The 144,179-nt window shown below is 43.3% G+C and overlaps 1 protein-coding gene across 3 annotated transcripts; it reads right to left on the bottom strand.

The window, feature by feature from the left end:
- Positions 1–43,831: 43,831 nt before the first annotated feature.
- Positions 43,832–120,852, bottom strand: chrm2a (cholinergic receptor, muscarinic 2a). Of its 3 annotated transcripts, none has more exons than XM_067999632.1 (5): positions 120,779–120,852; positions 119,991–120,148; positions 118,640–118,807; positions 112,144–112,565; positions 43,832–45,686 (listed from the first exon to the last, which is right to left on the bottom strand). In XM_067999632.1, exon 5 carries the CDS (start codon positions 45,642–45,644, stop codon positions 44,223–44,225), a length of 1,422 nt encoding a protein of 473 aa, XP_067855733.1. In that variant the 5' UTR covers positions 45,645–45,686; positions 112,144–112,565; positions 118,640–118,807; positions 119,991–120,148; positions 120,779–120,852; the 3' UTR covers positions 43,832–44,222. The 3 variants fall into 3 exon arrangements, 2 of the variants coding, with proteins under 2 accessions (XP_067855733.1, XP_067855732.1); XM_067999631.1 differs by lacking the exon at positions 120,779–120,852 and adding an exon at positions 120,309–120,397; XR_010966214.1 differs by lacking the exons at positions 43,832–45,686; positions 120,779–120,852 and adding an exon at positions 120,309–120,397 and having other exon boundaries at positions 112,042–112,565.
- Between the last annotated feature and the right edge of the window lie 23,327 nt (positions 120,853–144,179).

Below are 144,179 nucleotides of genomic sequence, written 5' to 3'. Positions count from 1 at the left end.
AATACTCGGGTTAAAAAGGGTTGTGCTATGCCAGACGGATGCATTCCATTAAACAACTAATGCAGAACTAATAATGATCTCAGCAGACCATAAAATACACTGGTCTAGTTCCAGGGAATAGACCTTAATTATCAAGTAATCAAATCATCGGCAGTGTACTCATCAACTCTAATGCCTTCAAGACTTCTCCCCTCTTGTAGCAAAACATCAGAATATTGCAGGGGAATCTCTGTAGTACATCAGACATCACCTAGCATTTCGAGCCCTGGCACTGAAGTAGCATCCTTCACTTCGATAAGCACAAATATCCAAAATAACCCTACATGAAAAACATAATCAAAATTTCAATAATGCTTAACTAACGCCAATGTTGTTCTCTCCTGTACCCGCTCTGCAGTGCAAGATTTTGATTTTTCTTCCTGTACCTGCTATTTGCTGGGGAGAATCTGTTCTCTCCTACACCTGCATTGCTTAATAGGGACCACTTGTCATGCTCCATGACATTTTAATTACTTTAAAATTAAGCCTCCAGTGTAGGTTCTTTCATGCGCAAAATATCTTTGCTAATTGTCTTGTTGCAGGAACTATGTGAATTGACTGCCTTACAGTCATCATTATAGTGCGAATTGCCTAAATTCTGAATATTTAGTACTATGGACCAAGGGCTGCACAGGTGATATATTCTGCTCTCTGTATCCAAAAATGCTGGAAACCTCTGGCTGTAGGGTCATCTTTAGTCAGGTCTGCCCTTTCTGCCATTTGTTCCTAGTGGTAAAATGGTTATTTAATTATTTGATTAAATCAATTTGCTTTTCTGTAAGACTGCCCTATTTCCGAAAGCTCAGTCTGGTAAATCCTTAGAGATTCTGAGTGCTCATCTCCATCATCGTGCTCCCATTCTGCCAGCGGTGTATGGCTGCATCCCCTCCTGAGCCAAACTGTTGGGAATGTGGACTGAGAACAGACTGCGATCAGATGAGCAATAACTGAAAGTAGTGACATGCAAGAAAGATTACTGCATGGATGTCATCATATATGTGGATTTGCAGAGGCTTTTGAGCAGGTTTAAAATAAGAGGATTGGTGTGAAGATTCAAGCACATGGAATGAAAGGGAAGGTAGCCACTTGGATACAGGGATAACAGGGGAATAGAAAGGAAGGAGTATCTTTGGGTTTGCAGGATGATGGTAGTGATGTGTCCCAGGGATCTGTGCATGGACATCTTTTGTTTTTCATTTATTTAAATGATTTAGGCATGGGCACAAGACAAATTGGGGGGGGGGATTTTCCTCCAAGATATGACCTATAATCGAGTGGAATTGTGGCAGAAACGGTGAGAAAATGGAGCGTTGAGGCCAACTGCCGCATCGCCACCCCAACCAGGATTACTCTCCTTCACGATCACCACTGCCCATTCCTTCCCTGCCTGCCACATGCAAATAGCAGCAGAGGCATAGGCCCAAGTCCCTGATGAATGTTCCTTCTTCCTACCTGTGATATTGCCACTACCCGGAGTTGACATGGGGAAGTTGGAAGTAACGGGCCTGAGGTGCTACTTCACATTTGGAGGCACAGGGTTGTGTAGTAGCCTTCTCTCCCTCCATTCGGCCCTAACAATTACCTGTTGAAGACCCCAGTCTCACCATCTTCTGTGACCTTCAGGTTGTTTCTGCCCCTTTAAGGTTCCTCGCTGGATCTTCTAGTGTTGCAACAATATCCCTGCTGCAGTCACCTCTGGGATTCTCTACCTTTGCACTGGTGGGTGCCCTCTTGATAGTGGGAATCCCAAGGGGAGCCTGTTGTGCATAGGTAACAAGGTCTGACCCAAGAAAATGGGTCAGGCTTGGCACAGATATGGAGGGCCGAGTGGTGCCCCAACTAGAACTCTGCCCCAAAGAGGATAATCCCCCCTCGAGATATCAAAGTTTGCTAATGATACCAAATTAGTTGGGGGGGAGGGGAGGCAAACTGTGAGAAAAAAATTGAGGTTGCAGAAGAACATAGGCAGGTAAGCAGAATGTGCTGATAGGTGGCAGATGCAGTTTAATATAGAGAAATGTGAAGTAGTATATTTTGGAAAAAACACAATGAAATGAAATATAACAGAGTGGGGGGGGGGGGGAACAGAGACATCTAGGGATACAGATGCTTAGGTTTTTAAAACGGGATGTCCAGATAGAAAAAGCCAAAGAAAAGGCATGTAGGATTCTGGGTTTTACATAGGGACTTTAAATATAAAAGTAAGGAAGTGATTTTGAATTTGTGCAAGACAGTTGGAGTTTTATGTGCAATTCTGGGCACCAAATTATGGGAAGAATATTAGAGCCATGAAAAGGGTACAGCAAACATTTACTAGAATGATGAGAGGAACAGAGGGTTATAGTTATAAAGAAACACCTCAATACAGAAGGTTAAGGGAGTGGTCTAAGCGAGATTTTCTAAATTATGAAAGATTTTGAAAGGGTGAATTTAAATGATAACTTCAGGATTATCATTAGAAAATTGAAGGGGGAAATCAGAAATTTCTTTTCATGAAGAAGTAAATATGGACTGCTTTACCACAAATGGCCATTGAGACAGACATTATAACATTCTTTAAAATGGAATCAGCTAAGTAAGAGAATATTAAAGTGTATGGGCTAAGGGCAGAGAAATGGGATTAGATTAGATAGCTCCAATTGAAGGGCTAAATGATCTCCTTCTGTGTTGTGATTTCTATAATTCCAGGTATTGATATCCATGGTACAAAAAGTGCCAGCTGTGGCTCAGTGGGTAGCACTCTCACCGCCGAGTCAGAAAGTTGTGGATACATAATCCCATTCCAGGGACTTGAGCACAAAATCCAGGCTGATATTCTAGTGCAGTACTGAGGGCGTGCTACACTGTCGGAGGTACCGTCTTTCGGATGAGATGTTAAAACCAAGGCCCCGTCCGCCCTCTCGGGTTGATGTAAAAGAACCCATGGCACTATTTTGAAGAAGGGCATTGGAATTCTCCCCGGTGTCCTGACCAACATTTATCCAACATCAACACCACTAAAACAGATTATCTGGTCATGTTTGTGGGAGCTCGCTGTGAGCAAATTGGCTGCTGCGTTTCCTTCATTACAACAGTGACTACGTTGCACAAAAAGTTCTTCATTGGATGTATAGCACTTTGGGACATCCTGAGGTTGTGAAAGGTGCTATATAAAAGCAAGTCTTTCTTTCGTTTTACAAATTTCAGATCTACCTTAGGCATTCACTGAAGTTAACATCACCAGCCTCTCTTGTAAGCAGACCCATGTCCCTCATGATCAGCTTACTTTTGCTACCCCATATCTAGACCTACAATAGCATAACCCAGGGTGGTTAAAATTAGACCCTCTTATTTTATTGTGCGCCTTGCATGTGCCCTCACGTGCATTTCTCCAAGTTTCCAATAGGTGGAACTGATGAACACTCTGGTGAGACAAGAAGGGGCTCAATTTTAGCCCCCAAGTCCAGGTGGGATTGGGGCAGGGAAGCAGACAAAGTCAGAGAAATCCGGAGTGGGAACAAACCCCGACTCCAAGCCGCCGACTTCCGCGTTCGACCCAGACGCATCTGGGTGTGTACGTGCTTCAGGAAGTCAAAAGTCCCGCCGGCAATTAAAGCCAGCGGGCCGATATTTAAGCCAGTAATTAAGGGAGTTGAACTTGTTAAAGTACTTAATTTTATGTTTATTGAGGCAGGGAAAGGGTTTTAACTCTGCATCAACTTGCTTCTGAAACATGCCATAGAAACGGAGATGAGTTGCAGCCGGCAGCCATTTGGACATTTAAATCAATGTTTGACAGATGGGGATAAAAGGTGAGTTTTTGCAGCCTTTGGCTGGGAGTTCTTAGTGTTGAGGCTCAGATTTCTTTGTTCACACTCAGAATTCTTCTGTTTAGACATATTTACCTACTTTTTGGACCCCCTCAAACTGACACCATCACGATGGCGGGGTGGGGGGGCGCAATGATTGTATTCCACGGTACATCTGAGGAGGAGGTACATCAGCATCTGCAGCAGGCACGGCGTGCAGTTCTGGGACTTGCAGCTCCACAAGACAGAGTTGCACCACAAGGACCTGCAGAAGAGCAGAAAGGGGAACAAAGGAGGGCCCGACGTCACAGGAGGCACTATCCGCGTGAGAGAGTGTACAGGCAGAGGCTGAGTTTCCTGGACCTCCCTGAGGAGCAGTGCCTACGAAGGCCCAGAGTGAGTCGCCAGGTGGTGGCAGACATCTGCGTGCTCCTTCATGCAGAGCTGCTCCCGGCTGGGTCTGGTGGCATCGCATTGCCCGTGGCAGTTAAAGTCACCACTGCCCTCAATTTCTTCACCTCCGGATCCTTCCAGGGCACCACCGGTGACATCGCCGGGGTCTCTCAGTCATCTGCACATAAGTGTATACAACAGGTCACCGATGGTTTGTTTTGCAGGGCGTCCCACTACGTCAACTTCCCCACTGACGACATCAGCCAGACTGAGAGGGTAGTGGGTTTCCACTCTCTGGCTGGCTTCCCACGGGTACAGAGTGCAATTGATTGCACACACGTAGAAATCCGAGCACCTCCACATGAGCCAGGACTGTTCATCAACAAAAAAGGGATATCATTCCACCAATGCGCAGTTGGTTTGCAACCACCGGAAGAGGTTTCTGCAGGTGTGTGCCAATTTCCCTGGCAGCTGCCATGATTCCTTCATTCTGCGCAAATCCAACATCCCAGCCCTCTTCCACGCACAAAACAGACTTAAGGGCTGGCTCCTTGGAGACAAGGGATACCCCCTGCAGACGTGGCTCATGACACCTGTGAGAAACCCCACCAGCGAGGCACAGCAGCGGTACAACTACTGTCACATCACCACCAGTTCTGTCATTGAACATGCCATAGGACTGCTCAAGATGCAGTTTCAGTGCCTGGATCGATCTGGGGGAGTCCTTCAATACTCACCAGCGAGAGTGGGTAGGATTATTTTAGTCTGTTGTATCCTCAACATCAACAGAAAGGGTTAACCATGCCCTCATGAAGCATTCACATCTGCCATCAACATTGAGGCGGAGGAGGAGGAGGATAATGATGGGCAACCCACAGGCAGAGCAGCGGCTCACCTGGCTGCTCGTGATGCCAGGGAGTCACTCATATTTGATAGATTCTCATAAGGAGATCTACAAAGTGAAGATAGTCCAGTTCTCAGACCACCTGGAATGACCACCACCAACACCAACCTCGAACTTGCACAAATCAGTCCTACAACCACACGTACACCCATTGTAAAAGCACCCACTGGGTGTCATCAAGTCTTGCCGTTCACGATGAAGCACAGAAAAGGGCGCTTTCACCAAAGGTTCTCAAGAATGGCCAAGACGTGGCAATGGTGGTGATAATTATAATGTTTAATGTGCAAATAACAAAAAACAAATATAAATGAAAAGCATGATATTCTGTCAGACACCCTTGTGCATACCGTTCATGATTACAAAATCTTGGCCTTTCTCTTCCTACTACTTCTACGTGGTGCATCCCCAGTGGCTGCAGCAGAGGAAGTGACAGGTCGCTCAAGTTCATGGCCGAACTGCTTAGATGCTTTCGGCCTACGCCCTCTGAGTTTTGGAGCCCATGAGGGCCCCGCCAAAGACTGCTCCACTTGCACCTGTGGAGGGGCAGACTCGGCCATCTGGAGAAGAGGCAGCATTGCAGGTATTGGTTGAGAGGGGGGAAACAGGTGAGACATGGGAGCACTCTGAGTGGAGTCCCCAATTCCATGTCCCATTTCGCCATCATCCCTCTCCTGGGCCAGGCCCACATCACTCCTACCACTCTGCTGGACAACAGCTTGGAGGACATCTGTGACACGTTCTAAGGCCATGGCTAAAATATATGTCTGCCTGTTTAAGGCAGCAGACATGTGGGCATCCAGAGTCTGCACGGCCGTTGTCAGGGCCTGAATGGACTCATTTTTGAGCCGTGCTTGAAGCTCCATCGCAGGCATTCCCACTCTTACCTGTGTCCCAATTCCACTAATGCAGGAGTTGGACTCCTCCATCCTCTCCACTATTGTGGAGAGTGTGCGTGGCACATTTCCCAGCACCTCGCAAAGGTGCTGCTGTCCCTCAATCATTCTCCTTTTCAATGATGGTCCCCAGGGTTCAGCATCTGCGTCCAGCTGAACAGAGCCTGGGAAGGAATGCACCCGTCGACGTGCTCTCTCCACAGCTGCCCCTGCCACCAGCGTACCCAACTGCGGGAGATGTTGCCGCTGCTGGTCATCACCTCTGCCACCTCGAGCCATGCCTTCTTGGTGGCAGAAGCAGGGCGCTTCTTCCCATCAGCTGGGTATAGCATCTCCCTCCTCCTCCTCACCTCGGCCAGTAGTAACACAAGTGCGGATTCACTGAACCGGGGTGCAGGTTTTTTCTTCTGCTGCTGCTCCATGTTTTGAAATTTCTTCTTTTTCCCACAACAGCCATGCCCTTTAAATACTGCAGCTGTCAGCGTGTCATGTGGGTGCGCAGTCCGCCCGCTGCGCAACTTTCAGACGGCAAACCCAGAAGCCACATTAAGGGCCTTCAATTAAGTCACGATCGCGCGGAGGAAGGTCAGAATTTTTTTGCTGGGTTTCCCACACGCCCATTGACCCCTGCCCCCCTCCTCCCCCCCCCCCTCCCCCCCCTCCCCCCCACAGCTTACATCCCGCCACCAGGATAAAATCCTGCCCAAGGTCAGTGTAAAATCAAAAAGCTGGTTTGTTTTGCAGAATACATGCGGCTGAACATAGCAATTCCAGACTTCTTTAACTTCTTCCATAACACCTCCTGTAACAACAAAAGAGGTCACACTATCCCAAATAGCAGCTAATGGTACATCTGAGGAGGAGGTACATCAGCATCTGCAGCAGGCACGGTGTGCAGTTCTGGGACTTGCAGCTCCACAAGACAGAGTTGCACCACAAGGACCTGCAGAAGAGCAGAAAGGGGAACAAAGGAGGGCCCGACGTCACAGGAGGCACTATCCGCGTGAGAGAGTGTACAGGCAGAGGCTGAGTTTCCTGGACCTCCCTGAGGAGCAGTGCCTACGAAGGCCCAGAGTGAGTCGCCAGGTGGTGGCAGACATCTGCGTGCTCCTTCATGCAGAGCTGCTCCCGGCTGGGTCTGGTGGCATCGCATTGCCCGTGGCAGTTAAAGTCACCACTGCCCTCAATTTCTTCACCTCCGGATCCTTCCAGGGCACCACCGGTGACATCGCCGGGGTCTCTCAGTCATCTGCACATAAGTGTATACAACAGGTCACCGATGGTTTGTTTTGCAGGGCATCCCACTACGTCAACTTCCCCACTGACGACATCAGCCAGACTGAGAGGGTAGTGGGTTTCCACTCTCTGGCTGGCTTCCCACGGGTACAGAGTGCAATTGATTGCACACACGTAGAAATCCGAGCACCTCCACATGAGCCAGGACTGTTCATCAACAAAAAAGGGATATCATTCCACCAATGCGCAGTTGGTTTGCAACCACCGGAAGAGGTTTCTGCAGGTGTGTGCCAATTTCCCTGGCAGCTGCCATGATTCCTTCATTCTGCGCAAATCCAACATCCCAGCCCTCTTCCACGCACAAAACAGACTTAAGGGCTGGCTCCTTGGAGACAAGGGATACCCCCTGCAGACGTGGCTCATGGCACCTGTGAGAAACCCCACCAGCGAGGCACAGCAGCGGTACAACTACTGTCACATCACCACCAGTTCTGTCATTGAACATGCCATAGGACTGCTCAAGATGCAGTTTCAGTGCCTGGATCGATCTGGGGGAGTCCTTCAATACTCACCAGCGAGAGTGGGTAGGATTATTTTAGTCTGTTGTATCCTCAACATCAACAGAAAGGGTTAACCATGCCCTCATGAAGCATTCACATCTGCCATCAACATTGAGGCGGAGGAGGAGGAGGATAATGATGGGCAACCCACTGGCAGAGCAGCGGCTCACCAGGCTGTTCGTGATGCCAGGGAGTCACTCATATTTGATAGATTCTCATAAGGAGATCTACAAAGTGAAGATAGTCCAGTTCTCAGACCACCTGGAATGACCACCACCAACACCAACCTCGAACTTGCACAAATCAGTCCTACAACCACACGTACACCCATTGTAAAAGCACCCACTGGGTGTCATCAAGTCTTGCCGTTCACGATGAAGCACAGAAAAGGGCGCTTTCACCAAAGGTTCTCAAGAATGGCCAAGACGTGGCAATGGTGGTGATAATTATAATGTTTAATGTGCAAATAACAAAAAACAAATATAAATGAAAAGCATGATATTCTGTCAGACACCCTTGTGCATACCGTTCATGATTACAAAATCTTGGCCTTTCTCTTCCTACTACTTCTACGTGGTGCATCCCCAGTGGCTGCAGCAGAGGAAGTGACAGGTCGCTCAAGTTCATGGCCGAACTGCTTAGATGCTTTCGGCCTACGCCCTCTGAGTTTTGGAGCCCATGAGGGCCCCGCCAAAGACTGCTCCACTTGCACCTGTGGAGGGGCAGACTCGGCCATCTGGAGAAGAGGCAGCATTGCAGGTATTGGTTGAGAGGGGGGAAACAGGTGAGACATGGGAGCACTCTGAGTGGAGTCCCCAATTCCATGTCCCATTTCGCCATCATCCCTCTCCTGGGCCAGGCCCACATCACTCCTACCACTCTGCTGGACAACAGCTTGGAGGACATCTGTGACACGTTCTAAGGCCATGGCTAAAATATATGTCTGCCTGTTTAAGGCAGCAGACATGTGGGCATCCAGAGTCTGCACGGCCGTTGTCAGGGCCTGAATGGACTCATTTTTGAGCCGTGCTTGAAGCTCCATCGCAGGCATTCCCACTCTTACCTGTGTCACAATTCCACTAATGCAGGAGTTGGACTCCTCCATCCTCTCCACTATTGTGGAGAGTGTGCGTGGCACATTTCCCAGCACCTCGCAAAGGTGCTGCTGTCCCTCGATCATTCTCCTTTTCAATGATGGTCCCCAGGGTTCAGCATCTGCGTCCAGCTGAACAGAGCCTGGGAAGGAATGCACCCGTCGACGTGCTCTCTCCACAGCTGCCCTTGCCACCAGCGTACCCAACTGCGGGAGATGTTGCCGCTGCTGGTCATCACCTCTGCCACCTCGAGCCATGCCTTCTTGGTGGCAGAAGCAGGGCGCTTCTTCCCATCAGCTGGGTACAGCATCTCCCTCCTCCTCCTCACCTCGGCCAGTAGTAACACAAGTGCGGATTCACTGAACCGGGGTGCAGGTTTTTTCTTCTGCTGCTGCTCCATGTTTTGAAATTTCTTCTTTTTCCCACAACAGCCATGCTTGCAATGGCCCTTTAAATACTGCAGCTGTCAGCGTGTCATGTGGGTGCGCAGTCCGCCCGCTGCGCAACTTTCAGACGGCAAACCCAGAAGCCACATTAAGGGCCTTCAATTAAGTCACGATCGCGCGGAGGAAGGTCAGAATTTTTTTGCTGGGTTTCCCACACGCCCATTGACCCCTGCCCCCCTCCTCCCCCCCCCCCCCCCCCACAGCTTACATCCCGCCACCAGGATAAAATCCTGCCCAAGGTCAGTGTAAAATCAAAAAGCTGGTTTGTTTTGCAGAATACATGCGGCTGAACATAGCAATTCCAGACTTCTTTAACTTCTTCCATAACACCTCCTGTAACAACAAAAGAGGTCACACTATCCCAAATAGCAGCTAAACGCTCAGTGTTATGGTCAACACCTAGCTCTAATCTGACCAGCCTTATCTTAATGTCCAGCCTATTCTCTGGCTTGCCTCTCACAGCCTTTGTTGGAACTGATCGTAAACATATGCTTCACTCTCCTTTTTTGTTTCTGAGCACAAGTTAGCAATCATACCTTTGCCTTCTTCCCTGTCCAGGGGTTGGTCAGTAGACGTTTTAATCAAAGTGGTCACTGCCCCATTGGGTAGAGGACCAGCCAGACCACCTCATGCTGGGTATGCATGAATTCAGTTTGTCCCAAATTGTTACGCATGAATGCCCACTGGACGAGTCTGAAATGAGATAATGAACAGACTGCTTATCTCATTGAGATACCCAAGGGTATGACCTGAAGAGCAATACCATCATCTTGCTGGAGCAGACCACTGACATTTTTAAACAAATGTTCAGATCCCTGGATCAATCCAGGGTCAATCCAGGAGAATGCTGCAGTATAGCTTGGCCAGAGTGTCTAAGGTTATTGCTGCCAGACTTTGGTGGAAGCCTCATTAATAAATGCAAATTGGGGTCCCCTGATGTATATCATGTCTTATTTTGCTGATTATAGATCCACATTAACTGGACCCTTTCACTAAATCATCGATGATTACACTTAATTCTTTTCCTTTGCTGATGTACATCTGGTTTGTTTCCAGATCCAATGTTTCGTATGCTCTTAGTTGGTTCAAATCCCTTTGAATGCTACCAATGGTTCTTATACTCATCATCTGGCCACAACACTTGGTGTCATTAGCATGTTTTAATATATATTATCTTCTTCCTGTTATTTCCTCCAATTTTCTCTTCTCCCCTGCTCCTCTCCTGAGGGCTCCTTTCTGGAGAATGGTTTCACAGATGTCACATGCTCCCCAGTGCCTCATCCAATGGCCATTGTTCATGTTTGAGCCTTTATCTGAGTGTCACCATCTATTCAACCACAAGGAGCATCGCTGACAATCCTGTCTTTGCCCAGCATCCACATTCAGGGACTTCCAGCAGTAGTCGTTGGATAATGATCAAGAGTGGAAACCTGACCAGTTTTCTTTCCTCTTGCCCAGGGGAGCCAAGGCCACTGGAAAGCCCCTGCACTGTACTGGCTGAGATCAGTAATTAGGTACTGCCTCAAATCTGGGACATTCTTGGTCTTTATGGTTCTGTTTCTCACCCACTTAAGCAGCTGAGCCACTGGAGGAGCTATTGCAAATTTTATCATATTGCAAAAAATATTTTCCTTCATATCATCTATGAATAAAGTGAATAGCAAGAGACCCAGAACAGATACATGCAGAACTCGATTAGTAAGCACCCAGACAAGATCTTATGATTTTAAAACACCTTTTGCTTTTAATTAAAAACAGAAAAAGCTGGAAACATTCAGCAGGTCAGGCAGCATCTCTGGAGAGAAAAACAGAGTTAACGGCCCCGATATTTACGGAGAGGCGGGGAGGATGCGGGAAGGTCATGCCGCACTTAATGGCATGACCTCATTATCATTTTTTTGTTCCATTTCCTGCCCGGCAGCCAGCCAAATTGACAGCCTGGCCTGGGAGGGAAAGCCAGCGGCAGGAGTCCACAGCCAGGAACCCTTGGGGACGGTCCCCGGCAATTGGGGGGAGCGAAGATCAATGATCGGGGGTTGGGGGAGAGAGACGCCATCGGGGCTGAAGGGAGAGGGAGGCCATCGGGGCTGAAGGTAGAGAGAGGCCATTGAGGCTGAAGGGAGAGAGAGGCCATTGGGTCTGAAAGGAGAGAGGGCCATCGATGCTGAAGGGAAAGAGAAGCCATTGAGGCTGGAGGAAGAGAGAGGCCATCAAAGCTGGAGGGAGAGAGAGGCCATCGGGGCAGGAGAGGAGGAAGGTCGACAATGGGGGCAGGGGAGAGAGAGAGGCCACGATCGGCAGGAGGGAGGCCGAAGGTTTCCTTTAGAGGCCGGGGTGGGGGGGATCACTCCTGCTCCTCCTGGTCCAGAAATACTGAGAAAGGCATTTACCTTGTGGAGCCAGCAGCTCCCGCCTCCTTTTCACTACTGGGCCCCAATTGCACTGAGGGAACCCGATCTAAATATGTTAATGAAGTGTCCCACGTCACCAAGGCTGGACACTCAACGCCTTGATGGGCCCGTGCGCGGTGCGTTGAGGACGTGTTCCCCATATTTAAGTCTTTAACTCCCCCCATGCCGACCCTATCCTGCCCATCGTGTGAGGGTTAATATCAAGGCCAACATTCCAGGTCGATGACCTTTCATCAGAACTGGGAGATGTTCACCATGAACAGCTTTTGACTGTTTCCTCGGTTTTCAATCCAATTAACGAATATGCAATTAATTCCACGGGCCTTATTCTTCTTTCTAAGGCTCATTTGCAGAGCTTTATTAAATGGCTCCTGAAAATCCAAGTAGATATCCACTGGGTTGCCCTCATCAACAAATTTAATTATCTCCTCAAAGAATTTGATTTGATTTGTCTTTTAGCTTGTGTTGTGAGTAGCACTTCATTTTCATTCCAAACACAAGTAAAGGATTTGCTTGATGACTACAGCATATGTTCTGAGCATTGTCACAAGCTGTAGATTTATGAAAGTTTGTATTCGATATTTTATCTAAAATAATTTAAAAAGCACCTTAACTGACAGCCTTATCTTTCACCAGCAAAAACCAATGCATTTTGTAGGATTGCATCTGCTCTGTGGAAATGATTCCTGTGACTGTCATTATTATTCCAAAAATGTGCTGGCTCAATGGACTGGAAAAATTCATGCTACTCCTTCACTGTCAGAAAGGCAGCTTTACTGTTCTGATAACAAACCTTTCCTTTGGACCAATAGATATTAGATTGAGAATGATTCTTTCTAAAGTACGTCAATTTATGGATTTAAACAGCAATCTATAACCGGCCTAGAAATTTCATCGTGCCTGCCTGTTCACGTGGTCCCTGGGGTCATATGAAATTGGTGCTGGCACCTCATTAAAAGGGTTCAGGCATGCAGCAAACACTACCTGCTCTCTTCATTAGCTACACATCGGAAAACCGGGCTTCACTGACACCACTTAAAGGCAACCAGCATCTCTTAAAGGGGAGGTGCATGTTAATTGTATCCATGTGATTTATATCAATTAGTGTTAATTGTAGTCAGGTGCTGAGTATCAATTGGGGCTCTCTTGTATCCATATATAAGAGAGGGTGTGGGTTGTGTAATGTGGAGCTCTGTGAATAAAGGCTTGGAAGCAAATGAAGACCAGGTTTGAGTATTTCATCCTTCACCACTGGGCTATCCAAATTATAACAGTGCACTCTGGCAGCAGACAAAAGGGAAACTTGAAAAATGGCTGGATGAGGTCACCCTGGTTCTCTGATTATGTGTTGTAGTCTAGTGCAGACAATGGTCAGAGGAGGGAGATCCTGTTCCACCTGGGAGCAGAAAGCCCTCCAGGCAACACCTCTACTGCCAGTGGGATGAGGTTGCTCAGGAGGCCAATGCCAGGAGCTTGACTCTCAGGATGTGGCTGCAATGCTGAAAGAAATCCAATGACCTCACCAGAGTTGTCAAGGTAAGAATACTGTTCTCTTACTCTGCTCCCAACTCCACCATCTACAGCCTTATGATTCACAATACTCTCCTCCCCTGCTTCCCTTTACCCTCCTATAATTACTGCATCACACTTCACTACACCACCTTCTCATACTCACACTCATCACTGTTACAACCCTCACTTCCCCATACCTTACACATTGCATATCCCCTATTTGACCATGGCAGGCTCATTCTCTAAACAACTCACAAGAATGTCACTAACACACTCCCTTCTGTCTTGCAGGAGAAGGTTGTGTACAACCTGCAGAAGGAGGCTGTCACTGGAGTAGGCTGAGCTCACCTGCACATCCTCTCCCCTATGGCAGAAAACATGATGGCCATCATGGGTGGGTGTGGGAGGTGGTAGTCATGACCTTGGCAAGTGGCAATGCTGGAAAAGATGTTGTGCATGGTTTCTTCACACCTTCTCCTCTTTTTCTCTTCTTACTTTGATCTCACCCCTTGTCACTCTGTGTGACAAACTGCAGCTGCTCAAGCAGACCAAAGTTAACCATTGTTTTTTCCTCCAGAAGCTGCAAGCTGGGATACAGCAGAGAAGATTGTTACTGAGCTAAACTTTGCAGTCCCCTTTACCACTGGTGCCACAGGTGACCACTCACCCACTCTGTCAGTCACCCTCTCTCTTGAATCCAACAGCCCAAGGACATCCATTCTATAGAGTGTCTATTGACACCACTGTGTCAGCCAATGAGTTGGGAGCATGACTTACAGCAAACAGACTATTTCACAGCAAAGTTTATTTACTCAGCAGACAGCAAACAGTGTCTATTTAAACAGTGAACAGTCTATTTACTCAGCAAACAGATTCTAATACATGTCACTTTTCTTAGAGGTCAATAACCAGGGGGCATAGATTTAAAGTGATTAGTAGAAAGATTAGAGGGGAGGGGAGGTGAGGAAAAATCTTTTCACCCAGAGGATCGTAGGGGTCTGGAACTCACTGCCTGAAAGGGTGGTAGAGGCTGAAACCCTCAGCTCTTTTTAAAAGTACCTGGATTTACACCTGAAGTGCTGTGACCTACAAGACTATGGACCAAGTGTTAGAAAGTGGGATCAGGTTGGGTGGCTCACTTTCAGCTGGTGTGGCCTCCTTCTGTGCCATAAATTTTCTATGATTAAAAGAGTCTCTGCACAACAGCAAACAGAACTCATAACAGAAACTGCAGCAACATCTCCTGATAAAAGCAGGGTGACTTCTCCAGCAAAATACAATGAGTAGAGGATAGTTACATACAAATTGTGTGTAAAATCAATCCCAGTCATTTACAGCAATGCGGTCTCCAGGCATGATTGACGGGGAATTACCCAATCATCTCCATTCGGGCCGGGAATAGTGGTGTCACTTTGCAGTCCCCATTCTAGTGTAGATGATGAACTGACACAGAGGACAAAGAAGCCAGAGGATGCAAATGTGGAAGAGTGGTGTGGATAAGACATGTCAACCCCTGGCTGGAGAGCAAACAAATGAAGATCTCAGGGGTCCTGTCATGAAAAGAAGGAAGCTAGCAGAGCATCAGACACATATGGAAGTTCTGTGGAGCTTCATATAGAAGTCATTAGAATATTTAATGTAAGGGTTTCTTGATGTTTGGTTCCCTTGTAAGGCAGTGGGGAACAGGTAATGTGTTGATGTTGAGGCTCAGGATTTGGATGGACTCCAAGTCCAAGTCATTAATATATATCAAGAAAAGCAGTGATCCCAGCACCAATCCCTGGGGAACACCACTGCACACCTCCCTCGAAAGGAGGTCAAGAGTTAAGAAAGGGTGAGTATTACCCTCTCGAGATTAAGCAGACATAGAAATGGGTAGAAGGTTCTGTCTATGTTGTACTTCACAGGGATGTCAAGGCAATATTGTAGGTGCTCAGTCACTAACCTGGTGCTTATAAGATGCCTCTGAACTTGCCATCTCCCACAGCAAGAGCCAAGTGACCTTCTGTGCTGTGGCCTTGAAGAGAGTGAGGTGTTTAGAGGTGCATATGCTCCCTGCTTTTGGTGGTACCAAATTGTCCTGCAAGAAGATGAAGTAAATGAGGGGAAGGTTAGCAGCTGAGGATTGTGTGCCAAGTGGCATGGAAGAGGAGAAATGAGAGGTGCAGTATGAAGCTGTTAAAGTAGAGGAAGGGATTTTGGGGTTGTACATGTAAGTAACTGGTGTTAGGAGAGCATAGTGCAGGATACTGAGTTAGCATCACCCTTAACCAGAGAACACTGTTAGGGTTAGTTGCTTTAAGAGGGTAAAGAATGTGCTGGTGCCCAGGATGAGCAAGGAAGAAGAATGTCCAGTGTGTTACTTTGCCAGCCCTGGTGAGATCATTGAACTTTTTGAAGTACTGGTCTGCAGTCCTGGGGGTGAGGCAGTTGGCATTCAATGCCAGTGCCACCTTCCTCCAGGCAGCATAAGTCACATTTCTGGGTGGCTTGGTGACATCCGCTTTCAGGTGTATGTGCTGGTTGCCTTCAATCTCCTTGAGAAGGGCTTGGGGATCCGCATCAGTGAAGTTTTGTGTTCTGCTCGAGTGGTCATAATTCTGCAAGAATAGAATAAAAATATTGATAAGACATGCAGTGAATTTATTAGTGAGGTGAAAGAGCCAAGCACTGTTCCTCCCTTACCTGTTTGTCCCCAGGCTGCTGCTGAAGAATCCAGGCTGAACTATATTTTTAATGGCTGCACAAAAGTTTCTAGGTGGTTCAGCCGTTTTCCACAGATTTTATGCCAATGACTGCACCAATTGGAATGCAAATAATCCGACCCAGAATACCCGCATGTATCTCCCTCTGCTAGCCACTAGTGGGCAGTTTCTTTAAAGGAAGAACAGTGGTGCAGTTCAATTCAAGGAAAACCTAGGCCAATTTCCATTGGGCGCTTTCCTGCTCGTTCACCGTAACTTTGGCAGAAGAGCTGCGGAAACCCCAGAAAACGTTGTAAACAATGGAGTTAAAATACAGATCAACCACGATCTAACTGAATGGCGGAACAGGCTCAAGGGGCTGAATGGCCTACTCCTGTTCCTATGTTCTTCTGCGAACAAGCAGGAGACCCCCAAACTCCCACCCCAACCCCCCCCCCCACCACCCCATATGGAAATTCATCCCCAAAGTGTTTTTTGCTTTGAGCAGTGATGACATCACAGGGATGGAGTTTTTGTGTACCAGACATTGGCTCACTGCCAGGTGGATTACATTTGTGAGAAAGTTTACTGAATTATTTTTGAGATAATTGATACATTTTACTTAATAAGGAAAGTGCATTATCCTAATAGAAATGCAATCCTAATGTAAATTTAATCCTAATTGAAATTGTACAGACCAAAGAGAGTAGGAGTGTTGCTTAATGTAATTCTGATGTGATATCATTTCAGTAAAACCATAGTGTTGATCAGGGGGGCAACTCCAAAGCAGTCCATTTTAGAGACACAGAGGGATTCTTCCATTCTTGCTTGAAATCAGTCTTTATTTTGTACAGATTAAGTATAAGCTTTGAAAAAAAAGAGGGAAGATGTTTTGGTCTTCCAAGACAGCTTGTGCAACATGTGATGTTATAGATTCGGCCCAGTTTATTTAATCTCCCCTGGGAGTAAATAACATTGGGCAACATGCAAAAAGAGAAAATCCTGTGAAATTTATTCCACAGCCAATTAAGCAAAAACTCCAGGATATTAAATTGATATTACAATCAATACCATTAAATCCTAACCAGTTGCATCCCACAGATGATGGTCTGTATTCTCCTCTTCCCACTGGAGAAGGGATGGTTAGGACTTTTGCTCCGATCCCTGTGTTACTCTGATCCATTTTTCTGGGTGAAGCTCATTAGTCATGCAGGGTGGGTTCCTGGGGGGATCCCTGCCAGAAAGAGGAAGCCCCTGAGGGCAATTTTGATAGTGCTGCACCAGGACTATTGCTGCAGCACCCAAAAAGGTGGAATAAGGGCAGAAAAGCCCTGAAGATCAAAGAGGAACCAGCAGTTTTTGGCGAAGAAGGGGTGGCCTGTGGCAGAAGAAGCAGAATCGCTGCCGGGGAGGAGAGGCAGTGGTGGGCCAAGAGAGCAAAGAAAAATCCAGGTTAACACTTCCAGAATCCCAGTAGAATATTTGATCATCTACATCAATACTCATCTTGTGTGAGACTTGTTAATTTTGTACTCATGCTCTTTGGTTCTGCAATCATGGTTCAAGTTAATAATTTACATCTTTTACATCTTTCATCACTTTAAAAGCCTTGGTATCTCAACTTAATTTTTCTCTCCCATTAAACTGAATCCTGTCCTCCCAGCCTAATAATTTGAATCCAGGAATCATTGGTCTTCTTTGAGCCATCTCCACTTAATCAAGGCCCACTTGTAATAATGGTGCTTATCAAGCAACTAAATTGCCATGTAACTGATAAAACTGGCAAATACTTCAGCCATCCATTTCTACTGGGATTCTGCAAATGTCATCCAGCTATGCAATAGTCGAAGCTTAATTTAAAAGGCTGCATAACATTCCACAAAACCTGAAGTACAGACTGGACACAAAGGATACAGCTATATTCTTCTTATTAACCTGAATCTCACTGTCAAATTTATCAAACCAGATCCATATGATCAGCTGGGACCTGATCACATATAAGTTGTAAATCATAGCTGTGACAAAAGAAATTAAAATAAAAACACACATAATGAAATGAATGAACTGGGTTAGCTAGTAGGTGAAGTGTTCCATTATTCAGCATTAATATTTTCACCGAAATGACAACTTACACTACTGCAATATCTGTATTTCATGTAGTTTTGCAACATAGAAAAAAAAATTTGTATTTATCTTGCACCTTTCATGACCTCAGGACATCCCAAAACACTTTACAGCCAATAAAGTACTTTTGAAGTGTAGTCACTGTTATAATGTGGGAAACGCGGCAGCCAATTTGTGCACAGCAAGGTTCCACAAATAACAATGAGATAATGAGTAGATAATCTGTTTTAGTGCTGTTGGTTAAGGGATAAATATTGGCCAGAACACCAGGGAGAACTCCCCAGCTCTACTTCAAATAGTGCCGTGGGATATTTTATGTCCACCTGAGAGGGCAGATAAAGCCTTGGTTTAACACATATGCAAAGACATCACCTCTGATGGTGCAGCACTCCCTCAGTATTGCATTGGGTGTACCAGCCTAGATTAAGTATTTAAATTTCTGGAGTGGGACTTGAACCCACAACCTTCATAAGCTTAGAAGGCAAGAGTGCTACCAACTGAGCCACAAATCATACAACAGAGAAAGAGGCCATTCGGCCTATCGTGCACCAATAGTCATCAGCACCTATAACTCATGTCACATATCTCCAGAGGAAGAGAGAGGCCTTTAGCCCTCGACATATATTCAGTACAATCAAAGGGTTAAGCTAGTCCCATTCCCTAGAAATAAAAAAATAAGTGCAGTTTATCAATGTCAATACAATGCTGAGATTGTGCACTATCTGTAATATCTATATATAAAGTTTTGAAACGCATCCATCATAGTTTAAGCATCACATTTTAGATGCCACACTTTATATTAAACACCAACAAATAAATATTCGAATACTCAGTGTGCACTCATATACTCAATATGCACTCATCTATTCAGTGTTGTAAGAATATAGATATATTTTTACATTATTCTAATACTGAACAAAGACAGAACAGCTAATATAGCAGAATTGGTTTAAATGGTGGACTCACAAATCCTGTCTTTTCCCCTCAATGACGTTGATGACATTGGACGGTATGAATTTCAGGGCCAAAGACATTGCACTGTAAGGATAGGTGCATATAGATTATTAAATAAATAGGCTGATTGGATAAAATGGAGCTAAAAGAGTTGTTAGGATTAAAACACACAGGCTTTAAAAACACAGGCTTTTGATCACAGCTGGGGGAATGTAAAAGAGGAGATTACTGAAATCTAAAAAGGCTATAGGTTTCTTTTACTATAGAGCAGAACATCAAAAGTTCGTATAACAAATACTATGATTCAGGAAAAACAAGGATGGGAAGCAATGGTATGGTGTGGAGCCCTTCATCCCTGCATAGTAATCTGATCAAAAAGCTAAGGATCATAAAACACCCAGTAGCTGAATCCAGCAGGAACTAGACCATAGAAGAAAATGGTATAGAAAGAGATGCAACGTTTCACTCAGTAGGAAGTTTGCCAACCTTCAAGACCAGGTAACGTGAATAGGCTTGGATAAGCCATTCTCGCGATTTCCCCCTAGAAGTTCCCTGCACAGATATGTACTATTCTGTATGAAGAATTAAAGGATGAATGTTTTGAAGCAAGAATAAATTAAGTTAATTCTCAGACATATTACTGTCTCTAGCTTTACGAATCTGTTAAAAGGATAAGGAAGGAATTATTCCAACAAGATTTAGTTAACGGCTTAACTGTACGAGAACATCTATCCAATAGCGATCATAACATGATTGAGTTCAATGTAGGGTTTGAAAGGGAAAGAAGTGAATCAGCTGCTAAGATTCTAAACTTGGGTAAGGCCGACTTCAATGGGATGAGACAGAGACTGTCCACAGTAAACTGGGCAAATCTGTTAATGGGTAAAACAACTGATGATCAGTGGGAAATGTTTAAAGAAACATTTAACTTGATACAGAATCGGTTTATACCCCTGAGGGGCAAGAACTCTACTTGCCAAAAAAAACGGCCATGGACAACTAAAGAGGTAAGGGACAATATAAGACATAAGGAAAGGGCACACAAAAAGGCAAAAAATGGCACAGATCCTGGCGAATGGGAAAGATACAAAGATCAACAAAGGGTCACAAAACAGATAGTAAGAGCTAAAAAAAGAGAGTATGTAAAGAAACTTGCAAGGGATATCAAAACCAATACGAAGAACTTTTATAGTTCCATTAGGAAAAAGAGGGTGGTTAGGAGCAGTGTTGGCCCCTTAAAAACTGAAAGTGGGGATATTGTCATTGACAATGGGGAAATGGCAGACATGTTGAACAATTACTTTGTGTCAGTATTTACAGTAGAAAAAGAGGATAGCATGCCGGAAATCCCAAGAAAACTTATATTGAATCGGGGACAGGGACTCGATAAAATTAACATAAGTAAAGCAACAGTAATGAAGAAAATAATAGCACTAAAGAGTGACAAATCCCCAGGACCAGATGGTTTCCATCCCAGGGTTTTAAAGGAAGTAGGTGAGCACATTGCAGATGCCCTAACAATAATCTTTCAAAGTTCTCTAGATTCAGGAACTGTCCCTCTAGATTGGAAAATTGCACATGTCACTCCGCTTTTTAAGAAAGGAGAGAGAGGGAAACCAGGGAATTATAGACCAGTTAGCCTAACATCTGTTGTGGGGAAAATGCTGGAGTCTATAATTAAGGATAGGGTGACTGAACACTTTGAGAATTTTCAGTTAATCAGAGAGAGCCAGTATGGATTTGTGAAAGGTAGGTCATGCCTGACTAACCTGATTGAATTTTTTGAAGAGGTGACTGAAGTAGTGGACAGGGGAATATCAATGGATGTTATTTATATGGACTTCCAGAAGGCGTTTAATAAGGTCCCACATAAGAGACTGTTAGCTAAGATAGAAGCCCATGGAATCGAGGGAAAAGTACGGACTTGGTTAGGAAGTTGGCTGAGCGAAAGGCGACAGAGAGTAGGGATAATGAGAAGGTACTCACATTGGCAGGATGTGACTAGTGGAGTCCCGCAGGGATCTGTCTTGGGGCCTCAATTATTCACAATATTTATTAACGACTTAGATGAAGGCATAGAAAGTCTCATATCTAAGTTTGCTGATGACACAAAGATTAGTGGTATTGTAAGCAGTGTAGAAGAAAACATAAAATTACCAAGAGATATTGATAGATTAGGTGAATGGGCAAAACTGTGGCAAATGGAATTCAATGTCGACAAATGTGAGGTCATCCACTTTGAATCAAAAAAGGATAGAACAGGGTACTTTCTAAATGGTAAAAAGTTAAAAACAGTGGATGTCCAAAGCGACTTAGGGGTTCAGGTACATAGATCATTGAAGTGTCATGAACAGGTGCAGAAAATAATCAAGAAGGCAAATGGAATGTTGGCCTTTATATCTAGAGGACCAGAGTACAAGGGGGCAGAAGTTATGCTGCAGCTATACAAAACCCTGGTTAGACCGCACCTGGAGTACTGTGAGCAGTTCTGGGCACCGGACCTTCGGAAGGACATATTGGCCTTGGAGGGAGTGCAGCGTAGGTTTACTAGAATGATACCCGGATTTCAAGGGTTAAGTTACGAGGAGAGATTACACAAATTGGGGTTGTATTCTCTAGAATTTCGAAGGTTAAGGGGTGATCTGATCGAAGTTTATAAGATATTAAGGGGAACAGATAGGATGGATAGAAAGAAACTATTTCCGCTGGTTGGGGATTCTAGGAGTAGGGGGCACAGTCTACAAATTAGAGCCAGACCTTTCAGGAGCGAGATTAGAAAACATTTCTACGCACAAAGGGTGGTAGAAGTTTGGAACTCTCTTCCGCAAACGGCAATTGATACTCGCTCAATTGCTAAATTTAAATCTGAGATAGATAGCTTTTTGGCAACCAAAGGTATTAAGGGATATGGGCCAAAGGCGGGTATATGGAGTCAGATCATAGATCAGCCATGATCTTATCAAATGGCGGAGCAGGCACAAGGGGCTGAATGGCCTACTCCTGATCCTATGTTCCTAAGTGTGCACTCATATACTCAGTGTGCACTGTCATACTCAGTGTGCACTCACACACTCAGCCTACATTTGTATCCTTGGGGTAGAATTTCCCTCGGGGTTCTCCAGACCTCCCGTTGCAACTTCAACAGAATATTAGTGGAAACCTTGCAGAAACAGCATAAATGGTCATTTTCATCATTTCTCTTGTATTTCCACTGATCTTCTGCCGAAGGTACACCTTGGACAGATTGGTGCAGGAAGTGAATAGGGACTTTCAAGGTGTCACTCATCTTCTGCAATCTGCGTTCTCCCAGATCGGTGGAAGCGATGAGCCTCCCAACACCCCATGGGAATAGCAGTGGTGCAAGGGGAATGGTACGTGTTGCCTTCTCTCAGGATGTCAACACGTTTGCTCCCTTGCCACCCCCTCAATCAACACCAACTATAGTGCAAAAAAGCCAGCTATGCCAAACTGCCCCGGCAGAAGCTGAAGTGCTACAGTCTGGAGCTGGGCCCTTAGAGTCTCGAACTCCCAGAAGTTGCAGGCCACGGTCATCTCAAGGGTTCTCAAATGACCAACAGCATCTTTCCACCACCTCTGCTGAAGCCACTGGAGGAGCACCTCGTAGGGTAGTAGAATCAGGAAACTTTCTGATTAAAAAAAAAAGCACTCTTGATAAAGCACTTGGGTATCAAAAAACTTTAGTTCGATCTTCTGTTTGTAAATAAATTCTTCACCTTTTCGCATTTGGGAGTTTGGTGTATAGTCTGTATTGTCAGAATGTCAGTGACATAGATGTTGTTTGAATGGTTCGATTATTCTTTAATGCATAATGAAGGGAGTGGTGAAAGGAGGATTGTTAATGCTGAGAGGCTTTTGGTCACTTTTCAGGTGAATAGATTGAGAAGGTTGACGAGAGGGCTTCTGTATCAACTGATCCCTGGCCTCTCTGGCTGTCCCCCCCAGCTGCTGCTCATCCTGGTTGCTGAGGCTGCCGTTGCCCTTTTTCCTCCAACTGTCCCTCTAACTCGACTACATCCATGACAAGTAGAGTCAGGGTGAGTGAAGCCAAAAAGGGAGACAAAATGTATGTAGTGGCTTGCCAATGTCTTGGAAATCCAATAATCTCTGCAGCACTCGTCTCTCTATAATCTCCTGCCTTCAGGTAAGTTCCCCTTTAAATTCCTGTGGCTGCTTTCTGGTCAGTCAGTTTCTGAGGCCAATCCCGCAAGATTTAGTGGGGCCGTATTCAGCCTGAACCTCTCCCTGTTCTTTGTTTTGCATTGCCAGTGTTTGGAACCTCAGTCGAGCCTCAGAATAAAACCTATTAGATCTAGTACATAAAGAAAGGCACTCAAATCTACTTTAAGTCGCCCTTAATACAATCAGAACAGTGGCCTACATCACAAAGGATAGGAGGGCCTTTGTGAAATGAAGCCCTTTGTTCACCCTCAGCAAGTGGCCTGACTGATTGTTTTGGCTAATTGTTTTGAAATGGCTACATTTATTTTAAGATGGTTTTTGATTGGAACTAATCTGTGTGCAAATTAATAATTCATAATGTTGCAGTGTTGAATAATACCACACTTTACATCTGCCATGCAGATGAGCAGTTTTTCAAGACATCAATTAACTCTTTTGGCGAATGAACAATGCATGGATTGCCACATTAGCTCTCATCCTGCAACTGATCCGCATCTCTCTCATTCTCCCTTCCTCACCTGCCACTGAAAATGCTTCTTTGAGAAGTCACTGATATTAAGTTGAAGAGTGAGTATGCTTTATATATATATAGCAGATACCCAAATGGCCCATATAAAAATCACACCCTTTATTATAAGTGCTGTTTTGGTCATCTCTATAAATATTGTTGTTACGATAGTTAAAAGACCAAAATCTACAACCCTTACTTCACTGAGAATGTGGTGGAAGACCTGCAAATTAGGCCAGGACCCAGTAATGTCAGGTCCTGACCTTCTGTCAGAGTTTCTTGTTGGCCTTGTAAGGGGCAGAGCCTCCGCCGACCCCAAACAAGCTCGTCAGTGTAGCAGAGGACGGGGCTGGGGTTGGGGACTCCAAGGCCAGAAGATTCCAGGTTGGATTAACCTCTGAATTGCAACCCATTTGGGGCATAAAATAGGTTCTCAAAATTATCCAGCCAAAGAAATCATCTGGCCATTTAAGGCCCACTTGTAAATGAGGTCAAGGAGGTTCAGCTAACTCTTTGGACCCAATCCCCCAACTTTCACCTCAAACGCACCTGAAATAATTAATGCCACTATATAACTGGGTGTAGAAAATGCAAGAAGGTATACCTGAGATGGATACCACAGTCAGGAGACCATTTTGTGTGATGCTACTGAAGGTTGGTGTTATACTGTCTGCATATCGATCTCGTTAGTGCTTTGAAGGACTTTTGCTGTTACTTTTACTCAGCTCTGCTCAAATCATTGCTTTACATTGGGGGCATTGATTTTCCCAACGGCAATCCCTCTGTTTCAGTGTTATAAAGAAAAGAGGGATGAGGGCATGGAAGATGCCAGATTGGAGGCTCTTAGAATGAGTCATCACAGAAGGTATCTCTCCCCTACATGCTCTTACCCACTCATCAGGATCTACAGGACAATAAGGTCTTAATTAGACTTTTCTGACCATTATTACTTCCAAAGACTGTGCTTTTCCCCCAGAGGTTATTGGGTAAATATGTCAACTGCTGGCTGATAACCTGCAGCCCACTTCTACCAGGAGAAAAGTATTGTCTCTACCAGACAAGGTCACCACTGCCTTGAATTTCTTTGCATCTGGATGCTTCCAGGTAGCATCAGATGACCTTTCCCACAGTAGTCAGGCAGCTGCTCACCATTGCACCAAGAAGACCAATGATGCTCTATTCAGGAGAGTTGCACAATTCATATCCTTCTCGACGGAAGCGGGCAAACAAAGAGAGAGAGCATTAAAGACTGGTAGGACTCCTGCAGGTGCAAGGAACAACTGATGGAACACGTATCTGGAATTACATAGAAATCATAACATGGAAACAGGCCATTGGGCCAGCCAGTTAATGTTGGTGTTTATCCTCCACATGAGCAGTAGTCCTAATCCCAAATGCCCATTCTGTTCCCGCATTCATTTATCTCCCTCTCCATCCGCCTATCTAAATATTGATAAAAGTTAACATGGTCTCTACTTCGATAACTAACGGTATCATATTCCATTGCTTTATAACCCTTTCTGTAAAAACGTTTTCTCCCGCTCTTTGTCCTAAATCTCTCACATTTCATTTTGCATCAATGTCCCCTCACTATAGACCTCTCAATCGCTGGAAACAGTCTAATTCTATTTACTCTGCCTAATCCCTTCATAATTTTAAACATGTTTATCAAATCATCCCATAATCTCCTCTACTTCAATCACTTTTCATGTCTTTCTTCATATTTGCATTTCCTAATACCAGGCAACATTGACTGCATGCCTAATGAGGGGCCTGATAACAGGAGGAACCCACACTTTGGAGCGTCCTGAAGTCATGAAAGATGCTACAAAAATGCAAGTTTTTACTTGCTTTCTCTTTAAGAACATTGTGTGTGGTGGAAAATTATAGAAACTCTAGTGTGTTAAATTTGTGTGATATAATAATAGTGAATGTGTTAATGCATTTGTATGAAATGTCTCTGTCCATTGTTTCAATGAAGGTATTGACCTAATTAAAACAACACAAAGTGATATCATCTCACATAAGGGTAAATATTCTGCAATTTTTAATCAGCATTGGATAACTAGTATTGAGGAGAAAAGCGAACATGACACAGAAGTGATAAATAAGCACACAAAATTTCTCAGGTAAATAAATTATTTTTTGTACTTCACATTATTTCCAAGTAATGTATAATTAACCTTGATAAAATATATTTTAATTTCAAACATAAATGTTAGCAATCATAACATATTCGATTAAATTCAGTGAAATAAAACAAAGTTATATTCACTACAATAGAATTAAGTGCAGAAATTGAAACCACAATGATTGAGTGTTATTAAGTATACCAGAAATTTTAACTTTTTTTCCCAAAACAATTTATATATTATTTACTTACAGAATTTACAAATATTTATCACATGAAGGATTCTCTATAAGGTCACATCCACCACCGTATAACTAGATACTGCCTCAACAGTCTCACAGTCTAACCTTCAGAACAGCCATGGACAGGATATGAAAAAACACTCAACAATCTGTAATTTGCTTCTTGCCTCTAACCTCCCTTTCCCAGTTTCAATCTTTCTTGTCTACTTCTATTTTATCAATACTGAAATGGTCATTGCTCCTCTGAAATGTTCTCTCTTGTTCTCTTTAAGTTCCAAATACTTCATACTATACACTCCTCCTGTTTACATTCTGTGTTGAAATTGAGACCAAGCGCCTTTGTCCACTAAGCCACTGCAAGCTAGGAATGTGCCTTTATTCTAAGTTAACATCAGGCATGTGATTCTATCTTACATTCAGAAAGTTGTAGGTAAAATCGATGCTTTCATTATTATGGTAAGTACCAGAGGGCATTGGATGTGCTTTTCTTCACAAAGTGAATGGTATAGAATTATGGGTAAGTTCTGTAATGTTATTATATTTATACACTGCATGGCAGAGGATTGTGGGTAAACCTAGCATTGTGTTTTTTGAATTGTTTTTTTTATCATCACTACCAGACTGTCCAGTTTCCATGGTGATTTGAATCTCATTTCTCTTTCATTGTACTTACACTACAGTTTGATACCAGGTTGAGATAACTGTGTGACAGACCTATTGTAAATGAGAGTTGGGTATCAGAGATGGCAATCATATACAATAAGCAAACCTCAGGCTAAGTTTTGCCGTTATCTGTATGCAGAACACATTTGATTGCCAAGACAACAGAAATTATCTTAAGATATAAAGTAATGAATTAAATACAGACTAGTAGCCGAATATTTGTTCCTTAATCAGCTCCTTCGCCCTGAATTAAAAGTGCACACAAATTCTAGGACTTATAATAAACAGTGGGAATTATTTATAGTGATACATGTGCCATAAAGCAAGTTTCAAGAGCTCTGGTATTAGTACTACTCAGTGATAATGAAGGACAATCAACATTGTATTAATCAGTAATTAGCAGGAAAAAAAGTGCTTGCATCAAACAGTGAGAGTCAAAGGTATGGGGGATATCAGTACCTGCACCAAACAGTGAGTGTCAGTACCTGTACCAAACAGGGAATCTCAGTACCTGTACCAAACAGTGAGTGTCAGTACCTGTACCAAACAGTGAGTGTCAGTACCTGTACCAAACAGTGAGTGTCAGTACCTGTACCAAACAGTGAGTGTCAGTACCTGTACCAAACAGTGAGTGTCAGTACCTGTACCAAACAGTGAGTGTCAGTACCTGCGCTAAACAGGGAATCTAAGTACCTGCACCAAACAGGGAATCTCAGTACCTGCACCAAACAGGGAATCTCAGTACCTGCGCTAAACAGGGAATCTCAGTACCTGCACCAAACAGGGAATCTAAGTACCTGTGCTAAACAGGGAATCTCAGTACCTGCACCAAACAGGGAATCTAAGTACCTGCACCAAACAGGGAATCTCAGTACCTGTACCAAACAGTGAATCTCAGTACCTGCACCAAACAGGGAATCTAAGTACCTGCGCTAAACAGTGAATCTAAGTACCTGCACCAAACAGGGAATCTCAGTACCTGCACCAAACAGGGAATCTCAGTACCTGCACCAAACAGGGAATCTAAGTACCTGCACCAAACAGGGAATCTAAGTACCTGTACCAAACAGGGAATCTCAGTACCTGCACCAAACAGTGAATCGCAGTGACTCTATCAAACAGTGAGTGTCAGTACCTGCATCAAACAGTGATTCTCAGTACCTGTACCAAACAGGGAATCTCAGTACCTGCACCAAACAGGGAATCTCAGTACCTGTACCAAACAGTGAATCTCAGTACCTGCACCAAACAGTGAATCTCAGTACCTGCACCAAACAGTGAATCTCAGTACCTGCACCAAACAGGGAATCTCAGTACCTGCACCAAACAGGGAATCTCAGTACCTGTACCAAACAGTGAATCTCAGTACCTGCACCAAACAGTGAATCTCAGTACCTGCACCAAACAGTGATTCTCAGTACCTGTACCAAACAGGGAATCTAAGTCCCTGCACCAAACAGGGAATCTCAGTACCTGTACCAAACAGTGAATCTCAGTACCTGCACCAAACAGTGAATCTCAGTACCTGCACCAAACAGGGAATCTAAGTACCTGTACCAAACAGGGAATCTCAGTACCTGCACCAAACAGTGAATCTAAGTACCTGCGCTAAACAGGGAATCTCAGTACCTGTACCAAACAGGGAATCTAAGTACCTGTACCAAACAGGGAATCTCAGTACCTGCACCAAACAGGGAATCTCAGTACCTGCACCAAACAGGGAATCTCAGTACCTGTACCAAACAGGGAATCTCAGTACCTGTGCTAAACAGGGAATCTCAGTACCTGTACCAAACAGGGAATCTCAGTACCTGCACCAAACAGTGAATCTAAGTACCTGTGCTAAACAGGGAATCTCAGTACCTGTACCAAACAGGGAATCTAAGTACCTGTACCAAACAGGGAATCTCAGTACCTGCACCAAACAGGGAATCTCAGTACCTGCACCAAACAGTGAATCTAAGTACCTGTGCTAAACAGGGAATCTCAGTACCTGCACCAAACAGGGAATCTCAATACCTGTACCAAACAAGGAATCTCAGTACCTGGTCCAAACAGTGAATCTCAGTACCTGCACCAAACAGTGAATCTCAGTACCTGCACCAAACAGGGAATCTCAGTACCTGCACCAAACAGGGAATCTCAGTACCTGTACCAAACAGTGAATCTAAGTACCTGTACCAAACAGTGAATCTCAGTACCTGTACCAAACAGGGAATCTCAGTACCTGTACCAAACAGTGAATCTAAGTACCTGTACCAAACAGTGAATCTAAGTACCTGTACCAAACAGTGAATCTAAGTACGTGTACCAAACAGTAAATCTAAGTACCTGTACCAAACAGTGAATCTAAGTACCTGCGCTAAACAGGGAATCTCAGTACCTGCACCAAACAGGGAATCTCAGTGACTGTACCAAACAGGGAATCTCAGTGACTGTACCAAACAGTGAGTGTCAGTACCTGTACCAAACAGGGAATCTCAGTACCTGCACCAAACAGTGACTCGCAGTGACTGTACCAAACAGTGAGTGTCAGTACCTGCACCAAACAGTGAGTGTCAGTATCTGCGCCAAACGGTGAGTATCAGTACCTGTACCAAACAGTGACTCGCAGTGACTGTATCAAACAGTGAGTGTCAGTACCTGCACCAAACAGTGAGTGTCAGTACCTGTACCAAACAGTGACTCGCAGTGACTGTATCAAACAGTGAGTGTCAGTACCTGCACCAAACAGTGAGTGTCAGTACCTGCACCAAACAGTGAGTGTCAGTACCTGCACCAAACAGTGAGTGTCAGTACCTGTATCAAACAGTGAGTGTCAGTACCTGTATCAAACAGTGAGTGTCAGTACCTGTATCAAACAGTGAGTGTCAGTACCTGTATCAAACAGTGAGTGTCAGTACCTGTATCAAACAGTGAGTGTCAGTACCTGTATCAAACAGTGAGTGTCAGTACCTGCACCAAACAGTGAGTGTCAGTACCTGCACCAAACAGTGAGTGTCAGTACCTGCACCAAACAGTGAGTGTCAGTACCTGTATCAAACAGTGAGTGTCAGTACCTGTATCAAACAGTGAGTGTCAGTACCTGTATCAAACAGTGAGTGTCAGTGTCTGTATCAAACAGTGAGTGTCAGTACCTGTATCAAACAGTGAGTGTCAGTGTCTGTATCAAACAGTGAGTGTCAGTACCTGTATCAAACAGTGAGTGTCAGTGTCTGTATCAAACAGTGAGTGTCAGTGTCTGTATCAAACAGTGAGTGTCAGTGTCTGTATCAAACAGTGAGTGTCAGTGTCTGTATCAAACAGTGAGTGTCAGTGTCTGTATCAAACAGTGTCAGTACCTGTATCAAACAGTGAGTGTCAGTACCTGTATCAAACAGTGAGTGTCAGTACCTGTATCAAACAGTGAGTGTCAGTACCTGTATCAAACAGTGAGTGTCAGTGTCTGTATCAAACAGTGAGTGTCAGTGTCTGTATCAAACAGTGTCAGTACCTGTATCAAACAGTGAGTGTCAGTGTCTGTATCAAACAGTGAGTGTCAGTGACTGTATCAAACAGTGAGTGTCAGTACCTGTATCAAACAGTGAGTGTCAGTATCTGTACCAAACAGAGAATCTCAGTACTGTGTCAAACAGGGAATCTCAGTGCCTGTATCAGTAAGTGCCAGTACCATAAAGGCAGTATCAGTAACCAAACCAAACAAGGTTCGATTTTTTACCATTGTCCCTTCTTATATCAGGCAAAAGAGTAGTGGAAAATGCGCAGTGAAATCTACAGCTTCTTCCTGCCCCAATTTGGATTTTCCTCCCCCCATCCACCAAGGCCCCCACTGGCTGCCACTTTTCTGCCTGCTGGGGTCTGAGTTCTCAGCCCATTTCCCTCCCATCCATCCCTTGCATCACAATTCCCCAGGACGACCTGATGGAAAGTGGCAGAGTGCCCAAGAAAGCAACAATAATAGCCCCAGTGTCCGCTAATGGAAAGGACCAGAAGAGGCATCTCTTCCCTCCATTTCAACACTGCAATGCCTCACTTTTAAAGACCTCGGTCTTGGCCAAGGCCTGAAAGCATTTTCCCTTCTCTTCCCTGGGGATCTTCTGCCTCTTTACTTTCCCAGTCACCTCATCTGGTGCTGTAGTGGCAGTCCAGCAGCACGGCCTCCTTCGTGAGGATAGGTAGCCAGCCCTCCAATGCTATGACCCCTGGAAAATGGATTGCGATGAGTTCAGGGGGGCAGGCGATAATTTCACCCCTGAAACAAGAAAATGCAGCCATGCTTGTCAGTACATGTGCCAAACTGCAAGGCCTGATTTTTTTTAAATGGACTGTTTTCAAGCATGGTAAAGGCGAGCTAGAAAGAAAAATGAGAAGAAGAGGCCCTGCATTGAAACTTCTCCCCTAAAAATGGCCAACGCGGTTTCCCTTCTGTGATCCTGGTTCAGAATTTCCTCAAAGTGATTTAAACTGTTACACCTTTTTAAAAAGGTGCAACACCGTCGCTGGCCTCTAGAGGGAGATACATGGCAATTTTATTTGCATATCTATTGGTGCAAGCATTGGTGTAAAACCGATGTAAAACAGGTGTAAACAGCTGATCCTCCACAAAATTTATGTTCAGCCTTTAAAAGCACTGTTCAGCCTGCACTCTTTAGCAGCACTCTGGGAGACAAATGGGTAAATCACAAAGACTGCTTTTCTCTTTTATTTCTTTCTGAAATAACTTCAATGCCTTTCTCACCAAGATCTTAATAATAGTTTGGCAGCATTATGACCGGGAAAATGCCACCTGCACCCACAGAGCAGGGCTAGAGCCAAGAGAAGGACCCAGAGTTTCTCTGACGAAGACCTCCAACCTCTCCTATACTTGATTGAAGCCAGGAGGCACAGACTCCTGCCAGGAATGTCGGTCCGGCTAGAGACAGGTGGCACTGCCACTAACTGCCAACTTCCTCACTCCCAGAACAGTGCCAAAAGAAGTTCAACGACTTGACCAGGGCTGACAAGGTAACAAACTCACCACATTCTCCCTGTTGTCCTTGCCCACCCTGGACACAACCACACTTGTCACCGTCTTAAAGCAACACTTATGCAACTCATCCATTACATTGCATTCTGGTTAAGGTGCCTGTACCTCCCTATCCTGCACTTTGGATACACAGGTCCTCTAACACACAGCAACTGCCTTGCACAGTGCCAAATCACCTTCCTTTCACTGTAACACCCTCACACCCTTCTCACATCTCTTACTTCACCTCTCCCGTGCCACTTTCCACATACTCCTCAACTGCAAGCCTTACCTTCATTTACCTATCTCTTTGCAGAAGAAGTTGGTGCACAATGCCCAGCAAAGGCATGCCACCGAAATGTCCACCAGGCCCAGAACAGAAGTTCCTTCCTGTCCTGACATTGCATGTTGGTGTACTGAAGCAGGAACATCTACCCCCGCTTCTTGTAGCCCACTAGTGCTGGGTACAGGCTCACTTGGGCTAATGGTCTGCATGAGAGCAGGCCGAACAGTGCCAATTAACTCCTGAAAGTCCTGATGTAGGATACTCTTCAAGCCATATATGGAAGCAGTCATTGCTACCACTTTGGAAGTGACACCTAGAGCCTCTTCCTGATGTCTTGAGGCTGCATTGGTCTCCTGGACTGCCACTGGATGTTCCTCACCTCATGTTATACCTTCTGCATTGTGTTGCACATGTGGTTTGTGGACTCATCCAACTTTTTCACCATCTGCTCAGGAGATCATGCCCCTAAATCATAGATTTTTTGGGGGCTTCTGAGAACTTTATCCACAGGCATCTCTGCCATTTCTTGTCCCTCAGGGAGTGATTGCTGTTTCCTTATCATCCCCTCCCATTGTGTGTGATGGTGTGGAGGTGAGCCGTGCTTCCAGTAGTATCTCAGCATCTGCATGGTCCTTCGTGCCTTCACTTACCTTGGCCAACCTAGTGAGGTCATTAAAACGTTTCCAACTCTGAGGACCTTATTATGGGATCATAGAGTTGGCACTGACCACTAGTGCCACCTTCTTCCAGACTTCCTGCACATCCTTTCTCTGGAGCATAACTCCCTGGGTGCCAAAAAGCCTTTGTTTTCTTGTCCTTATCTCTGTCAACATGACTTCCACCACTGCTTCTAAGAATCTTGGGGTTGTGGTCATTGCAGCGCTACAGATGGTGCTCCTCTTTCTGCCATTGTTTTTCAATGTTCAAATGCCACTCCAGCTCACTCTCTGCCCCCTTCTAAATCACCTGCTCTCCTTCTAGCCCCCTTGTTAACTGCTGCAGCTAGCCCCGATTTCCCTCCCCCAATGGAAAGATCCATTGGAGGTGCACTGACCATGTATCCAGACTTGTGGTCATCTGCTGCATGCTGCATAATTTTAATCATCATGAGGGACCAGCCCTAAACACCACCTGGGCAGAAAGAAATGCAGCAGCAGGGGGAGGGGGAGGAGGAGGAAGAGCAGCACAAAGAGGAGGAAGAGCACGAGCAGCTTCAACCACCAGTGTTCCTAGCTGCCAGAGCTCTTAGAGTGCACTTCATCCAAGAGCGCTTCATGTGACCCATCTCTCCCATCCTCAAAGCACCAACAGTCATGCAATTATCACCACCGTCCTTACTACCACCAACCGATTGCCTTCCTTCTGTTCAGCCTCATGGGTCTTGCCCTCGGTTCACTATGAAAGTAACACCAACACCAAATGCAAAAAGCAAAAGAACAAAAAGCAAATTTATCAATCAACTCAATTACATCTCTATCTAATGGTTTACACAAATGATTAAGAATCACCCTTGTGCCAGCTCATAGTGTCTGTCTTGCATGCTCCTTTCCCTATCCTGGTGCTCCTACGAGGTGTTTCCCCAATGGCTACAGCATGGGAGGTGGGACGCAGTTGAGCTTCCATTGAGGACTCTTCAGATGACCATGGTGGGCAACCTCGAGCAGCATTAGGACTAGAGGGCAAATGTATGCTGTCCCTAAAATTTATCTGCACTGTTGGCATCTTGTTCAGATTGCATCAGATGGAGATTGATTCTAATCTCTTGAAGCTTTGTATCAAGATGAAATATTTACAATGGGTTTAGTGATATTTGTCAATTTCAAAATTTCTATCCAGTGAGAGGCCTTTAAATACTCTGCTAATATTCAAAAAGAGAGAAGCAATCCATGTGTAAAGCAAGGAGTGAGGTGTGACATATCAATGTCACAAGGCAATGTATGAGTTGCAATGGCAGCGCTAACAATGTCTGACTGAGTACAAGGGGAGGCTTAATTATACAAGCAGCTGAGATGGCCATAAATCATCTGTTCTATAAATCAATAACCTAGTGGCACACACAGGGACGAGTGAGGTAATATTTATCCACTGGGATTGTCTTTTGCCTTGTATCAATTAACTCCTGTTAGCATCAGACATTCTGCACTTATTGATGAAGGGGGGCCGAGGAGCAACAACTGAAGCCCTTGATCTGATTTTTTGAAGAATTAACTAGTAAACAGTTTGGTTCAGTTGGTAGCACTCTTGCTTCTGAGTCAGAAGATTGTGGGTTCAAACCACATTCAAGAACTTGAACATTTACTGTAGGCTGACATTTCAGTACACTGCAGAGGAGTGCTGCATTGTCATAGGTGCGATCTTACAGATGAGACATTAAACATTGTGCTAGGCCCAGTCAACATGGTCAGGTGGATATAAAAGATCCCATTGCACTGTGTGATGCAGTGCAGGGGGTTCTCCCAGTATCCGAGTCAACAGTCATCCTTCAATCAACAACACCAACACTGGCAGGAGTGGTGGGCCTTGCTCTTCCACGTCGTCCTCAGTACCTTCATGTCATGCATGTTCCTCCACCTCCATGTCTTCCTCTGCAGCTGGTGCTATGAGTTGGCACCTCTGGACAGCAAAGTTGTGCAGCATGCAGCAGACAATGACAATGCTGGAGACTCTCTGGGGGCTATACTGCAGGACACCTCCAGATCTATACAGGCAACAGAAACCTTGCTTCAGGGGCCTCTGGTTGTTCTGTCAGAGCTCGAATGGAGGCACGGCACTGATTGTACCTCATCCCTGAATCTGTGCTCGGGCTCCTGAGAGGTGTCATTAGCCATATCTGAAGAGGATAGCATTTGTTCCCAAACAGCCAGCCATAGACCCAATGCCTGGCGTGAATGAAAGGGGGGATTGAGGACTGGCATAGGATGAAGGCATCATGGCAGCTAGCAGTAAACCTGGCACAGACCTACATAATGTGCTGCACGTTGTCGTTCACCAGCTGAAATCCCTTCATATGGCCTCCAGACTCTTCTACTGGAGAACGCAAGACTATGTATGTGCAGTGGATGATGCCCTGCACCTGGGAGAAGCCTGCAATCCTGGCAAAATCCAGAGCCCCGTCTTCTTGCTTTATGGCATCCATGGGAAAAGATATGAAGTCATTGGCTTTGGAAAAGAGTGCAGAATACAGACCTGTGCAGCTGATTGGCTGATGTTGCAGATGTCACCTGCTGCAGCCTGAAATGACCACGGGGCATAAATGTTCAGGGCCACAGTGACTTGGACAGCCGCAGGCAATGATGGACGTGACATTCTGCTGGGCTGCAGTTGGTGCTGCAGCAAGTGACAGAGCTCTGTGACAGCCTCCCTCGTAAAGCGGAGCCTCCTCACAAACTGCTCCTCAGTGAACCGCAGGTAAGAAGTTCTGGACCTGTATACTCATGTGGGTAAGGCCTCCTGCCCTCCTTCTGTCTCTTCTCTCTGAAGCTCCAGCTCCCTGAATTCTAGCCTGCTCCCCCTCCTCCTCTTCCAGCTACAATGGCAATGAAAGCACTAAACCCATTGAAACCAATCAGAAGTTTGCCAGAACCCCCTGGTCAAAATTCCATCTGCTGACTTCCCAAATTACTTCCACAAACGATTACTGTCAGTTGCTGCAGCCAGAACTCCCAAACAGCCCTAAAGCAGTCCAAGTAAGCTACCCAATGATTTACCTTCCCTTTAAATATCGCCAGGAATGGCACCCTCCAGACTATTCCCTCTCATGATTTCTGTGACTGATTTAGAATTGTCGAATAGGTTGCCAAAGCTGTTGAAAAGGGCATTTGGACCCTAATAGCACGATCCTAATTAGCATGTTCAGATAGGTGCCTGTCGAATTCAGTCAGGCCCGCCGGACACCTAAAAGAAGCCCCGATTCAAAGTGGTAGCAGGTAAATTCTGTGCACAGAATGGTGTGCAAGATCACAACTGGACTTTCAGTGCTTAGCGCTCATTTTTTTGGAGGTTAAACAGGCGTTCCTAAGTTGAAAGTCCCCCCCACCGCCAACTTTAGTGTGGGAGACAGCCAAAGCTGCAGCAGCAACGGCACAAGAGACGCTGAGAGCTGACAGAGATCAAGGAGTTAGAGGTCAGAGAATTTTTCAAAGGTCCGTTTCTGCAGTTGCAGACAAATTTAGTCGAACTATTTGACTATCTCACCATTGGTTTTGTTGTAGAGAAGGATATGTGGAGTAACTTTCAACTTCGGTCGGAGGGATACTAGCGATACCGATCGACTGCCTGTTATACACCTCTCCTGATTTTTCTTTCCATTGACCAATGCCGCAGCCCAGATTTCCACCCCGCCAAAATTGAACATAAGAACATAAGAAATAGGAGCAGGAGTAGGCCGTTCGGCCCCTCGAGCCTGCTCCGCCATTTAATAAATCATGGCTGATCTTCTACCTCAACGCCATTTTCCTGCACCATCCCCATGTCCCTTGATAGAAATCTATCGATCTCTATTTTGAATGTACTCAATTACTGAGCCTCCACAGCCCTCTGGGATAGAGAATTCCAAAGATTCCCCACCCTCTGAGTGAAGAAATTTCTCCTCATCTCAGTCCTAAATGGCCTACCCCTTATTCTGAGACTGTGACCCTTGGTTCTAGACTCCCCAGCCAGGGGAAACATCCTCCTTGCATCTACCCTATCGAGCCCTGTAAGAATTTTGTATGTTTCAATGAGATCACCTCTCATTCTTCTAATCTCTAGAGAATACAGGTCTAGTCTACTCAATCTCTCCTCAAACGACAATCCCAGGAACCTTCGTTGCACTCCCTCTATGACAAGTATATCCTGAAAGTTACCCCCATAGTATTTAAAACCCTTCCAGTACAATCACTCCTGCTGTGTGAGACATATGGTTAGGTGAGGCTGTGACAGGCAATGTGTGACATTCTTTACATTGAAAACTCCTATCTCAGCACCACCTATAGGCTTAGCTGGTACTACAGGCAGAATAGTGGATTTGCCCATCGGGATAAAGTGCGATGTAAGTTTTCACTGAAACGCAAACCCCACTTACCAAATTTAAAATATATTAGACAAAATTCAATGCAAATAAATACAAGTTGTTACAGGTTGTTAGAAAGAAATGGGGGAGATACTCGATAAATGTTGTTGAACTGACACGGTGGGGGGGGGGGGGGGGTGCTGAAAGAGTTCTAGAAGTAATAATAGACTCAACACTTGTGCTGGATTTTCTGCCCCACTATTGCCTGATTTCAAATGTTAGTGGAGTGGAAGATCTGGTGGGGAGCCATTCCGCTTGCTTCTCTGGGCATCTGCCACCATTTCCAGTATTTTCTGTGGGAGTGACAGTGGGAATATTGAACTGATACATTAAAGGGAATATGTTATCCAGCATTGCATTCCTGGTGTCAAGTGTAGCTAAGATGGTGAACGGCTTTAAAAATTAAATGGCCACCTTGGCTAGTAAGAGCAATCAATTGCAGTAGGCAAGACATGCATTTCTTAAAAAAGAATCATTTTTCTAATGATTTATTTCTGACACTCCTGGGGGACATTGGCTATGCTATAGCAGCTGCCACAATAATTGCCCTCCTGCAATGGCTTTATCTCACCGCAGGTGCCATCACCAACATCTGCCATGTGCTCTACAATATCTTGAGAGACTGCCCAGGATTCTTCCCATCCGAGTGGAGTTCCAGCAGGGAGAGATTTCTGTCTGCCCCTCTGAATTCACCCCGACTCACTTCAACCTTCACTCGGGTTCATTTTCGATGGAAGGTCGGCTCCCAGCAGGATTTCCACCACCAAGAGGGACCTGCCAGTGCAAATAAGGTGGTGCACCACCAGAGATTTATAAATAACTTGAACAATGTAATTGAACAGATACTAATCAGGTCGATGCATGGTGGGGTAGGGTAGGGTTGGGGTTCACTTTCTAACATTCTTGGAGCTAGAAAAATTAACATGGCTGTTGGATATTCACCTTTAATTATAGAAAGTGTAACCACACATCTAGAAAAAGTAGCTTCTGATGCATGTTTGAAGTGTTTTTATTTTTAGATAAGGTTTTAGATATGCATCAGACATTAGTGTGTTCTTAATATAGCTTATCATACTTAGATTTTGATAGTTTGAATTTAAGATGCTACTTTTTAATAAACAAATAACTATTGTAGTTGCAGTTTAATGTTTTAATTGAATACTGTAATAAGTAACACTTCCAATTAGTTAGTATTAACAACATAATCAAACAGATAACAAAAGGAACATTGAAAACCAGTGTAGACTTAGATTTCAATCAAAAAATAATTATTAGTATATTTCATTTACAAAGCACTGATAAAATAACAATACTTGCATTTGTGTAGTGCTTCATCATGTTGAAAGATCTCCAACAAATGTCAGGCAATGATTGTTATTATGTAGGCATTAGTTAACTGCAGCTATGAAAGTTAACATGATCTCCATCTTCTTCAGGAATGGAGATGAAGTTTTTCACATGCACATGAAAGGATACCAGGTCATTCATGTTTGCCCAACGATTGACAAACTTATCAAGTAACCTATGCATACCCAGCCCAGCAGTGTCACTTGACAATTAAAATCAATAAATTACAACGAAGCAAATGCCTGACTTGCTCTATCAAAATATACTAGATTCAGGACCATTGATGCATGTGGACTGAAAAATTCAAATTCCATTGATATTACCTGGGATTCCAGGATTTTGACCAATTTCTGAGGGATTGCATTTGGCAATTCTGTCCCTTTCTAATTAGGGCCATTGGTTTACAGTGATCCAATAAGTCAAATTCCTTTGTTATTACATGGGTTTCTGGACCTTTTACTGTGGTTTGATAATTGCACTCAGCAGGGGTAATTCTGACCTCCACCGGTTGGGTGGTAAACTGGTGGGGTGCATTGCCCACCTGTTATAGAACCCCCCCCTCCCCCCACACCCCATCCCCAATTTTCAATTACATTTAGATCACTGGAAATGAAATTTGGGCGGGTCCTATAATGGACAGGCGATACACTCCCCCACTTTATCACCCAGAACATTATCCCCAGCGAGTTTCTCCATTTGTTTGTGAAAGTTCAAAAGCAGTTGCCTTGACTATTATATTTTATAAACAATGACATGCATCCATGAGTCTCTCACAGGAACATCAATTATTTTATACCGACTGATGATTTCTCTCAAACACCATAAAACTAAACAGACAAAGGCACAATACAGCACAGCATATTTGCAGCAAATCAGGTACTGTCATGGTTACGTTACTGGTCTAGTAATCCATAGGCCTGGACGAATAATCCAGAGAACATGAGTTCAAATCCTATTATAGAATCATAGAATGACATAGCACAAAAGGAGGCCTTTCGGCCCACCATGCCTGCGTCAGCTCTTTGAAAGAGCTATTCAATTAATCCCCTGCTCTTTCCCCATAGCCCTGCAGGTTATGGTAGTTCATGAATCTGAATTCAGTTTTAAAATAATCTGGAAATAAGAAAATTGGTATCAGTATAAGTGACCATGAAGCTGTCAAATCGTCGTAAAAACTCACTGGTTCAGTAATGTACTTTAGGGAAGGAAACCTGCCGTCCTTACCCAGTCTGGCCTATATGTGACTCCAGTCCCACACCAACGTGGTTGACCCTTAACTGCCCTTTGCAGTGGCCTAGTAAGCCACTCAGTTGTATCAAACTTTCTCAGGGCCACTAGGGATGGGGCAATAATCGCCAGCGTCACCCACATCCCAAGAATGAACAAGAAAAAAAGGATCAAAGCTGATATTTTCTGCAATACACTGAAAAACCTGAATGTAAAATACTAAAATGAATTGTAACTGAAAACAGTTTAGAGGGTAGCAGGCACAGACTTTCTTTTAGCCTTTTTCGGTTCGCTATGGCCCACACACCTCATACATACAAGAGAGCACAGCAAGCAGTGTTTACGCATAGCATTGCTAATGCCACTTTTGGCTGACTGTCACTTGATGTACATAGAGGCACTGTGGACACACCTCATCAGATTTTTCAGTGTAGTTGAGATCAGGAATTCACTGGAGTCAGGAGTTGAATTTGCATCAACTGCATCCTGGCATCACATGTTGGTGGCCCTATCTGCTGTGCCAGTGCAGTGTGATGATTAAAAATATTCTATATAAATATTTATACATCATATATACATACATCAGTCTTCCCTTATAAATATATGTACATATTCTTGCTCTCTTCCTACACAAATATAATATATACATACACACACATATATTTGACATACAGATCTCAATTGGTGCATTAGTTAGTGCATAAACCTGCCACCAATTAGTAATAAAACACTTAGGCTACTCAATGTCATTTCACACATTTATCATTCTTCATTAATTAATCATAAAGCTGAATTTTTGCTATCAATAACTACGGCACCATTAATAATTAATTCTATTTTGACACACCAACAATTTATCATTAATGCATCATTTATTAAAAATTTCCATAATGAAATGGTGTGTTATGTGCATCTAATGAGATCACTTACTGAAATGCAAAAGTATGCTCCAATACAATCGGTGTCTGTTATTAATAATCTCAGATCTACCAGTGTATGCAAACTGTAAGAGAAACAAAATTTCACATTGCTTTAACTTTCACCAAGTAATCAAGAATTAAATTACTAATGTCAGTACTATTTGTAATAAAGAATTTGAAAACTTAACATGGAGGATACTCTCTAACTTGATTGGAATTTCATTGCAGCTCTGTAAGCACAGTGCATTCTCACCCTAACTTCTTTAGTTCTTTTTCACTGTCTGGAATGATGCTGACATTTCCACTGAAGTTTCCCCATTGAACTCAGGTTCAAACATGGAAGGGACTGAACTCAATAAAGCACCTTTGCTTGATAAATCCGTCACCAGACTGTGATGTAATCTCTGGTGTGAGGGCTGTAAGGCTGTAACTGCACTGCTGCTGTTCACCAGCACTTAGATAGGTGCCACATTGATGTCTAACAATCCAGACCTCGCCTTTATGGCTCATTGTTCCCAGAACTGCCCCTATTGAAAATACAACTGTTCATGCAAATATTGAACTCTAATTTTTAAAAAGGTGAAACAATGATGGCGATGGCACTGAGGATGAGGGAATGTGGTCTTCATATCAGAGAGCTCAAATCCACCGTACTGTTCATTAATCAGACAGTCTTGTCTCATTCATGGATTACAATGCAAAGCAATCACTTCTGCTTGTTCCAATATATCAGAGAATGGAAACTTCACTGAACTGTGAGATTATAACACTTTTTGTATGTACATATTGAGGATATTAGTGGGCACACAGATCAAAAGGTTATTAATAGAAATCTGTTGGCGTGGATACTTTTGAGAGCAGGATTGTGTTACCAATAAGATGTTAGTAGCACAAGTCAGTGTTGGCTTCATGTCATTTAGCCACAATGGGTAGACAGCTAAAGGAAGTCAATGGTGTGGAACGTAAGAAGCAACATCTTACAATAGCCCTATTGTCCCATGGTATTCCTATGTTAAAATATTGTTAATGATTCACTGGCTATGGCCTGATGGAAATGCAAATTTCCATTGTGACACATATTTTAATAAAACGATCACTCTGCCAGAAGATCTTTAATTCTAACAGAGATGCTTATTCTGAACAATATTCATAGAAGTATCAATGAGCAAAGTACATATAATTACAGAAAGAGTGTGTTGATCATTTGTATTGAGAGGCAATTCAGCATAGCCTCTACTTTTTGAAATCAGAGATAATTATTTCAGAACTTATCAATACAGGGTGATGAAGAGTTTGAAAAAACATAGCTGTTCAAAGACAATTTTTGGGGCTTTTTATTTTAAATTGGACACTCCCGACAAGTTATTAAACTCCAAAGTGGTAATTGTATGCTAATTTCTTTATCCCATGGAGCTCCTGCACATTTTAACTCAGAATATTTGAGTATAGCTGCAGCTGAATATCGGGAAACACAGAATGGTTCTTCTGTTCTAATATTTATTGAAGAAGTTTAACAAACTGAAGGCAAATTGTTTTTAAGCAAGTTCACATTTTAGAAACCATTTACTAAAAGGCGTCAACCTATTTTCTGCAAACAACACATTGGATCTCTTACCATGGTTCCTCTTGTTTAATAATAAGCTCTTCAGACATTTGTGAGAATTAAAACTCCAGATTAGTTGAGGTCGGGAAAATGTGTTTTCCTTCAGTGACAGCTGAAAAGCATGGCATTTTTCTTTTAACTGTATTTTGCAAGAAACTCTTAGTGTAGAAGAAATCAGATACCAGAGACTTATGTTGTGAATCGAGGTGAACAACGTCAGCTGTTTCATTTCCTTTGACCACCCCCGCCTTCCCAATGGTGCAATCCTTCCATCACTGTGACAAGCACTTCATCTAGTAATGGCGGAAAACTGGCAACACAGTGCAACTGTGGATTCCAATCTATTGCAAGTTGGTTGGAGTGATAACAATGTAATCGTTAGCATATCAGGCTACCTTGAAATATGTGTAAAATTTTTGAAAAATCCAAGTCAGTTGAGAAGATAAGTTGTCCCCATGGCAATTCAGCAGCTGTTAAGTGAAGGAAATTCATCCATTTGGGATGAGCCTCCAGTGGGAGGAGAATGGTCTTCTTGGGATGAGCCTTTACTTAGGAGGCTCAATGAGTGTCTCACAGGTGGCATCATTAAAAGGCATTGTGAGGCATTGAGATTCATACCTAGGTAGCAGTCCACCCACATTTTGAGCGGGAGGATGCCCTTGTTCATTACACTCCTCTGTTCCTAACTATAAATGCATTAACCCACATTGATTTCTGTGGACAGTTATTAGTTACATTTTTCATTTGCACCAAACATGAGCCAAAATACATATTTTTGGAATGTCAATAGGCATGTCAGAAACTAAAAGCCAACACCCAAAAACATGACCAAATATTATCCACATATACCTTCAGCTCTGGGATGAGAAAGTGAGGTTTGATTGAGAACGTTCTTTTAGTTTCAATTCCTGGCACTTTTTGCTTCTGGTTATGCCTCTGTGACGTTTTTCTACATTACAGGCTCTATGTAAATGTGTGTTGTTGTTCTACACCTTACCTTACAGCAAGCACACCTCCTATACTATGATCAGAGAGTAATCCTAACATCAGAGGGTAAGGGGTTCTGTTCCGTAATGACTCACTCTGTCAGCTAAACAAGTTGAGACAAAGAACAGGCTTGATAGCTGGAGGGACACAATAGAATTTTACAAATATGCATTTAGGATTTTATGACAGAGGGCACACAGATCGTAAAGATTTACCAGATTACTTGCTTTCCTTTAGGTGAGGCTCTGTACCACTAGCGGAGCTCTGCCAAGAAGCTACGGATTCTAATTAAGCTCAATTTATCTGAAGGAAATGGGTTATTGTTGTTCTGTTAACACTGAGCTCAAGGCTGTTATGTTCCTATTAGTTTGAGGGCAGAGTTGAGTGTAGAAATCCATTAGAGGAACCAATTTGGTGCATTGGCATCAGCCTGGGTCATGTGACTATGAATTACTAGAAAATCAGGAGAACCGTCTGCAGTTTAAAATGGAAATTGTTCACTTTCTTCAAATGTATTTTTCAAAATAATGAATGAACTAGTATCCAAACAACCCAAACAGAACTGTTATAAACATGGTACCAGAGGGTACACATACTAGAAGCACAAAGACCGTGTGCATTGTATGATTTGGAGAAACTGGATAAATTATATTACACTGTAGGGGCTCGTTAATAGCTCTTATATTGAGTAATGTTCTAAAAGTGAACATTCCCCTCTGAACATGCTAATGCTATATTTTACGATGCTTAAATTTGGGGTTAGTTCATCTTCCAGTTCACTCAAAATACATTCTAATAATCAGCACACCCTTCATTTATAACAGACATTACAAATTCATTGGATATAATTCAAATGTGCTTCCATCATATTACATATAATATATGTCCACTTGAACCATAATCTGTAATCTGGCACGTTGAACATATTATTTACATACATTTATATTTATACATTATGAAAATCACCATCATCAATATGTATAAAGTGTTCATACAGTTGTGCTTGTAGCTGTTTTTATCTTGTTGCACCAATGTTCTTATACTGACACAAGAGAAGATGTTTGAAGGTTTTCTTGAAGGTAGTATTACACAGTGCGTAGCAGGCTGGGTTGATGGTACTGTTGATGTAACAGAGCCAGTATCCAATAGTCCAGACTGTGTTGGGGACACAGATTGAACAGAAGGTGTTAATGAGTACCATGACATTGTATGGGGTCCAGGTGATGATAAATGCCAGGAGAATAGCCAGGATGGTCCTGGTCACCTTCTTCTCTCGGGTTACAGCTGCCTTCTTCTTCTTAGCAGGGGTCTTGGTGATTTTAATGATCTTATCGGCTGCTTTGATCTCTCTGTCATTCCCATTCTTCCTGCTGTTACCTGGCACTATTTCCACTGTGGTGGCACAGTAGTCACTCTTTTGAGATTTGGTAACTATCTTTATGCAGGAAAGTTTGGAGTTGTCCATCCTGAAACGGCTTTGTGTAGTAGAGACCTTTGTGCTCTCTTGGATTGCCTCTTCCTCCTTCTGGTTTGATGGGACCACACTGAGGGAAGTTGAGTCATTGGAGAGCTCCTTCTCTTCTCCTTGGCCACAATTATTGGTGGGTATTTCACCAGCTGTTTTGCCATTTTGCACTTTGATGTGCTGTAACCCATCAGGTGCATTTGATATGTTGTTATTATTCGGTTTCACTATTTTGCCCTTCACTAGACTGGGAGAAACAGTGCCCTTGTTTGATTCAGGCTCCTTCTTATCCTTCTTTATCCGACTCTTGCTGGCACGAGATATGTTTACATACAAAATAGTCATGATAATAACAGGGAGATAGAAGGCAGCTATAGCAGTGCCAAAAGTGACAGCTGGATTTGAGAAGAACTGTACATAGCACTCACCCTCACTAACTGTCCGCCCCCCTACGATGAACTGCCAGAAGAGAATGGCAGGAGCCCACAGGACAAACGACAGCACCCAAGCAGCTGCGATCATCATCCCTGCCATCTTAGTTGTTCTCTTCACGGGGTAGCTAAGAGGCTTTGTCACGCAGAAATACCGGTCAAAGCTGATGATAAGAAGGTTCATGACCGAGGCATTACTGACAACATAATCCAGTGCAAGCCATAAATCACACACCACTGGGCCCATAGGCCAATAGCCAATTACAATGTAAATAGTGTACAGATTCATAGAGAATACACCAATAATCAAATCAGCACAGGCTAAGCTGAAAATAAAGTAATTGTTAACAGTTTGTAAATGTCTGTTTACTTTGATAGAAACCATGACCAGAATGTTTCCAATAATGGTCACCAGACTTAAAGATCCTGCCACTATCACAATGAAGACCACTTCGACCGTTTTGTAAGAACTCCCTCTTTCAGAATCAAACAAGCCTGTTACGTTGCTGAGAGATGCATTTGTCTCTGTTGAGTTGGCCATCGTTTCCCTCTGATGTGTAGTTAGCACTGATGTGGCCTAAATCTAGAAAAAATAGAAAAGAAAAATGATTAGGAAACAGCGTTCAGATGTGTTGAAATTAAAAGACAAATGATCTCTAATTGAAGTCCTACCAGCAAGAACATGCAAGCCCATCTGCTCTTACCAACTTCAAGACCTTTGCTAGGAGGGACTCGGTTTTAATTAGGAGTCATCTCACAGGTCACTTACTGTACAATTAATTATGAATTAATAGTTAATTACTTGTGTCTATCTGAATGAAGATATTGATATTTGACATTGTAAACGTGTCTCTCAGGGTTTTTGTTTCATTGATCCAATAAGCCTGGTTGAATCACCTTTGTGTGCTTCAAATAGTCAACTGATAATGATGGAATATTTTCACTCCTTTGATTCCTTTAAATTCAATTGTCAAGCCCGCAAAATCACTTAAACACTGAAAATCCTGATCACCTAGGGAAGTGATGCAAGGAGAGCAGATGAAATGTTGTCATCCCTTCAGAACAACCATTCTTTTCAATAAGCTCCCAGTCAGAGGCAGATGTGAAGCACAGGCTTGGAGCTTCGCCTCTGGGAGGGAGAGAAAAATCTGAGATTGAGTCACTTTAGGTCGACATCATACATTTCAAAACAGATGGCTATGGAACCATGTTAATGGAGGCCTAACACTAGTTCTCTCATTTTTATGATTGTGTAACTCGTATATTTTATGAGAACACTGTGCCAAATATGAATTTGAATATTCCTGAAACTGATGTTCTAAAGGAGAGGAGGGAAATGCATCACCAGATTTAAAATTACAGCAGTCTTCACCAAGGCTGGTGCCGTAAAAAGCATATGTTCCATGTCCTGGATCACTGAATATTTAAAGAGCTACTTTTATGCCTCCTGAATGTCTCAGAGAGAATAAACAATATTGATTGAACCTGCCCATACTAACTGATGGTCTGCCTAATTCAAGGAGTTGGAGACGAAAGACGCAGGAAGAAGTGGTGGAGAAAGAAATGATAGATAATAGGGAGAGGCACATTAAAAGAGGAATACTAAATGAGAGAAAAAACAAGGAGAGACGTACAGTGAAAGAATAGGGGACAAAGAGAGAGGAGACAGTGACATGGAGAAGGAGATGAAGACTGAGAAAGAGGAGAAATTAGAGGGTAAAAGACTAGTCAGAAAAACATTAAATAATATAAATAATGTAGTATAACGTTGAACCAGTATTTTCAATAAATACACTAGTAAGAACTCAGCAAGAGGAAAAAATAATGTAATTATTTCTATACTTTTCTATGTGTATTTGGAGTTACGTGCACACAAGAAAAAAAATTGTAAAATAAAAACGAGCAAAAATGTTCAGGGAAAATCTGGGTTCTGTTTTGTGGCACGGGTGCATCAAAAAGAGAAGAAAATATCAACAATACATTCATGTTGTACTGGTCTTCATAGGAACAGGAGTCGGCCATTTAGCCCCTCGAGCCTGTTCCGTCATTCAATGTGATCATGGCTGATCTGTGATCTAACTCCATATACCTGCCTTAACCCCATATCCCTTAATACCTTTGGTTAACAAAAATCTATCAATCTCAGATTTAAAATTAACAACTGAATTAGCATCAACTGCCGGTTGCGGAAGAGAGTTCCAAACTTCTACCACCCTCTGCGTGTAGAGGTTTTTCCTAACTTCGTTCCTGAAAGTCCTGGCTCTAATTTTTAGGTTATGTGCCCTAGTCCTAGACTCCCCAACCAACGGAAATAGTTTCTCTCTATCTACCCTATCAGTTGCCCTTAATATCTTAAAAACTTCGATCAAATCACCCCTTAATCTTCTAAATTCCAGGGAATACAACCCTAGTTTGTCTAATCTCTCCTCATAATTTAACCCTTGGAGTCCAGGTATCATTCCAGTAAATCTACACTGCACGCCTTCTAAGGTCAATATATCCTTCCTAAGCTGCAGTGCGCAGAATTGAACACAGTATTCCAGGTATGGCCTAACCAGGGCTTTGTATAGCTATAGCATAACTTGTACCTCCTTTTTATTCTAGTCCACTAGATATAAAGGCCAGCATTCCATTAGCCTTTTTGATTATTTTCTGTACCTGTCCACGATATTTTACTGATCTATATACAAGGACCCCTAAATCTCTTTGGACCTCCACTGTTTCGAGCTCTTCACCATTTAGAAAGTACTCTGATCTATCCGTTTTAGGTCCAAAATGGACGACCTCAAACTTGCCTACATTGAAATTTTGTTTTGCCCATTCACTTAATCTATTAATATCTCTCTGTAATTTTATGCTTCCACCTACACTGCTTACAACGCTGCCTATCTTTGAGTCATCGGCAAACTTGGATATGTAGCTCTCTATCCCATCAACTAAGTTGTTAATAAATACAGTGACTAGCTGAGGCCCCAACACAGATCCCTGTGGGACACCACTAGTCACATCCTGCCAATTTGAGAACCTGCCCATTATCCCTACTCTGTCTCCTGCCACTCAGCCAATTTCCTAACCAGGTCAATAACTTGCCCTCAATTTCATGAGCTTCAACTTTAGCTAACAGTCTCTTATGAGGGACTTTATCGAATGCCTTCTGGAAGTCCATATAAACAACATCCATAGACATTCCCCTGTCCACTACTTTATTCACCTCTTCAAAAAATTCAATCAGGTTCATCAGGTCCTTCACAAATCCATGCTGGCTCTCTCTGATCAGCTGAAAATTTTCAAGGTGTTCAGTCACTCTATCCTAATTATAGACTCTAGTAATGAGGACATGGAAAGACATGATAATGTGTCACAGAATATCGCATGATATGACATGATAGAAGAGTTCTACTTGAAACATCAACATCAACCTATCTTTTCTCTCTACAATTGCTGTCTGATCTGCTCTGTATTTCCAGCGTTTTTTGCTTATTTTTGTCCGGTTGCTAACATTGCTGGGAATTATATCACAAAAATTTCAGTGAAAGCTACCATAACCTTTTACAGAACACCCTGAGGAAGTGACACCTGGTCTGGATTTAGCATTTCAAATCAGTCTTTTGACACCTTGGCAACATGGGACCACAGCTGTCATCAGTACTGAATAATGAATAACTCACTGGTACAATTAGCATGTTAATCGCTCCCACTCACCAGTAAATCTTTAATCTATCGGCACTTCTGTCCCAACTTTTCACACTCTTGCTTTTATTTTCTATTTCTTTATGCTCACTGTAACCAATACAATTGTCTTTTTTCCCATTATTTATTGCAGGTTATTTTAAAATGTTTAATAATTTGTCTCCTGCAGCTGTCAGGTTTCCTTCCTTCTCTCTGCCCCTCCCTCACTCCCTGTTATCAATGCCATTCCCTGACAGACCTGACAAACAGATCATCATAGGAACAGGAGTAGGCCATTCAACCCCTCGAGCTTATTCCGCCATTCAATTAGATCATGTACCTCAACTCCATTTACCGGCTTTTGCTCCATATCCCTTGATATCCTTACCTAACAAAAATCTATCGATCTCAGTCTTGAAAATTTCAATTGACCCAGCATCCACAGCTTTTTGAGGAGAGAGTTCCAGATTGAGGGAATGGAATGTAATAAAGGTTTATATACTTGGAAAGGGAAAATTTTCAGGGCTATGGGGAAAGACCAGGGGAGTTAGATTCATTGGAGAAAGTGCCAGCACATGCTCAATGGGCCGAATGGCTTCCCTCTGTGCTGTATGATTCCAAGATTTCCACTACCATTTGTGTAAATAAAAAATGCTTCCTGATTTCACTCCTAAACAGCTCAGCTCTAATTTTAAGATTGTTCCCCTTGTACTGGATTCCCCCACCAGAGGAAATAGTTTCTCTACTCCATTGAATCCTTTTATGATTCTAATTAAAAGTTTTAAATTGTCTTCAAACTTGTAAGAATACTCACACAAGTAGAAGACAAACATGTACCTATATGTGAAAAGCACAGTGATAAAATCCTAGTAACAGTTTCCAGTACCTATGCATTTACACACCCAAATGACTTTTATCTGAATGTTTCACCTGGAGGACATTGCAAACATAGAGATACCAAGGTGAGACTATTGGAAATGGTGGGTGTTTCTTGCTTACAAAATGAAGACCTTTTCAAATAAAGGTAAGTCCCAGAAGGCCGGGGGGTGGGGGGATGGGTGGTGTTGGAGGGTGGAGCGGCAATGTGAGCCAGCCAATCAGGAGTACTGTGGAGTCGGGGGCACACTCCTGCTCCTCCTGGGTCCACAGGAATGAATTTTGAAACTAAAAAATTCATCTTTTGTTGGCAGCCACTGCTTAGGCCTCAACAGCTGCTGAAGAATCCTGAAGGGAGCAGGCCCGACTCTTGCATTTACATGTGGAATTGGCCTGACGCCTGTTTTAGGCGGTTGCCAGTGATGCCTGAAAAATGGCCAGATGCAATATTGGGTCGGATGTCTTTAAGGTGTACCTTGGGCACGGAACATTGCTCCTTGAGATTGGCCCTCATTGCGCCTGTTTTACACCAATAAAAAGGGTGCAATGAGGTCCAATTTCTGTCCCAAAGTGTGTTTCTTTCATTGCTTTTGTATTGTGCTTTTTTGAAAGCCCCACTCCTCATGCTCTTTTCAAAGCCTCATTCTCTGTGCTCAACATAAATTCCTGTTTCCTAAGCTCTATTTAAAGTCCCGTTTCCTGGCTGGCTGAGAACTATCCCACTCCCTCACCTTCCGTATGCTGCTCCCCATGTGGCAGCTGTGATGCTGTAATAAATAGAGTGGAAATAAAACGGAGGCAAAAAAGAGAAAGAGATAAGAAATAGGAGAGCCAAAACTGAGGCGGTTCAAAGAGATGAAAATGAGGGAGGAGGGAGATGAAAATGAAGAGAAACAGAAGTGAAGTAGGAGAGTGAGAAGCAGAAATGAAGAAAGAAAGAGACAAAAGTGAACAAGGAGAGAGAGTAAATGAGCAAAGGAGAAGAGACGCTAAGATGAAGGAGCAGGGCCACGGAAACAAAAGTGAATAAGTGTGGAAAACAGAAGTAAAGGAGGAGAGCAATAAAAACTAAAAAGAGGCAATTCTTCTTTTGCAGCTTTACCAATTCAAATCTCCTTAGCTGAAGGTCACGAGAGGCTGAGAATTTTGGTGAAGATCAAATGGAAAGTTTGTGAATCAATGAATCAGATAGTTTTCAAATTTATTGTTAAAAATGTCAATAAGCTCGGGCTAACCTTGAACGAGGGTATGTGTGTGGAGAGGGCTCTGGTGTCTGTGCCATCGTTTTGTCAATAATCACGCATGTGTTACAACATCTAAGAATTAAGAAGCATCAGTACTAATTGAAAAGTGGATAGCAAAACCTTTCAGCGGTGTTTGTGTAAAAACAATGCAAATTATGTCATCCAAGTGCTGACTGGGTCTCTGCAAGGAAAAACCCAAAGTTCACACTGCAATGGATCTAACATCTGCTGCAGCACAAACATTGCCAGCAGCAAGTATAGCATAAGAAAACATGTAACAAAACAAGGACATAAGGGAATGAATAAAGCTGAAATGGGTGTTGAGAATATAGGAAAGCATGGAACAGGCATAAAAATATGAGGACATGAGAAAGCAAAGAAACAAATTGATGAGACAGCATGGAATCAGAAATAAGAGCATGAGACAACATGGGTCAAGGAGATAATGAGCTAGCATGCAATAAGTAACAAAATCATGAGAAAGCAAGCAGCAAAAACAAGATCAAAAGATACCATGGTACAAGGAATGAGATCATGAGACAGCATGGAAGAAGGAATGAGATTATGAAATGGCATTGAGTGAGGAACTAGATCCTACGACAGCAAAGGAAAAACATTGTAGACAGCATGGAAGAAGGAATGTGGTCATCGGAAACCAAAGATTAAAAAACAAGATCATGAGACAGTAAAGAACAAAGGAGAAGGTCATGAGAGGAATCTGAGGCACACCTACACCTTAAGTTGCAAAGCCTGTGTTCACATATCAATGGGGGTGAAATTCCTCAGGGATTCTCCACACATATGTAAATTTGGGTTTCTGCCAAAGTTACGGCAGTGGAGCAGGATAAGCCACGAGGAAATTCACCCCCGTAGTCTTATAATCAGGATTGTTCTTGAGGTGTAAATTTTGTTAGCTTTTTATAGCTATTGGTCAGCTTTTCGAGGTTGGTATATATGGTGCTCCTTTGTTTGTAGTTCTCCAGAACATTCTAAGAGTCAGTGTTTCAATGCATTTCTGCTTGACTTCTGTTGATCAACACTTTCTCTCTTGCCTTTGAGAATGGTCAGCCAAGTTAGAGAAGCTGCTCTCCTGAGATCTCTTTATTCTGTATGGAAAAGTGGCAAGAGATTTCTGCTGGGCACAGTATTGCTTATATAAATGGGAGCAAAAGAGGGCCTTAATCTCCCAATACTTATTTAGAAGATAAGCTTGCTGTCCTAACATTGGCGCATATATCTAATGGTACTCTGGAAACCAAGGCATTAAGTGTATTACGCATTGCAACGATACTTACGAACATACGAAAATTACGGGCAGGAATGGTCAAGCTGGTCCATCAAGCCTGCCCCACACCTCATGATGGCTGGAGCATCATGACTAAACACTTCCCACCAACCCCCCCCCCACCCCCCACTCCTGTAGCCATGTAATCTCCAGGGAGAGGCAGAAAACCTTTATAACTGTGTTATCAACATTCTATTCCTGTAGTAACTTTGGATTGTTTTATGTTTCATTAGTGTCTTTGCAATGTTTCAAAAAGTTATTAAAAAAGAAACAGTCCATCATAGGAAAAGTAGTACAAAAAAAGGTTTTGACAGAGACCTGACAACTGGGGTACAATAAAGAAAGGAAGCATCAATCAGAAGAGCTGCACAGTTAGGGTTGCAGTCGTGGAAACAGAAGTAACTGGAAGAAAAAAGCCAGGGCCTCAGGGGCAGACTGATTGAAGAAAGGAAATACACAGAAAACGATTGGATTTTAAGTGAAAGTGCTGGAGCAAGTTTCAGAAATTGTTTAAAGAAATTTGGCTTAAGGAAAGTTAACAGAGGCTGGCAAAAAAACAAAGAAACTGAGGATCGGAACAGAACTGTAATTGATTTTTATTATTCAATACCCAATTCACATAGTGTGGCCTAACTCCTGTTGTACTTCACTAAAACCTGGTGGAAAATGTTGCATGGTGTTGATGTATTGTACAACATAAAGGCTTAATCAACAGTATCTGTATGCTTGCCTTTTACACATAATGTTCACAGTATACATGGACCAGCTGCTCTTTACATTACATTTTATATTACAATAAAATGTGGACGAGGAGTTTGTTGATGCTCTGAGGGTTTCTGTTTTATTTCTTTAATAAGTGAAGCGTGAAAATTTAGGCTGCTTCAAAATTCAATTACTGATTAGAACTTGACAGTTTCACTCAAGGTGAGTCAGCTGCGGAAGAAGATGTGAAGCAAGGAATTAGCATATCATGGATTTCAACGAAGCACAGAAGACAGGAAGAAGAGAGAGGCCTAATTCATCTTTATGTGAATGTGTTTCAATGTGGGTCTATATAGAATGTAGATGCAAATGTTTCTCTATGTATTTACACATATTTGAATACATGCTTGTGTGTATGTATTTTTATAAGTGTAAAGATGGAGCTTATTTGCCCTAAAAGATATTATGAGGACCCAAAGGCCCAAAATGAGACAGACAATGAAGGGTAATGATCACACTGGGAGGCACTGAGGGATAGTGATCATGCAGTGCTCCCTAACACTACATATTTTGCTATCATCTGGGTGCAGAGACTAATTTATTTCTTATCTTCGCTATTGACTGATTATTCCTCTCCTTGGAGATATTTCCATGCCCACGTAATGAGAAGGAAAGATTATCATGTTCAAGAGTCCTTCATGGAATTAGGCTCTCACCACTCCGTTCCTTCTCTTTAATCCTTTTTCTTAATTCGTAACATAATAAACTGCCTTCCAACTCCCAGGCTGAGAAGGTAGTAATTAGTCTTTGGCTGTTCACTCATACATTTTTCAAATGAAAAGATGTTTTAACACTTTTGGGTCTCACTAACCAAATTGATATTTTGTCAAAGGTAAAAGCTAAATTAGGTTTTAAAAACTAGGCCCTTGTAATTTAAAGGTATCATTTCACACCATCAGTAACTCACTATACCTGTTCACTCTTGGCACATGGGAATCCTTCGAATAGACTAGTGATCAGAAAAAAATCAAATTCAGATGTATCACTGTAATAAATGTAACCCTAAGTGTTCCCTTTACTTCTCACTCTGAATGTACCTGAAGACAATTTAGATCAAAACCACATTAGCCCTGATTTTAACTCAGGGCGGGAACTGAGCGAGCGGCACGTCCCCCTGATGCCATCAGCCTGGAGATTATTCTCCGCATAATTCCCTCACTTCCCTCAGGATTTCACTCGAGTGGAAGATCTAAGCTTCAGAATCTTGGTGGAAATGCTCAATGGGATCTTGTCTAAATATGACATGCAAGCCTGGGTTAAACATACAATTGAATCATGGCTGTATTGGCTGCTGTTTAAACCTGTCATGGATGCTGGCACTCACTTTGCATAAAGGATTCAAGATCAGCTCTATATCCACTTTCTGCTTTTTGATTCCTCCAGTGGTGTCTGCCCGAATATTTTAATTGTATAATTAATGAATAATGCTGACTCATTAATTACTCAGAAGACTTGTTGTGAATTATAATTAATCAAATAGCCCATGAATTACATTTGACTTGTTTCACCACAGAGTCCCTGATGGCTGTCATTTTGGTCACATAATTGTGCTGTTCATGTAAACACAGTTTTAAAAGTCAATGACCTCATTGTGCAGCTTAATTGAGAAAGAGTGTGTGCTGGGATTGTGTTTTATTGAAATAATTTCATCTGTCCTGTTACAAAGGAGATTGAAAGAGCTACAAGAATTTCTCTTAACATTTTCATGCACGTTATTCCATATGCTCAGGCCAGAAAAGTTGAGGTGGACTCTGCAAACAAGCAATTGCTTATTGATCCGGTTGCAATGGTTAGACACATTCAAATCCAGTCCAGCGTGATGGGAAGAAAGCATCTTCTTTCTGCCATTTGTAAAGGTCCCATATGAAATACATTTCAGTTTGTAGAGGGTAAGAAACCATAGCTCAAAACTGGCATTAATTTGAGACGCCATAAGGGTAATGTTTGTGGGAAGTGAAACTATCACACTAGTGCAGTAGAGGGAGGTTTATTGGAAAGCGAGGAGAGGGAAGAAGGAGAGGACGGGAGTGTTGAGGAAGGGAAATTCAGATCAACAGGAGTAGGAGGATTGAGGCATGGAACACAAGCCATCGGGGAGGAGAAATACAGCTGGTGAGGTGCTGTGACCATGAGATACTGTAGGGGGAGGTTTCTTGCTTGGTCAGTTCCTGACTTCCCGGTAGCATGTTTTTTTTACCTCACAACCTAATGGTTGACAATCCTGTGTGTTCAGTTAAAGGCGTCGCTGGCAAGGCCAGCATTTATTGCCCATCCCTAACTGTCCTTGAGAAGGTAGCGGTGAGCCGCCTTCTTGAACTGCTGCAGTCCGTGTGGTGAAGGTTCTCCCACAGTGCTGTTAGGTAGGGAGTTCCAGGATTTTGACCCAACGACAATGAAGGAACGGCGATATATTTCCAAGTCAGGATAGTGTGTGACTTAGAGGGGAACGTGCAGGTGGTGTTGTTCCCATCCGCCTGCTGCCCTTGTCCTTCTAGATGGTAGAAGTCACGGGTTTGGGAGGTGCTGTCGAAGAAGTCTTGGCGAGTTGCTGCAGTGCATCTTGTAGATGGTACACACTGCAGCCACGGTGCACTATTGGTGGAGGGAGTGAATGTTTAAGGTGGTGGATGGGGTGCCAATCAAGCAGGGCTGCATTGTCCTGGATGGTGTCGAGCTTTTTGAGTGTTGTTGGAGCTGCACTCATCCAGGCAAGTGGAGAGTATTCCATCACACTCCTGACTTGTGCCTTGTAGATGGTAGAAAGGCTTTGGGGAATCAGGAGGTGAGTCACTTGCCACAGAATACCCAGCCTCTGACCTGCTCTTGTAGCCACAGTATTTACGTGGTTGGTCCAGTTAAGTTTCTGGTCAATGGTGACCCCCAAGATGTTGATGGTGGGGGAATTTGGCGATGGTAATGCCGTTGAATGTCATGGGGAGCTGGTGAGACTCTCTCTTGCTGGCGATGGTCATTGCCTGGCACTTGTGTGGCACGAATGTTCTGGCCATTTATCAGCCCAAGCCTGGGTGTTGTCCAGGTCTTGCTGCACGCGGGCAAGAACTGCTTCATTATCTGAGGGGTTGGGAATGGAACTGAACACTGTGCAATCATCAGCGAACATCCCCACTCCTGACCTTATGATGGAGGGAAGGCTTATATCTCCAGCAGCATCTCAAAAGAAGCCAGAGCCGTAAAAATTAAGCGCCACATTTACCTTGACAGCCACAGGCAATGCTGTCCTTGCCCTGCTCTGAGGCTGCAATTGTGGTTGCAGCAGTTGACAAATTTTAGTCATGACCTCTTTAGTAAACCATAACTGTCGGATGCACTCGTCATCGCTGAAGTTGAGGTAAGAGAATTTGTCCCTGAAGGCCCTCTTTAGATTTGGCCTCCTCCTCCTCCTCCTCCCCCCTCTTCTGGCATCTTGTCCTGCTCTGTGTGGCCTCTCTGCATGCTCCTAGTCATTTTCAATTCCCAGAGGAAGCCCTAGCAGGCCACCCATGTCTGGAAGCAACTTTGGTCAGCACACTATTTTAAATGCCACTAACAGTACTGCAAGACCAGCCAGACCACTCTCTATATAATACTGCATCTTTCTCCAAGTATGGGAAACTTCTACAAACACATACAATTGTACCAGCAGCCAGAATAACTAATCCAGCAACTAATCTGTAACTCCTGCATGATCCCTTTAAATAGCGCTGGTGGGGGGGTCCTTCTTGCCGTTTAAGTCCTGTTTAGCTGTGCTTTGGCTGGAGCGTGGAGTTCCAAAATGCCGCTAGCTGCTTCAAATCAGCATTGCACACTGATTTATGTCAGAATCTCCCCACTCTACATGCTGCCGGCGTTTGTTAGGTGCAGTTGTGCAAATGCCTTTATCAAGATGGCGTCCTGCAAACATCACGTCGGAAGTGTGCGTGTGCATCTTGGACGTCATTTTCAGGGCTTAAGAGTCTGCGTAGCACCTACAAAACGGGCGCTACATGGCCTAATTTTGCCCCTTTCCTATCTTGGCTCACAAATGAATAATAGCCACTTGAATGAGGAACTAGAGGTGGCCAGTGCTCACGGAACCAAGCTGTAACATGAGTCAGTACTTTCAGGAGAAGAGGATAGAAAATTGGAGGGGAGATGGGCAGAATTAAAGAACACATATGAGCTGAGCACATTGGGATTACAATGGGCTGCCTTTTATGTCAGAGGGCAAAGTTATGCATGATTGCTACAGGCAGCTTCACAAGAGCGCTGCTCTATGGGATTGCTATCTACCTCATTATATGGTCAGAGTATCGTGGGATCATTAGATGGTTAAACTACCGCAGGATTGCTGTACTTTGCATTACACAGCAGAGCTCTGTAGAATCACCTGAAGGAGGCAACATGCATTCAGTAATATGCATTATGAAAATCATTCCTGTATAAGATTCTATTAGATCAGATATCTTTGAATTGCTTTTGAGTTAGAATGTAGAGCAGAGAGGCACTTCCCTTCACACAGAGTTTCATTGTGGAAACACCGTGGAAGAGGGGTACAACCAATCCAGCAAATAGAACTGACCAAAACTTGCCACAGAGTTTGCCAAAACAAGTAGGCAGAGCTAAGGAATGTCCCAGATCAGAGATGCATATTAGAAGCTTCAAAAGGATTTGAGAACAACATGCAAGAAGCCACAATCTGTTTCTGATCTGCAGAGAAGTTGAGAGAGATATTGCCTATCAATTGACAAGTTTTTCATAATATAACAAGAATTAATGGTGTACTCTAACATGCAGTAGACGATGTATGGTGAGCCCTTGTTCCAGTCTACTATGACACAGTATGGTGAAAAAAAAGATATGTTCTCCTTGAAAATATTCAGCATATTTGACCACTGAAGGATTTTCAAAATAGAGTTGACCTCCATTTCACATTTCTTCCACCACTGATTTCTGGTTAATGATGGAGGGGTGGGAATAATGATGTTTCCTTTGACCAAATGTATACACTAGCGCTCTTCAGTCATATATGGAACAGAGCTCAAGATAACTGTCTGGTGGAATGAGCTCATCCAAAATTCTGCTGCCCGTATCCTAACTCGCACCATGTCCCGTTCACCCATCATCCCTGTGCTTGCTGACTAACATTGGCTCCTGGTCCAGCAACGTCTCGATTTTAAAATTCTCATCCTTTGTTTTAAAATCTCTCCATGGCTTCGCTCCTCCCTATCTCTGTAACCTCCCCCAGCCCTCCAACCCTTCAAGATCTCAACGCTCCTCCAATTCTGACCTCTTGCCCATCCTCGATTTTGATCGCTCCACCATTGGCGGCCGTGCCTTCAGCTGCCTAGGTCGTAAGCTCTGGAATTTGTTCCCTAAACCTCTCCGTCTCTCTCTCCTCCTTTAAGACGCTCCTTAAAACCTACCTCTTTGACCAAGCTTTTGGTCACCTGTCCTAATATCTCATGTGGTTTGGTATCAAATTTTGTTTGATAATACTCCTGTGAAGCAAGCACCTTAAGAAATTGTACTACATTAAAGGCGCTATATAAATGCAAGTTGTTGTTATTATCTGCTTGGCATGGGGTCAGTCTGCTCAGCTTACCTAAAATCCAGAATAGCAGACCCCAAATAGTCGCAAATATGTTACTTGACATACGACAAAATAATTGTGTTTTTTTATTTGCATAGATTTTGTATTTTAAGAATGTTGATTACAGCAGACTTTAAGTGATGCCATGTCTTTACAGATACTGCATTTGCTTGCAGATGTTAAGCAAAATGTCTCAAATTCAGTGAGTTGCGGAATTACACTGCAGCTGGGACCATAAATTAGAATGAAAGAAGAAAACAATCTATAAAGGCTTAACAATAAAATGGATTTAATTGAATGAAGAGGCAGTTTTCCGATACAATTACTCATCTTTATCTGATTCCAACTACATAACACTGCAGCTTGTGAGTTTGTGTTTGAGACTAGGCACTGTGCTTGTTCCTATCATCCAAATTCACTTTGCAAATTCATAACAATTTACAATAATTATTATTTAACTGACACTTAGTTAAATAAATCATCCCAAGCATAGCAAAAATTGAAGAACACGATTAAGCCTTCAATGCTCTCTGTATATGCACATACATATATTCTGGAACTCTCAGAGTCTCTCTGTGTCGGATCAAAGCAAAGCAGAACAAGCAAAAGGTCGAGGAGTTAATTGGAAAGGATTTACAGCCTTCAGACTGTGGACCAATAGAAGTGAAGGTCCAGCAGCACAAGTTCTTGCAGACGCAGTCAGAACAAATGAGACTAGTAAAAGATCTTTTGATTGGCACCAAAAAGGACAAATGTGCTCCATTGAGAGTAGAACATAAGATTTTTAGGATCAGGAAAAGGCCATTAGACCCATGAAGCTGTCAACCTCACCTAACCACCTTCTCACGATATGAGGGACTCCTGGTGTCCCGACCAACATTCCTCCTTCAACAATCAAAAGCAGATTAATTGGTTGCTCATTTCTTTACTGTTTGCTGGGTATGACTGGTACAGAATGGCAGGAATGTTCCTCCTGGCTCCACAAAAAATACCATGGGCTGCAGCTAGCCCAGGCTCACCCCCCTCCACCAGCTGAAATTCCTAAGGCCCCGACTGGCGAGCTGCATTGGCATCCTCAGCTCACCAATTTCATGCAGATCAATCCCAAGGCCCAATTTCGGTTGAGCCATCGTCATCGGATGCGTGTTTTAATCATGCTGCCCATTTTACCGTGAAAACCAGCACTTCTCGAGTTTCTCCCCCTCTCCTGTTGAGCAAACTACTGCTTGCAATGTTATCTGAGCTTTTGGTATTTGTTAACTTACTAAGTTCAAAAATAAATTAAAAGCTGCGTGCAATTATTAAATATTGATCAGAATGTAATTTAAATATATCAGTCCCAACTTTCTGCCAAGGCCTGCTTTGAATGTCATGCAGTTTTATTGGCTTTTTGCACAGTTAATTTCTTTATGTGTTGAGTGTCAGATATCAGTTAATCGTGTCTGCAATTTGTGTTGACAGAGCATAAGAACATAAGAACATAAGAGCAGGAGTAGGCCAATCGGCCCCTCGAGCCTGCTCCGCCATTCAATAAGATCATGGCTGATCTGATCCTAACCTCAAATCTAAATTCATGTCCAATTTCCTGCCCGCTCCCCGTAACCCCTAATTCCCTTTACTTCTAGGAAACTGTCTATTTCTGTTTTAAATTTATTTAATGATGTAGCTTCCACAGCTTCCTGGGGCAGCAAATTCCACAGACCTACTACCCTCTGAGTGAAGAAGTTTCTCCTCATCTCAGTTTTGAAAGGACAGGACATCTCTTGCTAACCTTTTGTAGTTTGGAATTCTTTGGTGATTTTGGTGTATTTTCACCAATATAACCTTTGCAGACACAAGAACATTCCCACTTTTGAAAATAATCTCATCTTCAATGGTCAATTCATCTCAGAAGTCCCAATACTGCTGTGTCTCAAGATCAACTTCAAATTTTGGCCCCGATATTTATGGGGAGGTGGGGAGGGTGTGGGTAAGTCTGAAAACAGAATGTCTGCCGAAGAACCTGGCAAGTCCGGGGACACCGAGGCCATGCCGAATTTAACAGCAGGACTTCGTTAACATTTTTAGCTTCGGCGGGCAGGAGGAATCACCAGCAGCAGGAGGCTGCAGCCGGGGACCATTTGTGAGGGGGAAGAGGCCTGCGATCGTGAGGGGGAAGAGGCCCACGATTGGGACTTGGGGGAGAGACCTGCGATTGTGAGGGGGAAGAGGCCCACGATCGGGGCTGGGTGGAGAGGCCTGCGATCGTGAGGGGGAAGAGGCCCGCGATCAGAGCTGGGAAGAGAGGCCTGCGATCAGGGCTTGGAAGAAAGGCCTGCGATCGGGAGTGGGGAGCAGCCCACAATCGGGGCTGGGGAAGCGGCCCGCAATCGGGGGGGGGGGGGGAGACGCCCGCAATCGGGAGGGGGGAGAGAGGCCGGTGATTGGGTGGGGGGAGGAAGGCCCGCAATTGAGAGGGGGTAGAGAGGCCGGCAATCGGGAGGGGGAGAGAGGCCGGGGATTGGGAGGGTGGAGAGGCCCATGATCGGGAGGGGGGAGAAAGGCTGGCGATCGGGGGTGGGAGGGGGAGAGGCCCGTGATCGGGAGAGGGAAGAGACCCATAATCAGGACTGGGAGAGGCCCACTTTCGGAACTGGGGAGAGAGGCCTGCGATTGGGGCTGGGGGGAGTTCGGCGATCAGGGCTGGGGGAGGCCGAAGGTTTCCTTGAGGAGAGCGGGGGACCACTCTTGCTCTTCCTGGTCCATAAGGAGAGCTGAAAGAGGCACTTACCTTGAGGAGCCAGCAGTTGCTGTCTCCCTTTCACTGCCGAGTTTCCCGACCCCTGGAAAATCCTCGCAGCAGCAGTAAGTTTTAAATTGGGCTCCCAATTGCACTGCATCGGGCTGATTTAAATATGTTTATTAAATTTCCTGCCTCTCCATGGCGGGACACTCGGACGCCCCAATATCCGCCGCTGTAAAAAAGGCAGCGGGCATATGTGCGGCTTGTTGGGGTCATGTTTCCCATATTTAACTCTTTAACCTCCCTCTCCCGCCCATCATGGGGGGGTGGGTTAATATCGAGGTCTTTGTGTCTGGAAATTCTTCCCAGATCAGAGATTTCAACTTTTCCTGCCCTGTAAATTCTTATGTTCCTAAATACAGCAAGACACTTATGTTGCTTTTAGACATTTATTGTTAGTGACAGCATCAATTCTTAACTGTCAGCATGCTCGATGGCTAAGGATCGGCTGCATTCATTATCCCAGAAGTTGAAATTCTAGAGTTTGGTAATTATCTTTATATTCACACGCCTCATAACATTTTCCTATCTGCTTGATGTTTTCGCAAGAGTACACCAACCAACTTTGCATCTGACTTGCTCAATTTTGAACTTGTCTTGTCACAGTTTACTAGAAGCTGTTACGTTGAGCTGCCATGTCTAGCTTAAAATGAACAGTTCTGCCATATGTCTTGAGGTCGATTTCCATTTAACATTATCTCCTGTCTGAATGCATTCTCACTTTCACTTTCAGTCTGCTCTTTTGCTCTATCAACTATCTTTTTAAGTCTTTGCCTATCTGACAACAATTCTGTATTTAATGAGTTTGTCTATGGGGGATCTGTACTTACAAGACTTGGCTTTTCCTTTTGCAAATATATTATACATTTTTTTGCAAATGCTTTCTCTTTGAGATTGAAAACTGGTATTAAAAACATGACTTTCATATGTAATATTCACTTGAGGTATTAAATATTCCTCAAACCTGTCCATTAATAGCTTAAGTTTCCATGTATCCTCTCGCTGATCATATGTAAATATATTGCACACCTCACTGCTTCCTCATCTATTACATAAAGTACCGGCCTGCATTTTGTCTGTTTTGTTTCCTGGGCCTATTGTTACTGAAAATAATCCAAAGCACTGTTTCTATTTTTTCCCCACTTCCATCCAATCTCAAATGATCTGGGAGGTTTAAATCTTCCATTTCCACCCCACTTTTGACACCGCTTTTATTTTATTATAACAACGGTACTGAGGAGATTGAATGTGGCATAGTTCAAGTTTTATTCAAGATGTCTACAAACATATTCTGTTTTTATAAATATTCAATCTCTGATCATTAGCCGCTCTATGCAACTTTCTACATATCACTGCGGAGAGGGGTGGTGAGACCATCTGGACTTGGTCCATAAAAGTAGGTAATAAGTAAACCACAAATATTGGAAACCTGAAATAGCAGAAAATATTGGAAATGCCCAATATGTCTGAAAAAAAAATAGGTTAACAGCTCAGGGGTAACCCATCATCAGAACTTGTCAGATTATGTCTAACTTTATATCCTATGTAATACATTCTAGATGAGCTGTCTTCCTTGCCATGACATTTTCATGATCCTTGCAATTCAAGAATAATCATGTTCCAGACAGCATTTGATTAGATCTGTCTATATTTATTCTTATGACCTTCAATCCTATTCCTAAACAGGTATATCCAGCACCTTTTTAAAAGTCTTAGTTGGCTTCTTTACTTGCGACTCTTTCCCACATAGCTGCTACTCGCAAAAAGCCTTTCAAATCTCAATCTTATTAAATTTATACTCCTGTCCTCCAACCCTGTGCTCATAGTTCAAATGAAAAAACTTGTGATGTCTCAGTTGATTTCTGTGTATGGCTATATGATCAATCAAACCACGAATAAAAGCAATTCGATTTTTTATTACTTATGAATCTTCAAAATAAGCTGGTTGCTTTCTGAAGGCTTTTATCCAGACCCTGATTTTCAGCGGATCAGGCTCGGCTTTTTGCCGGGGGTCCTAACTCTTGACAGAAAAGGCCATACTTTCATTGAAATGTGCCAGCTAAGGAAGAAGTGGATTAATCCTGGTGGAAACAGCAGCACTCAACAATTGAGATATGGTTAACTGTAAATGTATTTCAAAGTTGAAGGGAATAAAAGGTATTTTAAGTGGTGTAAATATAGCACTGATGAGGGGATAGATTTTGTTTATATTTTAAGGCTATGGAGCTGAAGACAGTGGCCTAAAAATTCGGGTGCACTTGTTTTTGGGCATGCGTGAGGCCCGAGGCGCCACTGATATTGGCCCTTGGACCTCATTTCCATGAAGTGAGTGAGTTGCAGAGGGTAAGAGTGTAAGATCCCAGTGAAGCATCATTGAAGATCGGGCCACTGCGACGCTAGCAGCGGTCCTCAGGTAAGTGAGAAAGGGGGGCAACCAGTGAAGTGGGGGGGACAATCGCTGACTGGGGGGGTAAATCGCTGGCTGGGAGTGGGGATCACTCTCTGGAAGGGTGGGGTGGTGGAAGACAGCCTGCAATCTTTTAATGTGGGGTTGGGAGGAGCACTCCTGCTCCTACTGGCTTCACATTCAGGTAAGTATATTTTAAAAATTTACATTGTTGGTTGCAGCCTAACAGGCAGTCCCTTTAAGAACCACCTGTTAGGCCGCATGCAGGCTTAGTTTTCCTGAGTGAAGATGGCGCTGACATAAGTGGAGCACAAGTTGGACTGCCAGTGGGCCAGGCGTGCACGATGCCCACCCAAAGTAGTTGGCGTGGGACTGAGCCATTTTCAAGGTTGGGCCTAATTTAAATTAATTAGTAGCCAAATAAACGAATAGCTGCCATTACAAGATGCACTCCCAATAGGCAATTCTCTGATTAGGAAGGTGAGAAATCCAACAGAGCAGCCACTACTTAAAGGCTTGTAGCAGCATTTTAAAGGGGAAGTGTTTTTTATCATGTGGGACAGCAACTATCAAGATTGTGCAGCACCAGGTAACATGACTCTGATGTAGCAGTGGAGGTCCTCTTCCCAATATATGGTTAACAGGTGCCAAGACAAATTGGAGAGAGGTATCAGAAAATTTCAATGCCACCAGCATTGTTCCCAAGATCTGTTGGCAATGCAGAAAAAATGTAATGATCTGAGCAGGACTGGTAAAGGAAGAATCACTTTCCTATCTCTCATAATCTGCCCTGCCCCACAGGACACTACTTTAGCCCCAGCAGTATCAATCATTCCCTTCCCCGCTTCCCATGGCCCTCCTCAAGTCAGCAGGGAACACTTCACTGCATCCCCTTTCTGCTTCCGTTCACACCCGCAAAACCTGCTACTGTCCTTACAAGTACTTCTCCTTCTTGGCCTCACTTCCTGCTTCTTCCTGTCATTATGCACACAATGTAAAACTGCCTCTTACATCTTGAAAACCCTTAAACAGGGCAGATATTAACCCGCTCTTCTTGGAGAAGAAGCTGGCACACATCTGGAGGTCGATGACCTGAGCAAAAGAAAGTCCTGCCACTCTACAGACACTAGCACCGATGGATGATTCCTCCATCTACATTATTAGCAAAAGACACACAGCATCAGAGATGGCCAGGCTGGAGGCCAAGCACAGCAGGGTGTTTGGGCATCTGTCCTTCCTTTTCTCCTCCTCCTTAGCTCTCTCAGTCACACAATCATGCTCAGTATGACAACCTGGTGGTGCATTGTTACTATTTTCCCTTCCTCTCCCCTTTTTCTAGATCCACCAGATGACTTAGGCATTCCAGTCACACAGAGGAAGAAGGAAAATCCTCCAGAAAATGCCCCAATACTCACTCATAACCATTCCAAGCAGCAGCACAGAGATTGGCACCCCGCATGGCATAGATTGTAAGTTGTAAGTTGGTCGGGCCTTGTACCAATTTCATTAGGCAGGCTAGAGCTCACAGCGCCCGCCTCCCACCCAATGGAAATGGACTCACAAAAATGTACCCCCATATTCTTTGTTGAAGATTCATTCTATTAATTTTCATATTAGTACCCTTTATTGGTCCTCTGGTAGCAAATGGACTTGTTGTACTCCTGTATCTGAACTATCAATCTATGGAGACCAGCTCAGTTCCCTCCAATCCTGCAGCAAAGATTATAAGAGCAACAAGTGCTGGAAAGTAAAGTGTTAGATAGCATGGAGTCTCGATCTACTTCTTCTTTGTGTGGGACCCAAAAAGCCTTGCTATAAGTGAACAGCTCACCTCAGGAGATGTTTCTGCCCTTCAGTCCACATTGCCAAATTATATTTCATGAGTTCTTGAGGCAAGAATTTGAAACAATGCTGGACCCTAAAAGTGAAGAGGCAGAATGAATGGTCTCAAAGGTGATCTCTGTCATTTATGTTATTAACAAGTTATTCGGTTGGTGATAGCAGCCACACTAGGATATCTGGCAGTAACCATGGCAATATTGCTGTGCCAGTAAAAAAGCACACTGATAACTAATGGATTGGAGTGATCTCTATTTTTGCATTACACATTTTAAGGTCATAAGAGGCAAGAATATGAAGGCTAATTATGCTTCAGTATTCAAAAGAGTGATCGCTCAAGAGACACGATGAGACTTAAACAGCTACATTTTAGACCAGTGACCTTTCCTCTAAAGGGAGCATTCTTATTTAGTTGTAAACTCCCACATTATACAACTGCCCATTGCTGGTGTGGTTTGAAAGTGAGTGGTTCTGCAGGATAATTTCTGATGAAAGGCCATCGACCTGAAACATTAACTTTGTTTCTCTCTCCACTGATGCTGCCTAACCTGCTGAATGTTTCCAGCATTTTCTGTTTTTATTTCAGGTTTCCAGCATCCGCAGTATTTTGCTTTTGCTGCAAGGTAATTACTAGGACAAATACAGAATGATGATTAGGGGTCATTCTGTTTTAGAAACCCATTCACTTCGATGCCTCCTGATGTGTCAGAGACAAAAATTGGTCCTTGGCCTTTTTACCCTGGAAAGGAGGCATCTGAGAGGTGAACTTATAGAGGTATATAGTGTGGTTAAGAGAATAGAAGAAGTAAATCAGGAATATTACATTAAGTTAAATTGCGAGAGTAGGACAAGGAGACATAGGGGAGAATTTTCACTTTGGGCACGAACAGAAAACTGGTGGTTTCAGGTCAGCTGCCTGTTATGCACCACATCTGATTTTCCTTTCCAAAATTAGCCCCATAGATTAAAGGTGGTAAAAGGTAAATTTAGGACCGATGTCAGGAAATTCTTCTTCACACGAAGAGTGATCAATTTATGAAATAAACGTCCAGTAAGTGTAGAGGTGAAAACCTTGGAATTTTTAAAGAAAACATTGGATGCTGAAATGGGGGGACTTTCAGGTCTTTCTGGATGCATGAACTAAGATGAGCCAAATAGTCTTCCTCTTCCTCTTCCATAACTCTCTTGTGATCGTGGGAGCTCACCATCATCCATTATTGCATAGTATGCCTTAAAGTCATTGAAGGTAATCTACAGCTCCTCTAACAGATCCACATAGAATCCTGGAAGTGAGGGGATATATGAATTAAAGTGAAATATGATTTGATACTGTAAAAAAGGCTTGAACCCAAAATAACAATTAAATGTGGAAAGTTATGCAGCAGGAAAATTGGGTCTGTGCAAAATGTTCTACTGTATTGTTCTATGTAGGATGAAAACCTAGAAAATAAACAAGAAAAGACAAATCAATTCCATTTGAGAGTACTTTCAGGGATATGGGGATGTTTACATCTCCATGAGAAAAAGCAACAAAAAAAATGGAAAACAAAGCCATATTGGCTGAACAAAGATGTCAGAAACTATCTGAGGGTAAAACTCAAATATTTTGAAGTGCACAGGATTGAGAAAGTACTGATAACTAGGAAATATTAAAAAGTCAATTGAGAATCACTAAAATGTGTACTAGAAGGAGTAAGAAGAGGATATAAATGCAGACTAGATAGCAAGAGGAGTTCAAAGAAATATTTCAGTTTTGTGAGATGTAGGTGGAATGTTAAATACAAAAAATGGCACATGTGCTGAATGTGTGCTTCGCTAATCAGAGATCCAGTCAATCCAGTCAAACTGGTTCAATGGTGCAAGTAAAGGCCACCACAGCTTGAATTATAAAGAAACTTGAGGAGACTATCTTCAGCCATTCAGGCACTTTTGACGGCTATGCATGAAAGTGCAATGACAGACCACCCAGCATGAATTCGACCTGAAACATTAACCCTGTTTCTTTCTCCACAGATGCTGCCTCACTTGCTGAGCATCTCCAGCATTTTCTGTTTTTATTTCAGATTTCCAGCATCCGCAGTATTTTGCTTTTGATGAATTCAGCACACTCCAATACGATACAATTTAAACTACCACTGGTGGTAAATGAAGGCACCAGCCTGATATTAGATGCAATTGTTGAAATTTACTGTCTTGATGAGCAGAAATGAGGCAGATGACCTATGCTGATGAATGTGAAATTGAATACTGAAGATGGTAAAATATGGAAAATGCAAATTGAATGTGAAAGATAACCTTTTTCAGAAGCTGAACTCCCCAAACACTCATACTGAGACTGATACAGGGACCCAACTAATAAACCTACACCAAAACTAATACATCCCAAACACAACCACATTAAATCTGATACAAGACTTCATGTAACACATTCATATTGATTCCAACACATGACACTCCATATTCACTCAGACACTGGTTTAGGAGGCTCCCAAGCACACACACACTCCCGGATGCTCTTTCTTCTCCCGTTGCAATCCTTTCCCCTTTATTTTTCTGCTCGGCTGAATGACTCAGTTTCTCATGCCTTTTTTCCTTCTTGACACAGAGGCACAGGCTCCTCTGAGGACTCAGGTGTAATTGCACCTGCCTTTGTGAAACTAAGCCACACAAATCAGGAAGGTCCCCAATACAGTCCCCAGTTTGTGCCATGTTAGCTGATCTCAGCTGGGGCATTGCATTGGCAACATGAGAATATTTAAAAAGTTGTGGATAAGGAAAGACAATATGGCTTGTCTCTCAAATACTCCAATCCACTTAGCATAGCACCTAATGAATTTTCATTGTTCCCTATGTATCTGAGAAATTATTCCAAAAATTTATCACTTTTTGAGTAAAGATTTTTTCTAATATCTTTTTTAATTCACTAATTTAAATTTATTTCCTCTGGCCCTACTGGCTCTCTTATCTTATTGACTGCTAATGTAGTCTGGGTACAAAGGCACCATGACTGTTGCTCCTTGGGTGCTGTACAAAACTGTAACACAATGAATTAACCTAGAAAGTGAGGTCAGCTAATTTAAATAAATTCTTGGCGCTCGCAGCGCACAGGGAATGACAACCTGGGAACACATTGGGGCAGAATATCTAGTGGTAATCCTTCTTAATGGGCTGTTGATCACCCTTAAAGAGGAACTGGGTGAGAAGTGTTTAAATGGCAGAAGTGAGGTGCAGAGGCAGAAGAGCACCATTCCAAGATGCTGCTTTCGAGGTGCTTCTGCATGAGGTGCTATCCAGAAGAGTGGGTCTTTTTGCAGCAGAGGTGTACTTTCCAGTCAAGAATACACCATGGCAGGCCGTATGGAGGCTGCTGAACAATTAAATGCTGTGACCCAAACCTGGAAGCAAGTGAGGAAGAAGTTTGCTGGGCTACACAAGGTTGCCAAGATAGGTGTGCTCACATTTTGTATACTATAACTGCATTGTCTTACAACACATCTTAATAGCATTTCATTGTAAGCTTGGGTAGCGTCACAGAGGGAGAATGCTGAGCTTTCTAGTAACTGTTCATCTACTTTCCAAATGAACAGACCTGCCCATGTTTTACCAGTGCACTCTCAGTGCTGCCATTTTAATGGTCCATGAACTGTAGCAAGCAACAAACACCATGCATGCTGAACGTTCACACAGTCTAGCACCTGCAGATAGGAGGGGAATCACTGAGCAGTCTCTTTCGAGGGATTCTTTACAAGGAGAGGGCCTTGGAGATTCTGGGCACTGAGGTGATAGAAAGAATAGTAGAGGTCAGAAGCCTTTCCCAAGCTCATGCCTAGTACCATCCTTTGCTTTTCATTCTCTATGTCCTTATTCACTCACTCATTCATTCCATCGCACAAAGTCACACACTGCAGCACTGAAACAGAACACTACAATTTCTGGCCATGTAAAACTTTGTTTCAAAGGTTGTCTTACTGCTAGCATTGTTCAAATGCTCCAATTGCATTCTGGGTTCAATTAATTTGTACCATTTAAAACCATATAGATCTTAATGACCCTCCCCCACACACACACACATCAGTGGAAAGCAAAGACTTCACTGTGATAGTTAAATAACCTACAGCAATCTATCGAGTCTGTTGTACAAAGATTGATCACTTGAATTGAGCATCTGGGGGCTACCATTGCCTTCGGAACAATAACACTTCACAAGAGCTGGGGTTAAAATTGTGGAGAAGGAGGAAAAGACACACATGCATACACATATAAAATGATCAGAAGATGAACTCATAAATACAGAGAGGGTGTTTTATAGAGTTCACTCCCATCGGTGTTGCAATGTTAAGCAGTGAGGAAGATATTCTCTATTGGGCAAGAAGCAGCTTCACTTAAACAGATAATCACACCTAATGCTCATTTTTACACCATTCTAATAACATATTTATTAGCTGACATCATTCTGGATAATGAATGTTATTTCCAGCAATGAAGAATGAAATTGGGAATTCAACTGTTCCTTCCAGTCTACACCTAGTTAATTTTATGTACAATAAAATAAGGCAAAACCCTCAGATCATTAAAATTTATTGTTAGATTAGAAATGCTAAAGGGAGAAAACTGGAAAAAATGGACAGGAAAAGAGCAGAGGAAATTCTGCATTAGATTTGAAGGGAAATGTTGAGAGGTTATATAAGCCCATGACTATAAGCCAGATGGACACGACAGAGAAGCATTGGCCCAGAAATTGCCAAACAAAAATGGTGAGCTCAACAGCGCTCACCATTGTTAGTGGCGAAATCAAGGTGCAAGTTCTGGCATTCGGACATACACTGTCAAACGCAGAAATCCGAAACTTGCTCTTCCTGGTTCGGTAGCGATATGACAGCTTGGAATTAAAAGTATATCGCCAACTGGAATCATTGGAAACAGTGGACCGGCGCCAAATTGCTCATCTACCCAGCTGGAAAGTAACTAATATCACCACAAAACAGATACGCTTAAAAATATCAGGTCTAAACTAAGCTTTAATAGCACAATAAGTCTTAATGACTGCCAAACAAATAAAAATTAACATTTTAAAATGGGGAGTCTCATTATTCCTTGATTTGGTCATTAAAAAACTTTTTTTTCCTTCTTTATTTTTTACCCTCTCTTTTTTTCACTGTCTATAACTGTTTTTACAATGATTTTAATGTTGTACCTTTCACTTCCTGGATTTTACGTTCCAGCTCGCAGAAGCTCTTCGCAGCTTGTCAAAAATGCTGCAATCTGATTGGTTGAGGGGAGTGACCCTCTCGCTTCTCCCATGGGTCCTAGCATCTATGGAGTTAACACTGGGCTCTTCTCCGCTTCCTATTAGATGACGTGCACCCAGTAATGACCACATTGAGTTAGTTGATTAGTATAAATCTATGGAGCGGAGACCACTATACGTCTGCCACTCCAAGCAATTTCTGGCTGGTATTTTTAAGCGTACCTGTTTTGTAGTGATATTAGTTACTTTCCAGCTGGGCAGAAGAACAAGTTGGCGCTGGTCCATTGATTCCACTGATTCCAGCCGGTGATATCCCTTTAATTCACAGCTGTCATATCGCCAGTGTACCAGAAGGACCAAGTTCTGGATTTCTGCGACTAACTGCACGTGTCCGAACGTTGGAACTTGCTCCTCGGTTTCACCACAACTACGGTGAGCGCTATTGAGCTCGCTATTCTTTTTTAAGCAATTTCTGGGCCCCCTTTTACTCAGCTGGTGAAATAACCAACACAACAATTTCTTGTAAAATATTATTTTGGATTAAAGATTTGTAATAGATCAAGTGGCAGTTGTCATTGGTCATTGAACCTTTTTCTTTTATTCGTTCATGGGATGTGGGCGTCGCTGGCGAGGCCAATATTTATTGCCCATCCCTAATTGCCCTTGAGAAGGTGGTGGTGAGCCGCCTTCTTGAACCACTGCAGTCCGTGTGGTGAAGGTTCTCCCACAGTGCTGTTAGGAAGGGAGTTCCAGGATTTTGACCCAGCGACGATGAAGGAACGGCGATATATTTCCAAGTCGCGATGGTGTGTGACTTGGAGGGGAACGTGCAGGTGGTGTTGTTCCCATGTGCCTGCTGCTCTTCTTCTAGGTGGTAGAGGTCGCGGGTTTGGGAGGTGCTGTCGAAGAAGCCTTGGTGAGTTGCTGCAGTGCATCCTGTGGATGGTACACACTGCATCCACTGTGCGCCGGTGGTGAAGGGAGTGAATGTTTAGGGTGGTGGATGGGGTGCCAATCAAGCGGGCTGCTTTGTCCTGGATGGTGTCGAGCTTCTTGAGTGTTGTTGGAGCTGCACTCATCCAGGCAAGAGGAGAGTATTCCATCACACTTCTGACTTGTGCCTTGTAGATGGTGGAAAGGCTCTGGGGAGTCAGGAGGTGAGTCACTCATCGCAGAATACCCAGCCTCTGACCTGCTCTTGTAGCCACTGTATTTATATGGCTGGTCCAGTTAAGTTTCTGGTCAATGGTGACCCCCAGGATGTTGATGGTGGGGGATTCGACGATGGTAATGCCGTTGAATGTCAAGGGAGGTGGTTAGACTCTCTCTTGTTGGAGATGGTCATTGCCTGGCACTTGACTGGAGCTAATGTTACTTGCCACTTATCAGCCAAAGCCTGGATGTTGTCCAGGTCTTGCTGCATGCAGGCTCAGACTGCTTCATTATTTGAGGAGTTGCGAATGGAACTGAACACTGTGCAATCATCATCGAACATCCCCATTTCTGACCTTATGATGGAGGGGGGGTCATTGATGAAGCAGCTGAAGATGGTTGGGCCTAGGACACTGCCCTGAGGAATTCCTGCAGCAATGTCCTGGGGCTCAGGTGATTGGCCTCCAACAATCACTACCAACTTCCTTTGGGCTAGGTATGACTCCAGCCACTGGAGAGTTTTCCCCCTGATTCCCATTGATTTCAATTTTACTCGGGCTCCTTGGTGCCACACTCGGTCAAATGCTGCCTTGATGTCAAGGGCAGTCACTCTCACCTCACCTCTGGAATTCAGCTCTTTTGTCCATGTTTAGACCAAGGCTGTAATGAGGTCTGGAGCCGAGTTGTCCTGGCGGAACCCAAACTGAGCATCGGTGAGCAGGTTATTGGTGAGTAAGTGCCGCTTGATAGCACTGTCGATTACACCTTCCATCACTTTGCTGATGATTGAGAGTAGACTGATGGGACGGTAATTGGCCAGATTGAATTCGTCCTGCTTTTTGTGGACAGGACATACCTGGGCAATTTTCCACATTGTTGGGTAGATGCCAGTGTTGTAGCTGTACTGCAACAGCTTGGCTAGAGACGCAGCTGGTTCTGGAGCACAAGGCTTCAGCACTGCAGCCGGGATGTTGTCGGGGCCCATAGCCTTTGCTGTATCCAGTGCACTCACCCGTTTCTTGATATCACGTGGAGTGCATCGAATTGGCTGAAGAATGGCTTCTGTGATGGTGGGGATATCGGGAGGAGGCCGAGATGGATCATCCACTCGGCACTTTTGGCTGCAAACGCTTCAGCCTTGTCTTTTGGACTCACGTGCTGGACTCCACCATCATTGAGGATGGGGATGTTTACAGAGCCTCCTCCTCCCGTTAGTTGTTTAATTGTCCACCACCATTCACGACTGGATATGGCAGGACTGCAGAGCTTTGATCTGATCCGTTGGTTGTGGAATCGCTTAGCTCTGTCTATAGCATGTTGCTTCCACTGTTTAGCATGCATGTAGTCCTGAGTTGTAGCTTCACCAGGTTGGCATCTCATTTTTAGGTATGCCTGGTGCTGCTCCTGGCATGCTCTTCTACACTCCTCATTGAACCAGGATCGACCCCCTGGCTTGTTGGTAATGGTAGAGTGAGGAATATGTCAGGCCATGAGGTTACAGATTGTGCTATAATACAATTCTGCTGCTGCTGATGGCCCACAGCACCTCAAGGATGCCCAGTTTTGAGCTGCTAGATCTGTTCTGAATCTATCCCATTTAGCACGGTGGTAGTGTCACTCAACACGTTGGGTGGTATACTCAGTGCGAAGACGGGACTTTGTGTCCACAAGGACTGTGCGGTGGTCACTCCTACCAATACTGTCATGGACAGATGAATTTGCGACAGGTAGATTGGTGAGGACGAGGTCAAGTAAGTTTTTCCCTCGTGTTGGTTCGCTCACCACCTGCTGCAGGCCCAGTCTGGCAGCTATTTCCTTCAGGACTCGGCCAGTAGTGGTGCTACCGAGCCACTCTTGGTGATGGACATTGAAGTCCTTCACCTAGAGTATATTCTGTGCTCTTGCTACCCTCAGTGCTTCCTCCAAGTGGTGTTCAACACGGAGGAGGACTGATTCATCAGCTGAGGGAGGACGGTAGGTGGTAATCAGCAGGAGGTTTCCTTGCCCATGTTTGACCTGATGCCGTGAGATTTCATGGGGTCCAGAGTCAATGTTGAGGATTCCCAGGGCCACTCCCTCCTGACTGTACATCACTGTACCGCCACCTCTGGTCAGTCTGTCCTGCTGGTGGGACAGGATATACCCAGGGATGGTGATGGAAGAGTTTGGGACGTTGGCTGAAAGGTATGATTCTGTGAGTATGGCCATGTCAGGCTGTTGCTTGACTAGTCTGTGGGACAGCTCTCCCAATTTTGGCACAAGTCCCCAGATGTTAGTGAGGAGGACTTCGCAGGGTCGACTGGGCTTGGTTTGCGTTTGTCGTGTCCAGTGCCGGGTGGTCTGTCTGGTTTTATTTTTATTATGACTTTTTTTAGTGAGATTTTACAACTGAGTGGCTAGCTAGGCCATTTCATAGGGCAATTAAGAATCAACCACATTGCTGTGGGTCTGGAGTCACATATAGGCCAGACCGGGTAAAGACAGCAGTTTCCTTCCCTGAAGGGCATTAATGAACCAGATGGGTTTTTACGACAATCCGGTTAGTTTCATGGCCACCATTACTGATACTAGTATTTTAATTCCAGATTTTATTTAATTAATTGAATTTAAATTCCCCAGCTGCCGTGGCGGGATTTGAACTCATGACTTCGGATTATTAGTTTAGGCCTCTGGATTACTTGTCCAGTAACATAACCACTATGCTGCCGTATCCAGCCTTCTCGTTCCACAGGAATTCTGGGATTTTTAATTAATGAAAAATACATTTGTTGCTTGAAATTAGCCTATCGTTGTGTATAGAGCTTGGCAGAAACCACAGTCGATTGTGAACACCTAGCACTTATAATACAAGTGATTCTTGATGTAATCTAAACACGGAACAGTTTTCAATAGTCATGCAGAACAGATACAGAGTCCTGCTTCACACATAATAATGAAGTGAGAAATTGGATCTATGGGTTATGTCATGAGTGAAATGACTTCCAGTCCAATGATAAACACATAGGTGTTATTCATGTCAGGTGATCAACAGCATATTTATTTGCTTTTCAGGGGAAAAATAATTGGAGAGTGATGGGGCAGTGCCATAAGTCAGATGCTGGCCGTTAACTTCTGAGGTTTCAGATCCAGCACAGATTAATGAGATGAAAGTTTCCTGTCTGCCGGTTGTAAGGGTCATATGTGAAGTTTGTTTGGACAGTTTCATCCAGCGAGCATGGGCCTACGTAACAAAATTGCACCTAACCTCAACAAAAATTAGCAGTCTCACTGAGACCACAGGACGTCTGCTGTAGAAAACAGAAAATGTCATACTGGTGCAGTGGGGTTGAGGATGAAGAACAGTGGCCCAGAATTTTCTAGAAGAGTAACGGCGAGTTCACAGAGCACTCCACAAATTGCTGGACGATCTGCGCTGCTCCGCCATTAGCCTTGCAAAAGCAGGATCCCGCCTTCAACCTCCGCAAGAGTGTCAATAAATTGTTGGCTTTGCCCCGTAAATATGAATTAAATTCACCGCAGAAAGTTAGAGCTGCTATTACACGGCGTAAGGACCCTGTTAATGGGGTGATTTATGGTGCTGACATGCCACTCAATCTTGGAGGCCCAGAAAGGGACCAATTGAAACTGTGGAGTCTCACACCTGTAAATTGTTCCTAGAGGTTTTCTAAATTTTAAATTTTAAACTTTTAAATTCTTTTTCTTACTCTCTTTTCTCTCTCTTAACCCCATCTTTCTTTCCCTCTCTTTATTTCTCTTTCTGTATCTAATTTGACTCTAATTTACCCTATTTCCTTCATCGTTGCTCGCTCTGTTTCTCTCTCTATCCTTACATTTAATTGGTTAAGGAGATAGACTGTTGGTCCCATCGTTCACCAAGGTCCCAGATGCCATGTTGACCTTGCCGTACCGTTATCAACTCGCACTTCCAGCAATTCACGGTGCAAAAATAATTGGAGCCGAAGGATGAGGAAAAATATCCAACTCATGGCAATCGCTGCGAGATGCCCCGTTCCAGCAAATTCTGGACCAATAATGTGGAAAAGTAGAAACAGCGTTACCCAACATCCAACCTTTGTATACCTGACCTTGGAATGTTTGACGCTGATAGTGGATGCTCAAAATAGATAGTGTCCCATTGCTTATCAGGTTGGGTACAAAGTTCACAACAAAAGAAATAATGGGAAGATTTTTTCCAAGGTTTTGAATTTTTTTTCCTGGGTGCATAACATCTGTGGAAGTAGAGCAATGGTAAAAATGCTACGTTATCTGGTCACACACACATAGTTGTTATCATGGCCCCGATTTTAGAATGGAGGCGGGATGGCAGCGGGGGGGGGGGTGAATGGGCGCATGGGTAACCCAACTAATAAAATATGTCTGTCTGGTGCCACTTAAAGTGGCTTCCTGTTTTGCCGTCTGAAAGCTGCGCAGCGGGCGGACTGCACACCCGCATCACAGGCTGTCAGCTGGAGGAGCTCTATTTAAAGGGCCATTGCTCCAAAGGCTTTTGCTGCAGCAAAGACTGATGAACCACAGTGGAGCAGCACAGGGGCAAGGCTGCTCCAAGGTTCAGCGATGCCTCACTGCAGCAGCTACTGAACAGGGTGAGGAGGAGGAGGGAAGTCTTTTATCCCGCGGACGGGAGGAAGTGCCCTGCCTCTGCCACCAAGAAGGCCTGGCTCGAGGTGGCCGATGAGGTCACCAGCAGCAGCAACATCTCCCGCACCTGGGTCCAGTGCAGGAAGTGCTTCAATGACCTGACTAAGTCAGTGAAAGTGAGTACACTTACTCATTCTCCTACATTCCGTGTTCCACATCACCACCCCCCCCCCCCACAACTCATTCTGCACTCCAAGACTGCTCTATCACATCTCTCCTCACACCCACTTAACGCTCATCCTCAACTTACCTGCACTTCCTCAGCACTTCCTCACCTCCCCATTAGTCTCCCCACCACTACCACTCACCCCAATCTCATCCTGTGTGATGGCTCTTTCTCAGACTCACCCTTTAACGCACCTCTCTCACGGTCAGCCTGACCCAAAGCAATACATTCATTGGTTGGCCACTTCACCATCACTCACTCACACGTCCGTTCTCTGTCCCCTTCTAGGAGAAGAGAATGTAAAATGCACGCGAGGGGGCGAGGACCGGAGGGGGGGCCACAACAAGCAGTGGTCCTCACAGACACGGAGCAGGAGGCGCTGGAGCTCAGCCGCACCCTCGAGTGTCTGTCCGAGGTGGGCGGTGAGACTGGCACCACATAAACATCTGGGACACAACTTTAACATTCATCACACACAATATGAATTGGTGTTAACAATGCTTGCCATATTAAACACCTCAGTATGCTCATCACAACATGACACATCTGTGATGATGCTTAATATTGCCATCTGTTCTCTTTCCGGCCCTTCAACGACCGCAGTGATGGCAGAGGGTGATTCCTCACTGGTCCTGCCGGCTTCTGAGGATGCACCGTCACATCATTGCGAGCCACGCACCAGGGCAGATACTCACGCCTCAGTGGGTCCTAGTAGTGAGTTAGTTGGGTTGGCACCTGGTGAGTCACCACACACAGTGAGCACGAGCAGATACTGGTGGCAGAGGCAGCTGTGGAGAGTCCGCGTTGTTGGGAGCACTCCTCTCCAGGCTCTGTTCAGCTGGACGTAGATGCTGAACCCCTGGGGCCATCCTTTAAAAGGAGAATGATCAAGGGACAGCAGCACATTTGCGAGGTACTGGAACAGGTGCCACGCGCACTCTCCACAATAGTGCAGAGGATGGAGGAGTCCAACTCCTGCATGAGTGGAATGGTGGCACAAGTACAGGAGGGAATCTCTGAGATACTGTCACAGGGACGTGAGCAAGTGTCTGAGATAGTGTCACAGGTAAGTGCGGGAATGTCTGAGATAGTGTAGCAGGTAAGTGCGGGAACGTCTGCGGTGGAAAGAAGGCTAGCTTCAGTTGACCTTCAATCACAGCTCACAAATGAATCCATTCAGGCCCTAACAATGGTTGTTCAGACTCAGGGTGAACAACATTCTGCAGCCTTAAACAACTAGGCAGATACTTTACAACTGGGCTTCCAAGGCCTCAGACATGTCCTCCAAACTGTTCTCCAACAGGGTGGTAGGAGTGATGTGGGCCTGGCCCAGGGGAGGGATGATGGTGAAAGGGGACATGGAAGTGGGGACGCCACTCAAAGCGCTCCCACCTCTCTCCCGTTGCCCCCCTCTCAACCAGTACCCGCAATGCTGCCTCCTCTCCAGGTGGTCGAGTCTGCCCCTGCAGGGGTGCAGGTAGAGCAGTCGTTCGAGGGGCCCTCACCGGCTCCAAAACCCAGAGGGCATAGGCCGAAAACATCTAAGCAGTCAGTGTATGAACATGAGCAACCTGCCACTACCTCTGCTGCAGCCACAGGGGATGCACCAGATAGAAGCGGTAGGAAGAGGAAGCCTAAAGATTTGTGAGCACGAAGGGTATGCACAAGGGTGTCTGACAGATGGTCATGTTTTTCATTTATATTTGGTTTTTGTTAAAGTAACATTAAATGTCATCATTCTCACCACTACTGCCACGTCCTGCCCATTCTTGACTGGCTTTGTGAAAGGGCCCTTTCATGAGCTTCACCCCGAACGACACTTGATGTCACCCATTGGGTCATTTTACAGTGGGTGTATGTATAGTTGCAGGATTGTTTTGTTCAGGGAGGGGTGGGGGTGGTGGGGAGGTGCTGGTGTTGACGCTGCTCTTTTCAGATGGTCTGAGAACTGGACTCTTCACACTTTCTGATGTTAGGAGAACCGTTTACATATCAGTGACTCCCTGGCCTCACGAGCAGCCAGGTGAGCTGCTGCTCTGCCTATGGGTTCCTCCTCCTTCTCCTCCTCCTCTTCAATGTGGATGGCAGATATGGATGGGCCCTCCTAAAGTGGCACCCTCTCTGTTGTGCAGGACACAACACACTACTATAATGTGTCCCACTCTGTCTGGTGTGTATTGAAGTGGTCCCCCTGAATGATCAAGGCACCTAAACCGCATCTTGAGCAGCCCTATAGCATGCTCAATTGTAGACCTGGTGGTGATGTGGCTGTCGTTATATCGACGCTGTTGCTCAGTGATAGGGTTCCTCAGAGGTGTCATGAGCCATGTGTGCAGGAGGTATCTCTTATCCCTTAGGCTCCAGCCCTTAAGGTGTTCGGTGCGTAGAAGAGGGGCAAGATGTTGGATTCCCTCAGAATGAAGGAATTGTGGTAGCTACCAGGGAATGTGGCGCACATGTCAAGGAATCTTTTGAGGTGGTCACAAACGAGCTGAGCGTTGGTGGAGTGAAACCCCTTTCTGTTGATGAACAGCCCTGGCTTGTGTGGAGGTGCTCGTATTGCTATATGATTGCAATCGATTGCACCCTGCACCCGTGGGAAGCCAGCCACAGAATGGAATTCCACTGCACTCTCCGTCTGGCTGAGGTCATCCATGGGGAAGTTGACGTACTGCAGGGCTCTGTGAAACAAGCCGTTGGTGACCTGCCTCATGCACTTGTGTGCAGACGACTGAGAGACCCCAGCGATGTCACCGGTGGCACCCTGGAATGATCTGGAGGCGACGAAGTTGAGGGTAGTGGTGACTTTAACTGTGATGGGTAATGAGATGCCGCTCGGCCCAGCCAGGAGTAGCTCGACATGAAGGAGGCTGTAGATATCTGCGACCACCTGGCGACTCACTCTGAGCCTCCGTATGCACTGCTCCTTAGAGAGGTCCAGGAAGCTGAGCCTTGGTCTGTAGATCCTGTGGCGAGGGTAGTGCCTCCTGCAACGTCGCTCTCTCTGTTGTTGCCCTCTGTGTTTTTGTGCAGGTGCCTCTGGCGCAACATTGTGTTGTGGAGCTGTACGTGGCAGAAGTGCACGCCGTGCCTGGCGAGGCTGGTGATGTTGCTCATCCTTGGATGTAGTGGTGAATGCAGCCATGGTGACCCCCATCCTGATAGTGTCAGTTTGAGGGGGCCCGAAAAGTTGGTAAATATGTGTGAACTGAAAAATTCTGAATGGAAACACAAAGATCTCCCAGCCAAATGTTTGTCTAAAAGAACTGAGTGCCCTGCTGCAATAACTCACCTTTTATCTCCATCTGTCAAACAAGCATTTAAATGTCCAACTGGCTGCTGGCTGAAACACATCTGGTAGAACATGGAGTGTTTCCCACAGCACAGAAAACACGCTGAGGATGTTTGAAAATTGGACCCCTGCCCAATGTGCACAAAATGAAGTACTTCAAGTACTTCAACTTTCTAAATAACTCTCTTAACTATCATCCCGCTGGCTTTAATTGCCGGTGGGACTTCCGCATTTGGGAGGTGCCCGGAAGTTTGCGGGTTGGAGTCCGGTTCCGAACCTGCTCGGGATTTCCCCGATTTTCGGAGCCCCCTCCCCTGCCCCCAACGCACCCGCTACTTCATTCTCAAATTGGGGCCCATATATATATGCAGTGAATATTACTGAATAGTTAATATTTGGATTCCATGTACATCTAATTGTGTATACATAGTTTATAGTTTTTTCATTAATACAATAAATTCTTAAAGACTATTCGGTAGGATGTTCAAGAGATCACTGATCAGTTAGCTCTAGAATATGAGTTCAAATAAAGCCTATACATGAAGAATGGAGGTCTCTTCTTTCCAATGGGGATCTGACAGGGCCTATAGCTTTTCACTTCTGCAGCCAGAGCTTTAATCTGGCCTAGAGTGTATGGAAATCTCCTCTCTTGAAAAGCAGTAACAATCCAAAAGCTGAATGAGTATAGTAATCACAACTCAATGCCTAGTGGGTAAGATTTAACAGGACAAAATGACCTGCAAACAGGAAGTTTTGGTCAGAGAGGCCACAGGAGCAGCTCAATGAAAAAAATTGACACTGGTGCAATAGGGAGCAATCTTTTGAGGTTGGTTTAGGGCATGTTATTGAAGCAGAGGAATGGCGGCATAGCATTAATCACCTTGCAAAATAAAATTTAATGGCAAAGAATAATTGTCCACTGCATTGCTAAATACTCTTAATTGTCACCAGAATATACTTCCCCTTTATAAATAGAAAGGCAGTGACGTACTTTGTCGTATCATAGTAGGTACAGCACAGGAAGAGGCCATTCGGCCCATCATGCCTGTTCGAGCTCTTTGAAAGAACTGTCCAATTAGTCCCATTCCCTTGCTCTTTCCCCATAGCCCTGTAAATTTTTTCCCTTCAAATATTTATCCAATTCCCTTTTCAAACTTACTATTGAATGTGCTTTCACCACCCTTTCAGGCAGTGCATTCCAGATCATCACAACTCACTACGTAAAACAATGTTTCCTCATGTCGCCTCTGGCTCTTTTGCCGCTGATCACCTTCAGTCTGTGACCTCTGCTTACCGACCCTTCTGGCACTGGAAACAGTTTCTCCTTATTTACTCTGTCAAAACCATTCATGACTTTGAACACTTCTATCTAATCTCCCCTTAACCTTCTCTGTTCTAAGGAGAACAACCCCAGCTTCTCCAGTCTCTCCACATAACTGAAGTCCCTCATCCCTGGCACCATTCTAGTAAATTTCTTCTGCACCCTCTCTAAGGCCTTGACATCCTTCCTAAAGTGTGGTGCCCAGAATTGAACAAAATACTCCAGCTGAGGCCTAACCAGTGTTTTATAAAGGTTTAGCATAACTGCCTTGCTTTTGTACTCTATGCCTCTATTAATAAAGCCAAGGATCCTATATGCTTTTTTAACAACCTTCTCAACTTGTCCTGCCACCTTCAAAGGTTTTTGTATGTGCACCCCCATATCTCTCTGTTCCTGCACTCTCTTTAAAATTGTACCATTTAATTTATATTGCCTCTCCTCATTCTTCCTACCAAAATGCATCACTTCACACTTCTCTGCATTAAATTCCATCTGCCATGTTTTTGCCCATTTCACCAGTCTGTCTGTGTCCTCCTGAAATCCGTTACCATCCTCCACGTTGGTTACTACATTTCCAAGTTTCATTTCATCTGCAAACTTTGAAATTATACCCTCTATACCCACATCCAGGTCATTAATATATATCAAAAAGGGCAGAGGTCCTAATACTCACCCCTGGGGAACACCACTTTCCTCCAGTCTGAAAAACAACCATTCACCGCTACTCTCTGCTTTCTGTCCCCTACCTAATTTTGTATCCACACTGCCACTGTCCCTTTAATCCCATGGGCTTTAATTTTGCTAACAAATCTATTATGTACTACTTTATTAAATGCCTTTTGAAAGTCTATAAACACATCAACCGCACTACCCTCATCAATCTTCTCCGTTACATCATCAAAGAACTCAATCAAGTTAATCAAACACTATTTTCCTTTAACAAATCCCTGCTAACTTTCATTTATTAGCCTTTACTTTTCCAAGTGCCCATTAATTTTGTCCTGGATTATTGTCTCTAAAAGTTTCCCACCACCGACGTTAGGCTGACTGGGTTGTAATTGCAGAGTTTATCCCTCTCCCCTTTTTTGAACAGGGGTGTAACATTTGCAATCCTCCAGTCCTCCGGCACCATCCCCATATCTAAGGGGGATTACAAACATATTTTTCTGAGGTGTTGGAAATAGTAATGAGAAAGGAAGATTCAATTTTATTTCTGTAGAAAATGACAGAACCAATCACTGCCATCCAAGTGGATGACTGCCCTAATTATTGATAGGAAATGTCTTGGGGGGCCAATGATTCAGGTTTCTTCCCCACCCTCCACTGTTGTAGTGCTTCTGTACTCCAAGAAGTGCAATCTATACCGAATCACTGAGTTATCTGGTAGCAGCTAACAAAGTAGATTAGTGTCTATATGGATGGGATTTGTGTCTATGACGCCTCTTTGCAGATCCTCTAGGTATGTTAAAAGATAATCTACTTTGACACAAGAGTGTGCAAATGTAATATTTGGAGTAAAGATTCTTCATCAGGATTGTAATCTAATAATACAATGTAGCCAGAGTACTGACAGCTGGTCTGGCACTAGGAATAACATCATAGATTACAATACATCACACAGTAAAATTAAAATTAAAAACTAATCTCCAGAGGAAAACAAAATAAATAATGGAAATAACATGTCATAAAATTCTATTAATATTAGACTAAGAAAGATTAAAAAGGGTTTTCTGCACCTTTCCCTCCTCCTTTCCTGAAGCCAGTGACTCACACTGGAGCATGTTTCAGTGGCATTCAATGGCACCAACAGCCATCTGGTACTTCATCCAAGTAATCATTCTTGTGAGCTTTTGAGGGTGTAACTAGCAGGGTAGATATGGGAGAGCCAATGGATGTACTACATTTGGATTTTCAAAAGGCATTTGATAAGGTGCTACGCAAGAGGTTGTTACACAAGATTAGGGCTCGTGGGATTGCGGGTAATTTATTAACAAGGATTGAGGATTGGTTAGCGGACAGAAAACAGAGAGTAGGAAAAAATGGGTCATTTTCGGGCTGGCAGGTTGTAATTAGTGGGGTGCTACACGGATCAGCCCTTGGGCCTCAGCTGTTTACAATATATATTGTGGATGAGGGGAGTGAGTGTAATGTATCCAAGTTTGCTGACAATACAAAGCTAGTTGCGAAAGTAAGCTGTGAGGAGGACACAAAGAGGTTGCAAAGAAATATAGACAGGTTAAGTGAGTGGGCGAGAAGGTGGCAGATGGAGTGTAATGTGCGAAAATGTGAATTATCCACATTGGCAGGAATAGAAAAGCAGAATATTTTTTAAAAGGTGAGAGATTAAGAAATGTTGATAGTCAAAGGGATTTGGGTGTCCTTATACACAGAACACAGAAAGTTAACATGCAGGTACAGCAAGCAATTAGAAAGGCAAATGATAGCCTTTATTGCAGGGCTATTAGAGTAAGGAGGTCTTGCTGCAACTATATAGGGCTCTGGTGAGACCACACCTGGAGTACTGTGTACAGTTTTGGTCTCCTTACCTAAAGAAGGATATACTTGCCCTAGAGGTATTTTAACGAAGGTATACTATATTGATTCTTGGGATGAGAGGGTTGACCTATGAGGAGACATTGAGTAGAATGGGCCTATATTCTCTGGAGTTTAGAAGAATGAGAAGTGATCTCATTGAAACGTATAAAATTCTTAGAGGGCTTGATAGGGTCGATGCTGAGAGACTGTTTCCCTGGCTGGAGAATCTGGAACTAGGGGTCATAATGTGAAGAGATTAAGACCGAGATGAGGAGAAATTTCCTCACTCAGAGGGTTGTGAATCTTTGGAATGCTCTACCCCAGAGGATTGTGGATGCTCAGTCATTGAGTATATCCAATATTGAGTATATTGGCTGGAGGGTCCAGAATGAGGGGTCACAGTCTCAGGATACGGGGTAGGACATTTAGGACTGAAATGAGGAGAAATTTCTTCACTCAGAGGGTGGTGAACCTGTAGAATTCTCTTCCACAGAAGGCTGTGGAGGCCAAGTCACTGAATATATTTAAGAAGGAGCTAGATAGATTTCTAGACACAAAAGGCATCTAGGGGTATGGGGAGAAGGCGGGAATATGGCATTGAGAGAGAGGATCAGCGATGATCATATTGAATGGCAGAGCAGGCTCAAAGGGCCGAATGGCCTACTCCTGCTCCTATTTTCTATGTTTCTATGTTTCAAGACTGAGATCGCTAGATATTTGGGCACTAAGGGAATCAAGAGCTATGGGGTAGGGCGGGAAAGTGGAGTTGAGGTGGAAGATCAGCCATGATCTTATTGAATGATAGAGCAGGCTCAAGGGGCCGTATGGCCTACTCCTGCACCTAATTCACCCTTGGAAGACATCACAGTCAAACCCAATCTTCTACTAGTCTTTACACATGCACTTGCTGGCAAGGATAAGGATAATGTAACTGGATAATAATCAGGATCAAAAATCCTACCTGACTTTTCACCACCATAGCCCGAAGGCACTGAGGCTAATTGTAGTGTTTCTTCCACTAACTGTACTAAAATCAGCTAATTCAGCACAGATTATGGGTGGACCTGGTTCTTTCCTAGTCTGTATGATTTATTATCTCATTGGGTTGTCCCAATAAGACATCGAGGTATTTGTAAAATTAGGTTTTATTAGAAATAATCTCAAACATGATGAGATATTCATATCATTTTTTATGTGTGAAATTTTATGCTTAAGACAGTAGATGTCGGTACTGAGAATGGGACATGTGTCCACTTTGGGTGTTGATTGTTAGTTTTAATCTAAACTTAGACAAGTACCCCATGCAGCAACAGTGTGAATTATCCACTTTTGCACACCAGACATCTTTCTGCCTGCACCATAGTGATATTTTAATATGGGCAGCTTTGTGCTCTAGGCTTGCATCCACTAGAACCTGCATAAACCTTGTCCCAAGCTCACTACATGAATGACCATTACATTAGGCAGTGAGGGGAGGCTTTCAATCACAATGGGGTCGAATTTAGGATGGCCGAGCGGGTGCGTTGGTGGGGGGGGGGGGGGGGGGGTGCTCGTAAAATCGGGGAATCCCGGAGCGGGTCCGGAGCCCGGCTCCAACCTGCCCACTTCCGGGTTCCCCAGTGACGCGTTCGGGTGCGCACGCAGCTCCCGCATGCGGGACTCCCACCGGCAATTAAAGCCGGCGGGATGACAATTTAAATACTTACTTACCTGGTTGAGGTCCTTGACAGACCTCATTGACAGGAGATTTCGTCAGGGGTGCAATTTTCATGGATCCTCAGCATGCCTCCCTGTTGGAGCAGACGTGTTTCAATCAGCAGCCAGTGGGAGGTGGAAAGGATTTTTTGACAGTTGGGGAGAAAACCTCATTTATTGCAGCAGGGCACTCTGTCACTTCAGACAAAGTTTTGGCTGCAACACCTTTGTCTTTCCACTCAAAATTATTAATTTATACCCTAAACTCTGCTGTGCAAACACATTTACCTACTTTGCGGACCCCCTCAAACTCACACCATCAGGATGGGGGGGCGCAGCCTGATGGTGTGAGGATGCATCATCACTTCATCCGAGGACGACCAACATCACCAGCCTCGCCAGGCACGCCGTCCACCTCCGCCACGTGGAGCTCCACAACACAGTGCTGCGCCACAGGCACCTGCACAAAATAGTCGTGCAATTACACATACACCCACTGTAGGGTGACCCAATGGGTGGCATCAAGTGTGGGTGTTCATGGAGAACCTCATGAAAGGGACTTATTGCACAAGCTAGTCAGGAATGGCCAAGACGTGGCAGTAGTGGTGACAATATAATATTTAATGTGAGTTGAACCAAAATCAAATATAAACAAAAAACATGACAAACCATCAAAAACCCTTGTGCATCCCCTTAGTGCTCATGAAACCTTTGCCTTACGCTTCCTACTACTCATACGTGATGCATCCCCTGTGGCTGCAGCAGAGGTAGTGACAGGTTGGGTGAGGGTGACCGTGAAAGAGGGTGAGTATGAGACAGAGCCATGACATTGTATGAGGATTGGGTTCAGTAGTAGTGGTGGGATGAGTACTGGGGAGGTGAGTAAGTGCAGGTAAGTTGAGGATGAGGTTTGAGTGGGTGCAAGGAGTGATGTGATATAGTAGTGTTGGCAGTGCAGAATGAGTTGTGGGGTGGGGACAGTGATGTGGAAGATGGAGTGTAGGAGAATGAGTAAATGTGCTCACTTTGGCTGACCTAGTTAGGTCATGGAAGCGCTTCCTGCACTGTATCCAGGTGCGGGATATGTTGCTGGTGCTGCTGACCTCCTCTGCCACCTCGAGCCAGGCCTTCTTGGTGGCAGAGGCAGGCCACTTCCTCCCATCCGCTGGGTAGAAGATCTCCCTCCTCCTCCTCACCCCACCCAGTGAGATGGGGAGTGAGGCATCATTAAATCTGGGAGCAGCCTTTCCCCTGGGCTGTTTGCTGCAGGAGCAACATTGGAGGACTGCCACTTTAAATAGGGCTCCTCCAGCTGACAGCCTGTGATGCAGGTGCGCAATCCACCCGCTGCGCAGGTTTCCAACGGGAAACCCGGAAGCCAAAGTAATTGGATTCAATTTACTCGCGATCGGGTGGGGAACCCACCGATTTTACTGGGCGGATTACCCACGTGCCCAATCAACCCCCGCTACCAACCCGCCTCCCTGGTACTATCGGGGCCAGTATCTGGGTTGACTTCAATCCCAGATCCAAGAGATAAAAGGACAGTGACCTGAGCTACACCACACAATCCCCCAGTGGTATCATTAAAGTTACTTTTAGCAGTAGTTTGTAATGGACTAGACGTCACAGGAAAAGTTAAAATACATATATGAGATTTTTTTTAAAATGGTTGGATGTTTTCAAATATAAGCTGAGCAATGACAACATAATACCTAAGTTTAAAAAGAGACGAACCTGATACAAGCAACCACAGGTCAACTGGCCTAACAACAACAGTGGATAAAATAATGGAAACCATTTTAAGCACTGGCTGGAGGAATATACAGCAATACAACTGATACTGGCTGCAGTTGCAAATTGTTAAGTGCTGGCCACCTCCACACTATTCAAATTGATAATCAGCAAACATGTCTCCCTTTCAAAGCTCGGAAGAGATATGCACACAAGCAATGGCTAAGATCATTGGGCCCTCAGCCATGCTTACAACTTCAAAGATTTATGACGGTTTAACATTTCCTGCACATGAAGCCCTGCCTTTAAAAAAAATGGTTACTTGGGACTGGGTGACAGAACAGATTAGACACTGGCCTTATACTTTGTGGACGTGGATTCAGAATTAAGCCAGACTACTGTGATGAAAGTTTCCTTTCTTTGCTGGGTTATGTGTAAAATGAATTTGGATAGTCTCAATCCAGTTCCAAGTAAGAATGGGCCCACAGAAAATACTGCTACTAATTTGGTCAGCAATCTTGCTCAGAGAAACCACAGGATGGATGATGTGGCAAATGGAAAATGTTATACTGGTGATATAAATGGTGCAGTTCTGAGGCTCGGGCACATTGTTGGTACAGTGCACAGAAAGCTTTACTCTTCATCTAACCATGTTACACCTGACCTGGGAATGCTTGATGCCGGCATTTGATGCCTGAAATAGGAAAGTATTCCAGTTCCAGCACTAACATATTTTCTTAATGATGAGAGAGATTAAGGGCTATGGAGGAGCAAAGGGATTTGGGTGTCCATGTACACAAATCATTAAAAGCTAGTGCACAGGTACAAAAAGTAATTAAAAAGGCTTATGGAATGTTGGCCATTATCTCAAGTGGGCTGGAATTCAAATACGAGGAAGTGATGCATCAGTTGTACAGAACCTTGGTCAGACCCCATCTGGAGTATTGCATTCAGTTTTGGGCACTACCCCTCAGGAAAGATATATTGGCCTTGGAAGGGTTACAGCACAGATTCATCAGATTGTTACTGGAGCTTAAATGGTTAAATTATGTGGACAGGTTGCATAAGCTTGATTTGTATTGCCTCGAGTTTGGAAGGTTGAGAGGTGATCTAATCGAGGTGTTTAAAATGATAAACAGATTTGATAAGGTAGATACAGAGAGATTATTTCCTCTGGTGGGGGAATCCAGAACAAGAGGGCATAATCACAAAATAACTGCTGGGCCATTCAGAAGTGAAATCAGGAAGCACTTTTTCGAACAAAGGGTAGTGGAAATCTGAAACTCTCTCCCCAAAAGGTTGTGGATGCCAGGACAAGTAGAGCTTTCAAGACTGAGATCAATAGATTTTTGTTGGGAAATGGTATCAAGGAATATGGAACAAAGGAAGTTGGAATGGCAGGACAGGCTTGAGGAGCTGAATGATCTGCTCCTGTTCCTATGTAACATACCTTTCATTGATGAGTGCAAAACTCACACAAAAAAGTTTTTAAAAGGAGAGAGGTTTGCCAGACACATTGGAGCAATTATTGTCTGCCTACCACACAATTTACACTGAAAAATGGGATGATAGGAAGACGAGAATTTTTAAAAAATCCGACCACCTACTGGCAGCCTGAGGCCCACCCAACTCGATTTTTGAGCGAGACTCAAAATGGGTGGCCAGTGCTCCGACCTGAAAACAGGCAGGGGCTTTATTTAAATATTTAAATCAGGGGTCCTTTGCCAGTTGTAGAACCTCGACTCAATTTTCAGGCATCAATGGGTGGAGTGTGCACCATGTATGCTTTGGCCAATAGGACTGGATGTAGAGCAACCGAACCAGCAGTCCTTAACAGGACTAGTGGCCCATTTCCACTGGGCGGAAGGTCTGAAATTCAGTCCAATGACTTAGAGGGTCAGCAAATAGATTTAAAAAAGCAGAAACAAAGAGCTGAATTTTCAGCCCTTCCGCCCAGCGTAAATGGTGGGCATTGACCTACCGCTCCGTTGCCTCCATCGATGTGGCCATGGCAATGTTCACCGGGGTTTATCCAGTGGGAGACAGGCCCATTTATAATAGAAATCGGGGTCCTATGATGTCAATATGGGTGGGAGCGCACCACCAGGCTCCACAAATCCAGCCTGGGCTGCTGCCGCTCTGGCTACCCCTTCCAAACATTGCCCCCCATCTCCCCCCCCCCCACCCCGCCCCCTCAACAGACCTACCTTCATTAGCCCAATATTTCAGTAGCCCAGAGCTGGCGGCCTGTCTTGGGGCTTTCAAACTCCATCCACACCACACCGTCCCAACACAAATGAGGCCCAGCCCTCAAAGTGGACCAGGACCTTCTGCCAGAAGTCCACTTGGGGGGGAAATTCACCCCAATATGTCATCATATTTGATCCTTTGAATGGTAAATTTTGGGGGGCCGTGCAGAACATGTGCCGATCTTTCAAATTTGGCTAACGCTTTCTGAAATGTTATTCTAATGAAATCATAATTGGATTCTTGGGAGCACATATTACAGAACACAAAAAGCTACTTAATTATAGTATTCTTTGAAATGGTTGAGAAAATCTGAATAGTGATTTTTAGTTCCAAAAAAACAAATAACAAATAAAAGGTTACAGAAAGTAAGAGCTCAGGGATAATTTCTGTTATGGGAAAAACAATAAACTCATTCAAAATTCAAGATCATACTCAAGGGTTCCTGAAATTGATGACTGCACCACTCTGAATAAGAAGGATCTGCCTGCAGCTTAGATACTGTCTGCAGTGCTACATTGTGGTAAGGTTACATACGTAGGTAGGACTGTCATTTCAAGCACTTTCAAAAAGGCAGTAGAAATTGGTATGTGTGCGCTCATTTTTGGGCATAAAATGGATGCAAAGCAAACCAATTTAGCAGTGGGAATGCCTACGCCCAATCTGTGCAGACGTTGATCCCACTGCTAAATTTGTGGGGCCCATTTCTTAGGAGTCCTGGGCAGATGCCTAAACTGGTGTTAGGCACCTTTAATATGTAAATTAGAGGCCTAATACCTGTTAAAGGACGCCTTTTGAAAATTCATCGGTGATAAACCGGACAGGCATCATGCCTGTCTTGCTCAGGATTCTTCAGTGGCCCTCGCGGCCACCAACAAGAGAGGTAAGTTAAAATTGACACGCTAACCACCCGGCGGGCGGGCGGTTAGCGTGTCAATTAAGATCATTGAGGTAAATCAAAAGCAAAATACTGCGGATGCTGGAAATCTGAAATAAAAACAGAAAATGCTGGGTGCAGAGAGCAATCGATTGCAATCCGAGGACCACTACATGAGCCAGGAGTCTTCATAAACCAAAAGGGATATCACTCCATCAATGCACAGCTGGTGAGTGAACACAAGAAGAGATTTCTGCGGGCGTGCTCCAGATTCCCTGGCAGCTGTCATTTTGTGCCAGTCCAACATTCCAGACCTCTTCCAAACAGGAGACAGACTTTAGGGCTGGCTCGTAGGAGGCAAGGGATACCCCCTGCAAACTTGGCTCATGACACCTGTGAGGAACCTCACCAACGAGGCACAAGAGCGACACAATTCGAGCCACATGACCACCAGGTGTATCATTGAGCAAGCCAAGGCACGAAGAAGATACGCTTTAGGGGCTGGATAGGTCTGGAGGTGCCCTTCACTACTCATCAGTGAGGATCTCCAGAATAATCGTGGTGTGCTGTGTCCTGCACAACATAGCGCAGCAAAGAGATTTTACAGATGGAGGAGGACGAAGGCGCTCGTCAATCATCCTCTGTTAGCGACAACATTGAAGAAGTAGAAGAGGATGAGGAGGATGAGTAGGAAGAAAATGAAGATGGGACAGCCATCGCCAGATCAGCCACACACATTGCTGCCTGGGATGCCAGGGATGCCCTCGTCTCTCACAGGTGTTCTTAATGACAGTGGCAAAAGAGAAACATTGCGATACTCAGGCCACCTGGTGCAATCACCACCACCACCAACCACCCCCTCACACTTTGCACAAAACAGCCATTCAACCAAGCAAACACCCATTGCACATCCGCCAAATGAGTACCGTCATATATTACCATTCATCAAGAAGCAAATAAACACTTCACTGACTTTTTTTTTCCGATAAAAGCAGAAAGTAGTAGTATGACACCAGTCGCTCAATTGGGTCTCGAATTATATTTAAGTAGATGGGTTTCTACTTAACAGTCAGGACACAATAATGACCAAGGCGTGCAAATGGTGCTAATCAATACATCAAATGTGCCAATATAAAAAAAGGAAACTTAACAACATAACATTTCTTCAACCGTCCTTGCGCATTCCTTTGGTGAACTACAATTGCTTGAACTCACGCTTCCTTCCGCTTCTACATGTTGCATCCCCTGTGGCTTCAACATAGGTAGTGGCAGGCTGCTCTGACTGCTGAGATGCTCTTGGCCTACAACCTCTGGGTTTTGGAGCCCGTGAGGGCCCCGCCAAAGAATGCTCTACCTGTACCTGTGCAGGGGCAGACATCGCCATCGGGAGAGGAGGCAGCATTTTGGGTTGGTGGGGTGGGGGGGGGGTGCTGGCAATGCGTCAACTGGTGAGATATTGGAATACTATGAGTGGAGTTCCCACTTCCTTGTCCCCTTTTGCCATCATCCCTCTCCTGGGCCAGTGCCACATCACTCCCACTACTCCGCTGAATAGCAGCGTGGTGCATATTTGTGACACGTTGTAAGGCCACGGATAAGGTATTTGTCATCCTGTATAAGGCGGCAGACATCTCCTAATGACCATGGTCATGGCCTGCATTGACTCATTTGAGAGCTCTGCTTGAAGCTCCACGGAGGCGACCACTCTCCCCATTGAAGACATTCCTGCGCTTACTTGCGCCACTAATCCACTAGCGATGGAGTTGGACGACCCGATCCTATCCGCTATTGCAAAGAGTGTGCGTGACACCTTTTCCATTACCTCGCACTTACCAGCGACATCAATGAACTAATGTTGGAGTTCGACTCCTCCATCCTCTCCGCTATTATGGAGAGTGTGCATCGCACATTTTCCAGTACCTCGCAAAGGTGCAGCTGTACCTCAATCATTCTCATTCTTAACGATGGCCCCCGGAGTTCAGCATCTGTGTCCAACTGAGCAGAGTTTGGAGAGGAGTGCGCCCTCCGATGCAGACTCTCCACAGCTGCTGCTGCCACCAGTGCCTGCTCATGCTCACTTGTGAGTTGTGAATCCCCAGGTGAAAACCCAAATAACTGGCTAAAAGGACCCACCGAAGTGCCAGTATCTGTGCTGGTGCATGGCTGTATGTCCTGTGACGGTGCACCATCACAAGAATGAGGTCCTCTGAGGAACCAATGTCATCCATCTCTGCACATTCTTCTTCTACACATGAAGGCCCTGGAAGACAACAGAAAGCGATGTGAATTAGTCATGACAAAGTAACAATCTTGCCAATCACCATACTCAGGTTTTTCATGGTTCAGTCATTGACGAAATAAAGTCATCATGTGTGTGAAAGATGTTTAAGTTCTGTCACCAGACATCTGTGGGTTCCCAGTCTCTCCATCTCTGGTGGATAGGGATGCCAATATCCCCATATCTCCATGGCTTCCTCCTCTGCATCTGTCAGCTGGACATATCTGTGGAAGGCCACCTCTAGTCCTCGTCCTCTCCATTGCGTTTTACATTCTCTCCTCCTACAAGGGGTGGAAGAACAGACCTGTGAGTGAGTGAAGGTTTTGTATTCACCCGATGGATGCAGTGCATTGGGTAAAACTATCAGACAGATACATCAGAGGGTGATTGTCAAACAGATACATCACATTGTATAAGGATTGGGGTGAGTGGCAGTGGTGGATGCATAAATGGGGAGGTGAAGAAGTGCATGGAAAGTGAAAGATGGTCGCTGCTGAAACTTAAGTGAGTGTGAGGAGCAATGTGATGGAGTAGGCTTGCCAAGACAGAGTGAGAGGGCAGGTGTTGTAACACAGGATGTGGGTGAATCAGCAACTGTACTCACTTTTCCTGACCTGGTTAGGTCATTAAACCGCTTCCTGCACCGCAGCCAAGACCTGGGCACCATGCTCCTGCTGCTCACCTCTTCTGCCACATCCAGCCACACCTTCTTGGTGGCAGAACCAGGTTTCTTCCTCCCACCACTTGGGTAAATGACCTTCCTCCTGGTTCTCATTGCACCCAGCAGTACATCAGGTGCAGCATCGGAGAACCTGGGTGCTGCCTTTGCTCTCTTGGAATCCATGGCTTCACTTCCTCCTTTCTTCTCCAAAATCCATTTTTGCATTGGCCCATTAAATAGTGGACTTCAGATCGTATCATGCTGGTGTGCAGTACGCCCGCTGCGCAGCTTGGAGACGCGAAACCCCGAAGCAAAAATTAATTGCATTCAATTGAGTTGCGATCACAGATTCCGACGTGCTCACTTCACTTCCGGGTTTCCCACGCGAAAACCTACCCACCGCTCTCTTCCCGGGTTCAAGTAAAATTCACGCACCAGGTGTCTGCAACTCGTGGCCTAATTTAAATGCGGTCCAAGGCCCACTTTTGAGTGGGCCTCAGGCCTACCCATTCCAGTGCAGGGATCCTTCTCTGATCTCAGTTTGCACTGGCAGGCCGGCGCTATGCAATTTCCACCCCAAGGTCTGTATTATTCTGTCTGTAATAACATTACTAAAAGAAAAACAGTATATGCTTGAAATACAGGGCAGGGCAGTCAGTACATGAAAGGAAAAAGATAGGTTAGCAGTTTGGGGACTAACAAAGGAGTATACCCAAAAGGTTATCCTGCCTTTTCTTTTTACAGCTGCTGATGAACCTACTGTGTATTTCCAACATTTTCTGTTTTTGTTCTAGATTTGCCATTTTTTTTCTTGTTATTTGTGCTCACATTACTCTGTAACTGCTTACAGCAATTTGTTTATTTTAGTGCTAATACTCGTTCTGCCATAATTATATCCAAAGTTTGTATTTTTCATGGTGAGTAATTCACAAACATAATAGATTACTGCACTATGACTAAAACACTGCTTATTACTATTGGGGGAATGAACTGACTAAGCTGGGCCTCAGTACCATTTTGTATGAGGCACCCAAGAGGCACACCTGAACATTATGCTGCAAGCAGGTCTGGAGAATTTTAAGCTCTCTGGCCAGATATTTAAATTGTCAGCTCACACACCAATGTTGAAGCAAACACTAATGATTATATTAATAATGCTACTCATATGCCAGGACCAGCTTTATTACTGCCATATCAAACAAAACCAAGCATTTAAAAAAATAAAAATAAAAACAAAATATTTAAATGCTTTGCTTCTCATCATCCTGCGTTCACTTTTCCCCATACTCTGGCATTTTTTTTATTATTTTAACTTGTATTTACATAGGCCTTTAACACAGAAATAGATGAGCCTTTAAAAATTGACCTCCGATTTGCTTAAATTCAATTCCAAAAGACTGACTTTTCAGCCAGTTCAGTGCCATCATAAAATGTGACTGTCAACTTTTGACCTGTTTCAAGTGTCAATCCAGGAAGTGCTAATGCAAAATCAGTTATCCCAGAAGCAGCTCTGCAAGTTTGATCACACCTAAACAGGATAACTGATCCATATGATAAAAAGAGTTAATTGATATTTCCTGCACTGTTATATAAATCCCTAGTCGTGAGTCTGAAATATACATTCTGTTATGCACAGAACTGCAATGATTTATAGAACTGTTGGGACTCTTCGTTATTCACCAAGAAGCAGGCATAATTGAAGTAATCTTTGATATATATAAACTAACTACAGTAATTTTAATTATATAATTATGGGAATAGCAACAAATGTACCTTTATTATGAATTACGTTCCATGCAAGTGTTTTATGAATGACCTGCATACATAAAGTAAAGAAATGAAGAGCCAGAGCCAGAAAATACACAGACACCTTACTCATTGGTTTCGCCATTTTTATAGCGCTGCCTGCACTTAGGATAAATGATCTCAGCTGGATGCAATTAGACTGCTGGCTGTGTCATGTTTGTCCAGTGATAACTGATCTTCTTTTGATATTTTAAAACAAAAAAAAATCTAGGGTCTGAGGGGATCATAAGACTAGTTACAACATAAAGATTTCCTTAGCTAAAATAGATGACAGATTGTCTCTAACCTCCCATTTATATAGTCCCTCATCTTCTCCTGGTGCAAATTGTTGGAGTCTTTCACCCTCCATACCATGGCAGGGGTATGATTCCCATTGATTTTGAGGTGGAGACCCTTCTGGATGAAAGCTTATTCAGCTTATAGCACACCGAAAACACTCTGCGCAATTTATCTAGGTCATACTATAAACCTTTCCCTGCAGCCCCACACCCACCTATGAGCAATCAGGGCACCAAAATTACTGCTTTCAGACATCAATTATTTGCTTCATAACAGTGAATCATTTTGTGTGCTTTCTTGTACCCATGCTCTGTTAGTATTCGTGATTAGGGCAATCTGAGCCAGCTTTTTATGCAATAGCCCAAATTCTCCAACAGCCACCTTACAGTCAGTTATCTTGTCGAAGTACCCCAAGCACAGATGATTGACAAAGGTGTTCCCAGCTGACCCCTGGCTACTAGGCAGTCCCATGTGCATTGCAGACCACCTGCAGTTAGAAGAAACAGAAACTTTGCAAGGTGATGTAGACCATTGGATTAACTGTCTGCATCTTCATCCTCATGTGAGTGTAGTCAATCGCATTCAAGGACCTGGGTTGCTGGAAATGGTATTAAAAAGTTGCCATCTCTCCAAATGTTTATCCATACTTGTATGGAAACGGATGAGTCTACAACCCTTCTGGAACAATGTATCAGTCACCTCTTGAAATCAGGTGGCCACTGTACCTTACCAATTGACTAGAAAATGATCTCCCAGTAATTCAATCAAAGTTGTTAGAGTGGCCCATAAAACACCCAGATGCCATTTGGCTCTTGTCTCACTGGGCACTTATAATACTGGTTCTTCATTTTCTCACAAGGTTTTCAAATTTGGCTTTTTCCACTGGCTGTTGGACCTCACAGGATTAGGGAGAAATGTTTGTGCTGGTTATGTAGACTTTCTGCCATATGCTCCCAGACCAGCCTGTTTCCAGTACAAGAAAGTTTATCTTTGCTTTTGTTGCTAAGCCTTATTGCCTCATCACAACTGCTTCCCATCCTGCCACCACTGCCACCTGCCTTGCTATCAATCCCTCTTTCCTAGCAGTTGCACATTTCTGCTTTGCCACTATTTATAGTGACCTAATTGCTACCACACCCTCCCCCTTTGCCACTGCTCCCATAGGTCTCTTAATGTGCCCTCCGAATAAAATTATCCCCGGTTAAGACTGGGGGAACATAGTGTTCTTTAAGGTACAGGTTGAGTTTGGGCTGGGAATTCAAGCTTGAGTTAGGGATTGGGCTAAGGACTGGCTGAAGTTTGGGCCTAGTCCAATGGTTAAGGTTGAGTTTATGGTTAGGATGAATATATTAAACTGGGGGGACTTTATTTTGTCGAAGAGGAATTTATCGTGATTTCGAAACTCTGTACTGAATGAGTTTACTCGAGTGAAGGGGGGACTTGTTGAAGGGCACAATATATTTCATGGAAGTGGCCTTATTGCCACCCTTGTCTTGCTCTTAACTCACTCTTGGTTCTCCCTCACTGTTGGCCAATTTTCCACTAATCCCTAGGATCAAGGGTTGCAGGCTTGGAGTCAACACATTGTGGATGGAAAGGAATCACTTCAACTGCTGAACACAACAAGGTTGTTCAAGACACATTGAAAACAATCTTAATTTACTTGCTATCATTTCACAAATGTTACTCTCTGGAGAGGCTGAACCTCCTTACATAATGCTTCACGATTAGTTCGAGGCACAATATTCAGTGCCCATACCCCATTACCCGCAAATATGGTCTTCTCCCCTTTGTCCTAGTCCTCATCCAAATGGCGATGATCATAATAGAAACATCTTATTGTGCTTCTATTGGATTTGAGTGTGAAAATGCAGTATGTCTACAATTAATTGGAATAACCCATCCAGTACTGGCCTTAATTGCCATTTTCAACCCATTTGCTGAAAACCATTGGTACCATTTTAAACCATATCAGAAAGTGTAACCAGCATCTACACCACCAGCTCTACAATTAGCATTGCATTTTCTTCATGGTAGTAGCTGAGTGACATGATACAGAGACATAGAAATTCACTCCCCATGCTTTAGGGAGAAAGAACTTCATGCATTTCTGCTGCCACAATGGCAATATCAGTGAGCTAACTTAAAGACCAAGGCCTCAATTTTGGCTGGTTTAACTTACAGTTATCAATAAATTTTCAAATGGAAAAAGTGGAAAATTATATTCTAATCCTGAGACAATAGCTACACGTAATGTTCATTTAGTTACTTCCTAAATAGCCTTAACATTTACTGACAGGTTCTTCTTAACAATTTCAGTTTATCTTAACCTTAAAATGAAGTTGCTATTCCCACTAATAGTAACGATAAGACTAGCAAATACTCGCTCCATTGAAATGAAGATCTGACTGCAGCATTATTGTCTGTAGCTTTTAGTTAGTATGTGCTGATCTATTGCGGTATACTTTACTAAGGTTCTCTATCTGCTGAGTACTCTGGCTTTTGGAGCACCGCCAACTAGTTGGGGGGCATAGTTAGGATGCTGAGTCTGTCAATAAGATAATTGGCTGAGCAGTAGCATTTCCTGTTTTGACACATAAAACTTGCATCAAAACATAATCTTCCCAGATCATGCCAATGTTTTCACTGCTAAACCTTGACTGACTAAAAAGGATCCTTTAGTAATATTTTAGCCAATTAGTAGTCATTTTTCAAAGTGAATCCCACCTCTAAAATGAACTGTTTGATCAGAAATCAGAAGAAGACAGAAAAGTAAATGTGTTTAAAGTTAAATTGAAAATATTCATTGGAAATAAGGTGAAAATAAAAAGTTCCTGTGATAACTTTCGTGCAATCCATGGTCTTTACTGAGATATTATGTCCATTAGGTCAGCAGTAGGGGTGCTACAATTGGCTTTGCAACTCCTGGGCTACAAAGGGGAAAACAGTGAGGGTTCCCACTCCAGATTTCTGTTCAATGATCCCTGTTGGCAGGTTTATGTATGGATGTTGGGTGAGGGTATCATCAGATTGACCTGTAATGCTCTCCATGGTCTATCATCATGCCAACACTCACCACCTATGTTCACACACAGTGAGGTGTCAGTTGGGTACGGTTGGGAAAGATAAATGAAGATGGTTAGGAGATGGGAAATGTATCCCTGTATAAATCACTAGCTTCAGGTGAGAAAGGAAGAAAATAAAACAATACAAACTGAAGGAATTGAAAGGAAAAGAACAACAACAAGTTGCATTTATATAGTCCCTTTAACATAGAAAAATTGTCCCAAAGCACTTCACAGAAGAGTAAGGAAAAAATAAACTGAGTCAAAGAAGGAGATACTAGGAGGGGCGATCAAAAGCTTCATCAAAGGGCTGGGCTCTAAGGAGGGTCTTAAAAGCAGAGAGGATGGTTGAGAGGCAAAGGGGTTTAGGGAGCAAATTCCAGAGTGTAGCCTAGACAGCTGAAGGCTCGGCCACAACCGTGGGGTGAGTGAAGGGGGGGAGCACAAGAGGCCAGAATCAGAGGAACGGAAAGTTCAGGGCTGGAGGAGGTTACAGAGATGGAAAGGAGCATGGCCATGAAGCAATTTAAAAACCAGGATGAGAGCTTTAAATTTAAGATGTTGGAAGATTGGGATCCAATGTAGGTCAGGGAGGACAGAGGTGATGGTTGAATTTACAGAGAGTGGAGGATGGGAAGTTAGCCAGGAGACCACTGGAATATTCAAGTCTGAGGAGGTGACAAAGATATAGATGAATTGAAGCAAAATGGGAAAGACCTTAAGAGTAGGTTTGCAACTTTTAAAAATTTAAAATAGGTTTTAAGGACTTATTGTAGTAGTAGAGGAGCAGGGAACAAAAACTAGAGCTCCCTAGATGACTAAAGATATAGAGATTAAAATGAAACAGAAAAAGGAGACCTGTGACAAATGTAAGGTTCATAATACAGTAGAGAACCAAGCTAAATACAGAAAATAGAGAAGAGATCTAAAAAAGGGAATAAGAGAGGCAAAGAGAGAGTATGAGAATAGATTAGTGGCTAACATAAAAGGGAGCCCAAAAGTCTTTTATAAACATATAAATAGTAAATGGGTAGTCAAAGGAAGGATGGGGCCAATTAGGGACAAGAAAGGAGATCTTCTTATGGAGGCACAGCGTATGGCTGAAATACTAAATGAACAGTTCGCATCCATCTTCACTAGAGAAGAGGATGCTGCCAATGTAGCTGTAAAGGAGGAGCTGGTAATGATATTGGATAGGATAAAAATAGATAAAGAGGAAGTAATTAAAAGGTTGGCAGTACACAAAATAGAAAAGTCACCTGGTCCAGATGAGATGCATCCTAGGTTACTGAGGGAAGTAAGGGTAGAAATTGCCGAGGCTCTGGCCACAATCTTCCAATCCTCCTTAGATATGGGGGCGGCACCAGAGGACTGGAGGAGAACAAATGTTACAACCCTGTTCAAAAAAGGGGAGAGGGATAGTCCTGACAATCATAGGCCAGTCAGCCTAACGTCGGTGATGGGGAAACTTTTAGAGACAATAATCCAGGACAAAATTAATTGGCACTTGGAAAAGTATGGGCTAATAAATTTAAAGTCATCACGGATTTGTTAAAGAAAAATCGTGTTTGACTAACTTGATTGAGTTCTTTGATGAAGTAACTGAGAAGGTTGATGAGAATAGTGCGGTTAATGTGTATATGGATTTTCAAAAGGCATTTGATAAAGTACCACATTGACTTGTAAGCAAAATTAAAGGCCAAGGGGTTAAAGGGACAGTGGCAGCTTGGATAGAAAATTGAGTAGGGGGCAGAAAGCAGAGAGTAGTGGTGAATGGTTGTTTTTCAGACTGGAGGGAAGTATACATTGGTGTTCCCCAGGAATCGGTATTAGGACCACTGCTCTTTTTGATATATATTAATGACCTGGACTTGGGTATAGAGGGTATAATTTCAAAGTTTGCAGATGAAATGTAGTAAACAATGTGGAGGATAGTAACAGACTTCAGGAGGATGTAGAAAGACTGGTGAAATCGGCAGACACGTAATAGAGACAGATACATTTAATGCAGAGAAGTATGAAGTGATACATTTTGATAGGAAGAATGAGAGGCAATATAAACTAAATGGTACAATTTTAAAGGGGATGCATGTACACAAATCTTTGGAGTTGGCAGGACAAGTTGAGAAGGCTGTTAAAAAAGCATATGGGATCCTGGGCTTTATTAATAGATGTAAGGAGTCGCACAACACCAGGTTATAGTCCAACAGCTTTATTTGAAATCACAAGCTTTCGGAGCTTTGCTCCTTCGTCAAATAGAAAATAGGAGCACCTGACAAAGGAGCAAAGCTCCGAAAGCTTGTGATTTCAAATAAAGCTGTTGGACTATAACCTGGTGTTGTGCGACTCCTTACACTTGTCCACTCCAGTCCATCACCGGCATCGCCACATCTTTATTAATAGAGGCATAGAGTACAACAGCAGGGAAATTCTAACTGGACTAGACAAACTAGATGCAGGGAGGATGTTCCCGATGGCTGGGGAGACCAGAACCAGGGGTCACAATCTCAGGATATGGGGTATGCCACTTAGAACCGAGATGAGGAGAAATTTCTTCACTCAGAGGGTGGTGAACCTGTGGAATTGTCTACCACAGAAGGCAGTGGAGACCAAACCATTAGATGTATTCAAGAAGGAGATAGATATATTTCTTAATGCTAAAGGGATCAAGGGATATGGGGAAAAAGCGGGAACAGGGTACTGAGTCAGACGATCAGCCATGATCATTTTGAATGACGGAGCAGGCCCGAAGGGACGAATGGCCTACTCATGTTCCTATTTTCTATGTTTCTATGTAAGTTATGCTAAACCTTTGTAAAATACTGGTTAGGCCTCAGGTGGAGTATTGTGTTCAATTCTGGGCACCACACTTTAGGAAGGATGTCAAGGCCTTAAAGAGGGCGCAGAAGAGATTTACAGGATTGGTACCAGGGATGAGGGACTTCAGTTATGTGGAAAGACTGGAGAAGCTCGGGTTGTTCTCCTCAGAGCAGAGAAGGTTAGGAGATTTGATAGAGATGTTCACAATCATGAAGGTTTTGATAGACTAAATAAGGAGAAACTGTTTCCAGTGGCAGAAGGGTCAGTAACTAGAGGACACAGATTTAAGGTGATTGGCAAAAGAACCAGAGGCGACATGAGGCAACATTTTTTTTACACGGAGATTTGTTACGACCTGGAATGCACTGCCTGAAAGGGTGGTGGAAGCTGATTCAATAGTAACTTTCAAAAGGGAATTGGATAAATACTTGAAGGGAAAAAATTTATCGGACTGTGAGGAAAGGGCAAGGGAGTGGGACGAATTAGATAGCTCTTTCAAAGAGCCGGCACAGGCACGATGGGCCGAATGGCCTCCTTCTGTGCTGTAGCATACTATGATACTATGATAAGATTATCACAGTAATAAAGCCACTCCTGACTACCAAGTAATTTAGTACTGTAATAATACGTATAGTATAATGAGCTGAAGATTTTTTTTATGTTCAGTTCCCGGAAGTTATTGAACTACTTTGAGTTCTTAATATAGAAAGCAATCTATCCATTTGAGGCTATCTGGCCATTCTACAATGTTTGATAAAAAATGTCTGTCCTTGACTTGTTGGCAGGTGTTTACAAAGGGAGCAGGCCGAATCTATCGGTGCCTATCCAGCTGATTGTTGGTGCCAACTATTGTTAGGGATAATTCGTTTTTTTCTCTGGTTGGGTGTATTGTTGATTTCTCTTCTGTTTATGGCCAAAGGAATTTTCCAGATTAGAAACTACCAGATTAACAGTTTCTCCCCTCCCCGTTATGTTATCAAAGAGCGGAACCGATTAGCGCTTGCACCGATTAGAGCTGGTACCACTGAGCGGAGATGTGGGAATGCGGAATGATCCCTATCACAGAACCAAAAGTCTTTGTAAATATCCTGAGAATAACTGAAACTTCTGCACCCATAATGATATATTAGAAATGGCCTCAAATATGATGAATTCCCTGGTTGTTATAAGAAGTGACAGGCTTTTTTTTCCTCAGAGACCGAGCAAATACAGTTTTATTTCAATACGAAATTACCTTTCACACAAATTGAATTTCAGGGCTGCAAAATAATCCATCCCATTGCGCGAAGGAAGATTAATCCTGGCAGCAGCCGAGATGCTCAAAGCTCCATCGCCGCAACTTATTAATGTCATCAGACTGCATTGGCTCTCTGTAGAACACGTTGAGCAGCGAGGAAGAGGCGGCTTAACAGCACGGAACCGAGCACCGCGTAATACCTATCTCTCACTCCCAGGCTCGGCGCAGTGGTCCGGAACTATAGAAATCCTTGAGTCCAAAATCCGGATCCAGACGCCTGCGAATAACTGATGGCAAAGCCCCGTCCTCTCATTTCGAGAGGTCTAGGGGTCCCGTTGCATCCAAAGAACCAACTACACAAGACACCCAGTACCTGCTAAGCAACATGCAAGTCATCCATAAGAGCTTTGAGATTATTACTTTTCCATAATATGATTAACATTGAAGTTGATGCACGATTTGTTGGATAGAACCAAATCCAATAACAGTAACCCGATTTAACATTAACCAGACATGTCACCCCCTCTCAGACGCCAGTTGGGAAGCTTCTGAGAGTAAACACTTGTATTTTACTGATTCTTTTGTGATAAAATAAGCATGAAATGCTTTAAATATCAGATGTTTTGAGGAGAATGGTTGTAGGGAGAGAAGGCGGATAGTGATTATCATGTTCCCTCGTCAGGTGCTGACACTATTCATTATGTGTGTTAGCTACTTTATTTTACTATATAGTTTTCAGTCAAACAGAAGCCAAGTCTAAGCAATGTCAAGCGTATGGCAACATAACAGAAATGATAAACCGTTCTACAGTTCCCAACCAGTGCATTTATATAGAATCGTCGGCCCAATCACCAATTCGTGTGCTATTCCCAAACGGCGCCACTTTATGAAATTACTGAGCAAACCATTAATTCGTGTACTGTTCCCAATCAGTGTCCTTAGGTAGAACCTCTGAAGCAACCAACAACCCATATAAAGTTCCCTGTCTGTCTTTTTCTATATAGAATCACTATTTCGGAGGAATGCACAGCATTCACCATACATAACGCTATTGACTCAAGATTGATACGATCCTACACACCACGCAAAGGTACATTTAAGTACATGGCCATCCACTCACTGATACAAACACAAACACTACATATTCACATTAACACATGGGTACATCAAGATTCACTTTGATAAAATTGCACACACCCAAATGTCAATGATGACACACTGACGAAGCTGGACTCACCAACAAAATAGTCTTAAAACTGAGTTGTGGAATAACATACAAAAGCTTTACACTTTGGTCTGAACTTCCTCTCTGCTATTTTACTAGTGATATTGACCAATTTGAGGCTAAAAACACCCAATATTAGAGGAGGGACAATAATTGTTTTTGTATGATATTGTTCTGTCCATTATTTTAATGTAGGTACTAACCCATAACACCGTCATTAAAATAAGGAACAGTGGAATGTTATACCAACGCGTTAAGCATTCGAGGCTCTATTTAAATGGGTTAAAACCTCCACTAAGTAGCCAGAAGAAAATATTTAGAGAAGGTAATTCCAAAACTGTTGAATTTACACGTGGGCACTTCGCTATCTCATATTAACACGAGTATATATACGAACACAATGGTACCTATATACATGCAAAACCATTCGTACAGACCCAACCATACATACTAACACCTGGACAAACATATCTAAAGACAACTAACACAAGGATATTTACACATTGATAAGTACAAAACAAAACCTTGATAGTCGCACACTGACAAAACCATTAACCCCAAAAGGCGAATTATCCTGTACAGCCACAGTTATAAACAGCAAGACGTTGGCAGCAGGGAATGGAAGTAGAAAATGCTAGAAAGGCACACCAGTTACCTCAGAATCCGTAAAGGGAAAAAAAACAGGTTAATGTTTCGGACGTATACCGTTCATCTGAATTATTCTGAGGAAGAGTTGCGCCCGAAATAATAACCTGTATTTTCTCTTTACAGATTCTGATGGATCTGCTGTGTGTTGCCAGCATTTTCTGTTTTTATTTCAGATTTCAAGTTTTGCAGTTTTTTTAGATTGAAAATCTGATACCAAGAAAATGACAAAGAGTAACGTTTCTGTCATTCATATATTGGCACAATAACGGTGATATTGGTAAACTATTACCAACACTTGACAATTAATTAATAATATAACCTCATTAACAATCACATATTGGCACATGCACACACAATAACTCCAAACAGACAAACATACGCGGCGAGACAAAAATTGCCTGGCAGCTTTAACACATATAGACTGAACACACGTTAATTTACACCAGCGTATGTACACAGGCAAAGAGGCACGTGCTCAACGGTTTACTAAATCAAAGTAATGCTTTCTGGCGTCAAATAAGCTGCAGAGGGGGACATTTACTCAGTATAGCTTTGCCATGTAACAGATGCTTTGACAGAAATTTCCTTTCATTCTCTATAATTCTAAACTTCTTGATTTACCGGCACCCCACAAAGCCTTTGCTGCACGTAATCCAGCTCCGCTAGTCGCAATACACAAGCGCATGCTACAAGCAGGCACAATATGTGCTCCATTTAATCAGATAATAGTTCAAAGGAACCATTCACATCAGATTAGTGCGACCTACCAGGCAAAATATCTCCTCAGTAATATCCTTGAGCTCAATTTTAAAAAATTACCAAAACTGAGCCACTGACTGTTTTACTTTAAGGCGATATCAAAATACATGTTAGGGACAATCTATTTCAAATGGCAGTCCATTTATTTGTGACATTCGAATCCAAGTGTCTTTATACCAGATAGATACAGCCTCTTGTTCAACGGTCAGAACGGACACAGTAAAAAAGATAAAAGATTATCCTTTTGAACAACTACCTAAATTCAGTGAACTCCATAGGGTGAACGTATACAGCCCCATTAGGCAACAGGAATATTTGGTGATGGCTTAGTTTGGGGATTGTTAAGCTTGGTAGTGGGTCTCTGACCCTCAGACGCCGGTTAACCAAAAATATTCTTACATCAATGGCATAAACAGCACATGTAAACAATCCCTACCCTTAAACACGCAGTATAAACATCACTAAGTAAACATGCTGTATCCATACATTAAACAATATAACCAGCAAAGCATAGGCAAACTGCAACCCTGTATCAGCGGTATAAGCAACTCTAGATAAAACAGTCTGTATGCTTTCTGAAAGTCCGAGTAAATTACATTCATTGGCCAGGTCCCTTCTACCAATTTAGTCACCTATTCAAAGAGTTCCAGACAATAATGTAACTTGACCTATTGCTTCTAAATACGATGCCTCCTTATAGCCTTTGTGCTCTATAGGTAAACATAAATAGGAACTCCACTATTCGTCACTAAGATGTTAGACTTACTGGGCTATAGCTATCAGGTTCATCTCTCTCTAGATTCAGGATACGGTTCACTCTGCTTCACGTATCAAGCCCATATTTAAGAAGCTTCTAAAAATATTAAACAGAGCCTCATTTTATTTCTCATTCATTTCCTTTAGGTTCTGTGATATATCCCGTCTGGTGCAGGTGTCCTGTAAAAAATCATACTTTTATTATTATTATAACACAGCCCTATACAGACCTCTACGCTTGTGATAGGGTGCAGTTATGTCGCATGTATACAGAAGGAGTCCAGTAACTACAGTATAGGTTCCTGTTTATACTGCCTGGCTGCGATCTGAGTTAGGTGAAGTTGTACAATTACATACTTTTAGGTGTTTATCGACTGTTGCTGCCAACGCTAAATTTTAAATATTTTGAGAATGCAAGTGTGAGGGGGTCATTTTAACTTTGGGCGATGGTGTAACTTGGGCGATATCGAATCAACCGCTCATTATACACCCCGTCCCATTTTCCTTTCCATTGAAGTAAACAGAAATAAAAAAATCGGGAGAGATGTAAAACGGCCTGCCGACTCGCTATCACCCGTTTTACATTATCGCCCAAAATCAAAATTACAGTAATATATTTAAAATGCTCTGGGTAAGTTTCAAATGTTCCCTGTATACTTTTTATGTCATTGTCCTTGATTTATGCTCCATAAAGTATGAGTTCCAAGCAGCGTGAGATTGCCTCCTCCAGATAGTCTCGGGCCATTTCCCTCCAAATTCAAGGACATTCCTCTGAAGTTATAGCAAATCTAGCAACAGTGCGAAGTGGAAACCCTTTGCATCCATAACTAAATTACCGATTAGATGCCTAAAACAGATTGAATTTCCCCTAATCTTCAACTGCGCTTCATTTGTATATTTGTACCAATCTTATACAGCACTTCATAAACGGTTGAATATTATAAACATACACCTTCAGGACTGACACGATACTCAGCCGGGGTCTCTATCTTGCAGTTTCTGGTTCAAAGTGAATCCACAGGATTTTACAGAAATAGTTGCTAATGATTTAGGAACATCTTTTTATCCTGGGATTCAGATGATGGTAAATCCATGCCATTTTTGATATTAACTGAAATCTTGGTTGAATTATAGTCAAGTACCACTGAAGCAGATCCTCGACATAACAGCGTCCTGTTTAATGTGCGTAGGGAGAGTTCCTTTTATTTATTTTTTGTTTCTTTCCCGCGGAGTAACCAATGATTTATGTAAATTTCTTCTCTTAAGTAAAACTGACAAAAGGAAATCACACCGCGCACGGTGATATTTGCACATAATTGTGTACCTCTCCCTAACGCCATTTCAGCCACCACATATCGCTCATTTCTACATATCCCCCACACACTACTCCTAGTCCATTCTCTACACACACTTTACTCCTACTCCACCCTCCTAGCCCGTTCTCCCCACACTTCTCATTCCTACCCACTCCTACCCCACCCTCCGCAATCCTCTTAGTCCTACTCCACATACCCCTCACTCGTACCCGCTCTCCACACACCCCTCACTCGTACCCGCTCTCCACGCACCCCTCACTCGTACCCCGCTCTCCACACACCCCTCACTCCTATTCGATCTTCCACACACCCCTCACTCGTACCCCGCTCTCCACACACCCCTCACTCGTACCCGCTCTCCACGCACCCCTCACTCGTACCCCGCTCTCCACACACCCCTCACTCCTATTCGATCTTCCACACACCCCTCACTCGTACCCCGCTCTCCACACACCCCTCACTCGTACCCCGCTCTCCACACACCCCTCACTCCTATTCGATCTTCCACACACCCCTCACTCCTAATCGATCTTCCACTCACCCCTCACTCCTATTCGATCTTCCACACACCCCATAATCTACACACCCCTCACTTCTAACCCATCTTCCACACACCCCTCATTCCTACCCCAATCTCCACATTTTCCACACTCCTACCCCACTCCCCACACATCCCTCACTCCTACCACACCCTGCACATGCCCATCACTCCTACCCCACCCTCCACACTCCCCTCACTTCTATCCGATCCTCCAAATTCTCAGAACCCCTTCCCTACATTTCACACATTGTTCATTCTTTCCCCACTCTCCACACACGTCTCACTCCTACCCTACTCTGCATATACCCTTCACTCCCACCCCAACCTCCAGACACCCCTCACCTCCCTCACTTCCATCTGATCCTCCACATTCTCCACACTTTCCCTACCTTCCACACATTGCTCAATCTTTCTCTACCCTCCTCACTTTCCTCACTCCTACCCCACTCTCCACACACCACTCACTCTTGCCCCAGCCTACACACTCCACTCTCTACATACCCCTCACTCTTACCCCACTCTACACATCGCTCACTCCTACCCCATTCTCCACACACCCCTCACTCCTACCCCATTCTCCACACACCCCTCACTCCTACCCCATTCTCCACACACCCCTCACTCCTACCCCATTCTCCACACACCCCTCACTCCTACCCCATTCTCCACACACCCCTCACACCTACCCCATTCTCCACACACCCCTCACTCCTATCCCACGTTCCACATACCTATCACTCCTACCTCACCTTCCACAGTCTCCTCAATCTTACTCCATTATTCCATAACTTCACCTCCATCTTATCCTCCAGTCCCTACCCATTTGCTCTCCAGCCAACCTTACTGTATTGCTCCACATTTCCATTGAGATGGTAGGTTTATATTTCCTCTCTTGCACTACTGATAATACAGTTTTTACCCTCACACATTAACCGTGGATAGCTCCCATAGATCTTTTCCTCCGGGATTCAGGCAGAATGAAATCTAGCACCGAGGCAACAGTGAAAAAAGATCTCAATCCACGGCTTCCTTTGCTCTTGTAACTTCAGCAGTTTAGAAATCAAAGGAAAGACGTTTCTAGGCGGACTTCCCATTTCTAAGCACAGGCATGGCCATTATTTACAATGTCCCAATAAGGCAAGACGTTTCAATTTGAGCCGTGTGGACCTGAACACAGCCTGCGGCTGCTGGGTTCTATCCTCAGGGGGGCTCCTTCTCTTTCACTGCTGCTTAATGTCCTGTAGATCAGTCTGCAATGTCCTACGTGCACTCAATACAGACAGAACGACACAACATGCTCATACACACATTTCATACTGGCCGCTCAACAAAAAAAAAACATATTTTTCATATATTTTCATATGATTCGAAACATCTCCAACTCACAGGGTCACTAACGAATGTGAACTGGCGAACAACGGGACTTCCATGGGTAATAAATAAATGAGGGTTTTAAGGAGTAAAAGAGTAAAGATTTATACACTGAGCCAAGAAAGGAAGATAAGGAGTAAAAGAGAACGGGTTATACAGGAATAAGAATGACCACAAAGAGTGCAAGTCTCGCTTGGAAAAAACGACGTTTTTTAAAATCAGTAAGAAAGTTATTTTTCGCTAGATTTTTTTCCCCCGATAATAAATGAGATTGTCACAGGCACCAGTGTGGGGGCGGAAAGCAGTCGATAGACATTAGAAAACCAAGCACGTCACCACCCCGAGCTTTCCTTAATGGATACCGAATGCAGTCAAACTACATTATAACCACTGTATAATCATTAGCGGGTTTATTTTTTATATAGATGGTAGCGGCCCTTAACATCTTAAGGCGTGATTCAGAACCAATGCTATCACCCCCGTTAAAAGTCGCTACGATCATTGAGAATGGCACGCTCCCATCTCCAGCAGTCTGAACTCCCAATCTACATGTGGGGCTGGACAATTATATTTGCAACCTGATTTTCACAGTGTGGAATAATTCAGCACTTTAAGAAATAGAAATATTCACAGAGCCTTTTAATAAACCACGTGGAGGAAAATACAAGGGAACAGCAGGCTCGGCGCAATCCCTCAACAAATCCGCCGCCCCGGGACCTTTTATATTTTTAAAAAATCAATAATTTTTCAAGCATCCTTTTTCAAAATATTTGTAAACCTATGTACGTATAAGAAAAGTTAACCATATCTGCACAGTCTGTAAACCTCACACAAAAGATCAAGACCGGATTTCACTGTTCATTAAAATCACCCCGAACCCTTATCCGATCCGTTTTGTCACTCGTTGTCCTTCCAAATTTATGTACCTGCGAGGTGTAACACGGAACGGACTCATTGTTAATGTGTTGCAGCATCTTGAGAGAAAATGCTGAGCTGCTTTAAAATGCGGGGCCGCATGTCAGGCAGAGGAGCAGAACTGGACTAACGCCTCTGTAATATAAAGGGGCTATTAACGAAACCGCGTTGTCACATGGAAGTCTCATTTATCAAGTGGACGTGACTGGTGTTGTGGGGAGCTTTCTTTTCCACGGGGAGTTACAATTGATTCCATCAGAAATGGGGAAACCTACCCTTGGGGCAAAACGACGTCACTCTGCAATATCTGTCATCACAGATGTAGTTTCCCAGTGCTGCAGCTTGGAGGGGTTCTGAGGATTTATGTATTATTGATGCACCGCCGTGTATAATGCATTATATTGTAAGTCAAGCACGAGAGGCAGGAAGCCAAGATAACTCAGCACAATATCCGACCCCTCTGCCGCCTTGCCGGGAAGAAAGCAAAATGTCCGAAACGTCTGTGCATTTCCACTTCACACCTCGATCAATACTGCCCCGGCGCCAGGCCTGAGGGTTGGTGGCAGAATAGAAACGACGTGTTAACATTTACATGTTAAATGAGTGTTGTAATTGCAAGTCATTTCATGAAAATCAGAAAATATGGAATTGTCTGGTTAGCGTGATGCAAAATCCAAAATCCAAAGTTTCTCAATTGGCGGTTCACAAGGGTCAAGGATACATAGTAGCCAGTACTTTGCACCGTGTTGATCAGTTAATACTTGTACTCATTGTAACAACCATGTTCTAGTCCTAAAGGCACTGCTCAAGCGTCCTTGATTCCAGTATTAACATAGCTATCGCTGTCTCTGTATAAAAGACGAACAGTTACATAGCGTTACCGTTACAGTGCTAATGTCCCTTTGTGTCAGAGCAGTACTGGCCTTTAGCAATTGCAATTGTATTGGTTCCAACTCCGTTAGACGGTCCAACGGTCAGAAGGAACAAAGAAATGTGCAATCGCCTAGTACGAGCCAGAAGTGATAAGACAGGAAAAAGAATCTTAGGCTTTGCGCTAACTCGACAGTATTAGATAGCAAACGTTTGAGAAGCTTACCGCTGTGCTTTCAGTGTTCTTTACCACTAGATAAGTCAAGTGCTGCTCTCAATCAGTGCTAGCTCCAACGGGACTGTTACTTCAATCAAGAGTTGGCCATTTGGCAAGAGAAATCCCGTAAAGGAACTAATGCACCGTACACCAGTCGCTCTGCCCATACTCGCAATGTTTGACACAACGTGATCTGTAAGTCATTTAAGGATATCGTAATGTCCAAATGCAAACCTTCAGAGCAGTTACTACGGAATCCCAGATACTGCCCGTGATTCCCTATTAATTAATGGTTAGGAAATACATTTCGGGAATTGCGGTGAGCTGCAAGGCTGAGACACTTGTTAAAGAAATGCCAGTTTACGAGTACCGTTTGGGCTTGGCTAGATGTGTACAGCCGCCCTTCAAACTCTTTTACTATCAGTTAGAGGTCAGCTCGAGCCTACTTTACAAACGATTTGATTAGAAAGGTGATATCAGTTGAAAATATCGAGCCTTACAGCTAAACTGATTTAATTCAACCGACTAATGTCCTTTCACATAATTATTAATACATATTCTTACCATTACCATTGTTATATCTGTTGTGGTCACCACTGTTGCATTCCCAGTGGCAACAGTATTTCACTGGGAGCTGATCAATAGAATCTTAAGACCTTATTAAACCACGTACTTGATCCCGACTGTTGTAGCAGAAAGACTGAAGCTGCATTTTGCTTTCTAATCTCGCTCTGTATACAGAGAGAGGGTACCAGACAAACACAGAATGAGACGCACGCACACAGAAAACGAACGTGTCGCTTTGTAACTCATCATTTGGAAACATTAGTAATGTTTTTATTCTTGAGAATTAAAACCTACGAACACATTTAGATAGATGCCAAATATTTTAGAATTAGATTTATTTAGCTCTTTACCTGAAATCCAGCCGCCCCAAGTAGTATTCAAACCGTGCTGACTGGAGGTCCAGAACTCAAGCCTTCTTTGACGCGGCACACTTGGGCTGGTCCGGAGTCAATTGAAAGTGTCAATGTCCTTCCTTTTCATATCTTCAGCAGTCTCTGTAGACGAGGCGACTGACAAACAGTTTTGAAACGTCAAAAAAGAGCTGAATGTAGGCAGTTGATAAGAGCTTGCTGTCACATAGCTGCAAGCGCTTTGGGAGGAATGCAAGTCTTAACAGAAGATGTTGTGAGAACTGTAGTGCCTCAGTGCAATGAATAGGAAGTCAATGAGGGGCACAGTGCGAGAATTTAGCTTGGACTTTCTCTCTCCTCCGATGAAAGAAAACAAGGGAGTTGCTCTGAGGAGATACAGCACTGCGCCAAGGAGCGATTCCCTGCAAAACACAGCTGGCCGTTAACATGGTATAACTACTCGAACATTTCTGGGCACGGTATTGCAAACGACATAACGCTTCAAGGTGTCCACCATAGTTAATGACCCTAGGCCCTAGCTTGGGGAAAAGCTTTTGCTTTGCAGAGCTCCACCGGATGAACTATTTTGACAGCTACTCTAAACAGGGCATTACAACCTCTTTATATGGCGAAGCATTTGTGACTGTGACGTGCGTTCGACGCCGCCAATAAAATAAACAGTTGCATCTGATTTGGTGCAACATTGCACAGAAACACACATCTCATGGACCGACCTGTTATCAGCAATTTTCACATTACTGCAGACTTCTTTCCAATTACTTTTTGAAACTTGACATCAATAAGATTCCTGTGCGAAGAGCATAAGAGGTCAAGGATAATAAACAGCCATTTGGCCATCCGAGTTTATCCAAGTACCAGTCTATTATTCCCAGAGCTGAACTCGCAACAAGTTATGATACAATAAGAGACAGTTATTGATCCGAAATCCAACATCCTACTCCATTAAACTGCTGTCTGATTGGTTTAAAGTGATACGGTGGTAGTTAGAATTCAGACAATGAACACAACGCGATCATTCTGCTTTAGCGAAGTGGTCTATTTTCCTGAGCGTTTAAATATATCTACATTCACATTCAACGTCGCTATTGTCCACTGTTTAGGTTCAGGCAATTATTTAAACCGCGATCATTTGCTTTCTTCAGACAGTATTATATATTGCTGACAACTCTTAGGAGATCTGCACACGCACTGCAAGAGACCTCACCCTGGTGAGTGGGATCGATACAACACAAAATGCAATATCGAACGTTTATCACCACCAACGTCTCTGCTGGTTATAAAGGATGGCAATTAACTGGATGGAAGGTACGACCCTGGAGCTGTGCTATCCCGGAGCCTTAAAATGCAATTCATACTTTTCAGAGAGCACGCCCTGGGTTCATTAGAAAGTGTATCTCGCTCTGAGGTTGGACTGTGCGCTATTTGGCAGAAACAGTTCACATCTGATTTGCGACAGTTTGCTATTTTGTACAAATATCATGTCAATCATGTCACGTGTTGGTTGCAGAAGGCAGCGAATAAAATCCCAAATCAGAGATTCTGCAAATCAAAAGTTTAGGATGTCACCTTAATCCTAGCCCCGCGTATATTTTAGTTCAGTGATAATCTTCCTGTCTGTGGCCGTGAGTGTTCACGCAGCCTCAAACACTGTCTCCACAGCAAAGTAACTATCTCCTCAAGGTCGCTGTCTCAATACATCAGGGACGGAACCTCCCCACCCAGTGCGCCCAAAGATTTCGGCCAGGGTTTTATTCTCGAGCTTTTCAAATTCCTAACTTCAACAATATTCTGATGTCCCTGGACTGGCTCTGTGAATCTCACTGAACCAGGAAGAACAGAGCGAAGCTAACGTTCCCTGCATAATAAGTTTTACTTTGCTATGTGAGGCTGCGTTTAAAAAAATGACCTCACCCGCAGTAAATTCCACCTGTTAGAAGCAGCACAAAGAGAACAGTGACCACAATAGCAAGCCAGGCACATACACAATGCACACGGGTATCAGAAATAAGATCTTACTGCAGCCAGTCTGCCTGCGATTTAAGGCTCGACATGATTTAATTCATGGGTGAGACTGAGTGGAAGCTGGGCGCCCTCACGCTTTGCAGGGACATGGGCCCAGAGGCGCTAATCAGCACTTCAGAGAATAATTCAGGTCGCCGTGCCTCCACCGATGCTTTTTCAGCACCAGAGACAGATCAGAGGATCCAACTCTTTTTACTCGCCTGTTTTCCGGCCAGATTGAACAGCAACCAGCAAATGCATGGCCCCGAATTTCCTCGGACTTCGCCGCAAGTGTGGCGGAAACCCGGTGGAAATTCAGGGTCATATTGTCTCCCAATGTTGCCGTTCAATGCCCAGGCAACATAATGTGGCGCGCCCCTAATCCCTTCTGACTGGGTGTTTGTTGGCAGCATTTCTTACAAAGTTTCAAGAACCTCAGTTGGGCGATTTCCGTTTGTGGTCAGATCAATGTTCAGGAAACGTGATCCTACCCAGGTTTCTGTGCGACTGGTTTCCAGCACCCCGACGTTGCCCCTCTACTACCTCGCATTACTAGTTTAAAACAATATTGTGGTTACTGACGAGTCAGATACCCGTTTTCTCTGGACAACGTTGGCACTGTACCAGCACCAATCAGTCTGCCTTGTGCTGTTGCGTTACTGTACCCAGATTCTAAGCAGCCATACAGATCTTCACCCTTGATCTTTGGTCTTTAGAGACCACAGTCATTAACCGAAGCCACGAAACCCTTAATGTCCTTCCTCAATCTCCCAGATTTTGGTCAGCCCTAAGGGGGAGAACATTAGTTGAGACGCCCTCCTTCACACCTCAGGGCGTGTAGGAAATAAACAATTGTTTTGTTTATTGACAAGATTGAGCTCCGGCCTTTGGGTGCTGTTGCAAACCGACATCATCATGTTTAATAATCCACGTTCCCATTTTCTCTGGATTATTGCCTTTCACAAAGCCTCTGATTTTTGGACTAAAACCGTTCAACGCCAGTGATCACTGCCTGCAGAAATGGAAACGGTCTTTGGTTTCCTCGGATTATGACTAAACGCCAAGGATAGGATACATTGGCTAACATTGCCACTTGGTTTGCAGTCCTGCTGTCGGAGATCAATGCTGGTACTGATCTATTCGTTGGGCACATATTTCATTTTATACCGTATTGCGACAGGAAAGCATACAACACACCATAGGCGGCTGTTAGTTCATTCGAAGACACATTGTAATTGTTTATTATTGTAGACAATGTACCAATGTGTCGCTCTAATCCTGAAAGAGTAGAGATTACTATATTCAGAGAAAACGAGACAGTTCTACAAAATGTCAAAAGAAAGATTAATCTCTTTGAAACGTTTTGGCATTTCAATTTCTATAACCTCACTTCCACATAACAAACTCTCTGAGAAATGTTGAATTGTGACCAAAGCATGGACATCACTGCTTCACATTCAGATTCAACAGAGCACAACCTCACAAACCAATGTACAGCACAAACATCACCCGTTGAATTCGACCAAGCTTTTGATATAGACACATTAGAGATATTTATGAGTCTTATTAAGACCTTCTCGAGTTGTTTGAATGAAGGAAAGGCGCTCATCACAGGCACAAAAGACAACGTTGAATAGAATTTATTGAACAACTTATCAAGTGTTTGAGCGATATCTAGTTCTACTGCTAATCGATAGTTGGAAATGACTATAAAAGAGAATTCAGAGGATTCTGTGAGGGAGTCAGTGGGGATATCGATTGCTTTGTGATTGTTAAAAGTAGCAATTAAAGTGTACACGTGCACTAATGAATCTTTTACACTGATTTAAATCCAACAGGATTTAAGACGATTCTCCCTTTAAGTAACTATTTGTGTCAGCGGTAGCGATCGCTGCTTGTTACAAAAATCAGGCATGACTTGTTTATTGTGCTTAAATGTGAACTCGGAGTTAGCCCGAGACGGAAAAATCCTAGAGATCTTTAAAATAGAAATCCAACTCAGAAAAGCAAATTGCGGGCGGAGGGTGGCGCAGGACCCACACCAGCGAGTGCCGAGTGCTGGCAATCGTCATGACAAGGGTATTTCTATAGAGCGCCGAAACTGTCAACCTAAATATATGTGATTAGGTCGAACAGCCTTGGTCCAAACACGGACAAAAGAGTTGAATTCCAGAGGCGATGTGAGAGCGACTGCCCTTGACATCAAGGAGCATTTGACCGAGTGTGGCACCAAGGAGCCCGAGTAAAATTGAAGTCAATGGGAATCAGGGGGGAAACTCTCTAGTGGACTGGAGTCATATCTGGCACAAAGGAAGATGGTTGTGGTTGTTGGAGACCAATCATCTCAGCCCCAGACATCGCTGGAGGAGTTCCTCAGGGCAGTATCCTAGGCCCAACTATCTTCAACTGCTTCATCAATGAACTTCCCTCCATCATAAGTGGGGCTTTTCGCTGATGATTGCACAGTGTTCAGCTCCATTCACAATTTCTCAGATAATGAAGTAGTCCATGCCCTCATCCAGCTAGACCTGGACAGCATCCAGGCTTGGGCTGACAAGTGGCAAGAAACATTTGTGCCACATAAGTGCCAGGCAATGACCATCTCTAAAAAGAGAGTCCAACCACCTCTCTTTGACATTTAATGGCATTACCATCGCCAAATCCCCCACCATCAACATCCTGGGGGTCACCATTGACCAGAAACTTAACTGGACCAGCCATATAGATACTATGGCTACAAGAGCAAGTCAGAGGCTGGGTATTCTGTGGTGAGTAGCTCATCTCTTGACTCCCCAAAACCTTTCCCCCACAAGTCAGGAATGTGATGGAATACTTTCCACTGGCCTAGATGTGTGCAACTCCAACAACACTCAAGAAGCTCAACACCACCCAGGAGAAAACAGTCCATTTGATACCACCTAGAAGGAAAAGGGCAGCAGGCTCATGGGAACACTACCACCCCCAGGTTCCCCTCCAAGTCACACACCATCCTGACTTGGAAATATATTGCAGCTCATTCAAGGTCGTTGGGTCAAAATCCTGGAACTCCCCACCTAACAGTACTGTTGGAGAACCTTCACCACATGGATTGCAGTGGTTCAAGAAGGCGGTTCACCACCACCTTCTCAAGGGCAATTAGGGATGGGCAATAAATGCTGATCTTGCCAGCGATGCCTGTATCCCAGGAATAAATTTAAATAATAATAATAAATCACCAGCACTTAATCGAAAAAAATAGAAAATCCGCTCATCCGATTAGGAGCATAGGAACATAGGAACAGGAGTAGGCCATTCAGCCGCTCGTGCCTGCTCCGCCATTTGATAAGATCATGGCTGATCTGTGATCTAACTCCATATACCTGCCTTTGGCCCATATCCCTTATACAGGTTCCGGTATTACAGTATTTCACCCAATGACTGCTTCTTTCAGTAATCTTCGTGTTTACCAACAAAATAACAGCTTCCGATTAATACTAAAGAACGCTGCATGTCTCTTGATTCCTATCTTCCTATGAGTCATCTCAATGACAATAACCGTTTTCAAAGAGGTTTTCATTCACAAATCAAAACGTGTTTCGATCTGCTACTTGTGACTGCTCACTCATTGAAGCGTAAAACATCTCACCCATTGACCAGCTTATTAATTTTATTTAACCCAGCTCTGCAAAGCTCCAGAAATATTCTAAATCATTGGAATTGGGTTCCAGGTTGAATTCGTTTCTAAAAAGCGACTGATATTTAGTCTTGTCAAAAGAATTTCATCACACCCGTTCGACCTTACATGATGAATCTAAGTAATGACCCAATGATGCTGTGCGCCACATTAAGTTGCTATAGCAAAGAATGCAGTGAAAAGGGATTGTCTCAGAAGGTTTTTGTGGACTTTGAGTAGATGTCCACTGTCACCCATTTATTTTGGGAAGGTGCAAGATGTAGTCCTAGCCACATCTTGGAGTTGCTGTTCTTTGTACGCTAGGATCTAGCCGTCTCACAGTTGTGCTGGGAAATAAAGATTGTACCCAGTTCACAAGTTAACAGCAGTTAGTATTGTTTGTTTGCAGGTGACTGAATTGTCTTCAGTTTTATCGGCCGGTTGGGGTAACTGCACCGGACCACCGCAGTGAGAAATAAACATTCCTCAGCGTAGTTTGCTTGGAAAGGGTATGGAGTCCCACCGCTTGCTTATCTGGCTGCACCTAGGAATGGCATCAGTTATATTCAAAACACATTGCAAAGTTCAGGTTCGAAAACGAACAAATAAATCGTATAAAGCCTAGTGAAAACTACAATAAAGTCACCAGATTTAGCCCTGATTTAAATGTCAAGAAACCACCTATCCCCAAATAAATACATCCCTCGAGTACGATTACAGATCAAACCCTGTGTAAGTTACAATGTGTGAATGATTAAAAGTAATGAACTATGACAATACCCATGCTAGTTAATTATTGTAAATGAATCATAAGGGATTAACCTCTTTTCTGGAACCGAGGTGGAAAGATTCGGATATTATATTCGGATCTCAGACTTTATGTCAATGAGCGGCGAAGAACATTCCGCGACCTAATGGGAGTTTTGTAGTTGACCTCCCTGCAACCACACAGCTCGGCCGCTTCTTCGCACACACACAGGCGTGAACACTCTGGAAGCAGAAACATTTAATATTTGTTTTAATCTTATAAATAAACATTCTGGATCCAAGATTCTATTGTATTTGTGGTACTTTGGTGTATATTTAATTCTGCTCGCCAGTCCCAGTGACCCGGGGGCACCCGTGTAGCCACAAAAATCGTGTCGAATTCAGAAGATTTATTTTCTCCTGTCAAAAAGCGCAATCCTACTCGCATTGGTCTCGCCCGATCTCTTTTATTTAGAGGGATGGTGTGGGGGAGAGCATGCAGAACTTGCTGACTCTAGACTGGCATTTGGAACCAACTGGTGGCCAAAGATATCAGTGTTGTTGAGACATTTGAACGTTAAGGAGATAAGCAGGCGAGCATTAAAAAAAACAGCATCACATGCCCTTTAATTTATTCTGCACACAGCTAACTTGTTCATACCGAGGAACGATTCAACTGAAAAATGTAAATACGAAAGAAATCTATTCAGACACGTGACTGTAATGATAAAACTGGATGATTCTGTGAGGTCCGCGAGCTGGCACTGATCCCACTGAGAAAAATGATAAGGGGAATTCAGCTCTGATAGAATATTCAGTGAGGTGAGCAGAGCCTTCCTAATACCGCGTGTTATCTGGTGTTGTTGGCTATTTGCTATTATAGTGACTATTACTACACATGGCTCGCTGCACGAACAGCCCACACCAACCACGTTTAGTTCCCAAATTCTGCTCCAGATGTGCTGAAGTCACAGTCGACATTATTTCCAGTTGAAAGCCTTTACTGCAACAAAGATAGCCAGACCAAATAATTTGAGGAAATTGGAAAAAAAAACAATTCCTCTCCACTTTCGCTTCCTTCCCTTGTGTTCATTTGATTCCTTTTTTGTTTTCTCGATCGCCGACACTCTTAGCTCTGTGATGGACTGTGCACAGTGTCTTGTTAAAGGCAAAGAATGCACATTCCGACACTTAATCAAAAGCAAAATACTGCGGATGCTGGAAATCTGCAATAAAAACAGAAAATGCTGGAACATTTAGCTGAAGCCAACAACAGCCTTCCAAAGGTCATCGACCTAAAACGTTAACTCTTTTTCTATCTCCACAGATGCTGCCCGACTTGCTGAATATTTCCAACATTTTCTGTTTTTATTTGACTTTGTGTTTGAATCGCACTGTGAAGTAGAACACGGCTGCTCGCTCTTACCTGCCAATCTCTCCCCGAAGCCCGCTGAAAGTAATAAATATTGTGTTAAGATTCCCGAGTTACTCCGCCGTCAGTGGAAAGGAGCTTCCAGTTCAAATACTGCGAAATCCGGACTCACCAACTGTGGCCGGTAGTTCAGGAGCATTGCGTGAATCCACCTTCGCGTTTTGGAGAAGGGGGAAAAACACCGAAAATATAAATAAAGGAAATAGCTTAATTCAATAATGAAGGAAAGCAATGAGGCACAGACATAAAAAACTACAGAAAAGTTAAGATAGATAAAGGAAGCAATGAGCGTGACCAAAGTAGATTTCATACTTCATTTAGAAAGTTTTATGGTGCTATTGCAATATTCTATTAGCTGCTAGGATTTAAACAAACACTCCTGTGCTCAGCACAACTCGATCGTTGAGAGACTGCATCTCCAGAACTGCTTCTTATCTCAATCCCACCAAGCCTAAATATCTCCCGTCAACATCTTCTCCATTGGATAAAGGGCATGAAGTCCAAGGAGATAGTTAGACAGTTATACCGAATGCCCGATATACCGTAGAGCAATGTTGCCGATCAAAAGTGTCATTTTAACTGACAATTTTAAGCCCAAGAAGTTTTTCATCGCTCATTTTTTTTGCTGGGAGCTCATCACCCTGCAGTGGGAGAGTTATTTCTTCTAAACTCGAGCCTTACTTGATGCTTCTTAATATTTTAACCTCTCATTCTCTGTTCACAGTCCAAGTCAAACAGTCGATGTATATTTATGTTATTATGCCTGTCAGCATTTTAAATACCTGGGTCAATCTTTCCTTCACCAATGGGAGAAAGTTCAGTTCTGGAAGTTCTGCCTCACAGTATCATCCTTGCCATTCACCTCTGAACTCTCTGCAGTGCATGAGTGTCCTTTTGAAGGCAGCGAGTGCCAAGCTACCAACCCGAAAATGACTCATTTATTCCTACTCTCTATTTTCTGTCCGTTAACCAATCCTCAATCCTCAATCCATGCTAATAATATTACCCCCAATCCCATGAGCCCTAATCTTGTGTAACAATCTCTTATGTGGCACCTTATCAACTGCCTTTTGAAAATCCAAATATACTACATCCACTGGTTCCCGCTTAACTACCCTGCTAGTTACACCTTCAAAAAACTCTTAATAGATTTGTCAAACATGATTTCCCTTTCATAAAACCGTGGTGACTCTGCCTAATCATATTATGGGTTTCTAAGTGTCCTGTTACCACATCCTTAATAATAGATTCTAGCATTTTCCCTACTACTGATGTCAGGCTAACTGGCCTATAGTTCCCTGTTTTCTCTCTCCCGCCTTTCTTGAATAGTGGGGTTACATTTGCTACCTTCCAATCCATTGGGATCATTCTAGAATCTAGGGAATTCTGGAAGATCAAAACCAATGCATCCACTATCTCTGCAGCCACCTCTTTTATTAGACCCTTGGTTCCCCACTATTACCAGTAAGTTTTTTGTGTCTTCCACTGCGAAGACAGATACAAAATATTTGTTTAACGTCTCTGCCATTTCCTTATTCCCCATTATAATTTCTCCTTTCTCTGCCTCTAAGGGACCCAAATTTACTTTCATATCCCAATGAGCGGAGACAGAGTTCTGGGCTCTGGATGCTGAGTTGACATCCGGTGGGGTATTTGCGTCCAATGAGAGCAGAGGGGTGATCCTCCATCTTAGCTCCAGCAAGCAGGAGGCCAGAGCTCCAGCCTCTGAATACAAGGTTGAGATCCAGTGTCTGTTGTGAACCCTTCCATAATTGCATCCAGCCGGTCCTCCTGGTCGGGAGTTGTCAGTCAGGCTAATAACCTATCCACATAAAAAAGGGTTTTGTTACAGAAAATCCCACAGCACAATCTGCTGGACGTAAAGTAATGGAAGAAACAGGTTGTCTAATGTGCTGTTAGGCACAGAAGAGAGAAGAATCATACATAACCACTTTTCCATTTCCATCTTTACACCCTTTCATTGCACTATGGCTTTCAATACCACATACCTTATATTTATCTATATTAAAATGCATCTGCTTTTTCCGAGCTCATCTGCTTAATTGATCCAGATTGCTGCTGTTCAGCTCCCTTATACATCTTGACTGGTCACATAGTTCAATATCATCAGCAATTTTTTTACTATTACATGATGCATTCTCTTCCAAATCTGCTGTCAATAGTCTCAGATGAGACGTTAAAATGAAGCCCGATTTGCGTGTGGTTCAAGTAGATGCTGAAGGTCACTGGATACTAATCAAAGAGTTGGGGAGCTCTTCTGGTATCCTGGCTAATATTTCTCCCTCAACCAACACTAGCAAAAGAAAAACACGGATTAACATCTGGAAGCAGCAGGATAGTGCTCTGGGGATTCGCGCAAATTGCAGGATTCCCCACGTCCAGGGAGTCATTGACTGTATCCATGTCATCCTGTGGACTGCTTCAGACAACCCCACTTCTTTTATGAATTGGAAGGACTTCCGCTACTTTAATATGCAATTGGTGTGTGATCACCAACAGCACATCATGTTGGTTCTTGTTCACTCCCCTGGCAGCTGCTATGATGCAATTGTATTGTGGCAATCCTCCATCTCCCCCCCCCTCTCCATTGTTTGTCCCTGGACAACAAGTGAGAGGCTGGTTGCTTGCAGACAATGGCTATCCCCTGCATACTTGGCTCAGGAGGAACCCACGCTCAGTGGCTGAACTGCATTACAATCAGATCCATGGGTCAACTAGAGCCCTTATCAAGCAGACCATTGAAGTCCTCAAGCAACAATTTCGGTGCCTGGACAGGTCTAGTGGCTTTCTGCGATACATCCCACAAAGAGTGTCCCGTATGATAATGGTTTGTTTTGTGCTGCATAATTTTTCTCTGCAACAGAGATAACACATGTAGCCATAACTGGACAAGGATCTTCAGCATGCTGATGGAGAAGACATTGAGGGAGTACAGGATGGTTCGGAAGTGGGAGAGGGACCAACAGTTGCCTGCAGGTAGAGCTTTTCAACAACAGCTCTTGAAGAATTCTTCACACTACTAATCCTTGCTCCCTTACATTAATAGTCATGTCCAACATCTCTCCCAGTCTTTCCACCCTCCAATAAACTGCACCTGTCCAAAGACCAACATTGATATTCATGTCAACTAACATTAACTATGACAGGAACAATGTCTGCACACAAAGGTTTCAAAAAGCATTATGATTTTATTGGCTGACAGATGTCTGCCCACTAATTGTCACTGTTGTGAGTCCCTACTGATGGTCTCAAGTGCTCTCTTACTAGATTGTTGCAACATGGGAGGTGGCAGGCCATCCTGACTCAATCAAGGACTCATGAGATGCTGATGGTTGGCAACCTCTAGGAGCTTGGGCCTGAGAGGATCCAGCTGCAGACAGCAGCAATTTGTCATGTGCTGGGGCAGTCTGGCCCAGCTGGCTTTCTCACACTAAGGGAGTTAAAGAACAGAAAAACAAAATATTTTTTAAATGGTGAGAAACTATTAAATGTTGGTTTTCAGAGAGATTTAGGTGTCCTTGTACATGAAACACGGAAAGTTAATATGCAGATACTTAGGAAGGCAAATGGTATGTTGGCCTTTATTGCAAGGAGGCTGGAGTACAAGAGTAAGGAAGTTTTCTGCAATTATACAGGGTTTTGGTGAGACCACACCTGGACTACCTAAGAAAGGATATACTTGCCTTAGAGGGGTGCAATGAAGGTTCACTAGATTGATTCCTGGGATGAGGGGGTTGTCCTATGAGGAGAGATTAAGTGGAATGGGCCTATACCCTCTGGAGTTTAGAAGAATGAGAGGTGATCTCATTGAAACATATAAAATTCTGAGAGGGCTTTATGGGGTAGATGCTGAGAGGTTATTTCCCCTGGCTGGAGCATCTAGAACTAGGGGGCATAGTCCCACGATAAGGGGTCAGCCATTTAAGACCGAGATAAGGAGTAATTTCTTCACTCAGAGGGTTGTGAATCTTTAGAAATCTCTACCCCAGAGGGCTGTGGATACTCAATCATTCGAGTATATTCAAGACTGAGATTGATAGATTTTTGGACTCTAAGGGAATCAAGGGATATAGAGATCAGGCGGGAAAGTAGAGTTGAGGTTGAAGATCAGCCATGATCCTATTGAATGGCAGAGCAGGCTCCAGGGGCTGTATGGCCCACTCCTGCTCCTAATTCTTATGTTCTTATGAGTCACAAGTGTCCAAACGTGTTGACATTATGAGAGATGACATCATGTTCCATTCCCATTGCAAGACTGCTCCTGCTACCAGACTGAAGCTCAGCAGTCCTACTGATCTGTCAGAAAGCAGACTCTCGATGAATCATCCAGTGTAGACTCCTGTAACTCTCTATCTATATTACATGTGGTGCCGATTTCTGTGCTGGTGCTCGGAGTGGTAAAAGCGAATGATGCTGCATCTTTGGGAGGGTACTCCACCTCAAATCTGTGTGAGTGGAATGCCTGAGTCATGAGATGGATCTGGAAAAAGTCATGGGGGAGAAGGATTAGCATACAGTGGCAAGGGTAAGCAGTAGCAGATGAGTGGCAGCACATTGTACCACCAGGTTGTCATGCTGTGTGAGAGTATGTGACAGAAAGTTAAGTAGAAAAAGAAAATGAAGAGAAAATGCTCAAACACCCTGCTGTGCCAGGCCTCCAGCCTGGTCATCTCTGAGAACTTACGGGCTCCTGCTGGAAGTCATGTTGCCTGCTGCTGCACAATCTTATTGGTCTCTGTCCGCCTCAAAAAAATGCAGTTCTTTTTAATGCCCTGCAGAAGGCCTTTAAAAAACAGCCTCTTTAAAAAACAGCGGTCAGATTTTCCACCCTCCTTATCATTGAGCGGCCTATTGGGAGCATGTTTCACGCTGATAGCTCTCCAAATTAACTTGAAATAGGCCCAACCATAAAAGTGGCACGGGTCCCACATAGACTCCTCCAAGCTGGCCCGCCTGATGTACACTCCATATGTCCTATTGCTTCTAAATCTATCCTGAATGTTCCTTATAGCCTCTCCATTCTTTATGAGTATTGATTGCATCCCATATAATGCTCTCAAGCATTTTTACACAACTGATTTTAGGCTAACTGTTCAATAATTTTAGGAGTCACCATGTCCTCTGACTTCCCTATACAGCTCACTGTATTCCTGAGCTAGTGATCAATTGTTGCACTGTTATTCTTATCTTTCTTCAATTCCACCCAAATCGTTCTTGCAATCTACCATTCTCCTATTATACGCACACTTTCAAAAGCCATTTTTAATCCATTACCAGTAGTGTTATTTCTGCGCCACATTTAACAGATCCATCTTTAAAATAAGTGAATAAAATGGCTGCCTTAATTGCAGAAGCATTTTCTGCATCAAAGAATCAATATTTTTAGAGAATTGTTGGGCTTCAAGTGAACAATAGATTTATTGATTACACAATTGTAACAAAGAAATTAGGAGCTATAATAACAGATTTTGTAAACTTAGCAATGTTCAGGCTGTGAGAGGTGCTGCTTCTATCTCCTTTAGGTTTTTGTCACAAATTCATTGTAGATATTGTCCATAAAATCTATACAGACATATATAACCAAACAGAAATCAGATAATTCACAGCACAGGGAACAAGTTCAAACTCAGTTTAACAATCTGAGTCATATTCACACACACAGTTGAGTGTTTTTTTCATAAATTCACAGGTAATTAATTAAATAACACAATTAAAGTCTTACTTTTTCAAGTGTTTGCACTTTCTCTAACTCCGGCTCTGTACTTCCTTCTCTGAGTCAGTACAGGGTTAGTCCCTAAACTGTGGTAACCTGCTTTTGTGGTTAGACGCTGTTGAGATAACTGGAGAAGCAAAGAACCTTACTCACCTTTGCTGCTCTTGTAAGGTAATTGAATCTCTTCCTACACTGAAGCCAGATCCTCGGGGTGATGCACTGACCCTCTCAGCCACCTTAGTCCAGGCTTGCTGGGTAGTGGCCCTGCGGATGCTCCCACAGAGGCAGGGGAACAATACCGCCCACCTTGCCCTAATCTCCTCCACAAAGACCTCCAGGGAGATATCAGAAAAGCTGGGGGCAGATCTGGAATTCATTTCCGTTTCCTCATACCTTGGTCTTTTATTCTCAACCAATCAAATTTTTGACAACTCTCAGACTCAGTCCTCAGTCTCACTTAAATCTTTAAATCTGCAATCATAACCCAGTGTGGACCGTATCTCAGACTGATTCTATGCAGTTGACTTATGGTGCAATTGCCTTGGACGTTCATTATGTCCCATTTTCACTGTACTTCAAACCTCTTTATACAAGATAGGTAGGGTCTCTGAAAATGCTTGCACAGCATTCCTAAATACCAGCCAAATGCCAATAAACAATTTCACTCCTGGACCTTACAGAACCACCACAAGCTTCCAGTCAACCTCTCATATCCCCATCTCCTGCCTTGTCCTTTTATAGTTCTGCTGTTCCATGCTCTTCGATATCTATCCATTTCACAATAATCATTGTTAGATGCAGCAGGGCATAGATCAGGGTCAGTAAGTTACAGTAACTCAAAAGGCGAGTTCTGTTTTTATTTAGAAGATTTTTAGTGGTGATTTGGGGACTGTAATCCACGATTCTGTCCATTTATAATTGGACCCCTCTATAGTCATTCAATATGTCAAAATTTGTCTTCTTTACATGTGATTAAGCCAGTGTGTGAATAGCTAGTCTCATTTAAATCAGCATGTGTATAACCAACCTCAATTAAATCAGTGTATGTACAGTTAGTGTCAATTAAATCAGTGTGTATACAGTTAGTGTCAATTAAATCAGTGCGTAGTTAGTCAATTAAATCAGTGTGTGTATCGTTAGTGTCAATTAAATCAGTGTGTGTATAGTTAGTGTCAATTAAATCAATGTGTATATAGTTAGTGTCAATTAAATCAGTGTGTAAGTAGTTAGTGTCAATTAAGTCAGTGTGTACAGTTAGTCAATTAAATAAGTGTGTAGCTAGTCGATTAAATCAGTGTGTGTATAGTTAGTGTCAATTAAATCAGTGTGTGTAGTTAGTATCAATTAAATCAGTGCCTGTACTGTCAGTCTCAATCAAATTAGTGTGTATAATTAGTCTAATTTAAATCAGTTTGTCATCAGCCTCAGTTAAATCAGCATATGTACAGTTAGTGACAATTAAATCAATGTGTATACCTCAATTAAATTGGCCTGTGTACAGTCAACCTCAATTAAGTCAGTGCATATACAGTGAGTGTCCATTAAATCAGTGAATTTATAGTTAGTCTTATTTAAATCAGTATGTGTACCACCTTGAGAAGGTGGTGGTGAGCCACCTCCGTAAACCGCTGCAGTCCGTGTGGTGAAGGTTCTCCCACAGTGCTGTTAGGGAGTTCCAGGATTTTGACCCAGCGACGATGAAGGAACGGCGATATATTTCCAAGTCGGGATGGTGTATGACTTGGAGGGGAACGTTCAGGTGGTGTTGTTCCCATGTGCCTGCTGCTCTTGCACTTCTAGGTGGTAGAGGTCGTGGGTTTGGGAGGTGCTGTCGAAGAAGCCTTGGCGAGTTGCTGCAATGCATCCTGTGGATGGTACACACTGCAGCCACATTGTGCCGGTGGTGAAGGGAGTGAATGTTTAGGGTGGTGGATGGGGTCCCAATCAAGCGGGCTGCTTTGTCCTGGATGGTGTCGAGCTTCTTGAGTGTTGTTGGAGCTGCACTCATCCAGGCAAGTGGAGAGTATTCCATTACACTCCTGACTTGTGCCTTGTAGATGCTGGAAAGGCTTTGGGGAGTCAGGAGGTGAGTCACTCACTGCAGAATACCCAGCCTCTGACTTGCTCTTGTAGCCACAGTATTTATATGGCTGGTCCAGTTAAGTTTCTGGTCAATGGTGACCCCCCCCAGGATATTGATGGTGGGGGATTCGGCGATGGTAATGCCATTGAATGTCAAGGGGAGGTGGTTAGACTCTCTCTTGTTGGAGATGGTCATTGCCTCTCACTTGTCTGGCATGAATGTTACTTGCCACTTATGAGCCCAAGCCTGGATGTTGTCCAGCTCTTGCTGCATGCGGGCTCAGACTGCTTCATTATTTGAGGGGCTGCGAATGGAACTGAACACTGTGCAATCATCAGTGAACATCCCCATTTCTGACCTTATGATGGAGGGAAGGTCATTGATGAAACAGCTGAAGATGGTTGGGCCTAGGACACTGCCCTGAGGAACTCCTGCATCAAAGTCCTAGGGCTGAGATGATTGGCCTCCAACAACCACTTCCATCTTTCTTTGTGCTAGGTATGACTCCAGCCACTGGATAGTTTTCCCCCTGATTCCCATTGACTTCAATTTTATTGGGGCTCCTTGGTACCACACTCGGTCAAATGCTGCCTTGATGTCAAGGGAGTCACTCTCACCTCACCTCTGGAATTCAGCTCTTTAGTTGGTGTGTGGCTCTTCGATCAACATGACTATGTTTATTTGTTTTTAAATATACCTGCTTGTTTTTCAAGTATCCGTTTCCTTTGCATGTACCTGCTTGTTTGGTGTGTACCTGTTACTTAGTTGTCAGTCAGTACAATGTTGTGTAACCGTTTATACTATATTTTTAATCAGGTGTTTGATATTGGCTCATTCTACTCGTGTTATAATAGATTTATTTACGCTTGACTGAATTATTGTCAATCTCTAATTGATGGCATGGTTGAAGAAAGACTGAGTCTTTCTCACCTGATGCATTGCTGCACAATAATCCCTCAACCCCTTCTCAGCCAAAGTGCAATATCACATTGCAGCCTCACACTTACATTTCCATCGCATAATACCTTTGTCTTTTGTGCTGACATGCAAGTTTTTTTTTAAACCAGCGATGAGTGATAAAGAGGGGTTGCATTAATGTAAAGAATAATACAAATCAGTTTGTTTCTTATAAGCTTTTACGTTGTAATGGTATCATCAATGATGGAAAAGGAGAAGATGTGAATGAGTCAAAGATGTTTTGGCTCAACCTTGTTCTTGTGATTTGTAATGAATCTTGATTTTAATTAAAAATGCACATTAACTGCCTCATTTAACAGTCAGGTTGGCACAATGACATTACTCCAACACACTCAGCAGTCGTAGGAATCTCAGTCACAACAAACATGGTGTGGTGATGATTATCCAACAACCTGAGAGTATTGTGAGCAGCCAGCTGGGATAGATATGACTACAGGCCAAAGAGAGCTAACCACCCATTTGTTTAACTTCATCTTATTAAAAAAAACATTACTCCTAACTCAGTGCGTCTTTCGAAAGATGTGAAAGAGTCAATCCTTGACTTTTTTGTTATGCAACACCCCATGAAGGGCTGCCACAGGTTGAGTTATCTCATTACCCAGCCAGGGGAGCCTAATCATATCCAGACAAGATACTTGGTAAAAGTTAATTCTTTGCACATTCTTTTAAAGCCTCAGATAGTTTCCCTTGAGGCTCAGTGAATTTTCCAGTAAATAACTCAGTTACACAGGAAGTTCTTACTTTTGATTCCCAGCCTGTGCTGAGTTAACACAGTTAGAGGGGAAGAAAAAAAAAGTCAGGGCTCTCTCACCAATGCTCATTATCCAGTGACCCCTGCTGGAAAATTTGCATATGTGAGCATTGGGTGAGGACAGGATTGATCTTAGCTCTGATGTCACTATCAAGGATCATACATGAATAAAATGGCTGCTTAGACAATGTCATCCAGCAAGGAATCAATGCTTTCAACAGAGGAAGTCAGCAGAGAAAATTGGTCAATCAAAAAAAACCTCAGACACAGAACTTTACCAAATACTCTCTGAAATCCAAGTAGACTTTATCCATTAGATAGCCTTCATCTACTAATTTAGTTACCTCCTTAAAAAATTCCAATAGGTTCACATAGCATAACTTCCAAATCCAGGCTGACTATCCTTTGTGGCCTCTATCTTTTTAGATAAACGTTTATCCACAACAGATTTTAAATGGTTTATGATTGCTTAACGCATAAGAACATAAGAAGTCAGGGATAAGAAAAGGTCAGTCAGCCCATCAAAGCTCATCCGTCTACTATATTCACTCTCCCATCATGACGTCTAATTGTGTATAATTATCCCAATTAATGGAGAAAAATTAGTGAGGAGATGAAAATATAGCCCTAAGTCATTTGTTAGAAGTACTGTGCAGGCAAAATCCCTTAGTCGCATCAGAATATTTCAAAGTATAGAACAGGAAAAGACTATTCAGCCCTCAAGCCCATTACTTCCAATGAACCTGTGCAATCGCCTTGTCATAGCCTCGTCTTCTTTAAATTTCCTGAGAGGCAATTAAACACGGATAAAACTTCGAAGAAACCAAAACTGTGAACTTCCTCCAAAGATTATTTTCATGGCCTGAATAACTTTCCTCTTAGCATTCCATAAACTATTTAATCATCAATGCCTCAACTTATCCATAAAACCTTCAATCCTAATTGTAGGCAGACAATCATCCATCTCCTCTTTATTGGAGTTCATTGATTCAGCACTAACTTTGGTAGAGGTCTATTCCACACATCAACATCTTGTTGAGAAAAAATGGTGGGAACAGTGCAGTGGCAGGGGGGAGGAGGAAGGGGGTAGGCGTCACCTGCACCTGCTACATGCCCACAGCGTTCGTGCCCCCCACCATTTTAACTCTCAGGTATTCAGGAGCGTTGAGGCCACTCGTCACAGGCTGGCAGGGCCTCATAAATACTTTAATGTTGGAGTCCAATGGCATAATTCAGACCCTGACGCCAATTTAACTCTGAGATGCGCAAATCTTGCACAGTTCCGGAGCACAGTCCAAAATATGGTGGTAATCAGGATCGGAGCAAGAAGAGACCCAGGTACGTTCCTTATTTTAAAATTTTAAGGTTCCTTGTTGTCCAGGAGGAGCACTCTCCAGGCAAGGCTTGGAGAGGAAATTCAGCCCTATCATCTTGTGCTCAAAACAATAGTAATGTTACTTTGTTACTACCTTGTATTTATGTCCTCTAGTCTCGTGGTCACTGTTCAAATGAAAAAATCTATTTACATTGAAATTATCAATCTCTCTCATCATTTTGAAGACCTGGATCACATCATCTGCAAATGTTTTTACCAGATGCGACTTCAAAAATTGTTCAGTTATAAATTACCGGCCCCACTGTCTATAGAAATAAAGAAGTTTTGCGCTCAGTTAGCAGAGAGCCCTTTTGTGTTACTTTCTTGTACCCTTCTTATGTAGGTGATGCCAAGAAGTCTGTTAAAGGCACACCGCTGTAATTACTAAAACTTAGAATAGGCTCATTCAGTGTTTGTAGGACCTTATTTTGAATCCACTTTTTTTGTTAATCTCCATTTATTAGCTTAGAGCTCCGGGGTATTCCATTTATTCATAGTCCTGCCTGAAGCACATTAATTATCCCTAGTCTATTCCATTCTTATTACCATACATAGCTACTATTAATTTGACAGTGAAGTCACAGGCGGCAGCTTATCAGGTCACATATCCATCCCTCTGATAGCCTTCTGTTGTATAGGAAATTGCATGGTGAATCATAATTATTTATATTGCTTTCCGCCAGTCAAGAGCAATTACTACAGGTGCACTCGACTCTCCCCCACTAATGTTGAATTGAGTCAAATGAGATAAGTTAAGTTTAAATTAGACTCTTTATTTCATGCAGGTAAAAATAAAAGTTAAAATGTTTTTGCTACTCAAATCCTGATTTACATAAAACTGAGACAAAAGGAGACAATAGAGGACTTCTGATATTAGCGTATTTGCCTCTTGTCAAAGAAGTGTCCATGTTCATTCATTGAGTAAGATGCCCTATATCAGTTATTTTATTATTTTAAAATAAAACTATATAAGAGCATATAAACCAGATTAACGAATATCCACAAGCTTGTGCCTGACACAGGAAGTGATTCAACTTAATCGGGGAGCATCCGTGGGCAGCTGAGGAGAATGTTGTATTCCAACTCTCGATAATTTAGTCACCCAGGTTTCCAAGGCCACAAAAACACACATATATGTTGACTGTTCAACACATCTCCCTAGTGTGCTTACCACCAACTGTGAGTTGTGCACTTCTATGTATTAGTGGATATGGTGTTACTTGCCTGGATTTACATGCCCATGTATGAAAATTAGTGTTCGATTCGAATTGTTTTACTTGATTTAAGCTTCCATCTCCTGCTGTATGTATAGTAGAGCTGTTGTATTGTTTTATAAATTATTGTTGTGTCTAAATAAAATGCTTATATCCAAATGAACGGTGTACTTTCAAACCTGGTAATGAGAAAGAGATAAGTTTGTATCTCGAGAGGGTTGGGTTGTGAGGCAGCAGAGCTCCATTTTGAGGTGAGCTAGATAGCTCCAGTTGAAGACCTCGCACCAGCACCAGCACAGGTACAATGGACCAAATGCCCTAAATTCTGACTTCATTTTGCATACACACAGTCACAGACACACACATAAGAGTCAGCGGCACCGTGTCTCTCTTTTATGTATAGTAGCTGGAGCAGGTGAACACACTCACATCTGTGGTTGTATCTGAGAGAGCTGTGGAAATGTTGATATACCACTTCTCTAAAGTGCGTGCCTGGTGCCTCCCTGCAGAGATTTCATACAGAGTCACACACTCATGTTAGTGCACAGATAGGACTTCAAAGCAAGAAATCACAAATGCAGCTACTGCATTTAACAGTCCATTTTAAAGACATAATGCCATGTAAATATTCCAGAACTAGCAAGAAATAAAAACAATGTTGATTTTGGAAACTGAGAAATTAATATTTTTTGCAAATCAACACCGTAACTAAACATGTTAAATATGTGCACCTTCATTATCTGTAACTGGAGAGACAGACAGTGAGTCTCTAACCAACTGGGACCAGTCAGGCTAATCGGAGATTAGAAGCCAGCCGGCCATGAGGAATGCTGCCTTCGTGCCTGCATTGTTAGAGATCAACAGCTATCACCCAATGTTACAGGACAGTCAAAATTGATTACAGTGTGAGGATGGGAGAGTCAGTCAATGCTTCATACAAGCTTTGCAATTTGAAGGGTTATGCAATGTTCCAGTTGTTAGCTCTACTTGCAGAATGACACCAATAACCTGATTTTCCCCAGACGGTGGTTTGTAGCACCGCAGGGCCTCAGAGAGAAATCAAATTGTCACAATGACCATGCAGAAGAAATGAAGTAGAAATATGCTGTACTGCCCTTTGAGTGTGGGCCAATGCACCCTTTAATTGGTACATTGATTCATACTCACAGAGCATTTGACCCACACTTACAGGATAATGCATAACTCAAGCACTGCATTAATGCAGGTCAGTGTACTTGCCTAGGTGTGCAATGCAGTGCACTCTCCTGAAGACTTGCATGGCATGATACTTCTTGAGCATGGGTCCTTGTGGGTTTTGGACTACATTCTTCCTTATGGATGTGGAACCGTGTGCTTATCTGTGGTGTGAGTTACAATGGATTCCAGCAGGTGTTTTCACAGAGCTATCCTGTTAGTCTAAAGCATTGTACTGCCACATGGTGGATAGAATATTTGGCTTTGATAAGAAAGTACACAATGGCTGGGAACCTGGAAAAATTACCCTTGAGATGAAGGCAATACCCACGGCAAAGATCTTCTCCACGTTCGTACTGATAGTCTCAATCATAGTGATACATTTACCTCTATTCCTCTTCTTGCAGTCTGAAAAAAGGAGAATGTTAGCTTTTGAACTATGGCATCATTGAATGAGTTTGAAATAGAGGATCATTCTACTAGCCTAGTTCTGCTGAAAAAAATAATTCCCAGAATTGGATACAGCCTTATTCGCTGTCTGATTCATTAGGAATGTCTTACAGATAGTTGATAGCTCAGGACTCTCAATGGTTGCAACACCAACAAGAGACAACTGGTTGGATCATGAATATCCATAAAGTATAATATGATCTCCACAAGCTTCTTTCGAGAAGTGTGTTGTGAGGAGTCTCTCTTCAGCAAAGACACTTATGTTCAGAAGGAGCACTGGGAGGAAACATTCTTTTGGAAGATTGCTCTGAGAGGTCTTACATAGTCAAAAATCAATGTAAGGAATATCTGTTCAAAAGGCCAATAACAAGGGGTTTCCTTTCAAGACGAGCAAAGTGAGGGATCTCCTTTCTAGAATAGCAGAGTAAGCAATCTTTCATCAATTTTGTTAAATTTTGTATACATTGTATATTCCTATATCAAAATAGATAAATCAGTAAATAGAATTGCTACCTAAGGTCGGAATAAGGCTTTATCCAGCTCTGTAGCTCATGTGGTGGTCATCAGTTTCAAGTGGAGCACTGGGAGGTAACATTCTTTTGGAAGATTGCTCTGAGGGGTCTCTTTTCAGTATCAGCATGTGAGGAACATCCTTTCAGAATAACTGCTGTGAAGACCATCGCTTTGGGAACATTGCAGTGGGGAACCTCTGTTTGGGAACAGTGCCATAAGGAACCTTCAGGAAACAATGAAATTCTGCAGTTAAGTAAAGTCATCTATTTGGCAACTGTGGTCTGAGCAACAACAATTTGTATTTTTATAGCACCCCTAACGTAATAAAATATCCCAGAGTGGTTCACTCAAGATAACTGTGTGGTTCATAGAATCATAGAAACAAAGAACGGTTACAGCACAGAAGGAGGCCATTCAGCCCATCGAGCCCGTGCCAGCTCTTTGTAAGAGCAACCAGTTCGTCCCATTACCCCATTCTTTTTCCGTAGCCCTGCAAATTTTTTCCCTTCAGGGATTTATCCATTTTCGTTTTGGAAGCCACGATTGAATCTGCTTCCACCACCCTTTCAGGCAGCGCATTCCAGGTCATAACTACTCTCTGCGTAAAAAAGTTTTTCCTCATGTTGCCTTTGGTTCTTTTGCCAATCATTTTAAATCTGTGTCCTCTGGTTCTTGATCTTTCCACCAACAGGAACAGTTTCTCTTTATTTACTTTATCTAAACTTCCTTGCTTTTGTACTCTATGCCTCTATTTATAAAGCCAGGATCCCATATGCTTTTTTAACCACTTTCTCAACCTGTCCTGCCACCTTCAGAGATTTGTGCACATATACCCCCAGGTCTCTCTGTTCCTGTACCCCTTTAGAATTGTATCATTTAGTTTATATTGCCTCTCCTCATTCTTCCTGCCAAAATGTATCACGTCACACTTCTCTGCATTAAATTTCATCTGCCATGTGGCCACCCATTTCACCACCCTATCTATGTCCTCTTGAAGTCTATCACTATCCTCCTCACTGTTTACTACACTTCAAGTTTTGTGTCATCTGCAAATTTTGAAATTGTGCCCTGTACACCCAAGTCCAAGTCATTAATATATATCAAAAAAGCAGTGGTCTTAGTACCAACCCCTGGGGAACACCACTGTATACCTTCCTCCAGTCCGAAAAACAACCGTTCACCACTATTCTCTGTTTCCTATCACTTAGCCAATTTTGTATTCATGCTGCCACTGACCCTTTTATTCCATAGACTTCAATTTTGCTGACAAGCCTATTATGTGGCACTTTATCAAACGTCTTTTGGAAGTCCATATACACAACATCAACCAGATTGCCTTGATCAACGCTCTCTATTACCTCATCAAAAATTTCAATCAAGTTAGTTAAACACGATTTAACAAATCCGTGCTGGTTTTCCTTTATTAATCCACACTTGTCCAAGTGACTATTAATTTTGTCCCGGATTATCATTTCTAAAAGCTTCCCCTCCACCGAGGTTAAACTGACTGGCCTATAGTTGCCAAGTTTATCTTTACACCCTTTTTTGAACAAGAGTGTAACATTTGCAATTCTCCAGTCCTCTGGCACCATCCCCATATCTAAGGAGGATTGGAAGATTATGGTCAGCACCTCTGCAATTTCCACCCTTCCCTCAGCAACCTAGGATGCATCCCATCTGGACCGGGTGACTTATCTACTTTAAGTATAGCCAGCCTTTCTAGTACCTCCTCTTTTCAATTTTTAGCCCATCCAGTGTCTCAACTACCTCCTCTTATACTGTGACTTTGGCAACATCTCCTTCCTTGGTAAAGACAGATGCAAAGTACTCATTTAGTACCTCAGCCATGCCCTGTGCCTCCATGCATAGATCTCCTTTTGGTCCCTAATCGGCCCCACCCCTCCTCTTGCTGCCCATTTACTATTTATATGTCTATAGAAGACTTTCGGATTCCCTTTTATGTTAGCCGCCATTCTATTCTCATACTCTCTCTTTGCCCCTCTTATTTCCTTTTTCACTTCTCCTCTGTACTTTCGATATTCAGCCTGGTTCTCACATGTATTATCAACCTGACATCTGTCATACCCTCCCCTTTTCTGCTTCATCTTCTCTCTATCGCTTTCATCATCCAGGGAGCTCTGGCTTTGGTTGCCCTGCCTTTCCTCCTCGTGGGAATGTACCTAGACTGTACCCGAACCATCGCCTCTTTAAAGGTCTCCCATTGTTTGATTACAGTTTTGCCTGCCAATCATTGATTCTAATTTTCCTGGGCCAGATCCGTTCTCAACCCACTGAAATTGCCCTCCTCCAATTAAGTATTTTTACTCTAGATTGCTTCTTGTCCTTTTTCATAACTAATCTAAACCTTATGATACTATGATCACTGTTCCCTAAATGTTCCCCCACTGACACTTGCTCCACTTGACCCACTTCATTCCCATAACTAAATCCAGTAATGCCTCCTTCCTCGTTGGGCCAGAAACACACTGATCAAGAAAGTTCTCCTGAACACACTTTAGAAATTCCTCCCCATCTTTGCCCTTTACACTATTACTATCCAAGTCTATATTAGGATAGTTGAAGTCCCCCATTATCACTACTCTATAGTCCTTGCACCTCTCTGTAATTTCCCTGCAAATTTTCTCCTCTATATCCTCCCCACTAGTTGGTGGCCTATAGAATACATCCAGTACTGTAACGGCACCTCCATTGTTTCTTAACTCTAACCAAATAGATTCTGTCCTTGACCCCTCCAGGATACCCTCTCTCTCCAGCACTGCAATATTCTCCTTAATCAATACTGCCACCACCCTCCTTTTATTCCTTCCCTATCTTTCCTGAACACCTTGTATCCAGGAATATTTAGTACCCAATCCTGACCTTTTTTGAGCCAGGTCACCGTTATCGCCACTGCATCATATTCCCATGTGGCTACTTGCACCTGCAGCTCAACAAATTTATTATCACGTTTTGTGCGTTCACACACATCCACGTTCCCAGTGGATTGGAAGGTAGCAAATGTAACATTGCTATTCAAGAAAGGAGGGAGAGATAAAACAGGGAACTACAGGCCAGTTATTCTGACATCAGTAGTCAGGAAAATGCTGGAATCCATTATTAAGGACCTGGTAACAGGGCACTTAGAAAATCATAATATGATTAGGCAAAGAGAACATGGTTTTATGAAAGGGAAATCGTGTTTGACAAATCTATTAGAGTTTTTAGAGGATATAATTTGCAGGGTACATAAAGGGGAACCAGTGGATGTAGTACATTTGGATTTTCAAAAAATGCCACACAAAAGATTATTACACAAGAGAAGGGCTCATGGGGTTGGGGGTAATGTATTAGCATGGATTGAGGATTGGTTAACGGACAGGAATCAGAGAGTAGGAATAAACAGGTCATTTTCAGGTTGGCAGGCTGTAGCTAGTGGGGTACCACAAGGATCAGTGCTTGGGCCTCAGCTATTTACAATCTATATTAATGACTTAGATGAAGGGACTGAGTGTAATGTATCCAAGTTTGCTGATGATACAAAGCTAGGTGAGAAAGTAAGCTGTGAGGAGGACAAAAAGAGTCTGCAAAGGGGTATAGATAGATGAAGTGAGTGGGCAAGAAAGTGGCAGATTGAGTATAATATGGGGAAAGGTGAGATTATTCACTTTGGTAGGAAAAAAAGAAAAACAGAATATTTTTTAAATGGTCAGAAACTATTAAATGTTGGTGTTCAGAGGGATTTAGATGTCCTTATACATGAAACATAGAAAGTTAACATGCAGGAACAGCAAGCAATTAGGAAGGCAAATGGTATGTTGGCCTTTATTGCAAGGGGGTTGGAGTGCAAGAGAAAGGAAGTCTTGCTACAATTGTACAGGGCTTTGGTGAGACCATACCTGGAGTACTGTGCACAGTTTTGGTCTCCTTACCTAAGGAAAGATATACCTGCCTTAGAGGTGGTGCAACAAAGGTTCACTAGATTGATTCCTTCGATGAGAGGGTTGTCTTATTAGGAGTGATTGAGTTCAATGGGTCTATACTCCCTGGAGTTTAGAAGAATGAGAGGTGATCTCATTGAAACAGATAAGATTCTGAGAGGGCTTGATAGGGTAGATGCTGAGAAGCTGTTTCCCCTGGCTGGAGAGTCTAGAACTAGGGGGCATAGTATCAGGATAAGGGATTAGCCATTTAGGACTGTGATAAGGAGAAATTTCTTCACTCAGAGGGTTGTGAGTTTTTGGAATTCTCTATCCCAGAGGGCTGTGAATGCTCAGTCATTGAGTATATTCAAGGCTGAGATCGATAGATTTTTGGACTCTGAGGGATATGGGGGTCAGGCGGGAAAGTGGAGTTGAGGTCGAAGATCAGCCATGATCTTATTAAATGCGGTGCAGGCTCGAGTGGTCGTATGACCTACTCCTGCTCCTATTTCTTATGTTCTTAACACATTCAAGGGTTTTAAAGACAAAAGGGAGGTTAGATATAGAGAGGCCCCGGTGGAAGAGAGGCTATGGAGATCGAGGGTAGGATTTTCATGGGGGAAATGATTATGCCAGTCTTGGAGGGCAGGGGATGGAGCCCGAGAAAAAGAAGCTATTGATTCGTTCAACGGACAGTGAGTAAAGGACAAGTAGTAATGCAGTGAAATGTTTGCTTGGGTGGGATTTGAGGAAGCAGAAGGTGGATCTCAAAGAGGTGATAAGCTTTGTGGGGGTAAGGTGAGATGGGAAAGAAGCTAGAGTGATCAGATGAAGCCAGGGATATGGGTGGGTGTGGGAGCCTGGGACACGGAGAGAGGAGGAGGAGGAAGGCCAGGATAACCCTGCTGAGGTGAGCAAGCAGATGATCTGAATTTTCAAGATGGAAATATCCATGAGATCCTCACGTGTAATGTTGGGAGTGCAGTTTGTGGCCAAGACGAGGAGTCTGGGGTTATCCTTACTCTTCAGGATAATCCTGAGATAGTAGACTACCTTAGCTGTGGAGAGAGACATGCGGTAATGTTTAAAGTGATCCAGCCAGATCTAGCGGTGAATAACCAGTTGCAATCAAACCTGTAACCATCAGATTTAAAAGTCCAAAGGTGGAATTCTACTGGGAGAATAATCAGTGGCACAGCAACAGTGTTGGATATGAAACTGGTCCAAGAGTGTATGAGAAGATTGGTAGCAGTAGATTGTTTGAAGAATGGACATGGTGTGCCATATCTAAGCATGCAGAAAACCATCACCACTGAGATGGTGGAAGAGGAGCCCTCTGAAACCTTATTCCATGATCTCAGTAAATACACAAGTACCTGTGAATAGAAGACTGCAATCCTAGTTTAATGAAGGAGTGGAAATTAATGCAGCATATAGAGAACAGAATTAATGTAGCCTGTGTTCCTAAAAGAATAAAAAATCCGAATTAGCACTTAATATTAATGAGCACAAAGCAATTTCACCTTTAATGCTACACACTTTAGAGGACTGGTTGAACATACATTATGTTCTCTCTCCTGCTTTCAACTTAGAGACAGATTTCAGACATTCCCAGGTCCCATTCGCCCTCTTCCTTCCAGAATAAATTGTTATCCATTTCAAATTTCATGCTCAGGATTATTCATGTCATGCTTTAAGGGAAATTTTGTAGTAACATCAGTTAATGTAGTGGTGCTTATTTGTGTATCTCTAGGTGGTGCAGCATATCATTTACTGTTATAGTTGAGTGTAAGTTCTCTGAAATGACATGGCATAAAAAGTGAAAATCATAGAAAATTATTAAGTTTCATTTTTTTTATTAACAATTATCTATCCATCTGAAGTGACACACATTATTCGAATTAGAATGGTAGGTTCATACATTAGCCATCCCTGGCCATCTTGGTTCAGTCCTACTATGCAGTCTCATAAAAATTCAGCTTATTGTACCAGGTGACTTCATAATCCTGTAGCATCCAAACTAACTTTATTTCAGCTTATAACTCCCATTAATTCCATTATTAGAGCTGTTAAACAACTTTATTGAAGAGAAGAGTTACCTACCATTTTTCAGCCTCTCCAGAAGTTGCTTCTTCTGATCCATTGCCAAAACTGTCTCTTGAAACTTATGTGATTCCTCTGTTCAACCCTCTTCATTCTGATAATTCCTAGTTTTCCTAAAGAGAAGCTTAACCTTTTAGGGTCACTTTTCATCTCTAACTCTAATCTTTATGACCTTGACAAACTTCCCTCCATTGTGCTTTATGCTACTACTGCAATCAACATCAAGTTATATGTCAGCCATGTGTGGCAGCTCCTCTGCTCTCTGTATGCCAATAAGGCCTCGAGCCCTGATGATACCTTCTCCTATTGTCCTCAAGATGTGTGCTGCCAAACTTGCCCCAGTCCAATGCCAGCTCAACACTCTCTCTTATTCCCTGTATAACTTTCATTCTCCTTGGAAATTTGCCTGTATTTATCCTAACCATGGGAAAGTTTACCCCTCTTAGCCTCCAGCTACTACCCTATTGCCCTTACATCTATAGTTTCTAAAGTTACAGAAGCTAATATTGCTTCTTAAATTATCCAATACCTTGCATGGCCATTCTGCTGGTGATCTTCGTGCGTATATTATATATCTCTGGAACTGCGCCCTTGAACAATCTGGTGATTAATTTGTTATCACCCTGCTCATCTCCAAAACCTTCGAGAGAAGCGTATGTGTGTGCTCCACTCCCAGGTTGGTTGCAAGGAATTCCTATTCTTTTTTTTGGAGAGGTCAAACTTGAAAGAAGGTAACTGCTGGAGCTGAAGCCTGCACTGCTGTATGTTTTCACATACAGGAGGTTTTGTGATAACTGAATAAATTAGCCTCCTAAGAGGTCCTTGTTCAGTTGATTACTACTCAACATGTTTACCTAACCTGGTAATGACACCAAATCCACAGTGAATTATTGTGTTGATTGTTACACATGCACGCCTCATTAACTCTTGGCTCCTGGCAGGTTTGAGACCTACCTGCGTATGTGTGTTGATGTGAGATAGAATCACTGTTTGTGTATATTCAAATAATCTGTAATACCCATCCTTGCAATACAGAAAACAGAGCCATTTACTATAGAATTCACTGATTTATTGGGAGTAAGTGCATATTGTGAATGTATTGTACATTCTATGAGCAATTGCTAAAGAGAGGAAAGGCTATGCACAACACCAAGGCTAGCAGTGAACACCTATCTTTGATTTTAGCAAGACTCATTCCCACTACAAATTCATGTAAAAATTACTTTAATTACTCCAGTGAAGTACTGCAGACCCCTTCAACAGATGCTTGAATGATCCCCCCAAGCCAAAAGCAATCATCAATACCTGCATAGTTTTATCATTTAATTTATATTGCCTCTCCTTATTCTTCCGATCAAAATGTATCACTTCACACTTCTTTGCGTTAAATTTCATCTGCCATGTGTCTGCCCATTTCACCAGTCTGTCTATGTCCTCCTGAAGTCTGTTACTATCCTCCACATTGTTTACTACATTTCTGAGATTCGTGTCATCTGCAAACTTTGAAATTATACCCTCAATACCCAAGTCCAGGTCATTGATATATATCAAAAAAAGCAATAGTCCTAATACCGACCCCTGGGGAACACTACTGTATACTTCACTCCTGTCTGAAAAACAACTGTTCACTACTACTATCTGTTTTCTGTCTCCTACCCAATTTTGTAACCATGCTGCCAATGTCCCTTTAATCCCATGGGCTTTAATTTTGTAACAAATCGATTATGTGGCACTTTATCAAATGCCTTTTGAAAGTCCATACACACATCAACTGCACTACCCTCATCAACCCTTTTTGTTACTTCATCAAAGAACTCAACCATGTTAGTCAAACACAATTTACCTTTAACAAGTCCGTGCTGACTTTCATTTATTAGCCCATACTTTTCCAAGTGCCAATTAATTTTGTCCTGGATTATTGTCTCTAAAAGTTTCCCCACCACCGACATTAGGCTGACTGGCTTGTAATTGTCGGGTTTATCCCCCTCTCCTTTTTTGAACAGGGTTGTAACATTTGCAATCCTCCTGTCCTTTGGCACCACTCCCATATCTAAAGAGGATTGGAAAATTGTGGCCAGAGCCTCCGCAATTTCCACCCTTATTTCCCTCAGTAACATCAGTACACAGTGCGTACCAGCTACAGGATGCACTGCAGCAACTCACCAAGGCTTCTTCGACAGCACCTTCCAAACCCGCGACTTCTACCACCTAGAAGGACAAGAGCGGCAGTCACATGGGAACAACACCACCTGCACGTTCCCCTCCAAGTCACACACCATCCCGACTTGGAAATATATCGCCATTCCTTCATCGTTGCTGGGTCAAAATCCTGGAACTCCCTACCTAACAGCACTGTGGGAGAACCTTCACCACACGGACTATAGCAGTTCAAGAAGGCGGCTCACCACTACCTTCTCAAGGGTAATTAGGGATGGGCAATAAATGCTGGCCTTGCCAGCAATGCCCGCTTTCCATGAACGAATAAAAAGTAACCTAGGATGCATCCCATCTGGACTGGGTGACTTTTCTACTTTCAGTTCTGCCAACTGTTCAAGTACCTCCTCTTTATCTATTTTTATTCTCTCCAATATCGCTACTACCTCCTCCTTTACTGCTACATTGGCAGCATCCTCTTCTCTACTGAAGACTGATGCGAAGTATTCATTTATTACCTCAGCCATACCCGCTGCCTCCACAATAAGATCTCCTTTTTTGCCCCTAATTGGCTCCACCCTTCCTTTGACTACCCTTTTACTATTTATATGTTTATAAAAGACTTTTGAGTTCCCTTTTATGTTAGCCGCTAATCTATTCTCATATTCTCTCTTTGCTCCTCTTATTTCCTTTTTTTGATCTCCTCTGTACTTTCTGTATTCAGCTTGGTTGTCTACTATATTATGAATCTTACATTTACCATAAGCCTCTTTTTTCTGTTTCTTTTTAATTACTATATGTTTAGGCATTCAGGGAGCTCTAGCTTTGCATGTCCTTCCTTTCCCCCTCGTAGGAATGTGTTTACCTGTGCCCGAACCATTTCCTCCTTGAAGGCCTCCCATTGTTCAATTAGTATTTTGCCTAATGATTTCTGATTCCAATCCACCTGGGCAAGACCCCTTTTTAACTCACTGAAATTAGCCCTCCTTCAGTTAAGTATGTTTATGCTTGATTGGTCCTTGTCTTTTTCCATAACTATTCTAAACCTGATGATATTATGATCACTGTTCCCAAATGCTCCCCCACTGAAATATGCTCCACTTGCCTCAGTTCATTCCCCAGAACTAGATCCAGCACGGCTTCCTTCTTTGTTGGGCTGGAAACACACTGAAGAAGAAAGTTCTCTTGTATACATTTCAGGAATTCCTCCCCCTCTTTGCTCTTTACACTGTTGCTATCCCAGTCTATATTGAGATAATTGAAGTCCTCCATTATTACTACTGTATAGTTCTTGCACCTTTCTGTAATTTGCCTGCATATTTGCTCCTCTATCTCCTTCCCACTATTTGGTGGCCCATTGTATACACCCAATAGTGTAATAGCTCCTCTATTGTTCCTTAATTCTAACCAAATAGATTCTGTCTATGACCCCCTCAACTAAATCATCCCTTTCCTGTGCCATAATAGTTCCTTTGATCAGTACTGTCACCCGCCCCCCCACCCCCCACCCCATACCTCCTCCTCTCTTTCCTTCCCTGACTTTCCTGAATACCTTGTAGCCAGGAATATTAAGTTCGCAATCCTCCCCTTCTTTGTGCCAAGTCTCTGTTATTGCCATTATATCATAGTCCCATTTGGCGACTTGTGCCTGCAGCTCACCAACCTTATTTACTACACTACGTGCATTTCCGCACATGCGCTCCGAACTCATCTT

This window comes from Heptranchias perlo, chromosome 18 (assembly GCF_035084215.1).
Source record: "Heptranchias perlo isolate sHepPer1 chromosome 18, sHepPer1.hap1, whole genome shotgun sequence".
NCBI classification, from domain to species: Eukaryota; Metazoa; Chordata; class Chondrichthyes; order Hexanchiformes; family Hexanchidae; genus Heptranchias; species Heptranchias perlo.
This window is presented reverse-complemented; position numbering and strand designations above follow the sequence as displayed.

Coding starts and splice junctions, on each gene's coding strand:
- chrm2a (XM_067999632.1), bottom strand. CDS start 45,644: ATGGCCAACTCAACAGAGACAAATGCATCTCTCAGCAACGTAACAGGC.